The following is a 128,933-nucleotide window of genomic DNA, read 5'->3' as shown; positions in this document are numbered from 1 at the left end:
ATGCACCTGCACAAGGAGCTCCCGGCTGTGACCTCGTGTCTGTCCCAGCGCTTCTTCCCCGGCCAAAAATCCCAAACCCTGCACTAAACAGAGCTGGAACTGCGGGTTGTGCCCCAGCACAGAGCTGGCCCCGCTGCCACCTTCCCCAGCCCAGGTTTTGTGGGTTTGGAGGGCACTGGGGGCAGGATCCCCTTCCCTGGGTGTCCTCGTGTGGGACCGGGAGCTGGGGCTGCCGGGGCGCCCCAAAACTCCTGCGGGGAGGGGTGGGAGCCGTTTCTGTGAGGATGAGGAGCTGCAGAGGTTTTACCTGGGGACACGGGGACAGCAGCTCTGCCACGGATCCCCCTGGGTGTGTGGGGTTGGCACCAGAGGTGCAGCCGTGCCCCACAGCCCTGGCAAGGGGACAGGGGACAGCAGAGCATCCTCAGCACCCAGCAGGCTCAGGGAGCTCACCCACCTTCCTGCAGGGATCCTGAGTCCTGGGAATGGGCTCCAGGCTGATCCTGAATCCCAGGAATGGGCTCCAGGCTGTCCCTGGATCCCGGGAATGGGCTCCAGGCTGATCCTGAATCCCAGGAATGGGCTCCAGGCTGTCCCTGCTGTGGGAGTGCTGAGGCCCTGTTGGAAATGAGGCTCCTGCAGTGCTGCAGGAAAGGTCAGGAGCTGCTCTAGGAGCTCATCCCAGAACCAAATCCCAGGAAACTCAGCCTTGGGCTCCTCTGAAACATCAATTCTCAGGTCATGGCCAAGAGGGACAGGAATTCATTACCATGGATTTGGAAGATGCAGATGAAGAGGAGCTCGGGCAGGACAGAGGCACCTCACTGCAGGCAACCTCTAATTAAAGGGTTCAATTAATTCTTCCCAGGGTCAGGTCACCTCTTCACTGCCCCTCAGAGGATTTTGTCCTGGGAAAATCCCAATCCCAGCCACAGCTGGAGCACGTGGGTGACATCAGACCCAGAGAATCACCTGCTAATCCACACCAGGATGGGACAACAACCAAAAAGGTCCCTTTTGGCATTAAAAATCCACGTCTCACCCTTGGAAAAGCAACCCCAGAAGCCTTTGGTTGAGGATACACATCTCCAGATGCAGCAGAGGCTGAGCTGTTCATGGAGATCCAGGAGAGATGGGAGAGGGTCTTCCCAACACACAGCCCTTGAGAAAGCTGAACAGCTCCAAATTGTTTTTAATGGCCTTAAAAAAAAAAAAATCCAACAGGATCATTTCCTCCTGGACATATTTGGGTATTTATTTTATATCATGTGAAAAAAAAAAAAAGAAATTCCAGGATGTAAGTGAGAAGCCAAGAAAAGGAAAAAAAAAAAAAAAAAAAGAGAGGAGGGGGAAAGAAAGAAAACAAATTTGAACTGGGCCTGTTTTCCGTGAAGTATTAAATCTCCAGCACACAATGAATCATGCAGTCCTCGGCCTAACAAGGAGGACTCCAGAAAGTCTGTAGGATGAAGGAGTCACTGGAGACTCCAAGAAATACGACAGGCTTACTCCAAAGTGCACAAAAGATTTTTTTAGTAAAGGAGAAAGAAAAGAAGGGTGAAAAAAAAAAATTCTCTAAAATTACAGCCCTACAACAGCTTCATTTGTTTAATCCCTCTCGGGGCCGGGGGCTGTTCTGCAGCTCCCAACAAGAGCAGCAGCAGATGACAGAGCCCAAGCAAAGGAATATGGATGTGAACTTTTGTCCCAGATCCAGCGCGTGTGTTTACGGTGGGACAGGGAAGGACGAGCCCACAGATGCCGGGGAAGCAGGGCTGGAGTCACCAAACCTGTTCCCTGGCCCCAGGCACCCCGTGTTTACCCACAGCAGCGAGTCTGGCTGCTCCAGCACAGCCTGCACCCCACAGGGGGCACTGCCCCAGCAGCTGCGCATTTTTCCGAGCATCCAACCTCAATCTGTGCCTTTGGTTTTCCTCTCCCTCGGACAGCAGGGAGTTGGTGCCTCTTCCCAGCCCTTGTTTCTGCAGGTGTTGCTCCCTCTCTCTTCGTTTATCCCACACCAGGCTCCCAGTCCCTCCTCTCTCCTGTGGAATTCCAGGAAAAGTCACTTTAACCTCTCAGGTTTGACCTCTCCAGCCCCGAGTTCCTGGCTCAGGGCAGGAGAAGCCTCGGGGAGGCTCCAGCAGCTCTGGCTCAGCCTCTGCCCATGCTCAGGATGTTCTTCCTCGTCTCTGGGGCTGCACATCCCGAGGGATGGAGCTGAAGGAGGATCCCTGCTGGTTCTGAGCCTGCCTTGGGGCTGCAGAACCAAGAGCTCTGCAGGATCTGAGGGGCCCAGGAGCTCTGGAAGTGATTCCAGAGCCCGTGGAAACCAGCAGGGACCAGAGACCCCTGACCACGGTGGCATCGAGGCTCCCCAGCCCTACAGGGATTTATCTGCTCCTTGAAATCCTCTCCTGCCCCACGGCACAGCCACACTTCCCTGCTCCTGTTCTCTGCAATAAAACCTCAGGATCTGCAGCAGCAAGAGGCAGCTGTGGGTCCTGGGCAGAGCAATCCCTGCTGCCCGGAGCTCCCTTCCCTTCCCTCTGAGCCCTGACAAGGAGCAGCCCAGCTCCAAGGGTTTGCCCCCACATTTTGGGCAGGGTGAGCCCCAGAGCCCTGGGTGCTGAGCAGAGCAATGTCACACCTTGCCCAGCCCCACCAGGCTCCAGCTGGGGCCATTCCCCCTTGGAACACGTGCAAGGAGAAATGCACACAAGTCAGCGAGGAGCAGGGCAGGGGAAGGAGGCTCTGGAAGGAGGGGGTGCCCTTTTCCCCTTTTTTTGGGTAGAACAGGCTGCAACAGCAAAAGATGAAATTGTCACTCGGCTCAGCCCTGCCACCATTCAGGCAGCAAAACATTCTCTGGTTTTGCTCCATCATCACCATCACAGACCCTTCCTGGAGCTCCCTGCAGTGACTTAGATGCAGGACGGATGCACCAAAAACCTGGGGAGGGGCAGAAAGCTCAGCCCTGGGCAAGCACAAGCACAGCAAACTCGTTCCTTGGCCTTTCATCTGCTTAATAACACTCTCTGTGGCATCCAGAGAAACCTGGGAATGGCAGAGAACACGAGCTCGTCCAAGACAGGGATCCACCTTCTCCACATGCTCCTGGCATGGGGGCTCAGAGGGGACAGTCACTCCAGGGAGCAGCAGCTCCCTGTGCCACCCTGGCTTGACTGGGTGGGAAATGGGAAGAATTATTGCTCTGATAACACCCAAAGGGTTCAGATCCAGAGAACTCCCACAAAAAATCACCCCAAAGCTCAGAAAAGCACCAAAAGGAATCCCAGTGTCCGTCCGTGTCCGCCTCTGCATCTCCGGTGCGAGGACAGCTCAGCACATCGGAGATGTGGCAGAGCCTGGAATGGGGGGGACAAACATTTCTCCAAGCCAAGCCCAAACGTCGCTGTGTTCTCCCCTCAGGATCAGCAAGAAGAACGCGGAGGAAGCTGCAGGAGGGCAGCGAGAGGCAGCAGAGCTGGGCTGGCTGGAAGGGGAGATTCCCCGAGCCAAGGCTGACCTCCACAGGCCGGCGGGATCATCACAGCCCCGGCAGCGCCTGGAAACAGCCCCACATTCCTGCCTTGCCCCCACCGGACTGTCCCAGTGTCACCAAAGCTGGGGACACCTGGGGGGAGCGGGAATTCCTGCCGCAGGTCCCGGCTCAGGACACAGCAGATCCTGGGCTGGTTTCTGCTCTCCATCCTGGTGCATCCAGGACTTTTCCTGGGAATCTCCACCACTGTTTCCCACTGTTGTGGAAATCCAGAGGGTGTAAGAGATGGGAATGCTGCAGACAGGGAAGCTGTGGCTGACAGGGATCCCCAGGGCCCTAAGGAGCCCCCAGGCCAGGAGCAGACCCAGAAATCCCAATTGCCCCAAATCCACAGCACCTGCTCCAACAGGTGACAGCAGGCCAGGACTGTTTAACCTTTGCTTTACTGCAAAGGCTTATCCTGTATCCCAATAATCAATAAGGCAGCAATTTGAGGGTTTGGTTTTCAGCTCAAAAAGAGAGGAAGATCCCATGGATGGAGCTGATACCGAGGCTCCTGTTCCAAGAAAGTCTGAGTGAGCACAGCCCTGCCAGAGCCAAGTCATCCCTGCAGGGCAAGGGCAGCTCCTGCCTGGCTGAGGTTTGCACCAACAGCTGCTGCTGTGAATTCCTAGACACAGCCTGTGCCTCCTCAGAGCCTGGGGTTTGTCTGGGTGTCAGAGCCAAATTCCAGAGCGGATCCTCTCTGCCTGTGATGGGAAGGGAAACCTGGCAATGGAAGGGCAGCTGGAGCTGGTGCTGCTGGGGGGCTTCAGAGCAAGGGAATCACAGGAGGATCAGCCAGAGAGCAAGCAGAGCAAAGCCAAGGACACAGGAAGGGTTTGCAGGTTTGTGTTGGAGGGCACTGGCCAGATGTGACAGGAGCTGCTCCATGTCCCTCACCCCAGGCCTTGGGGTCTCACTGAGCCCCATTTCCCAGCCCTGGGGCAGCTGTGTCCACAGCACATGCAGCATTCCAGGATTTCCCTCTCCTGGTGTGGGTACCAGTGATGCCAATAAGGAGACAGAGCCCCTAAGGTGGAGCCTTGAGACCTTCTGGGATTGTTGTGCCACTGATCCTCTCATGTGATCCTCTCACTGCTGCCCCACTGACCCATCCTTCCTGGCCTGAGTTTACAGGGAGATTTGCTGAGCTGAGGAAAAGGCTGCCATGGGAAGCTGAGGAAGCTCCTGGCACAGTTGGATCCTGCAGAGCCAAGTGTTCACTCCAGCGTGAGCTCTGTGCAGAACCCCAGGCTGTAAATAAAATTAGGAGTCCAGCACTGATTCCAGCTTGCCCATAACAACATTCCCATTCACTCCAGGAAGCATTCCCAGGAATTGCTCCCATTTGCTGTCTGGCAGTTCAGGCTGCTTTTCCCCTGTGTTGAACCAACACTGCTGATAAAGCCAGGAGAGGATACAAAGATCCAAAGATCTCTCACCTTTCATCTTCTGTTCCAGCCAGCCAGTGTGGCCAGAGCAGGGATCAGGACTGCTGGATTCCCTCCTGGCCTTTCTGCACAGGGGGTTCTGCTGAAACAGGGATTTGTCAGCCCAGCTCCTGCAGGTTGATAAGATCAACCCTTGGGAGCAGCAAAACCACGGCAGGACCACGCAGAGGGGCTGTTCCACCCAAAACACAGCTTTGCCCTGGGCTCAGGGCTGGGGAGCTCTGCCCCAGGCTGGGGCTCACCCCAGGGCACCCAGAGGCAGCTCCTGCACCCAGGGAAGCTGGAGGGACCCCCAACGATGCTGTGGAGCTCAGCTCTTCCCAGGAACCAGCCCCGACTTGCCTGGGATTCAAGGCCTTCTCTTATCTTCTGCAGCAGCTCGGGCTCGTTGTGAAATCTCCCCAGTGGAGATGTTACCAGCCAGGATTTATGGCTTCTGTAGTTTCCCTTTCATGGCTCCAGCTGGGGAAGCCTGGCGAGGGATGAAAGGTGCAGCTCCGGGAGGGATGGCAGGAGAACTTCAAAGGCTCCCGAGTCGTGTTAGGATACTCAGGATCCTTCTCTTCCAACCATCCCGAACTTCCAGCAGCCTCTCCCTCCTCTAGCACGGCCTTCAAACCATCTGGAGCCAGAGTCAAGCACCTGCAGCTGAGCTCTGGAGCAGGAGCTGCCCTCAGGAGCCCCCAGCAGGTTTTCATCATCCTCAGCCTGCCCCAAACCCTGCACCCCCAGCCACTGAAATGCCAGCTGGCTCAGGCAGGGCAGCAGCCACGACAAACCCAGAGGTTCCATGGGAAAGTTGAACGAATTTTGCTCATAAAGGAAGTCAGGGCTGGAGGGGAAGGCCAGAAGGAGCCCGAGAAGGGATTTTGGCCACTGGTGCCTCTGGATCACGGCCCCCTCGGGCAGGTCACGCTGTGAGCTTTGCTCATGTGCATCTTTCACTGCCCACTGGCACAAAAGGATCTCAGACTGCCTGAGCTGGGCTGTCACAATCTGCTGCCTGGAGGGACCCAGGGACAATCTCATCCTGTGAACTGCCTGCAAGTGTGCAAAATTTCCCTCCTCAAGGAACCTCACAGAGAAGAATTCAGCCAAAGGTCAGAGCAGCATTGTTTCACACTCCTCCTTGGTGCTGACTCTGGCTCCAAGGCCACAAAAAGCTGGGAAATTAAAGCCCCGTGAAGAAATCTCACCCTGAACACTTCAAACTCACCAAGCCCATGCATGGAGCCTGCAGTAAATGTTCCTGTGCTGTTGTGGATCTGATTCTTGGGTGAGTGGGTGCAGCCAACCACTGCCTTAAAAAACAACCAAACACAGACTGCAGGAACTCCCAGTCCCTACAAGAGCAATTGCCTGAGGAAATTAAAACTCAGAAGTAGCTGAAGCAGCACAAGCCTGCCCACACTTTAAATCCCCCAAAGCAGGAGCTGTAAAAGCTCCCAGCACTTTCCTGCCCTCTGTCCTTGCCTGGGCATCCTGGCTCCTGTGCCACAGGTGATGCCACCTGGCAGCCAGGCAGCAGCTGAAGTTGCCCTGAGTGACAGGAAAACCAGCACAGGCTCCATTCCCCAGCTGTGCTCCAAACACATCCAGGGCAGGAGCCCATGGATCCAGACCAACTCACCCAGGCTGGATGGAAAATCTCAGCTCCAAGGCACAGAGCTCTGTGACCCTGCTGGATTTTGGCTCCCAGCAGCCAGGAGCTGATAAACTGGAGTCACTGTGACCAGCACTGCTAATAAAAACCAATTTCCTCAGAGCACGTGCCCTTGTCCTCAAGCAACCTCCAGGGCAGCGACCTCAGCTCCTCTCTTCACCCCAGGAGCTCCTGCCAGGAGGTGCAGCAGTGCTGGGGCTCCTCTGGAGCCACACGTGAGAGTTTGGGCCAGGTTAGGTTCCCCCACTCAGCTCTCAGAGGGAGATGAGTGTAGCTACAGATGGGAAATGCCACCAAAATCTTCCAAAGGAAATGATTACTTGGAATTTTTGAAATTAAATTAATTGAAATGGAAAAAGCACCCAGTTATGGAAAGGGGAATAGTTCACCCTACACTTTAATTACATTTTCACAACAAATGGGAACAGCCTGCCTGACAGACAAGAAATGAACTCACGGCCTCTAAAGTCAACTCCAGGGATCCAGATCATCCCATTCCTCATTAGGCTCTTCCCAACAAGAACTTCACCCCCAAAACAACCTCCAGCAGCTGAGCAGGAGCTCCACATGGCCGTCCATGCTCTTCTGCTCTGTGTTTAAAGGCAGCAAAGCCTCAGGCAGGAAATGGTTCAGGAAGACAACTGGGGGCTCTTCATCTTTTTCCTGACATCCCACAATGGCAGGAGCATCCAGGAGCTGGAGTTCCCCTGGGAGAAGCTGCTGGGCTCCCTGCAGGAGCTGGGGCTGCTCTGCATTGGAAACATCTGGATAGAGGCAGCAGCAAAGCCATGGAAGCAAGGGAGAAAAACAGGAGGAGCTGCTGAGCATGGAGGGTTCTTGATGCTGGAATGGGGAGCCAGGACTGACCAGTGTCCCTGCTGGGCAGGACTCTGACCCACACCACTTCACAGAAGGAAGAAAACTACAAATAACATCTGTCTGCTTGTGCTCTCACTCCAAGTACCAACTTTCTGTAAGACACTGAGCAATCCCACTCTATGGTCCAGGTCCAGGCCTGGCCCAGGGGCTGGGAATGCACAGATCAAAGCAGCCCCTGCTGCCCAGCCTTGCCTGAGCTCCCTCCCTGGCAGCCTCTCAAACCTGCTGCCCCAATCAGCATTTTTAATCACTGAGGATCATTAGGATTTAGAACCTTGCTGTGCTCTGCACTCAGAGCTCAGCCCCATAAATGATTTCTCCTCTCCCCCACATTCCCCCCGTGTGTGGACAGGGATGTTTTCCCCAGTGCTGCCTTCAGGCTCATTAAGAGAAGCAGTATCACTTTAATCAGTCTCTTTAAAATATGAATTCCGTGTGCAAACTGACAAAGTCATTCCCTAGGTCCTGCCAAGCCCTTTGCCGTAGGCAAAGGAGCTCAGACGTCCCTTAGCGTCAATTTTGTTTGTTTATTTATAAAGTTCACATGTTTGATCTTTGTTTAGCAACCGTTTTCATCTCCCTGTCCAGTGGTAAGAACACAGCAGTTCTTCTCTTGACTCAAAGAATCATGAGTTCTCTTTTCCCAGCTCTGGAAAGGATCCAGCACCAGCCTGAGGAGAGCTCAGCCCAAACTGAGCCAGGCCCAGAGCAGGAGCTCTGTGGGGAGAAGAGCTGCTCCCCTCCCCTGCTCCCCTCTCCCACCTGCAGGCCAGGCTCTGGATGTCCCCTGAAATTAAGGCTTTTCATTAATTATCTCCTGATTAATTCACCTTCATGACTGATTATTTTAAACACTGCCATCACGACCCCAGCTTGCTCAGCCACAGTCCTGGAAAAAACACGAACCCAGATTAAAACATTTTGGTACTGCCAGAGCTGCTGCATTTTATTTGAAAGCAAAAGCCAGCAAAGAAACCCACCTGAAACTCAGAACAAGAGCTCTGAAATCCAGGAATTCTGTAATGGGATCAGCTCAATCTCAGCTCCTGAAATGGCCACTCAGGGAATAAAGCTAAACCAAACACCCCGGGGGGGGTGCCAGATAGTGATCCCGGGGAGGGTCACAGATAGAGAGATGCCAAATAATAGAGAGGTGCCAAATATTAGAGATACTCTTTGGGTGTCTTTGTAATCGAATCTCACACATCTCTGAAAACCTGCATTCCATAGAAAATCAAGCTACCAAGATCTGTTCTTAACTTTCCATTGAAAATCTGGAAAAAAATAAATCTCACTTCTCTTAAAGAATTTGTGGAAAGTTGTTATTTCCCAACTTGTTCCTAATTTTAAGGAAGTTTTAAATTCTCAGGGGCATCACAGCTGGTTATAATGTTAGAAATAACACTAATTGTGCCTTAAATCACTGAAAAACCCCTGAACCTGAAGGGCAAGAATGAAGAATATAATTACCAATAAATTGTGTTGTGCAGTTCAGCCCATCACCCTGCAGTCCTGGATTCCAACGTGAAATCTTCAGAAATAAGAGAAAGATCTGCTTGGTAGTGAAAATATAATTTTATTTAACAATAGCTGCCAGCAGTATACTGGTATATCTGTAAAAGATGTTCCAGAAAGTGAAAGACATAAGCAAACTACAACAAATGATATCAACTCTTCAAGTATTTCTGCAAACCACACTCCAATCCTTGATGTCCTGTCTCAGGAGTTTCCATCCCATCATCCTGCTCCCACCCCCTCCAGAAACAAAACACAGGAGTTGGTGGCACAGGGTTTGGGGCAGATGGAGCATTTCTCACTTGGGTTAGAGCCTTGTCCTGAAAAATCTTCACTGCAAGTGTTCAGATGGTTCTGAGTGGCAAAGGGAGAGCAGCAGAGTTGGCTGCACTTCACCACTTTTTGTTCTGCACCCAGATAGGCATCAGTGGGTTTGGCTCCAGCAGCTCCAATTTATTCCTGTCTGTGCTCCTTTGATACCAAATGCTAATTTGCTGCTTTAGCATAAAAATTTGATTACATCTCTCTCCTTATCACGGAGCTGCACGCAGCTCTGATCAGTTTGGACATGCCCAGTGTGGAGAAAACACGGATTTTATGGGAAAATGTAAAGTTAAAAGCTGGGACTGCCCGTGTGGGACATCCAGGGAAGCTGTGGAGGGGATGGAATTGTTCCACAAGTCCCACACACCTCTTGTTCAACGGGCCAGCCTTTCCACAGCAGGGATCTCTTCAAGAAGGAAAGCTTTGTTAAGGGGAAAAAAACAAAATAATAATGCACCTAGGATAATTGTTCTCCCACACAGAAACAGGGTGCAGGTGATGGATTTTCCCTTTGTGTTCAGGAAATACACAAGTCACCTGTTTTAATGCGAATTTAAGCATATTTCAGCTTGAGAATAAAGTGAGTTATTCAGCATGCTAATACATGCAACCAACTTGCAAACTGGAATGCCTACTTGAAAGGGTAACTGCTGTTTTTAAATTGGAGAAGGGGCTAGAAGCAGCATTTTAAATTTAAACAGGGGGTAGATTAATTGCTGTTTGATGAAATTAAAAATGCATTTAAAGATCAGATTGTAAACAAGTTGACAGAAGTCAAGAATTTACATAGTTATGAAAGGGCTTTTTTTTAATTAGTGTGGAGCTGGTGATTGGGGCCAGATGAAAGTGCTCTGCCCACACCAGACGCTGCCTTTCCCTGCTGCTGTGCAGGGATCACCTACAGAGCTGGGAGCTGCTCCTCTCCACCAGATTCCTGCTCCCTGCCCGAGCCAGGAGGGGCTGGGGCAGCTCCTGCCACAACAAAACTGCAGCAGGAAGCCTGAGAGACACCCAGGACAGTTAACAGTGCCAAACTGGAATTCCAGCTCCGAGGGAAAGGCTCCACTGTGCTGAGATAAGGAATCCACTGGTCACAGACAGCTTGAAGTCTGTTTACAAACTCTCAGACACAATTAAAACACTGAGGGAGAAGGAGAATGGTTTGGAGGCTGCCTGAACAGCAGAGGGAAGGGATTATCTCCAGAAGGAGCCTGAGCTGGTGTTTAAGGAGGTGGAACTCCTGGCTGTGGGTGCCCTGCACTCTGCACTCCAGGGAGAATTCCCTGGGAAAGGAGCACAGCCTGACTCCTACAACCCCAGCAGCACAACTTCCAAGGGCCATCCTCTTCTATTTTTGAAAGGAGAGCTAAAAACTTACCAAAGATATGCCCACAATCACATGCTTCCTACAGCTCTGTCAACTCCACCATGGCCAGGAGCACCAAACCAAGGAGGGCTGGGTTTGGGGTTTTTTTTCACCCTATGTGTCACTAAAAATGCTGTTATCTAAATAAAAAAGTAATTCCTCTTTTTTAGCTGTCACATTATAGCAGAGACTGAAGCCCCACCGAGGATTCTTATAGGTTTATTCAGGAGGGGAAGGTGACATTAGAATACAGTAATTATTAAAGGGCTACAGTTAAAGTTCTCCTACCCAGGTCACTCCCTCTGTGCCTAAACGTTCCTGTAACAAATCAGAACAGGGATTAGTGGATCTAGGAGAATTGCCTTTGAAAGAGATGTGACAGGATTGCTAAGTGCCTTAATATTGGAATTCTAGCTCTAGGAAGGCAAGGCACCACAAAGCCAGGTATACAAATATGGATCTGATTCTCTTCCTCTTCAATGTGGAACTAACTCCATGGGTACATAAAGTAGCAAAAGCAGGACGCTTAGAAAAGTCAGGCTGGTTTTCAGAAAGCCAGTGCTTACCAAAAAAAAAAAAAAAAAAAAAAAAATTAGTGTATAAAAGTGTTTATGTGAGCATTTCCACGTTATTGCAGAATGTTAAATATTCCAAGAACAACCTAGCAGGAATAGCACTTTCCAGCTTCTAAAATCAGTTAAATATAAAAGTATCTTTACAAAAAAATAGGCATATAAGTCTAGCATTCTTTGGAGTTGTTTATGATGGTCTTTTAAAAATAAACTAGCAGTTTATTTCACGCATCAAAACCATTAATTTTAAACAAGAAAACTATTCCCTGGTTTAGAAACATTTGAAAATTGCTTTTAAAAAAATTGTAGTGCTATTCCTCAGTGTTGCTGTAAAAAGATTTAAGTATAGTAGTGCAATGATTATGAGTATGCAAAACTGCAGTCCAGGTGCACAGAAACAATTGGGATCAATTCAATGGGAAGGACTGGATTCCACCACCATTTCTTTACAAAATTCCCAGATTTCCTTTCAGGAAAAAAACCAAAAACCTACTATCATTTAAGGCAAATGTTCTCTTTAAAGGTCACTTTAGCTTTCTTCAGGGAAGAAAGGGCATTAAGAGGTTCCCATTTCATGGCTCTCAGTCCATTTTGCATCACTCATCATTGCACTGCTATTCCCCACCCAGAGTTAGGACACTACAGTTTCCATGGATTTGGGCTATGACAGAACAGATTTTGAAGTAAAAATCACCAAAAAGACCTATACAAAACAAAGGCTCTTAACTACCAAAAAGAAAGCCACTTGCAATTCTTAAGGTGAGCAGAGGGCAGCTTCCAACTCTGCTGCTTCCTGATGGGAAATCCTGACAATTATTTGTCTGCTGCAACTCAAAATTCAGACAATGCAGGTGTTTAAATCTCCTCAAACTCTTGAAGACACAATAAACTTCAAATCTGAGCTCTGAGCTTCCTGGCCCAGCTCCTAAGCCTGGATTCAAACTTCCCTGATGCTGAGGTCATTCAAATCCAAGGTTCACATTGAGTCCATTCTCAACCACTACAGTGACTTCAAATCCAAGAGATTTTTAAAAAATACAACAAAACAAACCAACAAAACATTGCCAAATATTTTGCAAATGGCTCTTTTGGATACTAAGTTCCCTTCTCTATGTAAATAGGATAGACAAGCAGGTACAGTTCAATGTGTCACAGATCTTCTGGAAAAGCAATAAATTCCAAAATACATAAATATTCCTTGTACCATAGAGTGAGACAAGATCCTAAACCAATTCCTGGACAAATCAATCATGGACCAAATGTTTACAGAGAACAGCAGCAGGGGCAAGACAACCCTTCACACTGAAGAATCCAGAGTCACCCCAGTGCAGCAGGAGCACGACTGAATGGATCGTGGTGGAAGGCTGTGAGAGGAGGTCAGGAAAAAACAAACCTGTAATTAAAGTCTGCAAACTTTAGGTAATGACTGTACCTGGTCTATCCACCGTGACTTGGAGTAACTGCGAGTTCATGCACACAACAATTGCTATTTGATATGAAAAGAGCAGTCTGTTAGAAGCATTGTTATGGGATATGCAGGACGCCATCCTTTGCAAGTGCTGATTACTTGGTGAGTCTCTTGGCTACATCACTGTAAGCTATTTCAATTTCCTTGTCCCCAGGACAGGTGTTGGTGAACTCATCCCTGCTGTAAGCATTTGTCAGGTATCTCCAGATCCCTGTCATCTCCTTGGGAATCTCGAAGTTGCGGTATTTTTTGGCCACCACCTGGAAAGAAAGAATTACTTTATGAATTTACATCCTTAATTTAAAACACTTTTCCAGCCCTGGTCACTCTCTTGTGAAGTTATCCTTCCAATTTGGACACTTGGAATGACTCCTGAAGTTTCCAGAGGCTGTTCCTGAGGGATTTTCCTGGCCCTGGCTGTTCCTCAGAGCTGCTCCTGCCTCGCTCCCTTTGGGGTTTGTCCTCACCCAGGGAAATTCTGCAGGCAGCAGAAACTGAGCCTGTGGCTCCATCTGCAGTACAGAACTGACACACATCACTGCAGGCAGGGAGAGGAATTAACCACGCTCATGTGGGCACATCTGCACTCCTGTGGTTATCCCAGGCTGCCTCTTCCAAGATTCCAACTTGTTTTTTTCATACAATCCCTTTATTTCCCACTGTGTCATTGACTTTGTTCTGGAGCAGTTTCCTCCACAGAAATGAGCAGACATCCACTTCAGCCATTACTGCTCACCTGATCTTCACCTTCCTCCTCCCTGTGAGCTCTGCAGCTCCCTGACACCACGGGGTCAGTGCAGGGAAATGGGGTTTCCATTCCTGCCCAGAGCCCTTGTGACTCAAACCTTGCACAAGTGCGGGTGTTAACAGTGCAGTTAAACTTACAGACAGCCGAAATTAACTGGGCTCAGCAATGTCACAAACCATGAAATATTTCCTGCTGCATTTCCCCCTTGAAACCCCCCAGGTTTTACCTTGACAATGTGCAGTTTGGGCAGCAGGTTGCAGTCTGCCAAGGTCATCTCGTTTCCATCCAGGAATTTGCGGGTGGAGACTGTGACATCCTCCATGCTGTTCTCATCGATCTCATCTGGGAGAGGGGAGTTCAGGTACTCATCCAGCTTCTGCAGGGTTTTCAAGAGGCCACGTTCTAAGGCTGCACAGGAAGGGATGATTTCAAAACAAATATTAAACTGAGACTGCTACCAGATCTGAAATCCAAACCCCACATCCCTGTGTTACCCACAAACACTGAAGGGTTTGTAACCCTTGGCCCCAGTGTGCTCACCAGAACACTGAAACTGGACCAGAATCTCTTTAAATATCCCACATATGCAGGTCATTTTAAAGCTGACTAATACAGGAGTTTGCACTAATTTAAAATACTGTAAGACTGCCCACAAGGGTTTATTTTTGGTTTAAAAATTGGCTTATGTCAGTTTCTTAAGACTGTGCCTAACTGGCTTAAACTGATTAGAATTAAGCTATGCTGGGGTTTATATACATTTAAACATAATCTGTTTAATGTCACATGCTCAGCAAACAGCCCTGACCAAACCCAGAGCAGCCAGGCTGGTGCTGGAGCACAGCAGGATGTGGGATGCTGCAGCAGGTTTATGGAATGCAGCAGCAGAGGGCAGCACACCCCATCAAATCCCCCTTTTATTTCCCAACTCTTTACAAATATTTTGCATCTCTCCCTTTGAAATGCAGCACAAAGGAATCCTGATTCCCTGAGTTTGGTTTTCCCTCTAAGTACTTTGAGGATAAAATTGATTTGTACTGAACTACTTCAAGGCCCAGCTGTGGGGTTCTTTACCACTTATTGATCCCTCGTGTGAAATCTCCTGCTCTCCCTCCACACAGAAAGGTTTTAATCCTTTAATGGAAGTGACACAAACTAAGCTTAGCTCAGAACTCTGATGGGAGCCCTCAGTCCTAGACAGGAGAAATGAGAGCAGCAGATGCACAGAAATTCAACCATTGGGGTATGAGACAAACTGCCTGAAATTTCCTTCTGGATGTTGAAATATTTATCTTTCATTCAAGAGTTTTGAGTGGCTGTTGCACAGAGAAAATCCAGTGCCAGGGATATTCATGAACCATGCACACCCCACTGAAATTCTGACTGAAGTTCTCTTTCAAAAGTTGAAATCTTTGATATTAAATTTAAATAAGCTTTTAATTCATTGGACTCTCAAGTGTCCACCAACATGCAGCTAAATCTGCCAGGGAGGCAATTCCCACAGAGCAGCTCTGACAGACACAAGGCAGTGAAAGCAGGAGTGACCCACCTTCATTAGCTTCTGGTCTAGAGTTCTTGATAAATGCAGAAAATTTGGCAAATATATCCATTCCAGCAGTGTTGGATTCTGGATGCTTTGGTGAGAGTTTCAGGTACCTGAAAAGCAGCAAGGAGCAGATCTACAGCACATTTTGCAGAATGGTGCTCACTATCTATTAACGAGCACAAAATGACACTTTGGTACTAATTGATCCTTTTCCAGACCTGCTTCTGAAGTGCAGTGTCACACACTAAAGGTTTTAAACCCAGCACTTCCCACAGGGACACCAAAGCTCTTTCCTGCTTTTTGAACCTGACATTTGGTACAGGCAGAGTTTCTGAGGCAGCCCAGGGGCACCAGAGCTCCCTTAATCCATCACACATCTGTAAACACATCACACATCTGTAAGCAAAATAAAGGGTTTTCCATTTCAATTAACATCAGAGAATTATGGACTCCACATCCTTTAACAAAAGCCTGAAGTTTTGCCATGCTAAAAACACAAAACAGTTCAGTCTGTTAAAGGCAGTGTCTGGATCTGCCTGGCAGCTGAAGAGCAGAAAGCCAAGAGTCTGGAGAAAGTTTAAACATAACTAAAACTCATTCTCATTATAGTTTAGGACTGGGTTTTGTACAGCAGACTCATCTTCATTTGCATTATTTGGACATAAACGTGCCTGTCACCAAAAGGAAGAGTTTCAAAGTGTAGAAAGGATGACTGGGGTATACACAAAGGATAATTTAAAAATAATCTTAAAGAGAAAAGAGTTTTTGATATAAAGATGAGGGAGTTGAATGGAGGAAAGTATGACAAGAACTATCTTCCATGTTCTTCAGTTTATTGATGCTGAAGAACATCTCAATTAGGGCAGAAATGCCCTGTGAGAACTGTGCCTATGTGAGGTGACAAATTATCAGTTTAACACTTACTTGGGTGGGGCCAGAACATCTTCCAGGAACTCTTCAATCTTGTTCACATCTGTTCTCACTTCCCCATTGTATGTGATGAAGGGTGGGTGAGTGCCTGGAGCCAGATTCTGAAGGTCTGCTGGTTTCCTGGGGTGACATGCCAACCCATAAAGTGTAAGCAGGGCACAAAATTTAATTGCTACAACCACAAAAGCACTGCTGAGGTTTTGCACATCCTCAGCTTTAAATAGACACCACCAGTTTTCTTTCTAAAAAGTGAGTTTACAACTAAACATTTTGAATAGACCTGCTAACAATTCATTTAAACAATTAAAACCAATTTCCTCTTACCTCTGGCTGTGTTTATTCTCAAATCAATACAGTGTTGACTAGAAGAGGGATATCTATACATACACCACACAAACACTCTGCCTCTTTCCCCAGCCCTACAGAAGTTTATATATAGAATAATCTGTGCTAATCCTCCCCCCTCACACTGAGCTGCTCTGCAAAGAAGTAACTCTGATCCAGCCCCGTGTATAAACCATTTATTACAGGCCCAGAGTTTGGTTCCAGATGCTTGAACATCATGTTTAAAATCATGCTTCAGTTTCCCCCAGTGAAAAAACGGTATTTACAAACAAGAGCAGCACACCTGGGAGAGGAATCCCCACGCTGGGATTAGACATGAGAGAAAGAGCAAAAAGCTGAAATATTCAGTCATTTCTAACTCTATTTCTAACTAACATTTCCCTCAGGCAGAGCAGAGCAGCCTGGCCACCACCTCCTGCAGGCCCAGCTGAAAACTCAGCCAAGGTAAAGCTGCCCCTTGGCTCCTGTTTGAACAAATCCAGACTGGACCAGAACCCCAGAGTGGGACCGAGCCTTGTCCAGCTTGGCCCCGTTCCTGAGCCAGCTCCAGGCATGCAGCAAACTGGATTTACTGCAAACTGGAACTGCAGCTCAAGAAATGCTCCTGAAGACACCAGACAGGGAAACTGAACTGGTGACAGGCACAAAGCCAGTCCTGCATGAGAGCAGCTGGACTCCACACTGAGCCCAGCTTACAAGTCTGGCTTGTTTTCTATTTCTTACAAAATTAAGAACCCCTGCCAGAATTTCATGTCCTGCCCACTGCTGCCCCGTTTATAGAGCATAAGTGTGCTTACTTGTAAGACTGAATGAGAAAAGTGATTTTCATACTTTAGAATATTCCACACCCTGCTTTAAGCCAGGAGATGGAAACATTATGAACACAAGAATTTAACTCTTTTCAATTTTGAAGTTATTTCTCGCTAAAAGTTGCCACCACTCTCTCACTTTTAGGATTTAAAGTTTGTCATGGGTAATGCTTTAAGTAGCTTAACACTTCATTTAAATACAGCTTTGTAACTCCCAACAATTACAGGAAGTCATCGTGGCTCCCTTCCAGTTCCCCATGTTGGCCAGATAAAATTCCTCAAAAGGAATGTTATTTTAAAAACAAACAAAGGCAAGACCACCGGATCTGCAGGAATACTATCAAAGGCAAGCTTTAATTCAGAAACACATTCTTCCAAAAAACTAACTAACTAAGTTTTCCAAAGAACCAGAGTGAGTCTCAGAGCATTTTATTCATGCAGTCAGACCACCTGGGCCTTTCAAATGAAAGCAAGCAGAGACTGAGATCCCACAGCCCAGGCCCAGATTTAACTCAGGGTTTGACTTCCAGTTTGCTGTTCCTGCCAGGAGATTCTAAACAAGCCCTTGGAGCACAAGCACAGAGGAACAGCCCTAAAAGGCTCAGAGTACAAATTCCCTCAACGGCCAAACAAAAAGGCAATTAATGTTACAATGAAGTTTTACTTCAGAGATAAAGCTGGAGAGCTTAAAAAACAAACCAGACCCAAACAAAAAACCTTCTGTAACCACTCCAAATAACTCCAGCACGGTTTGTGCCTACCCCGAAGTTTACCAGGGGTTTTGGAGGCAGGGCCACATTCATTATCTGGCCATCACTACCCCCAGAATTAAGGTATAAACATCTCATGGCTTTGCCACAAACCAGGATAGTAATTAACATGCAAATTATTTCTGGTGGAGAAGACAAAACCCAGCCCTCAAATGTAATACATTTATAAATTACACAAAAACTTCAATGAGGATCTGAAGAGTTACATGGGGAAAAGTCAGCCCTAAAACCTCATTTCCTCAGCAGTGCTGAAGTTGGATTCACCTCTTGGTGGTCTTGAATATTTCATTTTAATATTTCATATCATTATTATTTAAGCTTTGCCTGTCAAAGGAACTGCAAAAACTCCAAATGAAGACGCTTCAAACAGGATTTCAGCACTCAGCTGAAGGCAAGCTGGCCCTGAGTGCTGTTCCAAGCCCAACAAATGGTTTGTGCACTGCAGCTCTGAGCTGAAACGCTGCTGCCCAGAAGGGAAGAATGAAGCCTCTGTGTGCCCAAAGAGAAGGAAGAAATGGCCGAGTCCTTGCCGAGGGTGGGACTGCCCTCCTCCTTTGCCTATGTGCATATTTTGTGTGTTGAGAGCAGAGCTGAGAAGTGCAGAATGTGCCTTTGTTAGTGCAGCTCTGGAGGGTAAAACTCACAGCAGAGTCAGCCTCAGATTTTCCTGTGTCCCAAGTCCCTCTCTTGTGAACTTTTGTACCCAACCATGACCTTTTCAGCCTCACAAACAGCCACAACTGGCCTTGCTGTCGTGCAGCACTGATGTTGTGAGGCAGAGGCAAGCAAAGCCTTTTTTTCTGGTTTTGGCCAACAAAATAAATTCAGTTGTTTAAAATAATTCCTGCTCTGCTCTTTGAGTTTGTGTCTAACAGGAGATGATTAGCTGGAATAATGTGCTCACAAAAGCAGTTTCTTGTGGCAATATTAAAGCCCCACCTAACATTTATTATCATTCTGGTGGTGATAATAAAGGGAAACAGCCCCATCTGATATCAAACATTTCCTATTAAGCACTTGGCTGGATGTGATGATCTGCAAGCTGCACTGCTCTGCCACTGGCTATTGATCAATCCACGGTGTTCCAGTTGTATTTATGGGCATCTAAATAAAGTCTAAAAGGAATTAAATTTGTATCAAAATCTCTTCCAACCCGAATTAGCTTCAGTGTCCTTTGTTTCCTTTCCCAGAGAACCCCTTCAGTGCACAACACAAAGGTGGTTTATTTGACCTATTCCCCTGCAGATCTTTAATTTTGCACTTATTTTGTGTTTTCCCCTCCTCAACAGAAAAAAAAAAAAAGAAATCCCTGAAAGAAAGCTTTCCTTGTGTAAGGAAGGTCAACTTTAAACATCTGCAAGCAATTTATAAGCTAAAAGTTAAGTCTTACATCCCATTCCCCCATGCAATTAACTCCAAGTTGCCAAGGGGACACAAAATAAAGCCAATTCATCAGGAATATTTGGCATTTTAATGATACCTAAACTGGTTCAGCAGTAAAAAGCCTTCCAAGCCTAAAATATCTCTGTCCACCTCCTCCTCCTGCCCATCCCAGTAACTGCAATAGGTTAAACAAGCCCACCATGAGAGGAAAAGGAAATCCCAAACTACAACAAGCACAGGTTCTGCTCCTGGCTTTGCACAAACCACAGGCAGGGCTGGGTGGAAGATGTGACACATTTGCTTTATGGGGCTGGCAGCACCAATATTTGCAGGGAAATGCCACCCTGGCCAGAAAAGCTCTTTGAGCAGCTCCAAATGCAGCCAGAGCTGACAAAAGCTGCTTTCTGCCCCTCAGCACACATGGAAATCTTTAACACTCCTCAGCAGCACTGAAACAGCAATTTCAGGGATTTTTAAAACCCAAACAAATCACCACCCTCAAAAAAAAAAAAAAAAAAATCCCAAGAGGTGAAGTCCAGCAGGGTGATTTCTCCCTTCCACGTTGGATTCAGGGCAGAACAGTGTGTTTCTGTTGGCTTTATTCCTGAAATTCAGGTTTGGAGGCACTGGCAGCCTCCCCCTCTCTGCAGAGCTGGGACCAACAGAGTTTTCCATCAGTGCTGGGAAAACATGACCTCACACCCAAAACAAACACGAGGCCCCTGCTGAATTTAGCACTTTCATAAAAAAGAATGCCCAGCCTGAGGAAATTAAGACTCCTGGATTCACTTCTCACTGGTTTTAGCCACCAAGGTACTCATTTCATAGAGGAGCAGTTGCAATTTAGGTGACAGCATCATAATTTAATCCTGGCTGACACTGAACAAAGGCAGAATATTCTACATTTTCTTCCTACTCATTTCACTTGGATTTAACTCATGGGCAAATATTTTCATTATTATTGCACAATAACCAAAATAGTCTTAAAAACATTAAGAAAAAAGAGGATGCTGCCCATTGTTTGTGACAATTATCCATCAGAGATTTGACCAGAGAGTGGTTGATTAAAAATATCCATCAGGGGATCTTGCTGTGAAGTCAGCAGAGTCAATATTCAGTTATAAAAGACTTTGTGTGAGTTTTACAGAACAGCATCACTGAAGAAATTCAAGAGAACTTACCAGGCCCATTCTTTTTGGTTAAACCATCAATGAATGCACCATTGACATCCAGGTTGGCTCGGTCATTTCTTAGCACAGATTTTAATTTCAGAAAAGCAGCCTGTAAGCCATAAAAAGCTCTGTTCCACCAAGGCTGCTGCAATAAATCAAGTGTTTCTTACCTCTTCAGGTCCACTGTTGTGACACTGAACACGACTCCCTTGAGCCACAGGATCATGAAGAGTCTCTGGGAGAAGGGGCAGTTTCCTATGCTCTCACCATCACTGCCAGCCTGCAGGACAGAGCAGAGCATGAGCCTGGGCATCACTCACCTCACAACCCCTGCAACACCTTTAGTTCTAACACACACTCACTCCAGCTGAAACTGGAAACACTTTGGTCAACTTTTTGCTTGTCATGTCCTCTAGCTGCTCAAAACCTGTGCAGAGCAATCTTGGAGTTGTGTTTGGTCCTGCCAATGCTGCAGCTGCCCGTGGCAGAGGAACATCCTCCTCTGAGCAGCCACACCTTCCAGTGGCACCTTTCCAATGTCAGTGCTGTTCTTTGCTCTTTATTATTCTTTTTTCTTTCTTCTCCAAGGCATAGCTAATTAATTGGAGTCATCTTCCAGTTCAGTGCTTCTATCTCTCCCTGTGCAGAGCTCCAGGGAGAGCCAACTGCAGCCAGGAACTGAGAATTGATTGTACTGCAGGTGTTGTGAGGAGAGACATAACTGTGAGTACATAGAGACTTCACTGACAATTAAATAATATCCCAAAGCCACTTTTTATAGGCAATTTATCAATCAGTCTTTGTCCTAGAACAACAAAGGCCCATTAGAAAGCAGCAGTGAGCTCCCCAGTGATAGCACACATCTCATCATCCCCCTGACAATGAAGGATGCATGGCTGAGTTGGAAAATTTTAGTTTTTACTGGGCTAGAATGAGGCACTGGAAAGCTTTGTTACAAAATTCAATCCTCTGGGAACTGAGTACTTAAAGCAGCCAAATATGTCAGATTGTCCTGATGTGTACTTTGTATTAGATGAGTTTCAATGGATTTTAATTATTATTATTATTATTATTAGAGTCCTTCCAAGAGTGATTTTCATCAGGGCAGTTCTCAAAGTCTGGCCAATTCTTTCATCATCACAGTGAGGAGAATTCAGAAAGACTTTGCAAGTTGAGAAGAGTCACAGCAGGGTTTTCAAAGGCCAGGAAAAGAGAAAGTTTTTCAGTGAAATTGCCTTAAATTCAGAAAGCTGGTTTGAGTTTTGTAAAGTCCTGGGGCCTTTGCAGATAAAGCTGAGTCTCTTTAACAGCTGTTGAGGATTTATAAATTAATTACTGTTCCTACAGCTAATGGACTCATTTCTGCAAGTGTCTCTCCTGTCAGAGTTTCCAAAGACCTGGCTGTAAATACAGAGTCAGTTTTCTTCAAATCTTTATTACTGTCATTAATGAGGACTTGAAAGAGAAAGGAAGTTGTTTTGCTGCTATAAATTACAAATTGCCTGCTTTATCTTTGGATAGCAGAGTCAAACTTGCAGCAGATTATTGGGAATGGATTAAACTCTGCCATGTGTCTGCTCAGGAGAGTGAATTCTGGAAACATCCAGAAAAAGGGAAAGCAGAGCCAGCCTGGGCACTGTGCTGGATTTCAGCAATTCCCACCACTGTTACATCCCTGTGTTTACACTGGAATTGACATTTCCTACAGGTAAATTATAGATTTGTATTCATCTGCTTTTTCTGCTGCCACGTGTCAGATCTGACCTACCTTTGGAAAAAAGGGATTGCAAAACACAACACTGCATCCCATCCAAGGGAAATACATGTTCTGTACTGCCCAGGGTAACTCATGCTTTGGAGCAGAAATAATTCTTTGACTCAGAACTGATCTGAGCCTTCAAACTTTAAACAAAGCCTGAGTTACACTGCTGAAACCCCCATCCCATTAGACTTTGCCCATTGGAATCCAAACTAAAGCTACTTTAAAATCATAGAACTGCACAAAAAATATTTAAAATTTCAGGCATAGCACTGACCTGGGGCTTTCATTAAGGTCCATCCTCCTAAGCTAAAATCAAAGTGACCAAAAAAGGTCAAATGACTGATCCCAAAACTTTCCCAACATTCAAAGTGAACAACCAACCAACAGCATCTGCTCCAGTTTAAGCCAGGCTTTTTGGATTATTTGAGTCAGAAGAGGGGATTAGAACCCAATAACACCCAGTGCTAAGAACAAACCCTGATGCACCCAAAGCCCAACAGCCCAAGCAGAGCCCAGACTTTTCTGTCTGCAAACGTTTGTCCCACTTCTGCTTCAAAAAGTCCCAAGTTATTCTGAGCACATACTGGAAAAGGAATGCACTCAGAATGCCAAGAAACTTCGGCTCCAGTGCTCTGGAGCCAAGGAATTCTGCTCTGTAACTGTTTGCCCAGAGGCCCATTCTGTGTCTGTGCAGCCCCTCCTCAGCAGCAGAATCCAGATCTGGATCCTCCCTCAATCCATGGATCCTCCCTCGATCCACGGATTCTCCCCCCAGGGTCACCACTCTGGTGGATGCTCCTGCAGGAGTCACTCCTGGCTCTGATTTTCTGTGCTAGAACAAAGCTGTGCTGGCAGTAAACTCTAAACTTTCCATATTACAAGAATATTCTGAAATCTGACCCGATTTGTCATGCAGGGGGTTAATAACACAATCATTGTTCTTTGTCATTGCCTTATCTTTGAATTCAGGCCATAAAATTCCAGGATATCTTCGGTGTCTGATCCTCATCAGCATCAGAGTAAAGTAAATATTAAATGTTGACTTCTTTGCACTAACATCAGCATAGGTTATTTGTTATTTAACACGGTTATAGTCATTCTATACTGAGAAGCTTTGGGGTTTTATTTCAAATTCTTTTCAAAACCAGTCTAAAAATCTTTATTGCCAGTAATACTGGAAATATTACAAATGCCAAACTGCCTGCAATTAGGGCTAATTTCCAATTCTTCCATCACCCACTGAAGGATATGTATTCAAAAACCTCACCATATATCTAATTTCACTGAATTTCAGGTTTTTAATTGTAGGGATTAGGACCAGACAGAGGAAAAGTGCCACACCTCTCACACAGCGAGGAAACATGGAATTTTTCACTTGTGTGTTACCCTCTACAACCTGAATTGAATTCAAAAAACTTCTGTAAGGGTGGCAAAAAGGACCTGGTTAATGGTGAGACGTGGCACAGGGAGAGCAGAGCACAGCCCTGCCACAGCCCTGCTCTCAGTGTTCAATGAAAACAAATAAAGCTATTTTTAAAGAAGCATTAAATAAGAAAGGAAGTTCAAACAAGAATGGGAGAGTTCCATGGCAGTAACACAGAGCAGCTGCTCATTGAGAAGTCACTGTTTTATCACAGTGAAACTCCTGGCAACTCCCAGTGCCCAGCAGCTCTGCCATGCACGAGTTCAGTCTTTTGGAAAGTGAAAAAAAACCCCCAAAAAATCGACTTATCTGCAAGTCTGAGCTTAGCTCGGAAGCCACCTCCTCCCTTTCTCTTCCCCTGGGCAGTGATTTCATTCAAATGAGAATGTTTTTCCAAGAAAACAAAACCCCAGAGAGTACAAGTAATCAAACATCTGTTTGAATGGCTGAAAAAGCTAAGGAAAGGGAAAAAAAAATCCACTTAAATTGTGAAATGTTTGTCTTTACAGCTGCATAAAAATTAACCTGAGTCCTGACACGAGAACCTGTGTGGATTTACCTTAGCAAGGGAGTGCTGAAGTTTATTGCAAGGCTAACAAAAAGCCAGACAAGCAAAGAAACATTCAAAGGGCACAAAACCCTTCTTATACAGCACAGATCTGAGAATTCTAGAAATCCTTGGTGCCAAAGATTTCTGAAAAATTGTTTCAAATATTAACCAGTTAAAAGGAGCCCACTACAAGTTTCCCAAACTGGGTCAAAATAATGAAGTCAAAGTGCAGCTGATAAGCAATGTAATACAGCTCAGCCTCTGCCTGCACAAATAAAACAACAGGAAAAGGTAGAACACCAGAAAAACATTTCTTAATTTACCCCAAACTCTCAAAGGAATTTCTCCCAGATCTGACATGCCAGAAGTGGTAAAAAGTTTGGATGAAGAGGATTAAAGATGTTTTAGAAGCATCTCACAGAATACTTTTCACTGGAGCCACCTGAGTGCAGCACCAAGGAAATCCCCACTCCCCCAAGGAGGAAATCTGCACTCTGTAAAGTCTACAAGAATAATGTTCCAATAAAGAGATTGAGGGAAAATGAAAATAAATCAGAGGGTATGTTCAAATTCTGAACTCAATAATCCTGAAATATGCCTTGAGTTCTAACAATGAAAACCAAACCTGCTGAGAAAACTGCATGAGCAACCCAGCATGAGGCCAAGCCACTGCCTCAAACCAGCAGATAACAATCAATTTTGCATGTTTAATGAGCAGTAAGCTCATTCCAAAAGTGAGTAATTAATAATAATCCTTTAAGGATTACTGTTTTGAGAGGAAATGGTTTAAGGTGAACTAACAAAGTGAAAAACCTGCATGAATCCCGAGGGCCGAGGATACAGCAAGGAGTGGTTTGATGTCCCACACATGAAAAGGCTCTGCCTGTATCTGCCCAAATCCTTGCACCTTTATCTTGCCAAGCTGAAGCCACGGAATTCCTGGTGCTGACTGAGGGTGTTTCCAGACAAGAGTAAAGAATCACACCCACGGAAGGAGTGACAGCAATCGATGGAACAAACACTGCCCACGGTGCCACCACTGCTCCCTGTGCTCAGGCAGAGCATGCACGAACCTCAGGGATGCTCTGCAAACCTTAAAGGCTCCCAGTGGCTCAAATATTGATGAATATTGATGTTTTCCTCTCATTCAAAGAGCAAAACAAGTGACAGGGTAGTGAGGGCTGGAAAAGCTTATCTGCAGTGGTGTTCCACTGCCTGTCACCCTCCCAGCCCTGCAGTTTGAGAAGGGAGGTGGTTTGTGTTTTTAGGGGAGGAACAGGTCAGGGAGCAAAAAGAGTCAAGCCCTGATTAAATCCGGTTCAACCAGATTTAATTGAGGGCTGAGTGACAGGGACACTTCCTCCTGTCACCTCTGCCTGTCCAGGACAGGGCACAGCTGGGGCCACGACCTCCAGGGCAAAGCTTTTCCTTTCCAGGCTGAGCACACATGAACAGAACATTTCAGCACAGGGGTGGCACAAAAACGAGGCTGACAGCCCAAAGAACTTCCCTGCCACACCAGGAAAGGTGGGAATTAGAGAGAAAAACCAACAGCATATCCTACAGAGGGTTCAGGATATCACAAGAAAGGGAATTTTTAATTTGGTAACACTGTGTGAAGGTAAACTCTCAAGTCACAACCACCACATCCTGCCCAAATTTAGCTGTACTCAACTAAGGCCGTCACTGCTACTTTAAATAGTCATTCCTTTGAGAAAAACACCGAAAAATGGAAAACAAAAAGCACCAGGTCAGTGCTCACACCTGGAATTCTCGAAGAGAATTAGCCAAAGATAATTAGTGTATAGTTGCTATATGCTGACATTAACACACCCAGAGCAAAACCAGCCTGAGTTCCCGGTGCCTCTCACGACCCTTAGCACCATTACAACCAACCCAAGTTCCACTTCAGCTGAAATTCCTTTTAAACTCAAGAAATACTTCGAAAAATAATTAACTCAAGTCCCTGTGTTTATTTGAGATCTGGCCCTTTCAGCAGGGAAAGGAATGTTTGTCAGCCCATCCAAATCATTACCTTTCTGATAAGTCCCCACTGTGTCACACACGGGACTGCAACAGTCACTGACCATTTTAGGATGATGCTATTTTTAGTCCTGTGATGCTGTTCCCATGAAAATAATTAACAGACTCGTCCTGCACATTTTCCTGCAACTCCTGCTCATCACTGCCCAATTCCCACTGAAAAGCTTTAGGAAAATGCTGTGGGATCCTCATGATGTATGGAAGTAAATTCACAATTCAGCAGAATTTAATTAAGTGCTTCTAGTCCTTTGGAGAACAGGAATTATTCCATGCTCATCCTTTGGGAGAATCAGATGGAGAGTCCCAAACCTGCTTTAAATACAAATCACCATTTTCTTCAGTGAAGAAATGAGTTTAATGATAGGAACAGAAAACCCAGACTCAGGACACTTCCTGCCCTGGCACAGGAAAATCCAATTATTCACTAATGGCACAAGCCTGGCATCTCTGCTGTGGCAATAGCTTGAACAGAGAGCTCGTGTTGAAAAAAAAAACCCCACAGGATCAGAGGATCCACACTGACTAAAAGGTGCTGGGTAACATCTTGACACAATCTTACAATATTCTGGTAGAAACTGGGAGCAGACAATTAACTCTGCAGCACCCAAGGTTTTCTTTACACTGCCTCAAAGTTGCCTTTGGGTGTCAAGCACATAAACCTAGGGCAGGAATTGTTCATGACAGCCACTCTCTCTCCCTGGATTTATTAAATTTGTTGAAGTACAGTGTGTGCCTTGGCTACAGTCCAGGAGCCCCATTTCCAAATCACGAAGCACCAAAGTGAGAGGAAAGAATTGCAAACTCTGTCACTGGGGCTCAGAAGAACTGAGTGAAATCTGTAACTGTGACATTTCAGAGCTCTTCAAATAAACCTCTGCCCGTGCATCATTTCCGTGGGACAGGAACAGACAGAGCCGTGTTTGTGGTATTTTATAACCTCATTTAGAGAGAGCTGAGCCAGATGAGCAGAGAGAACAAGCAAGAGCTGCTCCAGCTTCACCCTGGGCTCCTCCTCCTCCTGGTCATTCCAGCCCAGCTGACTTGGACTGAACCCTCTCAGGAGCTGCAGAACCCAGGGGAGTTTCACGTCAAAATCCCAGCCCAAAAGGCACCAGCTGAGAGCTTCAAAGGCTGCTAAAGCACAGGATGTGCAGCAAAAACCACAGCCCGGGCTGTGAGCAGCAGTGCCCACAGAGGAAGGTGTTCATGAACACAAAAACTGCCCGAATGCTCCCCCTCCCCAAAATCAGGGCAGTCCTGAACCTGTTCCCCTGCTGGCAGAACACTCAGAAGCTCTGGGGAGGGGGAAGCATTATGTGAGACCAAAAACGAGGCTGGGGTTTGTATTCCAGGATGAAGGGTTTGGGGAAGGCTTGGTCTCTCTCCAGCACAAGCAATGCCCACCTAAAAAGGCACCTCCTGGCTGAATTCCCCCTCCCCTGGGAGATGGGAGCCCAGTTTCTCCTCTGGGATGTGTGTCCTGATGTCCCTGAGCTCCAGAACACCGTGTCACCTAATGCAGAAATCACCACAGAAATCTCCTTAGGCTTGCTTTGATTTTATTTTTAGATAAAACCACGTAAAAAAAAAAAAAAAAAAAAAAAAAAAAAAAGTTATTTCCTTCATTTCAGAAAAGCAGCTCTCCAAAAGACAGAGCAGCAAAGTGCAGCCAAAATAGTAAAGTTCCAAGAGAGCCAAAAAAACCCTGAGGCTGGTCCAGTAGCACTGACTGATCCCATTAGCTATTCTCAGGAAAATACACAGATATGACTTCACTCCTGGATTACACTCCTATATTTAGTTTATACCTAATATGGAGATTCAGTGTGCAGAACTCAGTCATTTCCTTTCCTCGGGTAAGTTCCTTGCCCTTTGTGTGGCCAACAATACAAGGAATAAGTCTGAGCTCTCCTAGAATTCCCACACAAAGATGTTTGTAATTAACAGTTTATGTTTTTCACTTCAGCAGAAGCAAACACCCTAAAAATCCACATTGTGCCTGACCTGAATTTAAAACCCCAAACTACTCAAAGCAATTTTTAAAAAATTAACTGTTTGTTTTTGGGGTTTTTTTAGGGAAAAAGTATTCTAAATAAATTATTTAAAGCTCCTGGAGTCAAACCACTTTTGAAACTCCTGTGAAGACAACTTTCTTTTGGCTTTGGGTGTTTTTACTGTCAAAATATGTACAAACTTAATACCACAAGGGAGAACCTATCATCTATTTTAAGACTAAAACTGTATTATTCCACACTGAAGAATATGCAGGGGAAAAAAAAAAAACCAAACCTGATTAGGACAATAAGCTGTTTGTTACAGGTTATTTCCCAAGAACTTTGAAGATAAAAATCAAATTAGATGGATAACAAACACAGATGTAAACTATTTTTCCATGAACCATCAATTTGCAACCAACCACCACCTTAATTAAATTTTGTTGTCTTAGACAAACCAAGTGCCTCCCCTGGCAGACTAAAACCACCTCGTTCTCTCCCACGCTGTCCAGTTCAGGCTTTACAAAACTGAACTGCTCAGTTCACTGGGAAAAGAGAACATCTACCAAAACAAGGCAACAAATCCAATTACTGCCAAGTACAGTTATCCAGTCTTAAAAGTCTTTCTTGTGGATTTTTAAATGCTATGTCCAGCCTGGCCAGAAGTTAGGATTGATGCAGGCACTGTAACAAAAGCTTGCAGGCCTTGTGTTTGTCACATCACAAGAAATGTTTCATTTAAACACAATCTGAGCACACACTGGTGAGAAAATAACAGTCCAGGGTTGTTTTTTTTTTTATCTCTTTGAGCTAATGAATACTTTAAAAAAATCAAACTTTAGAGTCCAACAGTCGTTTCCCAGAGTACACAGCTTACTGTTTAGCTTGGGGTTCAAGGAATTCCCCAATTAGATTCTTCCAAACACAGATTTCTGGAAGGGACAACTCAGCCTTCAAAAAATCTATGTACAGAGAACCAAAGACTTGTCTGCTCTCCCCATTCCAAGACAGACAGGCTTGAATAAAGAACTCCTTCCATGGGCAAGATGAGGTCAGGATAGCCATGGAAGGAGCAGACAGTGCCGTGAGTCACTGCAGCCTGGGAGGGGGATGATGACCAATTTCTCAGCAGCTAATCCTGCCCCAGTGCTGCCCACTGCCAGATTAGCAGCGCCTCCCACCCACTCCCTAAACCCATGCAAGGATTTCTCCTCTCTTGTTACTTCTCAACAATCGAGTACCTTTATGTCCACACAAAACTCTCTTTAAAGAGGATCTCACTCTCTTTATACATTTTCCCAGGATTTCTGGTGTTCACTGTGCCCTTCCCTGCTTGGTGAACTCACCAGTGCACACTCACCCTGTCACAGAGTGACACACACAACACCAGGACAAGGCTTGGATGCTCAGATTTCCTCTATCCCTGACTTTGGCAGGCCCTAAAGTTTGTCCCATAACGTGTGCTCTGACACACAAACTTCTCCTTCCACTTCAAGCCCTCAATGCCCACCCTGAGAAATCCCAGCTGGGAAAACTGAGGACGGATTTGTCCTTTGTAGCAGGATCTGTGCTGCAGGAATGTGTCCATGGCACGTGTCCCACGGAGGGAGCGACTCACAAGCACCACTGCCCCTGGCCATACAGCCCAACCCTCAGCTTGTGAAGGGCCACCAGCTGAAATTTGGGAATTCACACAGCTTTTTGATCCCTCTGATGGGAAAGGAGAAGTGCCTGAGTGTTAAGACACATTTCAGCTGCGAAGTCAAACACAAGTTGTGACAATCAGAGCTGTCTGGATGTTAATCACTGGGAAGGGGAGAAGGGATGCCAGGAAATACAACCATTACTCAGAAGCAATTCCTGACTGAAGGAAAGCTAACTCATCTGTGTAATCCCTCTGGAAATTATTGCCAGGAGGTTTTAAGCTTACTTACCAATGACTTGCAAAAAAGAAAAAAATTAACATTTACACTTGAGACCATCTCTGTACTTTTAAAGAACTCTGTACCAGGAGCACCAGATCTTGTATCACCAACCAGACTCAAATGAAAAAGCTGAGGATGTTTCTGGCTGCGAGGACTTTTCCAGGCAGAATTTATAAAGGAATTACAGTTTGCTGGCCAGAGAAGGAAAAGGCCTGATTTATACCCACTGAGCACAGGGTATAACGAAATGGTTACACCTCAGTTTACAAAGGGCTCCTTTACAACACTCCCAACAAATAACCCTCACATGACATTTTGCTGTCTACACCAAGCACATATCAAAGACAGGATGAGGAGGTTCTCAGCTGCTGAGGTTACATCAAACCCTCCAAGGATGATCTGGTGCATAAGGAGGAGACTTATCTAATAAGATTATCAAGCAATAACCCTGCCAAGACTGTCTCTGAGAGGTAGCACTGCATGTCTCCAGTCCTGTTATTTCCTTGTACTGATGTGCCCTTAAATTGTACAGCTACTTTGTGGGTGAAAAAAAAAACCCATAAATAAAAATTGATGACAAAGAAGCTCAGGGATGGTTTGTTACAAACCAACGTAGAGAGCTCCAAGGCTCCAGAGTGCCACAGCAGAGCTTATGTAAGGGAATGAGCACAGGGTGAGACAAAGGCAGACCTGAATCCACACAAATCCATCCCGTGGAGCTGCTCACATCCCTTCCTGCGCTGAACAAAACACACCCCGAGCCCAGAAGACAAAGAGTTCACCTACCAAATCTCTGCTTGGTTCAGATACAGGCTCCTGCTACAGTCACTGCCAGTGTTTCAGAGTGGGGTATTTATTAAATGTGAAATCACAGCTTTTTCTTCTGTACTGACTGACAATTCAAAGGTAAACAGATAGTAGACTTTATCTGATTTCCAACACAGGTGCCCCATTTCGCAATGACATCGTATTTGAGAGCTGCCAGAAATCCAAGGTCTGATTAATTAGCAAGTACACACACGTTACCCAGAGGAGAGGGGAGACTTCCCCACATCTGCTCCGGCCCTTGCCATGCCAGCACAGATACACAACTCTGAATTTCTCATTGGTGGTGTTTGTTTCCTCTAACACTGAGCTTGTTGACCCTCTGTGTGCTCAGCTCGGTGTTAGCAGAGGATGCGATCACTGAGTGCCCTCCAGAACACCCAGGGCTGAGCTTTCAGCAGCTCCATCCTCACACACTCCCCAACAGGAACTGCACAGGCAGTTTTGTAACTCTGTCCTGTGATTTCCACAGCTGACTGGGTCTATTTGACCAAGTCACTTCACCACGTTTTTTATTTACAATAAAATTCCACATAGCATCAACGAAAGCACGACTATTATTCCAAGTGACCTGTCTGAGCTGCACTCAAATCCCAGAGCTCCAGTTTCTCCCAGTTTCTCCATTCACCACAATGCAGCCTTCACTGCTCTGAAATGCCACTAGGGCACATAAAAATATTCCTGTTAGACAATGGAAGCCTCCCTCATTAATAAAACATGGAGCAGAGGAGGAAACGAAATGAAATCAGATACATCACTGGTTTTGTCCTAATCAGCTCTCAAGAGAAAAGACTCGGGAAATATTTACACTTGGTTTAAAAGAGACCACAGGCAGCCCACCGGCTCTGGAATAAAACAGTGCTCAAAGTTTTCATTGTGACACCAAGAGAGAGATTCACCATTGTAACAGATTTTCTTACCTAAGTATCCTAATCCTGCACGGAGTTCTCACAGAAAATACGAGTTACAGCACATTGATACATTGTCTTGTGGGGGAAAATCGTATCAATTTTCTGGTGACAACACCCTGATAGAATAATTCCTAACTGAACCCAGCCATGTGCCCCTCCTATTTTGTTACTGATCACAATTTAATAAGGCTCAAACCCCACAGTTCGGGCACGGAGCCAGACCCTTTCTCCTGCTTCACAGGTTTGTTTCTCAAGCTTTAATCCCTACCTTTGTTTCATCTCAAGTCTGGCTGCTACAATCCTTTGTGCTCAGGTCATGCAGTCACCGCCCCTGGGCCGCGGGCGTTGGGCTGAGAGCTCGAGTTTGGTCCAGAGCTTTTTCCACTACCTCTGCCTGAAGAGCTTCCCTGGCTAGCAGGGCACAGGGAGATCCCAGACACGGCTTGAAAAGTGATTTTCTGTGCTGAGAAATTCGCGGTAACTTCGGGTTTTTTTTCTAGATCGCGTCCACAATCACGTGGAAAAACTGCAAGTGAGCGTCCCATTCACAGAGGAAAAAAATAATCACTAAAATCCAAATGTAGTGCTCCTCTAGACAGACACTGTTGGTTCTCTTCAATAAACATATTCTGCTAGCAGTTTCTGAAGTGAGCATCTTAATGAGTCAGAAAACAAGATTTTATGGGCTTTACAACAACACTGTCCTGATAATCCTCAACAGCTTCAATAAAGTGTGGGACAGGCAGCAACACCCAGGTGAAACAACTATTTTGGGTCTGTCTGCTGGTGCTGAGCTTTGTCTTTTACCTGAAGGACTTTACAGGAAATCACCTTTACCTGAAGATCGTGAAGGCAGGCAAGAATAACTTCTTATTTTAACCTGAACTTTATCCTTAGGGCAGACAGTGCTCAGTGTGCAGCAGTCATCCATAACAATGGGAAAAGGTTTCCTTGAGGGGAAAAAAATCCTCACTGATAACCCCAAATTTAGCCTTCTCAAACCCATGCCAATAAAGAAATTTCAACTGAAAAGGACAGAAAAATTCCCTGATTTCCCCCTTTCATATCATCTCACAGTTTTATTGGTCCAATTCTGATTTAATCAGAATGAACACATATCTCTCAAAACTATTTTTACAGCTTCTTCCATGCCACTCCTCATGCATGAAATATTCTCTTTAAACACGCCCACAAAGCTGATTTCCCTCTGCCCCCAAATCATTCTGCCATCAATCACTGCTCGAATTTGTTTAAAAAGAAGAAAAATCAGCTGAAGAACTTCAGGACAGATGAAGATAAATTGGCATCTTATAATAATTATCCACTGCTATAAATAATTCAAAGTGATCTGTAACTTAATTGCCACAGCTGTAAGTTCTAACCTCTATACTAAAAGCCTAAATATTCCGACCAAAATCAGGTCTGGAATCCTCCACTGCAATGCTCTCCCTGGGTCCCGTTACTGCCTCTTGATATTATTATTAAGAAGTATGAAAAGAAGAAAAATTCAACACTTTTAAGAGTATCGTTTAAGAAATAAAATTTATATTTAACAGCTTATTTTCAAATCTCTAGCTGGAGATTTTCATGTTTGTCATCGTTGCTTTTATACAAAGCAATTCCCAAGTTCCCAGATGAAGAGATCTCTGATTTTCTCACTGCAACTGGAAGAAACTTCATCTGAAGAACTTAAATACTTTTCTGCAGAGGCTTTCATTAAAGGACCTTTAAGCACAGAAAGAAAAGACTGTACAGATTAATTGCTGTTACTTTTGATACGAAGTAAAAGTAAGATGCTGCATCACCCAGAGCCCCGGAGGATGCAAAATATTGCATCATACAGCAATAAACGAATGCAAAACATGTGGAGATACCATATGGTATCTTTGCCAGATAAGGGCAGTACAACACATGCTCATTCTTCTAGTTTGGATAAAAACCCTGGCGTTACTTTACATATTCTCTTCCCGTCATAAAAAGTAGATTTTGTGGCGGGGAGCGAGGAGTAACTCGTGTTTTTGGTGCTTTTTTGCCGGGCACACAATGCCGAGCGAGGGCGATCCATTGTGGCGCTCGGTCCTTGCCTTGTGCCAGCGCTGCTGCCCCGCACCCGCCGCACCCTTTGCTCTCCGGCCGGAGAATCTTCCAGCAAAACGTACCCGGGCCCGCACTTTTCCCCACCACAAAAAAAAAAAAAAAAAAAAAAGTGACTTTGCTTTTGCGGTCCTCCGGCGCTATCGCCCGCTCCATCTGCGCGCCCTGACTCACCGCGGCTCCCGCACTCCCCTCCCGGCGCCGGGCACACGCCCTCGGCTCCGCTTTTGTGCCGGCACCGAGCCGGGAGGCGCCCCGAGCGGTGTTCGGGGGGGGTGCTCAGAGGGGCTCCCCCAGTGAGCTGTGCCGGGCGGGGAGCGGGGTCTGCTCCCCGAGGGAGCCGTGAGGGGACCGGGAGCCCCCCGGGCGGGCAAGCGGCGGGAGGAAGGAGTGAGGGAAGGGCGGGGGGAGCGACCAACGGTCGCGGCGCGCGCGCGCTCCGGCGCCCAGACGGGACGAGGCTCCCCCCGCCACACCTCCCCTCCTCTCCCCCGAGCCGTACCTTGACGAAGAGCTCGATGACGGGCTCCTTGTCGCCTTCCTTCAACCCGTTGACCGGCACGGACAGCGCCATTGCTCTCTCCGCTGCTGCAGCCCCTGCCCTGCCCCGCCTCGCCCGCCGCTGCCACAGCCGGGACGGCGACGCCGCTCCGCTCCCCTCACCCGCCCTGCGCGCGACTGAGAGCGGCCCCGCCCCGCGCCCGGAGCCCGCCGGGGCCGCGCGGGGGTGGGCGGGGCAAGAACTGAGGGGGCGTGGTTATTGCTGAGGGGGCGTGGCCTCCGTGAGGGAACAATGCTGGGCAGCGCTGAGGGGCGTGGTCTCCGTGAGGGGGCGTGGCCGCCGTGAGGGGACAGTTCTGAGGGGGCAGTGCCGGACATGGCGGTCGCGATGTCCCCTCAGGGACAGAGGTCCTCGCGGCCCCTCCCATGGCGGTGGGGACACCCCCGTGTCAGCCATGGGCGCCCCGGGCTTGAGGCACCGCCCGCGCTTGGTGGCGTGCTCGGTGACAACGTCTGGGAGCGGCCTTGGCGGGGCCACAGCCCTATGGGTGTCCCCCCACCCGCCATCGGCCTAGCCTGCCTCACCCTCAAGTTAAAAACTTCGAATCTAGAAACTTCCCCCTCACAGACCGGAGCAGCACGAACAGCTCTTCCTGGTAAGGGGAAAAATCCATCCCAGGCGGCAGTTGAGTCTCCAGCCTAATTTTCCCCTCACTATTAAGGTCAGGGACTGAGGAGCCTCAGAAAATTGTGAGGAAGAACTGGGTGAGACATCGGAAAGAGCGAAAAACACACTTTTTTCCAGCCTTTCCACCAAAATAGCAGAGCCCGCCATCACATTTTCCCCATGCGGCTTCAGGCCCGCGGAGCCCTCGGCAGCAGCGCGGCTTTCATGGCTCGGCTCCTCCCGCCCTTGCCTTCCTGCTGGAAGCCCAGACTCTATTTTTAATAGTCTGAGTGCAGCTGCACCTGAGCGTCTCGGCAGAGCCGTTCCCAGGGCAGGCCGAGGCTGTGGCATCCCCCGGGGTGGCACGGAGTGACTTCAATGCCGTCTGTGACCCGGGATTTGTAGCCTGTAATTTGTACCCAAATGCAGCCCGGGATGGCTCCACATGCAATGGTTACCAACGGAGCGCTCGCTGCTGATAATAAAACCTCCTGTCTCCCCAGGCGTTTGCTGCCCTCGGTTCTGCATAACCAGATGTCTTTAGGCAAATATCAGCTTTGAATGTCCTTGAATTCATCTGGAGCAGGAAAAACTGCTGCGAGCCCCTCTCCGGAGCTGATAGGGCTGTGCCATCCATGTGACAAAAGTCCTTTTGGTTCCCATTCCTGCAGCTTCTGGACGGCCCCAGCTCCTCGGGAGCCAGTGGAATATCCGTCTGTGTTTGGTTTGGAGTCCAAGGAATCTCGCTGATTCATGGGGTGGGACAGTCTGGGCTGGAAATCCGTGTGTCACTGGAACCAAATGTGGGGCTGTGCAGTCCAGCCCTGGCCAGGAACCTCCCTTAGTAATTACCCGTTAATTAATTGCAGCCTGTACCACTAAGGACACCGTCCCACCGTTGTTGTTGTTGTTGGAACGTGGGTTCCAACAGAAGGGAAGAAATTTCCCTTGAATGGGGTTGTCCCAGAGACTCCACAAGCAGCTGTCTTAGGCTTTGCATTCACTTTTTTTGCATGGCAGAGTAAGAAGCCAAATGTGGATTCAGTTGAGGCCAAATGTGGGACTGGTTTAACGAGGGGCAAAGGAAAGTTGCATCCTCTGTCTGCTAGGAAAGGCAGGAGCTGAGTCCTTATTCCAGGACAAGGAACGCTGAGCCAGGCATTCCCACCCAGCCAAGGACAGAGCCTCCCTCTCTGCTTCCCCAAAAAGTTGAAATTCCCAGGGTTTTGTCCAACTTGCAGTAGTTTCCAGGGCTCCCCACAGCACAGACCCACCTGCTGGAGAACAGGCAGTGGTTTAGCACAAAGCAGCAGCTCTCCCACGGCGCCCACGAAGGTGGGTGTAGAGCAACAAATTTGAGGTCTGTGAGGCACTCAGGGCCTTTTAATGTTTCCCAGCCCCACAAAGGAGCTGCCAGGGCTGTTTTTCCCTCACCACTGCTGCATTTCTGCTCTCACAAAAGCTCTCCCCTGCTGGTATCTCGCAGAGCAGCTAATAGCTTATTTCATTTATACCCAGCTGTACCAGCCCTGGCTCTGCTTTAATATGTTTTCAATTATTTCACTTTCAGATGACATTTTCCTGGTTTCCAGCTGCCACTTACCAAACCCCTCATGCTCCCCATTCAAATGAAACCTCTAACAATGCTCAGTCTGAAAGCTCTCAATTCTTTTCCTCTTTCAGTAATTGCTGCTTGTATCATTCTAGATTTATTTATTTCTTCTTTATAACTCTTAGAATTAATTTGTCCATGCTTTACATAATAAATCACCAGTGCTCTTAACAATCCATAAGGAAATGAGCATCACCCACCTTTAACAGCAGTGAGGAATGAGTCAGGGAAGTTCTGTGAGTTACTCAAAGCTAAATTTGCACCGAGCCACAGAGTGGGAAAAAAGCAACTCTGGCCCCCCACGTGTGCTCAGTGGGTCATTCCCTCAATATTATTCTATGCTGCATTCAGGAGCTTCGTTCCCATTTGGCAGAGCAGCAAAACAACGTGGGATTGTTTCACTTCTCTGGCATTTTTGGCCTTTCTGCAGCAGTTTTTCCATCTCAAACTTTCCAAGTGCTTTTGAAACTGGAGGCATCAGATGTTAAAGATATCAAAGCAGGCTCTCTCCTGCCCTGGCTGTGCGTGTTCCTCTGGTGGAATTTGCTGCCACGCTGACCCCAGTGCTCAAAAATGGGTTTTTATTTCCACAGGGAATTTTTCAGGCATGGGAGGAGCTCAACACATAGGGACACGTGTCTGAACATCCCATTTTTAAAATTATAACAAAACTGCTGTGAGAAGAACAATGCTGAGGAGGTTTGGGAAGGAGAGCAGCCAGTGCTGGCTGTGGCTGGAAGCAGGAGCCTGTCCTGACTGTCGGGTTCATCAGAGCTCCTGAAGGCCATGCTGGACACAGCTGGGACAAGAACCTATTAAAGGAAAGGCAGGACAGTCACAGCCTGGTTATAAATACCAGCATTCCCATTCCACAGCTAATTCAGGATCCTGGGCTGGGATGCAGCAGCAGAAGCCGCCACAGGCCCAGCCCTGCTGTCACAGATGCTCTGCTGAGCTGCTGCCCCTTAGCAGAGTCATCCCAGGAGCTCCACGTTCCTCCCTCCCATCCAGGCACCCAGAGGGATTTTGGGCTCCATCCACCACCTGCCTCCTGGGAGGGATGAATTTGTTATGGCTCATTCCTCTTTTATTGTCCCTGCATGGAGCAGAGTTTGGGCTGGAGCTGCTGGGAGCATGCCAGATTTCCAAGGATTGCGGGGGAAATCCGACTTGTGCCGGTGTCAGACTGTTTGCAGTTTGCTGTGATTCCCAACCAGCTGTCCCTGGATGGCTCATTTTCCTCCGGGGTGGCTGCCAAACTTTAGGATTAGCTGCAGTGAGCAGCTGAGGACACGCGTGGAGCCAGCCCCGGAGCTCACAGCTGCCACAGGGAGAAATCCATGGAAAACAGCTCGGAGTTACCCAGCACAGGACACAGCCCGTGCCATTATGTGGGAAGGTGACCTCATCCCACAATTTCTGGGTCACTCCTGTGCCCCACAGTCCACGTTAGCACCGCTCAGAGGCTGGAGAACTCCATGTTTCTAGGAAATGTTCATCAAGAACTTTCAGTGGCAGTAATTGCACTTGGAGTCATTTAACAAGCAATGGCCTTTCCGTGCTTCTTCCTTTTTTGTTTCCCCTGGTTACTGGCATATGGTCTTTTCCCTGGGGAGCTGGATGGTAATTAATGCATTTTGTGGTTAAATGTTTGGACTCAGCATCTCAGGGCGCCCGAGAAGCAGGGAGGGGACAAAGCAGGCATTGTCTGCAGGTTTCCTCTGCCGTGAGTCCCCTCCATGGAGCCACCAGGGACAGCTCTTGGGAATGCTGACACAAGCAGTTTTTCACCTCCCTTCCTTTGGAACACGGGGGAAGTTGAAGGGCTCGTCACCTCCCAGCCTCTGGAGGTGATATCCGAGGAGGGGGAGAAGGAAAGTTGGCTCACAGGACCACACACACACAGGACAGGAGGAACTGAATGCCTGACTCTCCCCTTTCAGCAGCAGCCTGTTGCTGTGCTCTGCCCAGGGTTTCTCACTGCCCTACTTTCCAAATTCACATATCAGCCTGTCCTCTGCTGTGAGCATCAGGAAACAAAGATTTGGGCTTCTCCCTTCTGCAGGAAGAGACCTGGAAAGGATAAAGAGGTAGAGATGGAGCTGGGTCTGAGTGCTGGGAAACTTTCCCATGGCAGCACTGTGCAGGTGCACACACACAAGGAGTCCTTCAATAAAAACCCCAAATCCACTGCATTCCTGGTTATTTGGGGAAAGAAAAAGAGATCGTTTTGTGAGCCTGATTAAAATCTCTATTTCCCCACCTTTATGTATAGAAGTTGCTTAAAAGTAAATAAATTCAGATAGTGGCTGTTTTCTTTTAAGGTTAGTCCCCAGGTGATTCAAACACCTGGGCTGATAAGGAGATTTGGTGAAGAAAAAAGCACTACACAACCTGCTTCTCCCAAAATAACATCCCCAGCTTTGCCTGGCTGAGGTTGATTAAGTGGTTAAATCAGCCACACTCCCTGCAGCAGCAATCAAACACTGCCACCACCGAGGTTTCCTGCTGAATTCCCATCATCTGAAAAGCCTGGAAGTTGCTGGTAGCTGGGGGCTCCCCTGATGAACCCTGTGCATTATATCCCAGCAGCGTGGGCTGGTTGTGTCATGGAGCTGAAATGGCAGAAATTCTGTTTGTTGTGGATTTTTACTGGGCTGCAGGGTCGGAGGGACCCGGGGAAGGGGAGCTGTGGGAAGGCAGAGCCAGCTCTGTGTGCTGCCTGTGTCTTTGTGTGTGGGGAAAAAGGGGAGCAGCAGCTCCTTCCCAGCTTCCAGCCACCCTCCCATGGATCTGCAGGGATCAATCCAGTCACAGCAATGACACCAACATGCTCTGTTTTGTCTCTGAGGTGCAGCTCAACATCAGAGAGAAAAAGATCCACAAAAAAATCTAAGTCAAACAGAAAACCTCTTTATCTCCAGGCTGGCTTGATCCAAATATTGGGAAAAACTCCTTTCCTGTGAGGGTGGGCAGGCCCTGGCACAGCTGTGGCTGCCCCTGGATCCCTGGCAGTGCCCAAGGATGAGCAGCCTGGGCTAGTGGAAGGTGTCCCTGCCCATGACAGGGGTGGAACTGGATCATTTTTAAGGTCCTTCCACCCCAAACCATTGCATGATTCTCTGATTCCATCAGATCAGATAACCCATCCCAGTTTAGGGCAGGACAGTCACCTCCACAAACCCAAACCACTCCTGTACAGCTGGGCACCATCTGAAGTTTTACATCTCTGCTCTTCCTGTGGGGTGAAGCTGTACATCCCAAATCTCCCAGATTTCCAGGAGGTTCTTTGGGCAGAGTCCAGAGCTGGGATGAATGACATTCATCCCAAGGAACAAAGGGAACACCTCTCCCAGAGCCACCCTGCTCCGCACCGATGGCGTCAATGCTGCTCTGACTCAAGCAGTGACATGATGGATGTGGGGTTTATTTCCTCCTACCTGAGTCACACTGGAAGGAGCCACGTTTTTTTTCCAAGTACTCAGGAAAGAAAAGGAATTGTGGGCAGGACAAGAGGCCAAGATCTCGTAGTTCTACCAGGATTTAGAAATAATCTTTCTGATAAAATTATTTGCATTGCAGCAGCACACGTAGAGTGCTCCAGCTCTCCAAACACAGGGACAGAAACTCCTCCACCTTCTCCAAACCTCACAGCCTGAGGCACTGCCAAGGGAATAACATCCCAAATCCCTGAGATCCCCACAGCAGGACAGGGAACTGAACCCAAACCTCCTGAGTCACCGACTCCAAAATCTGCTGTGGTCCCCAGCAAAGCCACTGTGCCCTGCAGATGGGGAGAACAACAACAATCCTGCAGGGCAGGACCAAAGAGCTCCCAGATCTTCCCATCTCTCTGCTCCTTATCTGCAGCACACGCTCGACCTGCTCAGGCTGAAATTCTGGTATTTCAGATCATCGGGTACTTGCTTTTGCAATTTTAATTATCACCTCTTTACCCCAGTGGTTTGTCTGTGTAATGACTGCTCTAAGGCTCTTCGGGTACCTAATGAGTAACGATAAAGAGCCAAAAATTTAGGCACAAACCCGGGAGAGATAATTGAGGACTGGAGCCACCCCTCTGCCCCACAGCCCAGCCAGGGATGTCCAAACCCAGCCAGGCTCTCAGAGCATCTCTCTGAGTACCAAGGCTGTGGAGATTTTCCCTTTTAAATCCTTTAATTTTATCCCAGCCATGATCTGTCCAGCAAGGTGGGCAATGGGATGGGGAAGGGGAGGAATTGCCACTGAAGGGGTTAAACCACAGGCAGCTGCTTTTCTAACCCTGCCCTCATCAGCTGCACAAGAGGTTTCCGTGATTCAGGTTTCTTTCACAGATTTAAAACTCATTCTAGATAAGCAAATGAGCAATTAGTAGCGCTGCATCTGTGATGTCATTAAAATTCAAACGGTGCCCTGGCTGCTCATTAATAGTGGGATGTGCAGTTGGGGAGGATAAACCCAAATCCTCTGCTGGCAGCAGGGGGAAACCATTGTCCCACAACCCCCTTCCTCCCGGCCCCTCTGCAGCAAAGCGACCTCTGGGCTGCAGGAAGAGTCTCAAATGCTCATCACACGAGTCCTTTATCAACAGGAATATATCCATTACATCACTGGGAACGCTGAGGGGATCCCATGAGGATTCCCACAGTGTGTGGCATTCCCAGCTCGGCCCCTCCCTGCCAAAACCTCCCCGAGAAGGGCGAGGAGCAGGGACCGAGGGACAGGAGCTGCAGGGACTGAGGGACAGGAGCTGCAGGGACTGAGGGACAGGGACCGCAGGGACCGAGGGACAGGAGCTGCAGGGACAGGGACCGCAGGGACCGAGGGACAGGAGCTGCAGGGACTGAGGGACAGGAGCTGCAGGGACAGGGACCGCAGCGTGTCCGTGGTGCTGGGCAGGAGGGGAAGGGTCTGGGATGAGAGCAGGGGGAAGGAAGCAGAGCTGGAGAGGGGCCAGGGCTTGGGATGGGCTCTGAGCAGCAAAACCTCGGGGCTGCAGCAGCTCCTGTGGCTGGGCCAGTGCAGGATGGAGACCCTGGGGAGACTCAACTCGTGGGATGAAGAGGCTGAAAAGTCTGATCCCCTTGGACAGGGGAAGGATTTTTTTATCCAGTGGGGAAATTCTCCCTGTGGCGAGCTGGGAACCCACAGAGCACTGACACAAGCCCATCACCCGTGGAGATCAATCATCCCCAGTTCCCCTACAGAACATGCAGATTTCTCCCATTTCACACAGCTCCCTTCACTTATCTCTGTCCTGGATAACAGCAGGTGTCCCCTTTCCCTGTCTGGAAAGAAGAGTTGGAATGAAAACAGAGTCTGCCTGCAGCCACGGGGATGGCTCCCTTTATCCTCCCCCATAAATAATAGAAGATTCATTCACAGGCTTGTAATAGATAAAAAATAAATAAATAAAAAAGAGCTCAATTTTGTTTTGCCAATCATGCACTTAATGTAATTTTCCCTTCTCATCCCCTTGTGCCGGTGCCTGTGGACTCACAAAGGTTTTAATAAGCTGGAAAGGTGCCAAACCATTTCTGTCTCATTAAAAAAATATCAGCACGGTGACAAAAGTAATTTTTTTCACATCAGTAGTCAAATCCACTTGCTGAATTAAAATCCAGCTGACAGGGAGACTATCAATTTTTAATGGGAGCTTCCTCCCTCCTGGAGCGGGGAAGCCTGGGGGGGTTATTCTTAAAAGGGATCCACATTTCACATTTCAAACCCTTCCACCAGCTTTAGTTTCATCTGAAGCTCGACTGAATGAAGAATTACAAAAAGCCCCCACCCCCCCAGGTGAAAAACCTCCTGAGAGCTTCCCAGGCTGTGCCCCCACAGAGGGTCAGGGCCGAGCTTTGTGCAGTCGGGGCCAGCCCGGAGCAGGACACGGGGCAGGGGTGGGGACAGAGCCCACAGGAAGCTCTGGCTGAGCAGATAAGGACAGCTCGTGCTCTGCAGAGTCCAGCCCCTCACCCTGACCCTCCTCTCCAGGGGCCATTCCCCAGCTGACATCGGCTGCAGAATTAAATTCCGTTTATTTCATAGCCACAACAATTTACACGAGCCTGGCCCTGGACTGAACACAAAGCCTGTGTGGGGGAACCGAACAATTCCCTACAATTCCCTTTCCCCCAGCGCTGCTTTCCCAGGACAGCTGTTTTCCGTGTTTTCTTTGAAGTGAAACAAAAAGATCCTGAACTTCCCAGGGATTCGGAGCATCCCCACAAGGACCAGCCCCTCGCCAAAAGCAGCCTGATACCTGCAGGATGTGCCGGACATCTCCTCCATTTCTGCCGGGATTTAAAGGCTCGGTGCCGGAGCAGCCCCGGCTGCCCCGGGCTGGTCCCTGCCCGAGGCACAGAGCCCGCATTGAGTCGGGACTGCCCGGGGCGGCCCCATCCTGCCTTTGTGCGGGAGGAAGGACCCTCCGGACCCCACATCCCTCCTGCACTCAGCTCCTCGGCCTGGGGAAGCACCTGTGGGAGTTCAGAAGGATTCCTGACCCCATCCCTGGCCCCGGGAGGTGCTCACCACACAATTCCTGATGGAATGAATGAGAAAAAACCACGATTCTTACAGAATCTGCCACAACACGAACGCTATAGAAAATTAATGACTTGGTGATTAGAACACTTGCACTGAAGGCTCAGTCTACAGCAAATCCCGACCGTGGGGAGCTGTGCTCCTGGCACTGACCCCAGCCCTCTGCACTGACCCCAGCCCTGGTTTGGGAGCCGGCACGTTCCCTCCTGGTTTTTAGGATTATCCAAACGCCCAAACAAGCTCGGCACCACCCCAAAACAAGGTACAAATGAGCACGGGTGGCCCCGCGGCTGCGTCACCGTGAGTCACCTCTGCTCCAGTGCCGGGCTGGGGCTCACACCTGACTCACCTGCCCCGGGAGCTGCCGGCTCCCATTACAGAATCCGACACTCCCAGCTAAGAAAGAATTTCGCGGCGTTTTCTCTCCCTGTGAGATGGGCTGGAGCCACACAGCTCCTGTTCACTGCTCGGGAACAGCCCCTACACACCAGCAAACCCCAAAGCAGGGACATTGTGGCTCTTGATTTTAAATAAAAGACTGGGGGAAAAGGGAAGAAAAACCCAAACCCTCCAGCTCCATGACGAACTGTGATCCTCCTCCCTTCAGGAACAGCTTCCAGTCCATCCCCAGCCTGGTGAGATAGAGCCAAAGCCACTGGGGGACGTTCAGGTACAAACCTGCAGTGAGAACTGGGGACCCCTCTGAACATCATCTCCCTCTGTAGATTGGTTGTTCTCCCCACTCTTCCCAAGGCTTAATCTACACTCAGGATGGGAGATACGAAAAATTCACCACGTGTCTCCCTGCCTGCCTCCAGCCACCGAGGCAGCAGATACAAACCATCACAAGTGAACCAGAAGATCTTTAACCATGTTGGATATTCCCTGAGCTCTGCTCACAGCAGAAGGAAACGCTCTGGCTCAAGTCAGAACTAAACTGAACAAGTGATAACAAGGCCAAGCATTTCTTTCCCCCAGAACCTGGCTCAGAACAAACCCAGGGCTGCAGAACAGCTGAGCTGTGCCACCCCTCGAGTGCCACATGCAGGAAGGAGCCCAGCTCCTGCTGGACTTTCAGCAGGGACTATCTGATCCCCGAGGCAGAGGGAGCTCAGGTAAGAGTGGCTGGTACAGGACATCCTCTGCCTCCAGCCAGGGGGGAACCATCCCCAGCTCTTGTTTCACACCCAGCTGAGGCGACTCCAGCACTTCCAGCCTCTCTGAACTCATTGACGATTGTTGCATAAAGTTCAAAAGTCAAACTGTCGATTAGTCTGGGAATACACAACTCCCTATCCCATTGGGCTGAGATTCAATCATCTTTTTATAATCCTGGAAGAGATATAATTACTTCCAATAGTAATTTATTGGAATGAGTAAGACCTGATTTAAGAGAAACACAATTCCATTGAATTGTCAGTGCTTTGAGACACTGGTGACACACAGTGGACTTCAAACAGACAGACCAAGGGTTTATGAGATGATCCTGTACCAAATCACAACCTATGACACACAACAGCTGGAATGGAACTCTGTGCCCTGCTGAGCTGCCCCTCCCAGAGCTGCTTTTACACCAACACACAGAGATTTGGAGTTTGGTGCTGCAGGAATGAAGCCAGAGTGCAGAACTGCTCCTCCAAACTCAGGTCCCTCCCTGCAGCCCTCACTGCTCAGGACATGGATTTGTGTCAGGCGAGGGAGGTTTTGGGATGGCTCCCAGCACAGAACTCTGCCCTGGTGCTGGGATTTATCCCTGGGCTCCCAGGGAGCAGCAGCAGCACAGTTCTGTGTCCTGGGGCAATTCAGAGTAAATCCCTCAGCTCAGGAAGCTCCACGCAGCACTCCCAGGCAAATTGCCAAAGTCACACAAGTGGAAAAATTTAACAATCCAGCCCTGAGTTTCTATAAACTTGGAACTGTTGCACACACACACCTGCCATTGTCTCACCTGTTGACACAACAAACATCTTTCTTCAGAAGCAGCTACAGAGACTGACCTGTGACTCACCTCAGCCTCACACTCACTCCTGAGGACTCAGTTCCATTGCAATTACACAGCCCCCAATTCAATTTTTGTGGAGTTGGATACAATTATTGCAGCACATCCCTTACCTAGACCCTATGTCTGTCACTTCATGAGGGTGGCCTGGGTTAAGAAGCCAAAATTCTGCATGAGCACATCCAGGATAACAAGAAGTGAGATCCAGGCACCTCCTGCCTCATCACACCAGGCACCTGCAGGGTCATTTCTGAACTACAAATATAAGGATTTAAAAACAGAGAGAAGAGGTTAACCAAGAAGCTGGGATGGAGAAGGGATCAGACCAGTTAGGGTTTGGGTGAGGGGAGCTCAGTCAGAGGATCAGGAGTGAACTCAGTGGTGTCATGAACAGCAGAGACACAGATGGAACCCAGCCCAGCAGATTCTGTGCTCAAAACCAGGGACAGCTCAGGAGAGGACAGGGCTCCTTATCCCAATTGGTATTTAAATGAAATGTTAGTACTTGAATGGATAAGTGGGAAGGAATTAAAATACTAAGCTAAACACAATTTAGAAGTTATATTCCTTTTAAACACTGCATTTAATTGCTCTTTTTAAGCCTACACCATTCTTTATGAATAGATGAAAAAACAATAGAAACTCCAAGGGAGATGGAAAGGTGGAGGGAAGGCCTGGCCCATCCAAACCCAGCAGAGGTCCTTTATCAGTCCTGGAGACAGGAGATGGAAATAGGTGTGAGGGAAGATAAGCAGTGACTCAGGTCCTGAATGTATTTAAAGAACTTCTATTAGTGCTAAAATTAAAAGGCACTCAGAGGTCACCAAACCCGGGTAGAAGCAAGATTGGGATGATAAAGGAGGAGGCATTAAACCCTGGGGAGCTGCACTCCTGCAGGCACAGGGACATCCAGGGAAAATCCAAGTGAATGAGGATCAGCACGTCCCAAATTCAGGTCTGTGGCTCCACAAGCATCAAATTCACCCGATGCACTTTGAGAAATGCCTCTGTCCAGAAGCTCCTTGGAATTTATCACACATATTTTAATAACAGCTGATGGAGGAGGTTTACAAGCACTTGAGCACACAATGATATTCATGTGAAGAAACAAAAGATTCAGCACAGAGGGAAATGCAGGAGCTGCTCTGAAACCTCCCCTCCCAGCCAGGACCTGGAGCAGCCCTGCCCCAGGTTAAACCCTGCACAAGGGCAAGGAAAGAGTCACCAATCTGCACATTTCACTGTGGACATCACAGCACAAGAATTCAAAAGCACCTTCCAGAGGAACCTCAGGCTTCAGAACTGAGCTGATTTCAGAATCACAGCTCGAGTTCTTACAAAGCAACCCAGCAAGTTTCCAGCGTGATTAAAAGGGGGTTGGGACTGGATGGTTTGTAAGGTCCCTTCCAACCCAAGCCACTCTGTGATTCCATGATTATGGGAAGGCAGGGAGCCCCCAGGATTCCTCCCACACCACTACAGCTCCTTCTCCAAGTTAATCAAACCTGCTGGTCATTTCTTGCAGGGCCTTCAAACACTTGGCTTACTCTGACCAGCAATTTTCACAGCAAATATTGAGCCTGAGCTTCTCCATCCTCTCAGAGCACTGCCCAGGTAAGGCTGTGTGACTCCTGCTGGCAACAACTCCACAGGAGCATCACTAAAAATCAAAGAGCTTTTCCTGCTCCCCAAGGACACTTAAAAGCCCCAATTTTTCCAGAGCCAGCACAGTGGATCAAATTCTTTCTCATCTCTGAGCAGTCATTAACCCTGCACAAAACAAAGCTGATTAGCAAATGTAAATGTCCAGATAAAAACAGCCAACATCTGTTTAAATTTAGAAATTTATTTTGTTTAATCCACAAGCTTTATATAGCTTTAGTTAAAAAAACAAAAACAAAGAACAGTGAAAACATGACAATATCCAAAGTTTAGGTTCCTCTAAACTTTCAAAGAACACAGCTCTGAAAGTTGCTCAGACCATTCTGAAGAACCATAACGAGACAAGATTTATGAATGGGGCAACGACAGCTCACAAACAAAATTTATGGAACTGAAGGAATTATATTTTTTTTCTGGGACTGCTGATCATGGAAACTGCCCTTTAAAAAAAGAACATAAAAATACAAATGAAATTCCAGTGTTCCAAATCAACATGTTACATCAATATAAACCCACAGTGTCCTGGTAAACAACATGCTTTCATTTATGTACCACTCTAAATTGCTATTCTTGATTGGCTTTAATGGAGACTATACAGGCAACAGTAGAAAGCATTAAAATAGAGATGTATTTCCTTGAATTCTGCAGTGGTTTTACTCCTGGGCAAGCCTACAAACCACAAAGGTTAGTAGCATCATGTAAGTGATACAAAAGAAGTCAAATGAGACCCTCACAAATTCTGCTCAAGGCTCTGTTGGATTTCAAAGAAACAAGGGAACTGACGGTCATGTTTCAAACCTCCAAAACAAATTCCTACTGCTTCTAAAAAGTCTCACTCTAAATGAAATTATGCTGACTGTCAATGAAAGAATGTCACTAGTACACTGTGGACACCTTTTGTAATGTAAATCCATGCCCTTTGTACATGGTGAACCTCAACCTAGCAATTATTACAACAAATGTTATATTCTAAAGCTCAAACACATTTAGCAATTTGAAATTGAATTCTGAGTACAAACCAAATAAAATGTACATTATATCAAAGGGTTGTCCTAGGAGGGGGGGGACACCTGCGCCTTCCTCATGGACCTCAGGGCCTTCTCCCTCAGGTGCTTTTCTAGGTCATCCAGGTTGTCCTCGGGTTCACTTTCTGTCTCCTTCAAACAAACACAAAGAGTTGCTTCAAACACCCCAGGCCCAGCCAGGCTGAGCCCTCCCAGTCCTGCAATCCCCACAGGGAATCACAGACCCCCAGTGCCAGTTTGGAATTAGGGCTGTCAGAGCACCAGCAGGGCAGGGCAGGGCAGGGCACACACCCACCCTGTTTGCTCACACCGAGCCTTTACAAAGCCCCAAATTCTCACCTTTTTGGGTTCTGTCTCTGTTTCCTGCTCTCCCTGTGCTGAGGTGGTGTCTGCTGCAGCTACAGCAGCAGCTGCTGCAGCTGCTGCTGCCTTCTCCTTCTTATGCTTTTTGTGTTTCTTGTGCTTTTTATCCTTTTTATGCTTCTTATCCTTCTTTTTCTTCTTCTTCTTGCCACCACCTTCTTGATCTGAATTCTGTAATAAATAATTCCAGAGATGTTACAACTCATCTCTAAGGCTTCAAACTTCTCTGGCAAAGAATGGAACTGCCCCTGGGAAACACCTCAGAAGGAGAGGTGAAGATCCTCAACAATTTATTCTGTTCTCTTCCCACTGGGAATACTCTGAGTTTGCACGTAGCATGCTGAGCATAAATAAACCTCCCTCACTCTGCAGAGCATGAAACTCATGTACACCCATGAAATGGGACAGACTTTTCCCCACAAGTCTGATTTTCTATAGAACACCATTTTCTTTACACTTGGAGATGTTAAACTTGAAAAAATTCACGTTATAGATTGTTTTTATCTGGGAAGAATGACCCCAAGCAGTTTTCCCCTCTGTGAATAACCCTGGGGCTGCACAGCAGCTCAGCCTTCCCAGCAAGAATCCACCCTAGAAGCCAAAGCAGAGCTGCTTTATGAACAAATACCCTGGCAGGTGATGGGCTCTGAGTTGGGCTCTTGGCCTTTTTTGCAGGTGACCAGTTTGCAGAAGGAGAGCGAGAGCGGGCAGGAGATGCAGGTCCTTGGTGCTTTTTGGGAGCTGTCTCGGGTGACCCTGACGCAGATCGGGACGAGGACACGCGCCGGGGGCTGGGGGTGGAAGCCCTGGGGAGCACAAGAGTCACAGTCAGAGGTGAGCCACAAAACAAGGCAAGAGCCAGATAACACCTGTGCTTTAACCTGGTCAAGCTGCACTTAGATTTAAATTGATTTAAAAAAATAAATAGATTAATTGCTTTGCTGATCCCTAATGCAGAGGGATAATGCAGCCTGAAATCTGTCAACCATCCCTGCTGCTGCTCAGAATTGATTGCTGCCTTTCTGGATTAGCTAAGTTATTATCACATTAAAAGTCAAGAGAACAGCAATGATATTTCATTCATGTTTCATTCCATTCAGCCACATTTTCCTTCGGAAAAAATTCATAAACCATCACTACACTTTTCACCGTCTGCTCGGAAAAGCAGCATCTCACTAAAGACGAAAATATTTATAATTTTAACAGTTTATCATGAATGGCATCTTATGGAATCATTTCTGTGCTAATGAGAAGTGTTGGACCCCTTCCACAGTCAGGTTTAAAGACAAAATTAGGTTTTCTTTACAGCCAGCAATAAAAGGGAAGGATCTGGGGAGACCTCGTGGCAGCATTCCAGGGTCTTACAAAGACAGAGGGGGGCTTTTTATGCAGGCAGCACAAGGGGGATGGCTTCACACTGCCAGAAGGATTTTGGGAAAAACTTCTTTCCTGTGAGGGTGGGCAGGCCTGGCACAGGGTGCCCAGAGCAGCTGTGGCTGCCCCTGGATCCATGGCAGTGCCCAAGGCCAGGCTGGATGGGACCTGGAGCAGCCTGGGACAGTGGGAGGTGTCCCTGCCATGGCAATGGATGGGATTTAAGGCCCCTTCCCACCCAAACCATTCTGGGATATTCTATGATTCCTTAACCACTTTCACTGCATTATAACTAAACAACAACCCCTCATCAAACCCAAAGCAGACAAAGTGGGGTTTTTTTACTTTTTCTTGGGTTCTGGCGTCCTGGACACCCTCCTGATGGGCCGGCTGCTGGGGGAGGGTGACTGTCTCCTCTGCGGCGACGCCGACCCCCGGCGCGGCGCCGGAGGGCTGGAGGAGGGGTGGGAAGCTCGAGGCCGTGGTGAAGGTGAATGCCTTTTGTTTTGTGGTGGAGAACGCGTTTCCCTGTTGGATCTGCTGGGAGGAGACCCCTTCCTGTGCTTGGAAGATACGGAAGGGGAGCGCCGCTTTGCAGATGGGGAGCTCCTCTGTTTTGGTGGTGGGGAGTGGGAGACTCTGCGCTTGGACTGGGGGGAAGGGGAGGCTCTTCTTTTGGGAGGGGGAGGAGGAGAAGCTGTTCTCCTCTTGGGAGGGGGAGATGGGGAATATCGCCTCTGGATTGGGGGGGAGTATCTCCGTGGAGAGGGAGAACGTCTGCGCGGGGGTGGAGATGGAGACCTGCAAAGAGAACAAATGTTCAGGCGTGGCAATCAGTCAGCAGAGCCCTGCAGTGCACCCTGAGAGGGGGAAAAGGACTCTAGAGCTCTTTGAACTCCTCAAAGGTTAAACTAGAATTCTTTACAAGTTTTAAGAGTTTAAAATAAAACTCTTTAAAAGCTGTTATCCAGAAAGGTTGTGGTTGTCCCATCCCTGGAAGTGGCCAAGTTGGAACAAGTGGAAGTTGGACAAGGCTTGGAGCAATCTGGGCTAGTAGAAGGTGCAAGGGGTAGCACTGGATGATCTTTAAGATCCATCACAACCCAACCCAACCCAACCCATGGTTCCATGATTCCGAATTTGCAGAAGCAACCCAATGACATCCAGACCGTGCACCCACCACACCCAACCTCCCCAACACAACACAACCCCCTCAGTTTCCCAGTGAAGGCACTGGGAGCAGGGCCCTTCTCCCATGCCCAGAGAAGCCCCCAGGGCCAGAGCAGGCAGTGCTGCCCGGGTGGTACCTTCGGCGAGGCGGGGACGGGGAGCGGCGGCGCCGGGGCGGCGGTGCCGGGGACGGGGAGCGGCGCCGGCGGGCGGGGGGCGGCGAGGGGCTCCTCCTCCTCCTGCTGCAGAAAACAGGGATTGATCAGGACACTGCTGGCTGAGCCAGCAGCTGCTCTGTGCTCTGCTTCCACCACGCAAAATCTGCTCCTTCATGCACCTTTAAGTGGAAGTCTACCAGGAGCATTAACGGAAAAAAATGCACTTAAATCTTCCTGAAGAGCGTGAAATGGTGAGGGCTTGATTGTGACCCTGAGCCCCCCTCAGGTGTCTCACTGTGACCCTGAGCCCCCCTCAGGTGTCTCACTGTGACCCTGAGCCCACCACATCAGCCAGGACACAATTCCACATCTGCACAATCTGATCCCTGATCCATCACCAGCTCGTAGCCAGATAAACACCAAGTGGTTGCAATAAATGATGGATCATGTGCTGATTTTGCTTTGGGTGGAGTCAATTTTCTTCACAGTGTGAAACTGTGCCCCATTTGAAATCCAATATTATTTATTTCTTGAAATGCAGTGAAAAAAACCCAGAGTGGTTGCTAAACTGCAGTTCTTGATTAAAACTGTTCACCAAATAAGCCATGTTCTCCTTTGCAGGGTTTACAAAAGACTTCTGGAAGGGGGAATTTTAATCCAACATATACTTGCATAGAATTTTAAAGGAGAGGAATATTGGTAAAGTGAAATATTCCTTTTTTTTAAAAAAAGCAATTAAGATAAAATGACTGGATAAGGGAAAAATGAGAGCAATTAAAAAGCAAAGCAGCTCATTTACACGAAGTGAGATTTGATTTCAAATGTGCTGGGTATTGTTCTCCAAGGCAATGAGACACACTTTTATAGATAAGAGTTTGCTCCAAAATACAATGTTCTTTTATGATCCAAAAAACCCCCAGCCTTCAAATGTACTAAGAGTCCTAATTAAACATGTATTTATGCAACAGGCAGTACGTGAATTCAGTCTGTTGCAAAACAAGATCAAAGCCTTTGAATCCCAACCTGTTTTCCATAGAAATGTTTGACAGGATCCATAATTAGGAAGGTCTGAATTGGTGAGGGAGTCATCCTTATCTCCTACATCATGATGTGTGCTCTGAGTATCTGCTAGCTTGGGCTTAATTACAGCCTGCTCAAGGGTCATTAAATCCAGTTAATAAACCCATCAGGCTTCCTTCACCTTTCTGTATTCCTAGATCAACACAGAGCAAAAAGTGTCACAAATAAAGAAGTCACTGCTGTTTTACTGATTGTCTACTTCCAGTAGTCCCAAATATCTCATGAACCGAGGGATGAGAATTTTGAAAACTCCAATCATCTCGGACCCAGAAGATCAAGATCTTAATTGCTTGTTGCAAGTGTGCAGGAGGGGGTTTGAGTCAGTGGCAGCAGGAATCCAACACTGCTCACCCAAAGCTGGGTGTGTGGAGTGAGGAACCCCTGAGGAACACAAGTGTTCAGCTGTTTTCTGGCATCAGAGAGATGTAAAAAATCAAAGTTATTGATGTCACAGGCTGATGTGAATTAACAAGGGGTGAACAGTGAGGGACACAGAGCAGGTGCTGTCCCTTCTCTTTTTGCCAGTGAAATGGGTCCGAAGGAACACATCAGCCTGGATTTCCCTCACCGTGAATGTGCAAGTCTAAAGGACAAAGGGTGGCAAATGCTTATCCATGCCAAAATAAACAACAGCCTGTTTAAGATATGAACTTCTAACTAACCTTTTCATCACTGGGGATTGCCACCTCTTTTCCATCTGCATCCTGAGAGCAGTGGAGGGAAAACAAAACAAAACAACAAATCTATCTGCCACGGATCTGAGGCAAAAATGAACACCATCAAAAAAACCGTCAGAGCGATTTTTACCGAATGAGTGTAATGGGAAGGAAATCTTGAAAAAGACTGGGCAGAGTGGGCATGACTCGATGTGTAATTGGTGAGAGATAAAGAGTGAATAAGAGGAAGGGATGAGTTAAGCTCAGGCAGTTACCGAGGGGAGGAATCCTTCTGGCGCCGGCGGGGCGAGGGCGAGGGGCTGCGCGAGTGCGAGTGCCGGCGGCGCCTGCCCACCTCCCCGTTCTTCACGTTCGACCTCTTGGGCCTCTCCTCTTCTGAGGAAGATGAAGAACCAGAATCTGCAAACGTAGAAGAATCACTCTCTGGGAAATGATCCTTGTGGCACTGCTCACTGACAGGGTAATGCTGCAGTTCAAAGCGAGCTCCCCTCCCGCAAAACGAGAAGCCGAAATTTAAAAGCAGATCAACTAAAGGTGTTGGTTGAACTAAAGTGATAAATAAATCTAATGGAAACAGGGAAAAATGCTTGCAATGACCTAACTCTCCCCATGATATCTGGCTAAACAAATAATTTTAAAAGTGAACTGTAGTTGCTTTTTGAAACTATGTGGACAAAAATAGCCAGGTGAATTTACTGATGTCAAGCATAAAAGAGTCCAAAGTAAGGACAGATGAGGTAATCCACAGCACACAATCTTTGTGTGTGATGTTAAGAGTCTAGAAGTGCAACTTTTAAAGCTGCAAACCCATTAACAAAAGATGTAATAACCTTTAAAAGTCATAGTTTCATTCTTCCTGAGCAATAATTAATGTGACCTCATTATGAGTGGCAAATCTGTAATTAAGTTTACAATAGCACTGCAGAGCAGAGAGCAAATAGTTTTAATCTGTATTTGAGCTTAACTACTTCCTGTAGAAGTAAACTGCAACCCAGTTTTAGGGAATTTTTCTGCTCCATACCAGATGAAGACTGTTGATTTTGCCTCCTGTACTGGCGCCTCTGTTGGACAGAATCTGCTGCAGCCATTTTGCCTCCTTTGTCTTCTTCTGAAAAGACACACAAGGACAGGGCACTTCAACCAAGGATACAGATTTGCCTTATGCAGGCAGAAGCAAAGTTATGGGCAGCAGACCACCAAGTGTGGGCTTTTTCCCCACTCAAATCTTAGGATAACCTAAGGCTGGAATACACCTGTGCTGAAAGTGTATTTTATTCTGGGCAATCTTGGATAGAATGAGGCAGTAGGAGTGATCACCTCACCAGCAGAGTTCTGAACACTCTTGCTTTCAACACCAGCCTTCCAGGAGGGCTCAGCACTTCACTGCCCAAGTATTTTTGACTAAAAACCCCACCCAGGAGCAGAGCTGAGAAGCCAGAGCCGTACCTGATTCCGACAACTCTGCTTTCCTGGGCTTGGGTGCTGGCGAAGGAGATTCTCTTTTCTCAGTACTCTTATGTTTGGGTGCTACGAGACAAAACGAAACAGCTCAGCTTCAATTCCACGCTTTTCCAGCCCTACAGAAGGCACAAAGGCCCAGAGGCAATGCCTGACTGGGGGTGCTGCCCCTCACCTGAAGCCCTGCTGGGCGAGACGGAGCCGCGGCTCTTGCGGGCGCGGTTGGACTGCTGGGGGCTGGGCGAGCGGCGGGGCTTGGCCGGGGGGCTGCCGGGGGGCGAGGGCCGGTGGCGGCGCCGGGGGGGGCTGGCAGAGGGGGACAGGCGGCGAGTTTTGCGGGGGGGGCTGGACACGGGTCTCTTGGGAGGCTTCTTTGGTGGAGAGCGGGAGCGCGATGAGGAGGAGGAGGAGCTGCTGCCGGACAGAGAGGCTGAGGAACGTCTTCTCCTGTAAATCAAAAGCCCACATCAGGTCCTGGCCGGCCACAGAGGGGAACATCTCAGCACAAAGAACAAAGAACTGCAGTTGTTTGCAAGCACAGACACTGAGCCACAGACAACAGCACTTCCCAAACATGGTGGACAGCCTGCAACACTCGGTTTGGAGAAGAGGAGGATAACGACCAATCTTTCACAGTTATTCTTAAACTACAATAGTGAGCTAAAAATTGTTAGTGTCACCTTCACTGGCTTTCTGTCCATCTACAGGCTACAGCTAAGCTTTGCCCCTGGAAACAATTAGTTTTGGTTGGGCTCTCTAACTTCTGGGTGGTTAAGATAATTGTCTGTGTTAGCACGTGTGACTTAATGATCCCCAGAGCAGATCTGGGTAAGAGTTTAGTGTGCCAAGACACTAAAACGTTTTACACCAGGAGGTGAAAATTTCAGGCAACTTAACAACTTAACAATTCAGAATCGATCTATCCAGCCTTATGTTTTAGTCTTTCATCTTTACTCTGCAATTTTAAAAGGTAGGGCCTCAGAATTCTGCGGCAAAATTTGTGGCAAGTTCTGTTGCAATTGTGTACCTGCAGAATCCACCTTTGGCTGCAGAATTCCTGAGAACCTGGAAAAAAGAAACCCTACCTTGAGTGAGATAAACATTTGCTGAAAGGGAGCTCTTGTACATCTTGCAACATACATGTTTGATACTTTTCACAGTTTTCCCAGTAACTGTGTGAAATGAACATATTGACAAACTCAGGAAATAGTCATCACCTTGTCACAGAAAGGAAGAGAAGTGTTCCTTCCTCAAAAACAACTGCTGTACACAAGAAGCATCACTTTGATTCTCTTCCTATAAAGAGGATCAGAATCTGTTCTCTCCCCATGAAGTAAAATGTCTATTTTGACACTGCCAAAAGCACATCATTTACTCTGCAAGGCAGCTAAGAGCTTTGCCTCTAGGACAACTCTTACGCTGTGAAAAATGTGACTTTCAACACCAAAGGGCAAATCTTGAAGAATCTTAAGTAAGAGAACATGAAGAAGAAACATATTTCAAGTCCAAATTTAATTTTACGTGCTAGAAATACAAGTTATAATTAAAAATTCCCAACGAGTAAGATTCAATTACTTGTTCTCTTTTTTTTTTTCCCCAGGCAGGAAAGAAAAGTACTAAGACTTAAGCCTTAAGAGATGTCATGTCAGTCTGTGCTGGGAGCTACCCAGAGCCATACGAAGAAGTAAAAAAGAAACAAAGCTCTGAAATTGCCACTTTTCAAAAAGGTGGAATTCTCATCACTGTCCTAACTCAGAAGAAATCATTTCAATCTGCAGTTGTGTTCCCCCACAACACACTCAGGAAATGTGACAGCGCAGTTTTTCCATCGCTCTGATCACACACCTGCCAGCGCTAAGGTGAGATGAACCAGGGAATTTTGCTAACACAGCTACAGTTCCCTTCAACTTTGCAGGTTTAGCACTTCCAGCTGGCTCAAAAAGCAGGGCTCTTACCGCCTCACGGGGGATCTGCTCCTCCTGTGCCTGGGTGGGGGAGGCATTCTCCGGGGCGGGCTCCTCCTGCGCGGGGACGGCCGGCGCCGCGGGCTGGGTCGCCTTCTAGGGGAGGAAGGCCGGGCACAATCAGAAATCCCACTGAAAAGCAGCTACCTAACTTCCCTAGCTGAGGAAATGTATCCTCGGGGCACTGAGTGCAGAGTTGTTTTCCTGCAAGTGCATCGTATTAAGGCTGTATTCAGGTGAGGATGCCAAATGTACAGGCAGGATCAGGGCTTTGAAGTTTAACATGTTTCTATTAAGCAGTACAATAACACATTCTTTACCTCCTTTTTTAATTTCCCAGCTTTTCCAGTATCAAACCCATGTCCTAAAGAAAGGCTACCCAACTCCCATTATCAGTATTAAGCAGCCCAATTCCTTCTCCCATCAGCTCTGGTCACCGTGAGCATCTTGTCATAAATCAGTACAAATAAAACACTCCCAAACACATTTATGCACCAAATGCATCCTTCTCATTTGGCCCACAACATTCCCAGCTCAACACCTCTAAAAACATCACTAACCAAGAACATTAAGCAGAAAATATTCTCAGCCTTCACAGGCAGCACCTGAAGCCCTACCTTGACCGAGATCTATGGCGCCTTCTGGGTCGAGAATGAGATGGAGAACGAGATCGGGACCTTGACCTGGACTTGGACCGAGTTGGGGATCTCTGACGAGTCTTCTCCTTCTCCTTTTCCCTCTCCCTCTCCCTCTCCCTCTCCCTTTCCTTCTTTGAATTACGTTCTGGTGAAGTTTCCTTAGTCTCTGGTACAGGAGGTTCAGGTTTAGGAGCTTTTGGGATATCACTGTTAAAAATAAGGACTTCATTTGTAAGCACATACAAACCACAGCCTGCTGAGTAACGTTTAAAAGTTGCCAAGATATTCCCCTACAACATTCTCCTGCCTGTTCTCTGACAAATTGCTCCAGAAGTGCGAAAAGTTTGAATGTGGTACAATGATGCAAAAAGGAGAATCAGTAACATAGAGGCTACATGATGACAACCAGCTGGAAGTCAAGATGACATTGTCACAAGTGTCAGTGATGACCAGGACAATGAAATCACAGTGGCAGCAAAGCACGCTGCCCTTGGAATTCTACACAGGAGATCCTAAAATAAATGCTTTGGCTGCTGCAGGGGCACAGGGAGGAGCAGGCATTGCCCAAGCCAAGCTCCAGTGAGGCATGAGGATAATAATTCAATTTTTCGGAGACAATTCTCACCTGTTTGAAGTTGCCTCTTGCACAACAGTCTCCTTTGGTTTCACGGAGGGCTCTGGCTCAGGAGTGGCCTCTTTCTTCTCGGGGGCAGGGGTGGCACTGCGGCTCTTGGTGCGGTGGTGGGGGGAGCGGGAGTGGCTGCGCTTCCGCTCGCGGCGCACGGGAGACGAGCGCCGCCGCGGGGAGGGAGAGCGGGACTTGCGCCTGGGGACACACACGGGGACACTGAGAGCGCTGGGACAGGCAGCAGCACGCAGCCCCCTGCACCCAGAGACCCCCAGCACCGGCTGCAGCCTTCACAGCACACGCACGACTGCGCTTTCTGCTGCTAAGTGATGGACAAATTAAGACGTCCAACAAAAAACCCAACCCCTTCGAAACTAAACCTAACAAAGCCTGGACTAGATAAAGCACTAAAAACAGCACCCCTGTCACAGCTGCTCTGGGTTACTTGCAGTTCCTGTTCAGCAGTAGGTCAGGCCAGCCTGCTACAATAGCTAAGGGGAGTATTTCCACAGCTCAATTAATTCCTCTCTGCCACGTGTCCTCCCTGTGTTCCTGATATGCTGCCTGTGCATTTTCATTACCTTCTTGGACTCCTGGATCTGTCTCTTTTCTCTCTGTTGTCTTTGTCTTCCTTATCTCTCTTCTCTTTGTCTTCATCTTGTTTCTTCATGGAAGCCAGTTTCTCCTGCTCTATCTGTGCAACCAAATATCAGCACTTAGCTCAGAGGCAGCACACAGACCTTATCAAATATGCATGTCCAACACCAGCAAATATCTGCTTTGGGACTGCAACATTTTGCCCAGACAGCAGAGTTCTGCTGATCCCAAAACACCACTGGAACAGCCACCAATTCTGACCCAAGCTCACAACCCACCCACCCACAAATCCATTTAAAAGAATCCTACCTGTCGTTGTTTTATTTCTTCTTTCTTCAGTTCCAGAAATGCAGTTGGAATACCAGCAATGTTTTCTTGTGCACTTAATAGCAGTGGCCACAGTTCTCCCATGAACTCCCTAGCATTTTTCCCATTCAAAAAACCAGTCAGGTTGATTTGCATCATTTTGGAATCTGGGTTCTGCAAAGAGATATGACAGGAAGACAAACAGGTTATCTGAAAAAACAACAGACAGTCTATATTAAACTTAAATTAAAACTACCATGGGGGCTAAAATACATATACACTCAAAAACTACTTTTTAAAAATCTTTCCCTAGTCATTTCTCATCAATATAAGTTTACTGTACTATTAATTTTTTTTTCTTTTTGTGCCTTACCATAAATATTCAGAAAGGCCTGTTAATCCTTTGTGGGTTTTGGAAGTATTTTTGGACTGTGTGGCTGCTCTACAGGAAATCAGGGGCCTTTAATTTAACACACCATTTACAATGCTGCTATGAGATTTCAGAATTACACTCTAAACATAATTTTCCTGGTGGTTTTGATTCTGCTTGCTTGGAAATCTCTCTCTTAACATCTGCACAAGGGACAGAAGCTGTGTCAGTGCCTAGCACTGGAGATGGCAGCCTGCTAATCCCTCTCCTCCTGCTGTGAAAGGCCAAGAGTCATGCATGCATTTTCTGACTTTCTCCCAAACTAAGGCTCTGCCTGCCTGAGGGAGCACAAGCTACGTAGGTGCCTTACAGATTGTCCTCAATGTCACCATGTCATGTCCACAAAGGGTTAAGAGGTCAAAAAGGTTTCAAAGTTAAAATGGGCTTTTAAATTCTAATATCGTTTGTTGGTCAAGCAACAAGGTCCATATAACAAGCACAGCTCAACAGCACAAAGCAAGTACAGATTCCAGGTGTCTTCAGTTTCTTCTTGGAACCTTGGGGGGTTTGGAATCGCCAAGTCCCCTGTAGAGAAAGATGTTCCCTTGGCTTGCTTCCGACTCCCTACTGCAACTCAACCACCTTGAGTTTAATGTTATATCATTTATCTAAATTGCAAAAGACGAACAAGCAATAATGAGTACACAACCACAAAAAAAGAAAAAGATTGTTCTTTTAAAAAAGTTCTAAACTTTAATCATGCTTAGTATAAGGGGAATTAAAGTGAGTATTCAGATTGTATTACACTAACACATGATAAGAAAACATTTCCTATTACGACCCCTGGCTTTAATTAGTAATTAATTTAGTATTTAAAATTATTTCCCCTTTTTGTTCTCTATACATAAAAGTATCTAAATATTCATGAAATAGATAATAACATCTTCAAAATAAAGTGAAATTTAAAGGTTTTTTTTTTAAACAGCAATACCTTTATCAGTTGAAATGTCAACTGTTCTCTCAAAACACAAGGTTGAACTCTTAGGAAGAAAGATTAAGTGTAAAGTACATCAGCATGAGAATGTTTGCCAATAATTCGTATTGTACAGCTTTTTACTGTCCCTTGGGTTGCAGTGGCACAGTGGCAGATATTAAGAAAAACTGAGTTTATTACCACCTCATATTATTCATAGCCTTCACAAGAAGTTTACTGCATTAAAAGATCTCGTGTATCAGACTGAAGATTAACTATGGCAAATACAAATACTAATTGTAAATACTGCCTACAGCAATTAGCAAAAGGAAAAATTAACATAGCTATAGATGAGGTGTCTACACTGACTCCAGCACTCTCCATTAAATTACCATCGGATCAATTCAGAATTCCCCTCATGCTGCACACAAAACCTGAGCTACTTTACAGTAATTTCAAGAGCAGTGTAAAGCTTTGCCCAATTGCTCTTTCCTGGATGTTTTGGTTCGGCCACTTTACACAACTCACCTCCAAACACACACTGCATCATCAAGGGAGTTGGGTCAGAGCGACATTGGACACTCACTCTGCTGTGACCTAATAAGGTGATGGTGCTATACTTCAGACGCAAGGAATAACTTCCATTTTGGTTCAGGCCTTTTAAATCATAAATCACATCATCATTAGAAAATTGCTGTCAAAGTAACTTAACATGTAACAGCAAAATTAAAACAGTAAGTTTGATTTTTTTCACCTGAGCAGTTTGCAAACTATGCACCTTCACTAAACTTCCAGCCTTACAGCTGTTACACAGTGAATTTCTTTCAAAAATATACAAAGTAACAAAACCCCTCCTAACTGTACTTGAGAAATTCACAGATTCAATAGAATTCATAAATAATTATGTTACACATTTAGAAACAATATCCACAACAAAATTGTTACCTTCACTTCCAACTGGTTGAATATAAATTCAATTACTACATCATCTTCAAATCCAAGGATTTCTGTTACTCGTTTTGTTATCCATGGTTTGATTACTTCCAGATTTACTTTGCTCATGTCCACCTGTATCGAAGAGCCAGGAGAAACACAACATTGTCACTAAATACACGAGCTCAGGGAACCCTCAACTCCTATTTTGTGCTGCTTCATAATTACCTCAGCCTAGTTTTGTTTCAAACCACTTTGCTGCTGTTCAGCAGAGGTTACAGTTTGATCAAAGCACACCTTTGGATACACTTTTATTTCTTTCCTAATATAGACTTCCCTCTCCTGAGCAGCTAAAATTAGAAACCAGAGATGGTAACAGAAGTCAAAACAAAGCAAATTTCTAGTAAACTCTAATAAAGTTCCAGCAAGGGGGGGGGAAACCAAAGTGAAACTTGTATCCTGTAGGATTTATTGGTCATGCCAAGTAAATAATGAAATGAAAAGAACTGAAACTGAATGATAAAGCAAGTCTTGATCCAGGCTCACCACTTCCCCTGTCTACCAGACTCCAACAATTTAGGGCTGGATTTAAGGATGCTCAGAATTCCAAATTAATCAGTATTTGCTGGAAAGCTGACCTCTTGTCAAGCTGTATGCTACACAAAAGCCTGCTGGTGACATTTAATACATTAACCAGATCATTGATATCACTGCTGCATCTGATGCTCAAGCAGATATTCCAAATATCCTCAGTTCCCCCTGAAATTCTCTGACTGGTGAGTTTTACTCTCTATTCCCCCATCCCACTTACCTTCTTTTCTAAGCATTCTGCAAACTTCAACTGCTTCAACAGCTTCTTCTGCTTGTTGCTGAAGCGATTGTCCTGCTCTGCACTGGTTCCCTGGAGCACAGCAAACAACAGTTTCAGCCTGGGGGGCCTTCAACCTCCTCCAAGGATTATTTTCCCCCATGTCTGCACAGTGCATGAGTGAAACCAATTTGTGAGGCTGGGATTTTGTCACTTATTCCAGGCAAAAGAAGCCTTTCCAGGTGCTTTGCAATTTTAGCTCTCACCAAGTGCTGAGGATTTTGGGGTGAGCAGCTCCTGAGCCCCACAGTGATACCTCAATCATAAAACCCCGGGCACTGCCCAAAAATAAAGTATTAGCAGCATCAAACTGCCAGGAAAAGGCTTTATTAATTCATTTATAAAAGAAATGAAGTGTTTTTTTCCTCTGTCCAAAAATAAAAACGTGCTGTTTGCTTATGGTGACACCTCTGAAACCTTTGGGCTGTTTCCCTGAGGCAAAGCAGGGAGCAGAGGAGTACAAAGAATGCATTTTATTGATCCTGCTCTGTTAAAAGTTCACCAACTGGCTCCATTTCCACGGACAGGAGCTGTAGGTTAATTCATTATGGAGGGAAAGACCTGGAAGCCCAGTTCTGGAAAATTTACTGGCAGAGAAGTAAACAGGAACAGGCAGGAATTAAAGGAGATGCAGGGCTGCATCCAGATCCTGATGGGCTGCTCATGACTGAGGACAAACCCAAAGCTTGGGAAGTTTATTCTGGAAACAGTGTAACTGATGGAAGGAAAGCAGGGAATTTTATACAGGTAGCTCTCAATGGAAGAACACGGCTCAGTACAAGTAAAAATAGAAATTGTCAAGGAATTAAATAACAATAAAGAAGAGAAAGCCCCAAATTCTAAGTTCACTTTGGTCAGAAAGCACCTGGAATTAGCAATGTAACATGTTGCCAAGTCATCAGTTATTGAAAGGGAACAATCCACTGCCATTCCCATTTGCTATTCCAGAACATGGGAATCCTAAAGTCTGACTGTGGCACGGGCACTTCCAGGGATTAAAACTCTTTACAGTATTTGCTGTCCACTGGGTGGCTTACAAAAAAACCACAACACTTGCCAGTTTCACTCAACAACTGAATGTTCTTTTGGTTTTGGTTTTTTTTTTTTTTAATTATTTCACAACCCAGAAGGAAAATGGAAAGGAAGTTTCTTGTTGGTAACACGTGGCAAACAGCAAAGGGAACCAAACAGGACAGAGCAAGGGGGCTACGGAAATTGAAAGACAGACAAAAAAATAGTCTGAACTGAAATGTCACAGAAATGTGAAGAACTGACAGAATTATAAATAAGAGATTGCTTGGTATGGGGAGTCCAAATTGCTGCTCTCCTGCATTTCTGTCATTTCACATTTGGTTCCTCCTGAAGCCAGAATAAAACCAGAACACTGTTCACAGCCTCACATCAGTGCCATGCTGCTTTGGTTGTTATAAAATGCCACCTTCCAGAGGCCAGTTTAAAAGAATATTAGATTTCTAATCCAGAGTTTTCAGCCTCAGTAATCCCGCTGTCAATCACAACTACCTGATTTGTAAACCTTTTAACAACTGCATTAGAATAAGTGGGGATTTTATCTGCAATTATTTTTCTCAAGTTAGTCCACGAACACAGAACTGAACTGAGGGAAGGCTTATGTGTGCTGTCGTGTTTAAAAAGCATCCCAGCTGCAGGAAATGAAAATAATATGGGCTGAACAAATGAATGAACCTTGAAATTTAGATTGGTTCTCAAAATTATCACGGAAACCCCCAAAATAAGGTATTTCAAATAATGGAGGAAAAAGCCGAAAAGAAATAGACCCTGGTAGGTTTCATGGTCTCTGTAGGAAATGCACCGCAGCTTTAAGACTAGAGAAGAAACTCAAGGATTGAAAACAAAATACCAACAGATGAATACAGCCTAACTTCCTCCTGTTACGAAGACACTTAATAACCTCGAAAAAAAAATCTCACTAAAAATAAAGGCAGGGTTGTTTATTCGCTTTGAACGTGGACACTAAAGAACACGAACAGCGCAAAGCCAGGCTCGACCCTCAGAGCCCCTCGTCCCCCCCCGCAGCTCGGGGGTCGCAGCGGTGACACGACCCCGCGTGGGTCGGGACCTCCGGGGCCGAGGCGGCTCAGGGCCCCGTGCAGGGCCTGGCCGGGGAGCGCAGCCCCGGGGGGACCGCGGAGCTTCCCCCCCGTGCCGAGCCCGGCCCGGACACGCTCGATCCCCCCCCGCTGCCGCCCGGGCCGCGCCGCCGCGGCCTCTTCCCGCCGCCATTTTCTCCGCGGCGAGGAGCCTGCGCAGGGCGGGGGCGGGGGGGCACGGCGGCGCCGCGCGGGGCAGCGCGGCTCCAGCGCGGACCTGCAGCGGGGCCTGGCGGTGCCCCCCGTGCCCCGGCGTGGCCGCCGCACCGCCCGCCCGCCCTCAGGGCCCCCCGGGCCGGCACTTACGCGGAAGAACCCGGCGTCCATCTTGGCTCCTCCGCCTCCTCCCGGCCGCGGCGCGCGCTGCCGTCCCGGCGTGCACCGCGCGCCCCCTCAGCCGTGCCGGGGGTGGGGGAGAGGAGGGAAGGCGGGAGGGGCGCGAGCGGGTGGGCGGGACCGGGCTCGCGCCGCGCAGGATCTCCCTCCGCCGCCCGCTGATTGGTGGAGGGTCGGCGCGCGCGAGGGAGCCGGGCCAATGAGAGAGCGCGGCTGCTCCGGCGCGCGTGGGGGTGAGTGGGTGTGTGAGTCGCGCTGTCGCGAGATGTTGGCCGCTGCAGCGATTGCTGATGTCGGCATCTCGCGAGATCTCAGGTGCCCTCACGGCCGCGGCTCCCTCAGGGATGGCGGTGGGGCCGGGTAGGGCCGTGAGGGCACAACCGCCTCAGCCCTCGGGTGCGACCCTTCGGCAACGGCCCCTCGAGTCCTTCACGGCTTAACAGGGGTCTCTGGCCGGGAGGCAGGGTTATGAAGAGGTCACAGAACCCCAGAGGAGTTGGGGTTGGAAGGGACTTCTGGAGATCATCCAGTCCAACCCCCTGCCCAGGCAGGGTCACCTGGAGCAGGTGACACAGGAGCAGCTCCAGGTGGGTTTGGGATGGCCCCACAGTCTCCAGCTGTTCCAGGGCTGTGCCACCCTCATGGAAAGAAGTTCTGCCTCATGTTGAGGTGGAACTCGTTGTGTTTTAGTTTATAGCCCTTGCTCCTCGTCCTGTCCCTGAACAGAGTCTGGCACCATCCTTTGACACCCCTTGGTGATATTTTATGGATTTATGGGATCTCTGCTCAGCCATCCCTTCTCCAGACTGACCAGGGCCAGTTCCCCTCATGAGGGCGATGCTCCAGACCCCAAATCATATTTGTGGCCTCTGCTGGACCCCCTCCAGCAGCTCCTTGTCTTTCTTTTCCTGAGGACGGATCATGAGCTGTCCACTCCATCCCACTCAGGACAAACTGGTGTGACTGGTACAGGTCACTGATCTGTATGGCTCCTCCTGGCCTGAATTACAGATGCGTTTTTGGGAAATAAATTGGTTATGGGACTCAGGAATAAAACCCACAGGAAATTATTTTATCTGCTTAGACTTGTAATGATCTGAGTTTTGCAAGTTTATCCCAAACTTGGATAAACTTGGATGCTCCACTTGGCTGCTCAACAGCCCTGGCACCGTGGATGAGGGAATTTAGTAAAGCTGACAGCTAAAGCTGGAATTGCTTTATGCTTTTGTTGAGAAACAGCAGTTAAAACCCGTGGGAAGGCAGGAGGACACTAGGTGGAGCTCCGTGCTCTCTGCTGGGATAAGGAGGATGGAAATAAAAGAGGAAAACTGAGGTTTGGGATCAGGACTTAGCCAGCAGCGAAAAAATTAAACATTTTACTAGAGTGTCTGGATCAGTGAAATTCCAGCTGGAGGATCTGACCTGCTGAAGATCCTGGAGAACTTTTAGGAGGAAAAAAACAGCCATTGATTGTTGCAAGACAGGGCCAGCTAAAGGGGAACATTCCCAAAATCTGTGTGTTTGGAAGTGGAACCTGGGGGCCAGATCAGGGCAGGCTGGATCAACCCTGCAGTTAACAGGGCAGGGAGAGTGTGGGATTGTTCCTGGAAAGCTCAAATGGCACAGAACGGGGATTTTTGCTTCTTGAGAAGGTGGTTTTGCTTGCTCAGCATGAGCTCTGGGTTTTGCTGCCAGGAGGGGCTCTGGGGCCCCCCAGGAGGTGCCAATCTGAGGCAAATTTTACTGGTATTTGAATTTTTCAGCTGGAGCAGTGCTGGTGTGGTCACAGCAGCCAGTTCTGCTGCCAATAATAGTAATTCTGGGAAACTGGAGCTGCTTGCAGTAGCTCTGCTTATTCTGCTTGTGAACTTCATTGGCTTGAAATGAAGCAAATGGAGAGTAAACAAATTTTGCTGCAAGTAGATCTGGCTAGGGATGTTCAAAACCACAACAGTAAGATGGGCTTATCTTTCCTAAAAGTCTTGATTTGATCCCATGGAACTGCTCAGAGAAAATCAACTCCTTTGTATTTTTTTTGAAAAAAATTAGATGTGCATCTGCTGTCCCCTCTGAATTATTAAATAAATCCTCCCTGCCACAAAAAATAAGGTAGAGAACCAAGACAAAGGGAATATTTACAAGGAGATTCAGAAACTTCACAAACAGCTGTCTCAATATTTGTTTTGGAATCCAAACCATGCTCCAGTTTCAGCCAAAAAAAGAATACTGCAAAGTAATTGAATTTAGTTTCTGCACAATTAAAAATTACCAATTAGTTAAACTGACCTGCTCAAGAGATCCAAGGAAAGAATATGAAATATAAAATCTCAGACAATCTGCCAGTCAGTGTCTGACAATGCTGCTCTGTGTTCCCACCCCGTGGGCTGTGAGTGTCCCTGGGAATTCCTTTGTGCCTCTGCTGCACACCCACAGCCCTCACACTCACAGAACAACCTCGCTTTGGGTTGGTTTGGAGAATAAAAAACTGCTAAAAATAGTTGGGCTGCACCAGAGAACAAAGCCTTGCAGGGTGAGTGGCACATTGGGGCTGCACAGAGCCTCCCTTGCTTTATCCAAGCTGATTTTTTTCTATTTCCGTGGTTATTTTTTTCAGTTAAAGAGCTCAGATTTTGTGTAAGACAAAGCAATCTAACACAGCTGCAGCCATGAACCTGAACTGAGAGTAAAACCCCTCAGACACCGAGTTCCTTTGGAAATGGAGAGTTACAGAGTTTATAGAAATAGCTAAAAAATACGTGAAAATAAAAAGTAACTTCTTTTTCCTCAGCCTGTACATACGTGGCATTAGAAACATGAAATATAAGTAAAGATAAATACAATTTTGATAGCTCCTGCACTACCCATCAAGTATAAAATAAACCACAAACCTCTTCCATGTAACTTGTAACAAACTCCAACCTGAGCTTGGGGCACAATCCAGATTTTTCCTCCTGCTTATCAGCAGAACAGAGAAAGTTCAAAGTCTCTGAGGAAGCAAAAGTTCCACAAAACCTGGGCATCTTCTCTTGGTTTATCCAGACCCACAAGAGGCCTTGCTGCCATCCTGATGATTCCTAGACCTCCACCTGTTATTTCAGCCATAGGAAAAGTGTCCAGACCTCTGGTTTTCCCTCCCAAAGAAAGAAACCGGGATTTCTGTCAATGTACAGAGAGAGCAGCAGCTCCGAGGAGTCCCAGGTCCACGGGGTAACAATTCCATCTCTTCTCTGGCAGGGAGGCTGAGTGTTCCTGGTTACCTGCTCTGCAGGTGGATGTCCACAGGGATGAAGGTGACCGAGGGCTGCTGTGCCAGGCTGTGGCTGTTGTGCCCCACAGGAGGTGGCACTGCCAGCTTGGAGGATTTGGGTTCCAGCTCCCGCCGCACTCGCATGCGCCTGGCAAAAGGTACAGGGGGAATTGGCACCGGGGCTGGAATCTCCTCTCCCAGGGTAAGTTCTGGGGAGATTCCCACACAACCCAGTCAAACCAAGCCAGGATTTCATCCCAAAGGTACCAAAAGTCCTCGCAGAGCATGTGAGCTCTGAGAAGTGAGGAATCAAGGTCCCCCTCTGGCAGCCTTGGTACACACTCAAACCTTTCCCTGCATCACCAGGAATCCCTAAAAAGAGCTCCCACCATGCAGCCTCCATCAAGGAGCTCTTTGTGCTTCCTGTGATCCAATCACAGAGCACTGACAGTGAGATTCAGTACACTGCAATCAGCACTTTAGTACTTAGAATCTCCTGGAAATTTTCAGCAACAAGCCCTGTAATGCTCTGTTAGCTGAGAGCAGGGACTTTGGTTCATCCTGGTTTCACTTGGTGACTACAGGACTTGGCCACATACCTGTTGTATGTTTTCAGGATGAGCAGAACCACTGTGAAAATAATAATCACCCCCACCACGATGGCAGCAATTATTGCTCCAGAACCTGGGAGAGAAGCAGGAAGGGTGAAAAAGCCATATTTACAAAGTTGTCACTGTAGTGTTTGAAGTTTGATAAGTTCAAAGTCCACTTAAAACCAAAAAAAAGCCACCACCCCACTCCTTTCCTTACTTTGATAGAGAATTTGTTCTTGAGACTTTGTGGTCACATTCACTGAGAGCTCAGTGTTATTGGTCAGTGGCGTGGCTGTCGTCATCTTGGGTTGGCTGCAGAGGGGGAAAAAAGAGGAGTGAATTCCTAAAATATTAACCCAAATCTCACAGTGCTAATTAGGCAACTGCCCCCCAAAGGTTCAGAGCCTGCCAGGCTTTGAATTGAACCGAGGCTCTTCATTGTGGTAGGAAACCTGGCCCTGCTGAAGGAATGGAAATTGGATATTGGTACAATGGAAATGTTGGTACAGTCTTGAACAATTTGCCTCAGTCAGTGTTAATAGGATAAAGTAAGATATAAAGACAATAATGTATTTTAAATGTTTTGGGGTTTTAGATGATCACCTCTAGTTGAGATTCAGATCACTGAGCAAATGAATGTGAAGGATTCTGCATCCAGAATTCAGCAATGTCTTGAGGGAAGGGAAAAACTCATCACAGAAAGGTTTAAAAACTCCATTGTAAAATAGAATTTACAGGAGCTTCATTCATCTAACATGGAGAAGAAAAACCATTTAACCTCTTCCCTTGGAGCTCCAAAAGTGCCAGGACAAACACCAGTCCCTGAACAGGGATATTGCAACGTGGCTGTGGCAGGAGTTGTGAGTTCAGCCCAGTGTCAGCTCAGGTCTGTTCCAAGGGCACAGCTGAAAACATGCCTGTGTTTTGGTGGGTAAAACTGTGGGTCTGGAAAGAGCAGCTGGGATGTTTGCTGGTTTTATAAGGGTTTTCCAAGTGTCCCTGCAAACCCGAGGCCTTAAAGGGCTCCTTCAGCCTGAGAGGGGTGTGAGCACCACTTCAAAGAGCCCTCTGGAAGCAGCTCAGCTCCCAGTCCCTGAGCTGGGACACTGCAACTGCCCCTTGAAAAGTAAATTATCCTTCAGCACTTGATATGGAACTGAGTTTCCCACTTCAGATGCTGCCCAGTACAACCAGGTAGGGCTCTGGTGCTCCACTGGGATATTGTGTACTTTAATTTTACACAGACAAGATAAACAATAGCCAGAAATAATTCAGTGGAAATCAGTTGGGAATAAAAATTAGTACCAGTTAAAAACCTGCAGAGCAGGTCAGTGAGGAATGAGAGGGATCAGGAGGCAGCAGGAAGGGAAGGGGTTGGTGTCTGAATGGGATGCAGGATCAGAACTGCAAGGACCACTCTTCAAATATTTCAATCCCCTCAAGTTAAAAGTTTGGTTTTCTTCTTTTAATCTAAAAACCAAACTACCTTTGCCCCAAGCCTGTAACTGGGTCATTCTCCTGTGAGTGAATGATTCCTTTGTTTAGCCAAGGCCAAGTTAATTCAGCAGCATGAGCATCAGTTGAAATATTTTGTGTTTCGAATCTGCCCAGCCCTATTGTCCAGCACAGGGTTCACACACACCTCAGAGGAACCTGGGGGGCACCAGGGCTCAGGGACAGCTGTTCCTGTCTCTCCATTTGGATCAAGGTTTTACCAGTGACAGCAGCAGCTCAAGAGACTCTTCAGGAAAAGCTGAGCACGTGTTCTGACTATGGGAATAATTCAGAAAAAGCCACATCCTGCTCTCACCTCGTGGCTCCTGACTAGGGCAGTGCAAATGCCAGACCTACAGAAGCCTTTTTTCCTCCCCTGGCTATCAAAATAAAAACTGCAAATAAATAAGGCTGAATATTTTAGTATTAAGCCATGAAATATTCATCCTTCCTACCTTCCCTCTGGGTCAAACCACCTTGGGAATGAGGAGCAGTTTGTGCATGAGTCACCCAGAACCAAATAATTTTTTTTGTCATAATGAAACTGCCTGTTTACAAAAGGGATTAATTTATCCAGCAGGCTGCACCAATCTGGGGTGCAGTTTGAAAACTGCATTAGGTTGGGGTTCTTCTGCTTTGTGTAGCAAGTCAGGAGGTCCAAGGCCTGTGGCTGCAGCCAGGTGGAAGGTGCCAGTCCTGCTCTTACCTGAGCCCCAGCTCCATTCCTGCCCTGTGAATCAGCATGTTACACCTGACCAAGCCTCTGCTGCAAGAAAGACCCAGCAAAGCCCAGGAAAAATCCGTGGGAACCTGAATTTTCAGTTTGGATCCTACTCTGTTCAGAAAACCGTTTGGAAAATCAGGAGTGCTGGATAAAAGCCATTCAGCAGGGGAGAAGAAGTGGACTTTGATACAGTAATCACAGACATTCTTTATCCATGACACAGGGCTGCACTTCCCCCTGTGCACACACACCTGCCTGGGCTCTCAGAGCCTCTCATTCACCCTCACTCTCCACACTGCTGGTTATTTTTGCATGCCCACGTTATGGAGCTGGAAATGTTTCCATAAAGTTCAGCTTTGGGCACGTTTCCATTTCAAACACCTTGGCAGATACAGGGGATGGGTTGTTGTGGCAAGTGGGAACAGTGCCCCCTTTTCTAAAGCCTCCCTGCTGGATTGCAGCTCAGGGGCCCTGCTGGGCTGAGCTGGGTTTGTTGTGAGGAGATGGGATCAGAGCTCACCTGTCAGCAGCACCTGGCAATTACAGCACAGGGGCCACAGGCAGCAGAGGGGTTTGTTGGAGGGTTTTTCCAGGATGGCTGGACTTGGAGAGGCAGCTCCCTGCCAGGGAAGGCAGGTGTTGGTTAGGAGGACACAGGTTCAGTGCTTTCCCCTGGGAAAAGGTGGGCTTTGTTTGGAGCTGGATTGTTCCTGCCCTCACCTTCCCAGCACCCCGGGAACACCGCCAGGGATCGAGGCAAGCTGTGATTTCAGAGAGCAATAAAAACACAACGTCCTTCAGTGAGACCTGAACGTGCCTGGGTTTACCTTGAGAGGCTCCAAAGAGGGAGGAAGGAGGAAAGAAAAGCCCAAGTTCAAAAGTGGCCTGGGGCAAACAACCCTCCCTGTGTGAGCCTGAGTGTCCCCATGTCAGGGCAGCACCTTTACATAAACATTTTCAGCATTTTCTCAGGTTCTGGCATGAGCTGCCTCGGTTGAATGCTGGTAAAACACACATTAAAATCAGTTCATTGCCTTGCCGAGACAGAGACACAAACTGCAGGCAGCTCTGGGCAGGAGCAGCACCAACTAAAATCCCCTCAGTAATTCTACCTGCCTGGCTTAGATCGTGAGAGGCACCAAAACCCCTCAGCTCCCACAGGTGACATCAGGACCCCCAAAGGGAACACCTTCATTTCCTAAAGCCATGCCTGGGAATATGAACTTGGTAGACTTTTGTCACTGACTGGCTCAGGAGCAGTTGCACATTGCCCAATTCTAATTTTTTATTTTTGCCTTGAAATTCTGGGCCACACACACTTCTCCTCCCCCTCTGTGAATGCGGTTATTCATGGGAACAACAGGAACTCCACCACATTCAGATCCTAAAACCACTCCAGACCCTTCAGGGATATGCAGGATATGGAAGAAAACAAGCCAGAGGTATTTTCCCACTGATTCCAGGCCAGGATCTAAGGCACACTGAGATCAGGAGACTTGCTTAGACACTTGGGAAATATCCAAGAGAACCAGGATTTGGAGTTAAAATGGAAAAACCCCCAAACACCACCGCAGTGCTGGAGCTTGTCTATGCCAACGTGTTGAATCTGTGAGGCACCTTCCCCTCTGCAGAGCCCTGCAGACACACACAGCAGCTGACACCTCACACTTGCAGCCTGTTCTCCACCAGAACCCCTTGGCAAACCCTCAGTGCCCCAGTCTGGCACCCACAGAGGGGCAATAACTCTGTCAGACCCTGAAGTCTCTGCTCTGCCTTTGTCTCCTGGTTTGTAATCACTAAATCAACCCCTCCTGCCCCCCAGCACAATGCATCCCATCAGTGAAAGCTACGCTTCCTTTAGCAAGGACTTCCTGGGGCATTAAATACATTAATTACCAGGAAAAACCAGAAATCACCATTCAAACCTGTCAGCAGCTTCAGTGCGTTCCCGAATAATGCGAGCAGTGTAGTTTTGTTCTGTGCTGGGGACACTCAGTGAACTGTAACACAATGCTCTGAGCTTTCAAGTTCTTTTCCTGTTAAATATTACACTGCCAGCTCTTTCCAGCACGCTGCTCAACAGATTGAGGGGAAAAAAAATACAGCAAAAAAACCTCCCAAAACCACAAACAAATAACCACCACCAAACCCATATTTATAGTGCCGGGGTTGAATAAGTCAGGACAGGAGATTCGGCGTCCCCAGTGATGAAAGGACAGCGCCGGCGATGCAATGAGCCTTCAACAGCCGCGCAGGCTCCTCTCTCTCGGGAGAGGAAACCGCGCCAGAACAGTCCCAGTCCCGTCCCTTATGGGCTCCCAGTTCCTGGGACAACTGCTCAAGCACCAGTTGAACAGAAAAACGTGCGAGAACATCTGCTCTCTAATTCTTTCTGGTTTAGAGTCCCGGTAAAGAAGTCGCGTTTCCCGTGGTACATCCACAGTGCCTCGCACACGCACCCGAGGAACCGCGCTGCAAGCAGCGCTTGCACTGGTGGAAAGGAACAGAGCTTTGGGGGAGAAAGAACAGAGATTTGGGGCAAAAAGTAACGGAGCTTTGGGGCAGAAAGGAACGGAGCTTTGGAGGAGAAAGGAACAGAGCTTTGAAGGAGAAAGAACAGACCTTTAGGGGAGAAAGGAACAGAACTTTGGGGCAGAAAGAACAGAGCTCTGGGGAGAAAAGGAACGGAGATTTTGGGGGAGAAAGGAACGGAGGTTTTGGAGGAGAAAGGAACGGAGATTTTGGGGGAGAAAAGAACAGAACTTTAAGGCAAAAAGTAACAGCTTTAGGGGAGAAAGGTTACAATTATCCGCATGCGAGAGTGGTTTCTACACCCGGCGCTACTCACGGAGGATGCTGCGGGCTCGAGGCTCCGGCGCTGCCGCAGCGGCTCCGGCTCCCTCTGGCCGCCGGGGCTGCGGGGCTGCCCCCGCCGCCGCTGCCGCCCCTTCCCCAGCCCAGCCCAGCCCCGCTGGTGCCGCAGGGACCCGGTTTCGGTGCTGCCGGAGCCCCGGCACAGCCCCGCCGCCGCAGGTGCCTCCCCGGGGCCGCCCAGCCCGGCCCGGCCCCCGGCGCCGCCTCCCCGGGCCCGTGCGCGGCTGCGGGAGCGCCCGACCCCGCCGGGCAGCTCCTGGGGGGATGGAGGAGGCTGGGATAGACCCCAGTCTCACAGCGACAGTTCCCAAGTTTGGGAACAGCCCGCGTTCTGCGGCTCTTCGATGCCCGAAAGTGTCCCAGGCACTTTGGGAGAAGGATCCCAAGCGCATCCAACCCAAAGATGGAAGGAGGGGTTTTGTCCACTCGTCAGTGGAATCAGAAGGATCAGACTGGAAAGGAATCCTCGCCTTTAACCTGGACTTCGTTGGCTTTATCCTTCAGAGAAGTGTGACCACAGTCCCTGTCTGGATTTGTCCTGTGGACATCACACTTTAAAAAGGGATCTGTCCCCTGCCCGGACCTGATGCTGCTCCCATGGGAAAGCAGAAAACCACAGGAACAAGCCACAGCCTTCATTCAGGCTCGGTTTGTGGTTTAGGGTTGTGGAGCTGCTGTGCAGGAGATGTTTCCTCCATTCTTCATTTCAGCTGCAGCCACAGCCACATCACCCACCTCCCTTATAGTGCAACCTGAAACAGGATAAAACCTGCTCCTTACAGAGTCCTGCCTCCACATGCAAGGCAGCAACAGGGGGATCCTGGTGGTCCATAAACATTTGCAGTAGAGTTCTTGGGAAGCCCAGAGCCCATTTGGGCTGAAGAATGAGGTCCTTCCTTACCTTGCAGCTCTCCCTTTCCTCCTCCAGAAGCATTTGTGCCCTTGACAGAGCTCATGCTTCACTTTGGTGTCCATCATGGCCTGGTTTCCACCCTGAACCCACAGAACACAACCACAGAGGCTTTTTCACCAGAAACCAGAGCTTCCAGAGCCAATTATTTAGCAATGTTTTTTGTACAGCTACAAAGACTCACATTAGTCACTTCCAGCTCAATCCCCCATGAAGCTCCTTTAAACTCCAGACTGAAATCCCAGCAGGGATTACTCACCAAATATCTTTCCAGGGGAACAAACTCCACTTGATTGGTTTCCTTACAATGACTGTCCCATCCTGCATAAACAAGCAGGAGCACGAGGCTCTCCTGAGAACAGGAGTGGTTTTCCAGCCACAAACCTTCCCTGGGCTCTATCTCTGGAAAGCAGAAGGGGCTTCTTTCAACAGTCAGCAACCATAACTGGGAAGAGGTATGAATGTAAGTTAATAAAAATAATTAATAACTCAATTTAAGTGGTACAGGAAGGGAGGCACCAGCCCCTGTGACCGTGGGGCAGCCCAAGTAAAAGCAAATGTCAGTTCCCAAAGCTTCTGTCACAGCAGAGAGGGAGGGTGGGACTTTCCCAAGGGTTTGTCCCTCACCAGGTCCTAAATTTGTAGCCCTTTACTATGAGCTGGAGTCACACGCCAGGTTTATACACTGTTAAACGTTTAAATACATTTGTGTAATGTATAAATATATGTTTATACACTGTTACTGCAAAGCTTTGCTGCCAACATCAGTGACCCAGTTTGCAGGCACCAGCCTGAGCTCATCCCATTAAAGGGGGACAGAAGAAGACTTTGGGATGCTCCAGAAAAATCCTAATGAAGTAAAATGGACATCAGAGGACAAAACAGAACTCTGAATTAACTCCAGGCTCACCACAGCATTACCAACCCCTAGGAAGTGACACAAGGTGTTACAAGGTGTGGAGTCTCACTGAATTTACCACGGAGCAGGCTTTGACTCCTGCTGGAACAGCAGCTCAGCTCCCAGCTCTGCTGCCTCATCTGCAGTGTGCCTGCACCTGGCAGGGCAGAGCAGAGCCTGGAGTGTCTCAGGGAGAACAAAAAAGGGAACAGCTATCACAGCAGATATGAACACCAACTAAAAATTCATTTTGTGTTGTGAAATCAGGCCCTCAGTGATCTCCACACACTCTCAGCCTCAGAAATAATTACCAGACCCCCCTGGGGATGAAGGGAGCTGAGGTGACCTGGCCCAGCAGGAGGGCACAGCTCAGCCTGGCTGCCTCCCAATCCCTGCTCCTGTGATCCCAGCACACAGCCACAGAGGACAGGACTTGGTTGTTTTTATGTAAGAACAATCCAGACTGCCAGAATGCAGAATGTCCTTCCCACTGCCTCACCCCAGTCCTGCTGATGCTTGGAATATGTTCCCTTCACCAGGGGAATCAAACATTCCCTCTACAAGCCTGAGCATGCCAAAGTCTTACAGTACAGAGACCTGCTTCAGAGCAGGATTTTAACACATTAGGTAACATCTGAAATAGAGTTTTCTACTTTCTAGGCCCTGCTCTTGTTTTATGGAGAATTCAGACCCTCTGAACCTTCCCTGGAGCTGTGAGTGATGGCAGGGACAGCCCTGTGTCACACTCACATCTCAGGGTCAATACCTGCAGGAGGAGAAGTCTTTTCTCTTGCTCTGCATTTTCTCCAAGGGATGAAGCTTGGCTGGGGAATCTCTCCTAGCAAGTTTTACACTGAGAGTGGAGCAAATAAACAAAACCCAATAAGATTCACAAACCAGCCTTCTGTTCTGGGCTCAAAAATATCCAAACCCAGACAAAAATGGAAATCAAACCTCTCAGGGAATAAAGGAAGCAATTGGAATTTTATGCACAAGGTCCTTCAGGGGAAGCAGTTCTGTGACAAGGCAGAATGAGGAGCTGCAATCACAGGTTCTCAGTTATTATAAAAGCAAAATACTCCCATAACTCCAGAACACAAAGAAACACCTCATGTTTCAGCTGCTGCTCAAGGAGAACACTTGAAAGGAATTTGGGGTATTTATTTCTACAAAGTGCAAGCTCAGAAAGGGCTGAGTTGGTGCCTCCGTACAAGCTTGCAGCTAAAACCAGCCTTTAGCAGCAGGTCAGTGATTAGGAGAAATTGTTCTGGTGGGGGGGAACTGAATCTTGGTGTGGAGGGAATACAGCAAACCCCAGCTTCATGTGCCAAGGCAGGCTGTCACCCTGGAGTGGAGCAGAATCACTTCTGGTATTGATCAATGGCTTCATTAAAGCTTTGAAGACTTCTTTGGCTCCTCCTTCCCACCCGGAGTGGTCCCTGCAAGGATCCCAAATCCCTCCCGTGGGTCCCTGGCACCCCCAGCTCTGAGTCCCCATGAGAACATTCAGACACCACCATGAAAAATCTCAATATCCACCTTGTCCAGCATGGAACACAGTTCAAATCCCAAGTGTGAATGGCACTGCATTGTTTTATTTGAAGTGTCTTTACACAATGGAAAGTGCTGGAATGTTGTTTTACATTTTACACATTTATACATCAACAACATCACACTCGAGTCTCCTTATAAAACTCTTTCTGAAGGTTTTCCACTTACTCCTACTTACAGCAACTTCTACACTGGGGTAGAAATGAAATAATTTAAAAAATAGAAACACCACAGAGAATCCAACCCAGACTTCTGGAATTTCAAAACTCCACAAGCCTGCTGGATAACACAGGTTTCTGTTGGGCTTTTTACCTTTAATTCCATGGAACAGTGAGACAGTGAAGCTGGGCTTGGAGTGATTTCAATACCTGAAGAGATACATAAATATCACACCTGTGATAGATGGACAAACCCCACTTCCCCACCTTTCTACTCTGTCCTATTCCTGCCTCTGCAGCAAGGACCTGCCTGCAGGATCCCATTTGGAGCTGGTGGCAGGAGGGATCCTGAGCAGGCACAGAGTTGAAAACCTCCACATCCATGAGAATCCCTGCCCATTCCTTTTCCCCCTGCTGTCAGTCAAGTGAGAACACTTCTGGAAGTTCAAGAAGCACATCAGGTACAACTGAAACACACTGAAATGAACCTGAAAAATCTGAATTTCAGAATGATTTCTACACAGGAACATCAGCAGCCTGGTTTGTTCACAAATCATTTTATCTTTTTAAATAGAAAAAAAGAAGAATCTGTCTAGACTAAAAAAGTTTGGCTATAAAATAGCATAAAAGCACAGGAGCAGGTGTTATACCAAGGCATATTTTCCTCCTACTAAAACACTTAACACAAGATCACAAAATCAAAGATCTGTATTCTAAAAGATGCATCCTGGTCTCAGAAGCAGCAGGTACTCTGTCAGACACACAGGAGGCCACACAGAAAAAGTCCTCACGAAAAACAGCAAACAAGGCCTGAAACTGCATAAAAACTGGCTAAGCCAGGCAACTGATTGTCTTTGAAAATACAAAACAGACTGGCGAAGTTAACAATTAACCCTTGGATGTTTTTGCTCCTGCCAGGACCTAACAGTCACTGGATTTATTCAGATGTGGAGGCTGTCCCAAGGACTGGAGAGGAATAAACATCCCCCGATTGTCAGAGAGGAGCAGACACAACACACTCAACAGCTGGATCCATATTTCACTCTGCCATTAACTCCTAATTAGGTGTCAGTTCCCCACCACAGACTCCAGAGCAGGAGTGTTGGTGATAAACTCTGAGATTCTTCCTCTGGTGTTCTCCTCCCTGTAGTCACCAACACCCCTGATTCAGCTCCTCCGTGTATTTGTGCCTCATGTCAAACTACAAACACACACCTGGAATTTGTGAGAGAAGCAAAGGTCAACCCTCACCTCAGCTGGCAAGGAATCTGAGCACAGACTGTGCATTTCACTTGTGTTTAACACTAGATTCACTGGAAGCTGTTGGACACATCAGCTTTTAACTGCTGTACAAGGAACTTGCTGGAACCCACTCGTGACAGGAGGAGATTATTTCAGCACTTGGAACATCACACTGTACAACAGAGAGCAAAGGGTGACATCTTAAAAAACCAAAACACAGCCAGACTCCCTAACTGTCACTATTTCAAGTCAGGTGGATTTGCTACACTCAGGGGGGGACTAGTCCCTAAAATTAAAGTGCTTTTCAGAGCATTGGCATCCAAAATCTTGAACATGAGAGACAACTACAAGTCAGATCTGTAGTGACCTATAGCAGCAGCACAGACAGCAACACATGGACTGGGTGTTGGTACCACGTGGAGCAGCTCAGCTCTAACAGGGCATTGTCCCCCCCACCTCCAGGGCACACTCGAAGGCTTTGGAGTCACTCAGGATGGTGGGGGGCGGGTCTGGGCGTCTCGTCTGCAGGATCTTCTGTCTGGGGTTCTTCATCTCCTCCTCCTCCTCCGTCTCGCTCTCACACACGTGCACAACCACGCTGGGGGTGGAGTCTGTGCCTGCGTGCAGCTCGTACTTCTCCCCTGAGAGCAGCCAGCAAGAGGCAGGTTACAAACACCCCCGAGGAAAAGCATTTAGCTCAAAAAAAACCCTTCATAACTTTAACAACACAAGCAAATAATCATTAATTCCCATCCCACTTTTAATGTGCTCAACCTCCACTCCTCGCCCAACCTCTGACATGCCCTAAACCACTCCCTGTAGCAGTTACAGCACACTTGGAATACAATCAGTCTTTCAATTGACATTTAGAGGAAGGGAGGGATGTAAAAAGCTCCCAGGAAGACATCAGAACACAAGCAGCAAACACATTTCTAAGTGACATCATTTGTGCTGTATATTTCTGTAACATTTGTAAATTAAAAGCTACAAAAGCATTTGAGCACATCAAGCCTCCCCATTTCCTGCTTCTCACAGAAAGCAAACACCACATTTCCCAGGAAGGCTTAGGAAGAAGTTGATGATTAAATCCAAAAAGTCCATATTAGCATCCAGACATCCTTAATGGCTGGAGCTGCTCATCTGCTAGAAACTGAACTTCTCATTTCTCTGATTGTCTGTTCCTTTATCCTGAGGCTCTGACAAAATTCAATATATGGGTGTGATGGAACCACTCCCTTACAGTCCAGTCCTGTGCTACACTACTAATCAATTAAATAATTGATGGATCATTTCATTCAAGTAAGAAACATCACATAAAAGAGACTCAGTTTCTTCTCACAGAAAAGGACAAGTAGATGAACTCCCCCAATATCCACTTTTGAAGGGAAGTGCCAAACAAAAGCAGGTGAATGTCCCTACCTGGCCCCAGCTTGGAGACAGCACAGAGCAGGTCATAATTGATCAGAGGAGTTGCATCTTCACTCTGCTTCCACCCCACTGGGGGAGAGGCAGGGGGGGAAATCAGGAATTGTTTCACAGGTTGTGGAGGAAGGAGGTAGGACTTGTCCCCAATTTCACTGGACACCTGCACCTGCAGGCAAAGCCAAGAGACAGGCAGCACAAATATTAATTCCTTTTTTATTTGGTTTATTTCCCCACTAATGCACATCCATGCCCTGCACTTAATTCAGCTGAGCTTTAACAAACAAAACGGGTTCAGCTCTTGGTCCAACACCTCAGGGAACTGCTGCAGCTCAGAACCAAAGAGGGACAAAGCACCTCTTAGACACAGAATCTGAGCCCCACTTACTCTGTTTCAGCCCCTCTGTGTGTCTGGGGAAAGGTGGTTTGGTCATTGCACAGAGGACTGTCCTAACCAATCTCAGCTCAAGATGAAAACCAAAACTGTGCCCTAAAATTTAGGCACAGCTCAGTGTAGAACAACGAGGTGGTTTCAGATATTTACCCCAATGAAGCTCGTGGGCAAAAGAGGAATAAAGAAACAAGGAGAGAGGTACAAGGTCTCCCTGTCCCACTGTACCTGTGCAAAGTAAAGCTTCAGTTTCTTCCCACTGAAGTCGGTCTCGTGCAGCTCTATCCGAGCTCGTGCTGCTGCCTCGGGGTTGCTGAAGTTTATCCTCACCCTCCTGAAGCTTTTGAACAGCTGGAACGTCACCTGCTCATCATAGACTGTGAAAAGTGCTTCAAACCTTTCCTGGAGACAAGCACAAACATTCTCCAGATGCTCAATGAACATTCTCACTCCGGGAAAAGATATTTTCCTTTACTCTGCTCTCCCAAATCCTTTTCATTTCCTGAATCACCTCAACGTGCACATTCCCTGCTTGTAAATCCACACTCAGGGCTGCACAGCTCTGGCTCACTGCTTACATCTGAATTCCAAGAGCAAACCGATGTGAATGAACCCAAAAAGTCCGAATACACAAAGTGCCACCTAGTGAGAGCTGCTCGGAGGTGCAGGTCTCCAAAAATACTGGGACTTGCACACGACTTTCATCAAGGATCTACAAAAATACTCTGCAAATCAGTAATTTCTGCGTTAGATAAACCAAAGTATTGATTATGTTAGGAAAATGTCAAAATTATCAGCTTGAGTAAGATGATTAATACAAGATTTTTGTCTCTTCCACACTAAACACAAAACCAAAAAAACTGAAAAAATATCCATGGTTTATTGAACACGAAATCTTATCCTCAAGTTCTTTAAAGATTGGTAACTGTATTGTCATGAAAATCAATTTCATGGTTCTGAAATCCAATTAGTAATTTTCAATTATGAAATTCAATTAATTTATCAGCTCTCTGATCCACAAGAGACCTCATTTACAGATTTTTTTTTTCCCCACGTGTAAATGCAGCAGGAAATCTCCTGGTGTAAATTTTCATCCACTGTAAAAAGTCAGATTTAAATCCCTGGATGAGAAGTCTGCAAGAAATTTCTTTGCAGTTTTATTTACTAAGTTCTGATACTATTCTGTTATTCAGAGATCTACATAAGCCAATAGGCAGAAGAGGAATTCTTAATTAAAAACTCTTTTCAGGGACCACAGTTAATTTGCCTGACTCCAACAAACTCTGATCTCTCCCAAAAATCCTGGTAATGCCTTCCCTCATTATAAAAACAATGACAGACTTAGTTTAAACAGCAAACTCTTCAGATGATGCCCATGTTGGCTTTAACACAAATAATGGTTTTTTTGCCCCATTTTCTTCAACCCACACAACATCAGGGTCTTTATTAAATCACAGAACCTCTGCACAAAGGCCAAATTTTGTACCTGACAAACACAGAACTGCAATTGAGTGGCTCAATCCTGCAGCTGAGAAGGGTGAGGATGTTCAGTCCTGCCATTCCCCTCACAAAGGGAATATCTGAGAATGAAACAAGATGTATTTTTACCCTGCCTGCATTCCTCACCTTCTGCTCTTTGAACTAAAGTGGATAAAACACTTTCAGGTGCAATGTGAAAGGCCAAATTCTTTAATGAGTTAAAACCAAAAGGCTGCCTGGATACACCTGGGATGCAAGGACAATGTGGGAATTTCATTATTCCTGATGCTCTTGGAAGCAAAGGGAATTAATATTTGACTGGATAAAATGCTAACAACAGGCCAGATAAAATTTACTTTATTACAAGGCCTTCATAAGCCACTCTCAAGGTTTTCAAGTCAGAACACACATCCTGCAGATTTGTATCACTTTTTAAACAAGATCCTTGCCTTGAAAGAAAACATTTTTATTGCCAGATTCTATTTTAAATTTTTAGAAATTTAATAATAGGTTTTTTTATATTTCAGGTATTGTTTAAAACTGCCTTTAGAGGTTGTATCATGATGTAAGGATAAAGAGGAAAAAAAATAATAATCAGAAGAGCTTTTAATGGGAGCAGCATTATTCCCTATTAACAGTTTCCAAGGCCAGAGAAGGGTGGCATTATCTGCCTTGGGTAACTGCTCTGAGCTTACCAGGAAAATACCCTGGCTTGGCTTTTTCCCTCAATTATAATGTGCATTAATACACTGAAAACCCAGACGAAAATGTTCAGTGGGCACTGAGAACACCTCACACTCCTTGCCCCTTACCTTCTCCTCCTGGTCCTCAAACACAGCCTCGTGAACACTGCAAGCAAAGAGTGAGGTAGGCAAGTCACTTAAATCCATCATCTCTTCCAAATCCTCTTCATTTTCTCCAAAGATCATCTGCTCCTCCTCCTCCTGGTCGCTGCTGTACAGGTCAGACTGGCTGTCAGTCCAGGATTTCATGGAGTCCCTGAGCATCCTTCCCCCCCAGCAGCTCCTGCTCGGTGCCAGCTTCCAGCAGGGCCCTGCCGGCCAAAAACCCAGAAACAAACGTGAGGCCATCACATCTCCCTGCTCCCACTGCTACAGACTAATCACAAAACAGAACAGGGATCAACATGGCATTTGTTTTGTCCCCCACGAATCTCAGCACCACATCCCCCTGCTGAGGATGAGGGAAGGCTCTGCTGTTCCATCAAAAGGAAGATAAAATCACCCCATGAAGAAACTGCAATTCCTCCTCCCTTTACTCTGACAGGAATCCAAAATGACAGCCTTGTTCTAGAAGCTTTTCTCCATGACACGCTTTACACTGAGCAACAATTTCTTGTTTAATAATTAAAACCATTTCCTGGCTAATCAGAGCAGTCCTCTGGTATCTGAAAAAAATAACTTTATTTCATCAATGAGAGCACGTGTACAAATCATCTCTCCAAAACCTCTCCAAGCCAACCAAAATAAAGGAAGAAAAAAAAAATGCAAAGAAGAGACTAAATAAAAAACATCACAAGGGAGAGTATTTTTAATACAATAAAAAATGGTCCTTCTGCCACCCATCCTTGCAAAACTCCTGAGGTTATCACACTGCTGTGTGTTGAGAGAAAAACAGGAAACTGCACCAGATCTGGTTTGGAAAGAGTGATAATTTGTGACACATCTTTAAAAAAAGATAGTAAATGTATAATGTTTAATTGGCAATGATCTCATTTGAATATTTGCCTAATGAGGGGGCATGAACTGGGTTAATGGCAGTGACTGCCCCAGTCACACCACCCCAAACCCATGCACACACCTGGGCATCTCAACTCTGCTGCCCAGCACAGCAGGAAGGATGGAAATTTGGGAAAACAGGCAGCTGGTGGAAACCTCAGTTCTTGTGCTTGCTGATTCATGCAAGGAGGGAAGAGAAGAGGAATAAAAATGTGCCAAAATGGTGCAAACAAAAGGCACCATCTGCCTCTGAGGAGCTCTGGGCTCATCCAAACAGCACCAGGACAGACACCCAGAGCCAGCCAAGCCCTGGTGGACTGAGAACAACATCCCAGCCTGGCCTGGGCTGGATCCCACATTCCTGAGGGATCAAACCACCCAAGCCACAAACACTGCTCCCAAGAGCTGCTCTGCTGACTGCCCAAAAAACAGGGAGAACCCCAAACACTGGCAGGAAAAAAAGAAAAGGGGAGTTTGGAAAGAAAACTCGAATATTGAATGAATGGTGAATCAAACATGGAGTGAGGAACTCACAGAGCAACTGGAGATTTGGTCAAGTTGAGGCTGTCTGAGCCTCACTGCAAAACCAACTCAGGGCAGCAGTGACATTAAACAGAGTGCTTCTGCAGAGAACACTGCCCTATAGAGGCTACTGCAATCTTATGGTATTTCTTTCTCTTTTAAATTAAGATTTAATCATAGTTCTGTTCTTTTAAATCATAAACCTACATGGTTAATTCTATTTTTTTCTCAGATAACTCATTTTTCATTACTTCACCCCAGTCAATTCAAAACACCTGACTACTGAGCAAGGCAAAAATCTCCAGCAGCCCCCTGACATCAGGATGACACAAGTGAGATTCGTGTATGAATATTAATTAAGAAGTACAGTGAGAAACAGCCCTGTGAGAAGTGTTATTTGAACAGATTGGCTGGAACTATTTACTGTGCAATTATTAGAAAGCATCAAAATCAGAAAAAGAACACTCCAAACTTGACAGGTACAGGAATGTGATTATCAGTGCAACAGCCAAACTGCTCTGCTTCAGGAAAAAGGGAATTTCTTCACTTACCTCCTTGGAAAGGTAAGAGATTCCTATTTATAAATTGTCTGATATGAACGGGGATATGCAAATCTAAGTCATTTATTACAATCAGCTTATTCTTACCATAGTATTAACAGCAATAAAATTATAAGTAATTTCATTGCAACACTCATTAGAAAACCATTGGATCACTCACTCCCTCATAGATTTCAGATTAAAAGCACAAATAAAGGATCCCAAGAACTAAAGCCACTGGGATCAGACCTTTCACTAAGTCCTTTCTTCTGGGCATTAACACCTGCTTACCATTTAAATACCAGCTGACAGGGAAATGCTTACAAACAAACTCCCCAACTTCACAGAAGGCTAAAAATCATCTGAAATTAAAGCAAAGCAGCTTCTGCCATGGGGAGCTGTAGCTCTTCACCAGCACAAGGCAGCACCGGGGAGTTCTCCTTGGCAGCTCATTCAGAGCCTCATCCCACTGCCCAAGGAATGCAAGGATGGCAATTTCCACAGGAACAGTTCGGTCTGCTCTGATAGCGAAAAAATCCTTCCCTGGCAGGGTGGGCAGGGCTGGCACAGCTGTGGCTGCCCCTGCATCCCTGGCAGTGCCCAAGGCCAGGCTGGACATTGGGGCTGGGACCGTGGAAGTGTCCCTGCCATGGCACTGGATGGGATTTAAACCTTCCCACCCAAACCATCCCGCAGACCCCACCGCGGGCGGGACAAACCCGGGGCGGGGGCCGGAGCCTTGGCTGCGAATATTCTTTAATCCAAAACCCCAAACGCTCCATCTCCGCCCTGAAACAGGATGAAAACAACTTCCCCACCCGCACCCACGGCACGGCCCGGGGCGGCTCCGGCGGGGCCGCGTCTCAGCTCACCTGCGATGGCTCTGCCTGAGGGGCGGCGGGGACGCGCGGTGTCCGTGTGGGGCGGCGGGAGCGCGCGGTGTCCGTGTGGGGCGGCGGGGACGCGCAGGTTCCGTGAGGGGCGGCGGGAGCGCGCAGCGCCCGCGGGTCCCGGGGCGGGGCGGCGGCGGGAAGGCGGCTGCGCGCGCGTCCCCCCCGCCCTCACGGGAGCTGAGGGAGCGTGTGAGGGAGGTCGGTGACCCGGATGGAGAGAGGGAGACGGAGCGGGAAGGGAGGAAGGAGGCGGGAGGGAGGCGGGGGCTCTGTGCAAGCCCCGGCCCTGCTGAGGGGTCGCCTCCCCTGAGGGGCCGCGCGGTCCCGGCCCCGCCGCCGCCTCCCCCGGGGCGTTTCAGGCGCCCCAAAAGCGCTCTGGGGACGCTTCGGGCCGTGTTTGTATGGCACTGATCCAGCCCTGGAGAGGCGGCGGGAGCTGCAGGGTCCCTGTGGGAATGGCTGAGCTCAGGGCGATGAGAGTTTATTTAAAATGCTGCAAATCGCCCTCGGAGCAGCGGAAGGAACTGCCCAGAGCAGCTGTGGCTGCCCCTGGATCCCTGGCAGTGCCCAAGGCCAGGTTGGACAGTGGGACAGTGGGAGGTGTCCCTGCCATGGCAGGGGTGGCACTGGATGGGATTTAAGGTCCCTTCTAACCCAAACCAGTCTGGGATTCCGTGATTCCTCGCTGGCATTAATCGGGATGGCTCTGCCATCAGCCTCGGCCAGCTGCCAGCTGGGAACAGTGACAGTTTGTGTCCTCGGAGTAAATCCCAGCTTAATCCAGCCATGAGATGGTTTCAGACAGCCATCATCTGAATTGATACATCAGTACCTGTGCACTTTTATCTCTAAAGAAAGCACAAACCTACATCCTTTCTTTGGTTTTTCACAAAAAACCCACACGAAACTACTGAATTTCACTGACACAAATATTGAGTTCAACAGCTTCATCCTCACTTGGAAAGACAGAAGAGAGCGTGGGTTTGTGATATAAGTAGTGAAATTTCTGTGGCTGAAATATTTTCTTTTAAATTTCAGAAACAGACAGAGATGCTGAGCTTCTCTACCAGGTGATTTGTCCACCTTTCCCTCACAAGGAAACAGCCCAGCAGATCTCCCTTTAGGAAGGTAAGATCAGTCTCCCGTGTCCAGGTAAAGGGATTCTGTGGTGTAGATGCAGTGCAAATTCAGGTGGTAATGGGTTACTCTCCTTTGCTGCAATCTCCTGCTTTATCGATTCAACACCACATTTTCCCTTCTGGCCAGCAATAGATTCTGCTTTAATACCACTAACTGCAACATTTGTGTCCACTTCAGTGGCATTTAAGATACTCTTGTCTCTTGCAATTACACCTCGGTTGTAGCACTCCTGACATCAATAGCACTTAAAACACTTGTAACATAACCCACAAACCCTTGAATGGTGGATGTTAACAAAGTACTAGCACATTTATCAGAAATTCTGGGGATTAGAATCCAGGGGTTCAGTGAAGTGCAGCTCCAACACCGAGGCTGCCCTTGGGTTGTTTGTCTTTTCTCCCCTTGTGGTTTGGGACCCCAAGAGATACATTTAATTAAAAGTATCCTGAGGGTTATCCTCTGCTTCTCCCCACGGACTGTAAAGCCATCCGGTAAGTGTTAATTAGGTTGGCAAGCAGTCGATTAAGCTAAATTGCCACTTTTCTGTCTTTCTTACTGCAGTCTTGTATCCCAGACATGGTGCCCTGTGGCTCAGGGGTGGCACTTCCCACAGCAGAGCATTCCCAGCTCTTATCAGGGGGTGTGGATGTCTCAAAGCAGCTCAATTTCAGTAAAAAACATCACTAGTCAGGCCACCAAAAATACAATGATTTTGGTTTGTGTCCCTCTACTTCCTTGGATCACGATTTCAAGCTCGTCTCTAAAATATTAAATGCTATTTTTTTTTTAAGCCCTGTAAAACAAAGTTTTAAAAGTGAATTGGATGATTCCTACAGCTGACCCCAAATGTGTGGAGACTCCTGTGAAACTGGGAGCATTAGTAATGCTGTAACAATCTGCATTTCATTTAACAAGCATCCTGTTAAAAACAGACAGAGAGCTCTTTCAATACACACTTCAGTCACCTAAATCCTGTCTTAACTTCTCCCAAGACATTTCTGGTCAATTAAACCTCTACCAGGAGCATGGAGCAAGCCAGAATTCCATAGGTTTTACCACAATCTTTTATTCAAAGTTTGGTTTCATTTGTCTCACCTGAAAGACAAACGGAATTAAACAGACATGCAACATTGCCTGTGAAAAATGAAGCAATTGTCCTTTATAGTGCAAGAGTGTAAAGCTTGATTTATTTACACATTTTAAGGTGAACAGAATGGTGTAGGCAGATCATTTTATACATTCATCTGTGCTCCACAGAGTTAAGTTACACATAAAATACACACTGAGGATCCTTTAAGTGCTCTGTGCATCCAGAAGCCACACAGGTAAGAGATGTCAGTTCACACTGGGTAAAGAAGCCAAGGGATGAACCCAAGGAGCTGCTCCTTCACCAGAGTGCTGGAACAGCTCCTGGTGCTGAGAAATGCCTCCCCTTTGGAATGTGGGGGTGCTGTGCCATGTGCAGGGTCCTGCATGAGCCCTGCAGAGCTGACACTCACAGATCAGAGTGTGCTGTACAACACTTAAATAATTTTTCACCCTGAAATGTGGCACAGGGCTCCTCTCCTGTAAACCTTCCTGTGCTGCTCAGCATTTGCTGCAATTCCAGGCATGGCCATTGTCACCTCAGACTTAATAAATATTCTGGGAAAAGTTCAGTGTGAGGGTGCAAAACCCTTCCTGTTTCAGCTTCTCTGGACTAGAAGGGAGGTGAGGAGTTTAATTCACCCCTGAAAGAGCACAGAAGTCCTTCAGTCAAGTTTAAACAAGACACTTGGTTTCTCTGGGCCCTGCTCATGCCTTTTCTTAGGCTGAAGAGCAGAAAATAACATTTTCTTGGAAGACTGGGAGAAAAGGCAAGAAAGTGGGAAGTGCATAAAATAAATTTAAAAAAATAAACAAACAAAACCAACCTCACTTTAAGATTCCAGTGTTGAACAGCAGCAGCAAACAGGAGTGAGATGCAGCCCCTCAGTCATGGAGCTGAGGCCCACGGCCCAAGAAACACCCCAGGCTCCACTGCTGTGGCACAATAATCAAAAATATTGTGATTTATGTGCTGTAGAAACAGACACCACCTCCAGTGGAGGCCTTTGGCAGGAAGTTTCCAGAAGCAAACAAAGGGAGATTTCTCTGTGGCTGCAGGTAAAGGGAACTGTCATTATTAAGTAGAATTATTTGAGCACACAGAGACTGTGTAAATAAAACTTGGTTATGTAAAGCTTTAGAATCTTTGCAAAGAAAGGGCCAAACCCACACAATGACACAAAAGCTCAGCTCGTGGCTGGGGCAGTTCCACTCAGAGAAGGGCTGACACCCCAGGGCTGTGTGCAGGGAGCAAGGTCAGGAACTGGGCTCAGGAGAACTGGGGAGTTCACAGCAAACCCAGGCCTGAAGCAGGCCAGAGAGCAGCCTGCAAGGGGAGCACAGGCACCTGAGAGCAGCTCTGTGCCCTGGCACTGTGTCCAGCTCTCAGTGGACACACTGAGATGTTCAGGGCTGTGCTGAGCAGGAAAACACAAGCCAGGCTTTCATGGCTGCAGGACTGTGCTCCAGTCACCTGCTGGGTTTAAACCCTGCTAGAACTGGGACCAGTGCACTGTCACACACAGGACCATCCTGATCTGCATGTCAGCTGCCAAACATTTAGGCCCTTCTGATGAATTATTTTATACCACCTAATTAACCACAGAGAATATTGCCATGGAACAAGTGTGTGCTGTAGCACAGTTTGTTTTCAGACTCTGTGTTCTGTGGCTGCAGAATAGGTCAGAACAGGTTGATTAAATGGGAAGAGATAAGGAAAGGCAGCATTCCTGTGCCCTTCCCATTCAGCCTCCCTGAACTGCTTCATTCTGCATTGTTAATGAACAAAAGCTGCCCATAAATTCACCAACAATCGATGACCACATCCAAAGGCAGTCAATCAGTGTCACTGCACCCCAGCACGATGAATGCTCTGGCAGCAGGAGCCCATTCACATCCTTATCTTGCTTAATCACAAAGAAAGTATTGAGGGTGGAAGGAAAACTGTTATTTCTTGAGGTTCCCCAGGTTCCAGTGCCAGGGATGCCACTGATTAAGATCTGAATTGTGCCCAGCAGGTGAAGAAACCTGGGTACAGCCCCAGGGCACCTCCCTGTGCAGGGGGAAGGTTATTTTTCTAAGCTGTACAAAAATGCCAAAGCAATCCAGAGTATGTCCAGATGGAATCAGTCTGCAGAGCTGGCAAAGCAAACAAATGCAAAGGAACAGTTCTGTTGTCATTTACAACAACAAGAACCTGGAATAATCAGGTACAGGTCAGGGGAGTTGTTGGGAATTTCTGGCAGTGGGAACAGAAACTGGCCACGAGTCAATTTAACAAATAAAAATAAATAAATGCAGAAAGACACTGTTCCAAATCTCAGATAATCCCAAACTCCCTGGTATTGGGGGAAATCACTTAAAAATACACAGACCAGGAGCACTCTTCCTTTCCAATAAAGTTCCAGGATCCTGGAGACTCCACTGTGCAGACAGCCCAAGCCACACTGAGTGGACTTTAATTCAGTGGAATTAAAATTCAGTTTCCTAGCAAAAAAACCCCCAATTTTAGAGCAGCCAGTGCTATCAAAGTGCCAGGATAACCAGTGAATGTTGCACTTTGTCCTCCTCACTTGACAGTTCCCCATTCTCCCTCAGTATCAGCTCCTGGCCATCTCCTGGAAGCTGGAAAGATAAATATCAAAGTACAAATATCAAAGTACACAAAGCTCCATTATCCTCACAGACCTCAGTGAGTGCTGGGCTGTGCAACTTCTCAGGCCATCCACAATAGCAGACAAGTATTGTTTTTCCTTTTGATAAAAGAAAAAAAAGGGGGGAGGACCCCAGCTTACATCACCTAAACTGAGCTTTTGAACTAAGGAACTTCAACAGCTTTAAGTAGCTTTAAGGACCACTGAAGTGGGAAATCCTGCCTCAATCAGAAAGAAAATAAATAAATGTGATAAAGAATTCAGATTTTGTCCAAAATGACAGAAATTCCCCACCAGACACAGTCACATCATTCTCATTTTTCCTTGTCCTCATCCTTTATAGTGCTCCCTCTGCACCATTTAATCCAACTTGAAGCTCCTGCTATGAAATCAGAAAACTGGCAAATCATCTTTGTTCTAAGCCATATAATCCAGTGGTGCTCTACAAACAACCCCCATCCTCAGTGCTTGTGTTCAACACCAGAACAGAAGTGCCCAGAATTGGTGGTTTGAAGGGATGAAGTGTTCACTCTCACCAGTTGTGCTGCTCTAAAGACACAGCGAGTTCCAGTGGTGCTGCTTCAAAACAATTCCATTTATTGCTGTGTCAGGGGAGCTCTGTGGTCACACCAGGTTTTAGAGCCTTCCTGGAAATCTGTCACAGTCCCTGTAAATGAAAGATTAAATCCTGTCCTCCTCTCTCAGTGAGCAGCTCCTGAAAACTTGTTCAGAGATAAAACCACTCTCAGCAGGGCTGAAAACTGCACACTCACTTCTCTTCCACAGCATCTCCTCTCTCATCAGTTCCACAGTGCTGCACTCACCATTCCATCATTCCACACTCCCAGCCAGCAGAATTCCATGCTCAACTGGGATCTGCTTCCTGCCAAGTGCTTTCAACTTCCCAACTAGAAAAAGTTGTTTATTTTAATAATCAGCCTGGAAAGTTCAGCTCCAGACGAGCTTGAAACTCTTCTCAATGTCAGCTTTATGCTTGCTGCTATTTGAACAGGTAAATAAATAAAGGTCAAACTCGTGACACCTCTGATCAGTCCTTGAAGGTCACTCACTCCTTCTTGCTGTGCTCCAGCACCCTGTAGGGAGGGACAGAGACTCCTTTGGGTCCGTGCTGCTCCTGCACGATGGGCAGCGTGGCTGGGGTGTAGATTTCTGGCATGCTGTCATTGTTCTCCAGGGCACCGTAGGAGAAAGAGGCTTTGAGCTCAGGCTGCACTGCAATCCCTTTGTCGTGCATGTTCTGCATGCCTGCAGGAGCAGAGGCAGGGATTAGGAACAAAAGTGCATTTTTCCTGCTCTCTGTGGAGCCAGGAAATGAGGAGTCCCCGAGGCTCATCAGCTCCTCGGGTGTTAAATCAAAGACAGGATGGGTTTGTGCCCAGCACTGGAGCAGCTGATGGAGAAAGAAGCTCCCAGTGAATGAGGGATGGCTGCCAGTTCTCCATCAAGTGCTGCAGATCTTCATTCAGCTCAGCACAGAGCTTGGCTGTGCTTCCCAAAGGAAACTGCTGCTCCTCTACCTCACTTCTGAGCCATCCCCCAAATCAGTTCTTCCTGCTGCACTGAGCCCAGTCCCACATGCTCAAACCAGTTCATATTCCCAGGTAAGAACTGCCTGACCCACCCAGAGCCACAGCCTGAGCCTCCCTGTGCAGCCCAGGCCTTGAACACAGGGATGAAGCCCTGGGCTTTGCTCACCTGGCATGGCATCCATTGAGATGTAGGGCTCGAAGGGGACAGGCTTCTTCCTATTCCTCGTGATCAGGAAAACTCCCAGGAATGCTATGAGGCACCTGAGGGAGGAGAAAGGATCACTGAGATCCCAGGCAAGGGAGAGCACAGAATATTCCATCCAGAATTCAAGCACTGCCAAGTCAGAATTCCAGAATTCCTTGAGCAGCACTGGAACACCCCCAGCAACCAGCACAACTTCACCTTTTCTCTATCAAACACAGGGAAAAGTCCTCTTGTTAATTAATTAATTAACCTTGGCTAACTGCAGGGGAAAGGAAGCACAGCAACATTTGGTTCTGCTTTGATGGAATTCCAGGATTTAGCAGCCTGACCTTTCCAAGGCTCCCAGTAAACACACCAACAACCACGGACCTGGATTGTTACAGAGCAAGGTGCAGTTCACAACAATCATCTCCCAATTGTTAGGGGATTTTTTTCTGTACTTATCTAAAAGCCCTTTGAGAATGTCCTCTGATTATGGAGAGCTAATTACACCAAACCACTGAGTTACACAGGAAATGTTTTACTGATCAGATCTGCATTGTGCCTTCTCCATGCTCTAAAAACTCCAGAAGTCAGACACAGTTCAGGGAAGGTACAAAATCTGAAAAAAGGTTCCCAGAGAGAGTTTCTTTGGGTTATTTTACAATTCTCCCAGATTCATGAGCAGGCAGCTTGAAAACCAAGCCATATGCTCAGCACCCAAGCTGATCCCCAGGATTTAGTGATTAATTGTTGTGTAATTGTGCATTACCAAGGGTTACACGAATTTTTCCAAACACAACACTGAACTCTAAGGGCTACTCTCTGCTCTGACAGAGAAAATGCTTTCAGCCTGTTCTCTTCTCCAAGACAGTCTGTCCCTCCATCAGAGAGGTATTTTTAAAACAGATTTGTATTTTTGAAATTTGAGTCACATGAAGCAACAATTTTCAGTCAAGGAAACCTGGGGCACTTACCCCAGTGCAAACATACAAATGTGGAGAACATCTTCACCCATGAAGTCCAGGTAAAAAGTTGCTCCTTGAAAAGGAAATAATTTATTACATTTTCCCAATTCCACCTTTAGCCAGAACCCACATCAACCAGGATTCCTATTTTTATAGCCAGCACCTTTGTTTATTTAATGATCTTAAAATAAGTGTCCTGATTTCTATTTTAACACAAATTCTTGACAAATCTTTTCGGGTTTCACTACCAAAATAGTTCTGCTGGTGTCACTAACAGACATGCAAGTGAACCTGTGCAGCATAAACAAGAGGGACTATTTTGGAATGATGAAACAAATTGGATTTAACTACAAAAAGCTGCAAACTCTTGACCCCAAACAACAACAAACAGCTCCAACCTCTAGAAGTGTCCTTGGTGGCAGCAGGACACATGTTCTGCCTCCTGCTCTTTACATTTTTAATGTAAAGAAAATAAAGCAAAAAATAAATAACAAGGAAACATTTTACCTGCATATTTAAGGACACATATTGAATGAGGAATATAAATTCTTCATTCAAATATAAATTCCCCTGCACTTTAAACAAAATGACAGCACTGAACAGAAATTTTTAACACAGTCTAATGTGATAATTCACATTTTTGTAAAGGAAAACAAAGCAAACAAAGCCAGTGCAGATGAGAGATGACAAAAAGATAGAAGTCATCATATTGCTGAATATTCACCTTCTTCAGGACGATTATTCTCCAAAACATTTTGCCCTTTTTTTTTAGAAAAGTTTGTGCAGTTACCTGCTGAGATTGCTGCTGTGGTGGAGAGGATGTAGCCAATGCTGGAGATCTGAGCTGAGTCATAGAGCTGGGAGGCTTGAGCTAAAAACCTGCAACACAATCACAGGCAACAGGGGCTGATTGGGAAGGGTCCTTTTTTTGGAAACACCTTTCAGAAGTGATGCATAAATTTAAGGAAATTCATTCTTTTTCTCACTGAATAGCAGCAAGCTTTGGAATGAATAAAAAGGACAGAGGAGGGAGGATTGTGGCTGAAATTACTGCCCAACCTCAGGGCCACAGTGTCCCTTGTATTTTGAGAAGCCTTTTATCCCTGCTGCTACCAGCTTTTTATGTTATTGCAAGTACAAAGGGAGAAAATACTCCTAAAAATAGACACATTATCAACAACACTGATCCTGCACTTTGATTTTAGCCAGTGCACAGATACTGCATTTGATTGGCCACCATTTAGGTGGCATTTAGGGCAAATTGGCAAATACTTGAATGGTGGCATTAAAACCACCTGGCAGTGTCACTTTGTGGCAAAGCAAAGCCCAGCCAAGCTCCTGGGACAGATCACAGGAATGGAATAATTCTCCTAAACTTTAACAGGTATTTTTGGCACAGTAACAAACAGCTCCTGACCCACACCCCAGCCCATTGCAGACACAGAGAGGAGTCCTTACGTGGCCTGGTAGATGGCTGTGGCAATCATGCACACCAACATGATGTAGAAGATGGGGGAGTCCAGCTGCAGGGTCCCCTGGATGGACACCAGGACCATCCCAGCCACGGCCTTCACTGTCACCACGGTCATGGAGCCTGGGGGGACACCACAGCTGTAGGAACAACCCCAACACCCCCAAAAACCTGACCCTGCTCCTGCCAGACCCAGCAAAGGATGCAAAGTGCCCTGTTTGTCACCAGCCCTGCCTGTTTTATTCCCCACAAACCTCTATCAATGTCTACAGAACTGGGAGCATTTGCTGGTTTTGTCACTGTTTAAAGAGTGTTGTGCAATTAGATGATGAGAGGATACAATTTTCCATTTGGTTTGGTCCATAAAGCCAAGGATGTTTCCAAAACAAGAATCAGGAAGAGCTTTCCTTTCTTGAAAGCTGGGCCATTCAATTAGGGCAGTTGCTTTGTAATTCATGGAGCCTCTGAGGCACCACTGAAATCCAGCCCCAAACAGCTCAAAAAACCAAAAAAGAGTAAAAGAAATAACACTGCAGGAGCTGAAGGTGCAAAAATAGCAAAAGTTGAGGGCTGTGACACAGATTTTAGCATGGCAGACTTGCTGTCACTCGTCCTTTTAAAAGTTTAATTGATTACAGTCTCTATTTAAAAAAAAGTTATCAAATGTGTAAATCCAAAGTCACTGCAGGATCCCACTGTGGGATATCAGATTCATCAGGGACTCAGTTTCACAGGGACAAGCTGGGGTGGCAGAGGATTCCTCATTTCTTTAACCACACAGCAAATCTTAACAGAGCTAAGAATTCTTGTAGGTCAAATCCTCTCTTTCACCTACTGAATGAAACTCTTTGTGTGCCCAGATTAAAATTAAGAACACTAATAAATAACCTGCACTTTCTGTGCTTGGCAGATTATTTGTCTGATGGGAGACAAGCCTTAATTGTCAAAGGTCTTTTGCAAAGATCCTAAACATCAGCTCCAGGAACATTTCTGGAGGAAATTAGTGCATTTCATGGCATTCATTAAATCAATATAATTCCCTGCATGCCTCAATTTACTGTTTAAAGATCTTAAAAGTCCATATCAACTTACCCAGCAAAGCAACCAGCAGGAGAATAATGACAATGTAGTTTGCATTTCTCTCCTTGTAAAAATACAGCAGCAGACAGAAAGCAATGATCTCCACGAGCTACAAAAGAGAAAAAATGAGAATATTAGAGATGCAGAGCACATGGGACTGGCAGTAAATGACATTCTGAGCCAATTAAAAATTAGAATAGGGCAAATCAAAGGGAAATGGGGATCCCACACAATTATAGACCAAATTCAGCATCATCTTAGACTGCAGTTAGAGGAGAGATTCAGCAGCTTCTTGCAGAACAGGAAACACAGGGCACTTTTGGGGTGGGATTTATGGTAAAGCAGCTGATCAAATAGTCCTGAGTGAATATTCACAGGAGAGATCTCAGTCTGCTCTCTGCTCTGAGCTTCCACAAGTGATCCTGGGGCAATGGGCAAGATTATCTTCATTAAAACACAAATTTCATGGGATTTTCAATAAGAGATTCGTGGGTCCAGAGAAAGTCAGTGTGGAAAAAACCCAAATTCAGGCACCAGTAAATTTTCAGTCAAAGACATTGAATCCTACAGAATTCAGAGAAACAAAAGGAGCTGTGCATGTGTCTGACACCTGGAAAAGCTGGGCCAAGTTCCTGAGTGAACACAAGGAACATTGCTGGAAATGAAACTGTCCCCAAGAGAAAACCTCCCCACCCTCCATGGCCCCTCACCATGTAGAGCAGGAATGGCCAGCTCACTAAATGCCTGGTGATGTTTTCTGCTGTCATCTTCTCGTGGCTGTTGGGTCCAAATGTCACCAGCAGGTAAGTGCCAACCACTGCCAGGCCACAGCCCACGAAGGACAGCACGTAGCGCCCTTGGGCAGGCACAGAACAGGACACGACAGGGTTAATGAGGAGTGTGGGGTGCATGGAATTAATTAATTCATCCCACAGGATCATCAGGGTGTTCCTCTAGGGGATTCCTGGGTGACCTTCCCACCCCAACTCCAAAATATTTCAGCCACCAGGAGCAATGGGGGTGTGGGAGCTGAGACAAAGTTGGTACCAGGTGGCACCTGCTAAATAAATAAATAAATAAATCAATAAATATCTGCTAAATGAAGAAAGCTCCAAGATCTGGGGCTGATCCTGCCTGGGCTGATCCACAGCCCTTCTCCCACTTCTGCCAACACCTCCATGTTCATGGAATTCGGCTCATTCTCTTGTGCCTGTTGTTGAAGCTTCAGCCTGTTTCTAAATTCTGTGATGTTCAGGGGATTTGGCACAAGCCAGGAAAAAAAATCCACTTGTAATAAACAGTGGATGAGATGACACATTTAGTCCAAGAGGTGCTAATGAGACCTTGCCATCCCTGTAATTATAATTCCTGAGGGGCCCTGCTGTGTGTGATGCATTGTAAACAAAGGAAAAATGAAAAGAAGCTGTGGTACTTACTCAAAAATTCCTTGGGCTTCCATTTTTCTTTAATAAATATAATTCCTATGATTGCACTAGCTATGGAGAAAAAGAAAAAAAGGAGAGAGAAACAGTGAATTCTGGAGTCAGGAATCTCCCACTGGAACACACTCAGGCTCCTTCCTCCTTACCCACTACAGACACTGCACTGAGGGGCACAATCAGAGACAGAGGAGCAAAGGCATAGGAGGAAAACACCCCCAGCTCTCCCAGCACCAGCAGCAGCAATCCACTCCACCAGGTCTTGGTTCTGAAGTAAGCCCGGGGGTCTTTGGAGCCTGCCAGCCTGATGTGGCTGTATTTCTGGGCAAGAAAACAGAAATAAAGAGCTTTGTCATGTTGGATTGATTATTTCAATGCAGGATGAGTATTTGCTTCAGAGAACTCACCTGGAGGTTGAGGGCAATGCTGCTGACAAGATGCCCAAAAATAGCCAGAAGTGCCCCAATCAAGTTCTCCTGTGAAAACAAAGGGAACACACAATCACTGGATTTATCCAAGCAACTCCGAGGGCTTTGCACACTCTGCAGGAGAGCAGGCTTTTAAAACCACTCCTGAATCATGGACTAGCCTGGGTTGGAAGGGACCTTTAGAGGTCATCTGGTCCAACACCCACCTGTCAACAAAACCTGTTTATCCTCCTCCCTTCCTACTGACACGGGGCACTGCAGATAAGAGCTGTGGCTGTGAACTCAGGTGGAAGATAAGACTCAACAGCCACTTTCTCCAAGAGATTTCAATTAGTTTGCAGTTCCTCAGAGAGGGGGAAGATAAGGATAAAAAAACCCCACACCATCACTCATTCTTCCCTTTGAAAAACTCAATTATGAGAATTTTATTGCCCTAGAATTTGACAGAGAATGGATCAGGAATCTCTGCTTCCCAACTATTTTGCTCTTCTCCACTTTTACAGCTGCTGGTTCAGTCACTAATAATGAGGCAGCCCAATTATCACAGATTTTAGTCTGCTTTTTGTATAAACCAGTTATTCCCAAAGTCACAGGAGACTGGTGACAGCTCCCAGCCAGTTGCCAACCTCTTCTGCACTGGCATTCAAAGCTCAGCAACAACTCTCACTCTCTAAAGATGGAATTTAAAATAAAGAAAGGATGTAAAGCAGGCTGAGTCACAAAGGAGATTGAAGAGAAGAACCTGAGGCCACCAAACATTCGTGTGTTCCCAAAATTGCCTAAATCTCATTAAATGTCATTAGCACTGTTCCTTCAGCCCAGTCCTTACTTGGATTGATTTGGGATAACCCAGCTCACATTCAGATGTGAATATGAATAAATGGAATCATCTTCATTTTCTCATCCACAGAAGAACTTCCAGATTTCTAATTCTAAGCAGCAGAACAAAAACCTCTTTATCAGAATGCATAAAAATAAGATTTACCCCAAACAGCTTCACTCAAAACCACCTCAGAGAGGTTCCCAGGACAGACAGACAAGGGAGGATGTCACTGTGTCACCACAGTGCAGAGCTCTCTGGGCTGTGACACCTCAGGACAACAGCACCTGGGTCAACTTCCACAAGGGCCCAGGACTGTGGTCTCAAAGGAAAAAAAAACTTTTTAGCTGAGATTTTCTGAGCACCTTCAGAATCAGGGATTCAGAGGGAATTTATCTGTTCCCAGCTGGAGAACAAGGAGGAATTACAGCCTCATGTGGCCTCACCCCTCTGAAATTCAAACACCTGAATCCAAAGAGCAAACCAGAACCTCTGCTCTGTTACTGCTGCATGGCTTAGGCTGAAAAGGCACCTGTCAGAATCACTGCACTGAAACATCCCCACACACCCACTGCCACACCTTCCTCCAGCTCCTCTGCAGACACAGAATTTCTCTTTCTCACTGTGCACAGGATGTGACACCCCAGGAATGGCTGAATACAGACACAGAGCCCTTTCTGCAGAAAATAACCCCAAAGCAGCATCATTACAGCTCATTCCAATAATCATTTCTGGCGATGGAAATTTCCCCACCGGGGTGGGAAGCTGACCTTGTAGGAGAAGGAGTCTGTGTGTGGCTGCACAGAAACTGCTGCTGTGGCCAAAGGGAGCTGCTGGAGCTGCAGACTGGGGCTGTTGCCTCCTTCCATTCTGGTTTTTTGGTTTTTTTTTTGCTTTTCAGCCTTCTTGATGCTGGAAGTTCTCTTTAAAGAAAAGACTCGGACCCTGCTGGAATCAACTTCTGGTACTGCTCCCTGCCATCCATCCTGTTCCCTTGGGCAAGTTCAGGGAAGCACAGACAAATCCTGCTGCTTCCCTTCCCCTGCCCTGTCTCAGGGTGGGCACCACAGGCACGAAGGAGGGTGGATGAGCCACTGTTTCCAGCCAGTGAAGCAGCAGGGTTATGTTCCTTCAAGGTGAATCTAAGGGAAAAAAAATGAAATAAAAAGCAAAGAATTAGATTAAATAAATCAATGGTCCAAAACCTGCAGTGAAGGATAGACCCCTGGAATCAAACAGCTACACATAAAACAGGAAAGCACATTTAAATGTCTTCTTAGAAAGCCTTGGACAGAAACTCAGAGACTTTGCTTTACAATCCCTTGTGAACTGGCTGGGCCCCAGGGGTGACACACTCAGCTGGCATTTAACAGCACAACAAAGGCTCTCAAGTCCTCCAAGCCCTGCTTTTCATTTCCCTCCTCCCTGAAGCTCCAGTTTGTTCGGGACCAGCGCTCCGTGAGTCACCCCATCCCCACGTGCTGGGCATGACAGCGAGCAGAGAGGTCAAACCAGGAGAATCCCTGCCAGCAGTCTGCATTCCTCAGAACCCCAATTCCTCCGAGCCAAACTCGTCGGAGGTATCTGGAAAGCACCACCGAGAGCTCAGGGAGCAGCAGCACCACCCGTGCCCTGTGTGAAGGGGATCGGGGCAGGCTGGGACCCTCGCAGGGCTCGCTCAGCCCGCCCGGGATGGAGCAGCCTGGGCATCCCCAGCCCGAGCCCCCGACACTGCCCGTGGTCACCTCCTGCGGCAGCGGGACCCGTCCCTTGGGCACCCTGACCTGCCGGGCAGCCCCAGCGTAGGGCACAACAGCTGTGAAAGGGCAAAAACACCCATTTGTGAGGGAACGGGGCAGCAAATCCCCCTCCCATCGCCAGCGAGCCCTGCCTGGCCAGCGCAGAGCGCCCGGACACCCCCGGCCCGGGACACGGAGCGTTCACACCAAACCCTCCGCTGCACCGACCCGGGACACGGGACGTTCACACCAAACCCTCCGCTGCACCGGCCCCGCTCCTGCCGCCCCCCTGCCCCTCGGGGCCGGCCCCGCCACTCACCGGCGCCGCCGCTGACCCCAGCCCGGCCCCGGCCTCCAGCTCCGGCTCCCGGTCGAGCGCCGCAGCCGCTTCCTGCCCGCCGTATCCGATTGGTCTCCAGCGCTGTCAATCAAAGCCCCGGCCCCAAGGTGGGCACGAGGATTGGCTGCCGCGCGGAAGCGGGGTCTGCCCCAGCCTATGGGCGCCGGGCTCTGAGGGGCCGGGCGGAAGAAGTCGCGTTCCGCCGCTCGGCTGGTCCCGCCCGGAGCTCCGGGCCGCTCTCCGGCCCAGAGCTGCAGGGACAGCCGCGGCCTCACGCCTTCCCCCGGTATTCCCCCCGGTATTCCTCCCGCTCTCCCGTGTGCGCGGCTCCCGGTGGCACGAACAGCAGCCGGTGCGGCCTTAAGGTGCATGCGCGAAGCGCCTCTACCGAGCCACCTTAAACCAGCCGCGGTGGTGCTGAGAGCTCGCGTGTGATTGGGCGCTTGCCGCAGTGCTCAAAGTAACAGGTACGGTGATTGGAGGAGAGCTGAGGCGGCCGTTGTCTGGCAACCGGGTGTCCGCATTCCCGGTGCCGCCGAGGGCCGGTGATGCACCGGCAGGAACGGGCAGGTACCGGTAGGTAAGGGCAGATACAGACCGCTCACCTCACCTGAGCACGGTCGGGGGTCTCCCCGGTGCTCCCCCTCAGCCGCTCAGGTCTCCGCCATTCCCAGTGGGGCCCGCGCCGCCTCACCTGGGCGGGGCTGGGCCGTGAGGCGACTTCCGGTGGCGCCCTCCACGGGCTTCACCTGAGGCCTCACCTGAGGGCGTCCCCTCATCCCTCAAGCCTCGGGTTCTCTCGATGGAGACAGCAAATGGCTGACCTGGGCCAGCTCTGGAGCCTCGGCCCTGCTGCACGTTCAGAGCTGCGGCTGAGCTTAGAAACAAAATCACGGCTCTGCCCTGAGTCGTGACACTGGACGTGAGCGCTGTGAGCGGTCCCTGCCATTCCAGCTCAGGGATGCTGTGGAGCACGAGGTACCTCAAGCAGAACGGCACCACTCGGTGCCATGTCCCAAAAATAACCAGCATTTAACACAGTGTGTGCAGAGCTGAAGGGTGAAAACCTTAACCACGCCAAGGTTTTCCACCCAAAGCACAGCCGGAGTTTGTTACTGGAGCAAATCAAGGGATATCTGGAACTATTTATAGCTACTGTGGGTTAGAGATGTTCCAGGTCCAAAATTCCTCCTCTTGGAGATAAACCAGTACAAGGGAATAAGAAATGCCATCAAACAAAACATTCAACAACAGCAGTGCTTCCAAGGGTTTTTTTAAATAAAACAGGGAAATGAAGTGCAGGAGTTCCTGATGGGAATGCAGCGTTAATGTTGGATTTGCCTTTATCTTATATATCCCATTTCAAATGAAAGCTGCTGTTGTGTTCACATGTTTCCTGCATCTCCATATTCAGTGTTGCTATCCTTGGCTGTTCTTTTTAGGTCTCAAGACTTCCTTCAGTCGTTATAAACACCACAGAAAAGTTATCTCAAACAGAGAAATAAAAAAAAAAAACAAACTCAATCAAAGGGATTTCAGTATAACCAAGTGAGTAACAAAAATTTTTGAATCTTAACAGTTTTTTTTTTGCCACTGACAATGATCCAAGACAAGAATAGCAACCAAGTTTAGACCAAGGTCATTAAATTAACTTTCTAATGACAACTGGTAACAGAATGAGAAATGGTAATGCAGTACTAGTGTTTTAAGCCTGGAAATGACTGCAGATAGATCAGCTCATTTGTGCCACTTCCTCGTCTTGCACCCACCAGCTGTGGCCCTGCTTTTCCCATATTTTTGAGCCCTCCAGGCCACACAGGTCGCGTTTCTTCAGGCGCACATTCAGAGCACTCGGCGGAGTTAATCCTTGTGCAGGGACACCCCCAGGTGCCCCCTCTGTCCGCCTTTTGCCGCCCTTCCCGAGGATCCCCGGTTTTCAGGAATTATTCCTTCCCTCGTTCCACCAGCAGAGGGAAGCAGAAGGATGCGTTAACCCCGCAGCGCTCCCCGAGCCTGCGCCCCGCCCGGCTCCTTGTCAAGCCCAGCCAACCCTCGCAGGTGCCAAGCGCCTCCTGGGCTTTCTGGATGCACCTTGGCGGCTGCTTCCTGAGCTGGGGGAAGGAGGATGCCCTTCCACAGCCTCCCCCTGTCTGGGGACTACGTGGCAACCCCAGAACTCCCAGAATTACGTACATGAAGGATTTCTGAAACTCAGTACCGAGTATGTAAAGTAGGTAAATCAAGGCAGCGTTTGGCATCTTCCCCTCTTTCTTCTTCTGCCTTTGGCATCTTCTCTTTCTTCTCCTTCCTTTGATCTCTTGCTCCTTGCTTGTCTCTCCCATCTCAGTGATATCAGGAGTGCATTATCTCAGGGTTGAATAACAGCAATCAAGGACGTAAAGGACAAAAAAAGATGAGGGGAAAATGATCAAGGTGGAGAAGTTGCTTAAAGACTTTCTGTAGGCGCCATGAGTCTGCCTGGTCAGCTTCCAGCAGTGCCAGCTGACCTGTGCTGAGCTGTGACTAAAGCAGAGCAGGCAGAGTCTGCAGGGATCTTCACAAAGCACTCCCTTCCCTTTGAGAATTTCCTGCTTGAAGGGCAGAGTGGGCAGGAGGCCAGACCACAGACTACACAAGGGCTTGGCTGCTTCTCTCCTGGGCTTTATCCCTGGAGAAGAGTTCCTGCAGCAGGTCAGGAGGGGAAGCACTGGAGCCAACAACACCAGACCTTTTGGGGGCTGCTGGCTTGGTTTCCCCCACCTGAAGGACTTGGCTGTGTCCCCTCAGCCGTTCTGGAGCACATTCCTTGAGTCAGGGATAAATGCCAGGACGGGAAGTTACCCACTTGTAATTTAGGCAATGGAAAGAGCTTATTTGCCTCTCAGTGTCTGACCTAGAACACCCAGCAGGTGACTTGACCCACTTGTGTCACTGTGCCAGTTCACCCTTGTCTGCACACATCCCTGCAGGACCCAGGCCACCAGGGCTGGGAGCTGCTCCTGCTGGATTTCCCTGGCACCACAGTGCCCCTTGCATCACCCAAACACAATTCCAGGCACTCTGAGGGCACTCTGAGGCGTGCAGGAGCTGAATCTCCAAGGGTGTGGAGGTGCTTGATCTCCAATTACCCTCAGCAGCACGGAGGTGACGATGGATGTGCCAAACCCAGAGCTGGATGCACAGGAAGGGCTCAGGAGCCTTTCCCCAGCACGTGCTGCCCTTGCTGGGCAGGGATTGCATCCTGCCCTCCCAGCAGCAGCCAAGCCTGGCAGCACCAGGCCAGAAGGAGCTTGCAGATGCAGTTTTTTATCAGCTGCTCTGGAAACCTGCTGCAATTTTAATAATCAGCCCCAGCAGAATTGGGCAGGTCCTGCTTCCCTCAGCACAACCTTGCTGGCCACAGAGCACGGGCTGGACAACCTCAAGGACATGGCAGGACCACTTGGAGATGGACCCGTGGCCAGGGCAGTGCAGGCTCTGTTCTGGTTCTGGTTCTTGATAAGGAACAGCTGGCTCAGGATCCCTGCTCCCTGCAGATGAACCCTCAGACCACATCTTCAGAAATCTCCTGTCATTTTGGAGCAGCCCAGGTCAGAGCAGCTCTGCTAAAATTCATGGATTTGCTTCACACACACCTCAAATTTTGGTCTGTCCTGAAGCGTTTTCCTACAAAGAAAAGTAAGTGGAAAAGATGATTTGTGCTCAGCTGCTTGATAACTCAGGGCATTTTTACAGGAAAAGCTGAATCCACCAGAACTGTGAGTGCTCACAAGAACTGGGGACTGATTCCTTGGGGTCTGTTTCCTTGCAGAGCTCTCCCAGTTTTCTGGAGGTGACCCATATTTGGGGTTTGTTATTTTTAGCACCATAGTAGCACTGTTCCACTTGTCTGTGCATGCAGCCAGGACCAGCTCAGCTGAGGGAGGAAAAGGAGCAGGAGGAGTTCCCTGTGATCTCACTGTAACTCAGCAGCTCCTGCAGCAGCCAGCACTGCCTGCCCACTCCCTGCCACTCTTCCCTTCAGCTTTTCTAAGGCAGAGCAGGAGCCTCCATTCCCTTCCCAGCCATTCCTGCTTGTTCCTTGAGGGGTTTGAATATTCCAGGGTTGCTGCTGCTGTGGCCAAGCACAGCTTCCATCTGGATGGGGTTTATAATCAGCCCTTGGCTCATCCATTCCCCCTCTGCTCCTTCTTGCTCCTGCCAAACCCAGTTAAATCTCTTCATCCTCGTGTCTGGAGGAGTGGAATTATGTCCCATTTGCCCATTGCCTCTTTCTTCCATCCCAGGCCTTGCCCTGTTCTCTTTCCTCCTGTGCCATTTGGGGAAGGAGCATCAGATTACTGCCAAAATCCAACTCTCAAGTCACCAGAACAGGAACCAAGGCACCTCCAGAGCATTTTCCATTGGTAGCTGGCAGACAAGACAATTAATGAAGTTCACACAATGTTCCTAGAGATCAGGATCTTCAGCTCTTCCCATGCTATGCACTGGAATAATTTCACATTTGTGTTAGTATAAAGCTGTTTCTTTTATCTTCTGTGATCCCAGACCTTCCAGTTCCCACTGGGATTGGCAGAAGGACATGAAGGGCACTCAGCCCTGCTTGGGACCACATCTGAAAAGCTGGAGGGATCACGTACAGCACAGGCAGGGCTGCATTTATTTGGCTCTATAAATAGAATCCTGCCCAGTCCTCTTTTTGAAAAGCCCAGGAAAAGAAGAGAGGCAGTAAAGGTGTGGTACTGCAAATAAAGCATTCTGCCCACATGCTGCATTAATTAGGCCCAGCTCAGAAGTTACAGGTGAGATTTTAGATGTGCTGTGGCTCCCAGTCTATACAAATTGTTCTGTAGACAGCAGAGAAATCTGATCTTCCTCATCCCCAGAATCACTCAGCTTCCCATGCAACAGGAGGAGTGCATTAAAGGATTAAAATTTGGAAACTCTGAAGGCACCTACCTCGATGCACAGTTAAAATTAAAGCATGAAATCGTGTGATTTGAGAAGCAACGCAGGAAATCCAATAATACCAGCACTGGTGGTGCTGGAATGGTGGGTTTGGTTCTGGCAACCCTAACTCTAAAAAAGACACTGGCAGGTGACACCTGGGGACACTGCTGGGCTCAGGGTCACACCTGGGGACACTGCTGGGCTCAGGGGCTGCAGGGTCACACCTGGGGGCACTGCTGGGGAGCTGTGCCAGTTCCTCCAGCTCAGCACCTGCCTTCAGGTTGAGTTCCTCAAGTCCTGCTGATTCACCGTTGTGCAAGTGACTTAACTGTTCTGTGCCTGCTGCTCAGCCCTGCAGGTGCCCAGGCTGCAGCAGGGTGTTGTAAGCCTTCATCCACAGGAATTCAGGGTGTTTTGAGATGTGGGAGCTGTTAACAGAACACCAAGTGTCATTAGCCATTATCAGATGGTTTATAATAACATACACACACCTCCTGAGCTGCTTTGTCCCTTTTGCAGTGTCTTGCTGTAGCTCTGATTGCTTGGGGATTGTTTTGTTATTTCTAGAGAGAGTTTTGGAGTTTTTTCCCCAATTTTGAGCCACTCCCCAGTGAGTTGTCCCCTCTCAGACTGCTCCTAGAGCAGCCCCATCCCTGTGCTGAGGCAGACTCCAGAACATGTGATGACTTTGCAAACTGCTTAACACAGAGTGAAGACACAACTTAATCAGCTTAATAAGCTGCCACTCATCAGCTGAGACACCTTAACAGGCTGCATGCACCCTCCTGAAGCAATTCATGCTTTTACAGTCACCTGATGGTATTTACACATCAGCAGAGGTGTTTTCCCTCCCAAATTTTGGGTGTGCAAAGAGCACAGGGAGCAGTCGTGGGGCTCAGCTGCCCCAGTGCTGCTCACTCACACATCCCCTGCACTGGGGCTCTGAACTCTGCTGCACTGACTCAGGCTGGGCACCTGCCCCAGCATGTTGTGTGTTGATTAAACTGGTTTGCAGGCCATAATTATTTTCTCTATCATGGTATAATGGCCCTGCATCGTATTAATTTTAACATTGTAAGAATTTGCTTCTGGGAACGGCCTTCTTGAATTAATCACTGACTCATGATTTACTGGGGGAGATAATATCTAACCTACAAGAGGCAGAACAGGAAACTATCTATTTAAAAGATGGCAGTGGCTGATAATTTATGACTATAGACAAAGAGATATCTCAGAAGAAGAAGGTGGACAGATCCTGCAGTTTCGTGGTCACTGCTCTCACTCAGCAAAAAAACTTTTGTGTAGCCACTGGAGGATTTGTTTTTGAGTGACAGATTAAAATTGAGGGGGGAAAAAGGAGTGAGAAACAAGAAAAAAGTGTCCAAGCAGACCTCAGAGCCATCCTCAGCTCTGGGACCAAACCCTGTGTTACAACAAAGGCAGTTCAACATCCCAGCATTTCACCAGCTTGCCATAGAAAACAAAGAAAAAAAATCAGGAAAAAGGCATCATCTTTTTGTAATACAGGGGCTTTCTTACCCCTCTCCAGCTTGAACTGGACACTCCCACATGAGTGAGGCCTGGCCATCAGATGTTCCCTCTCATTACAGTCCATTAGGAAAGTCAATCTGAGCAGTCAGCAATGAAAGCTTTAAACCCCAGAGGAGGCTGCAGGAGGTGAAGCTTCATCCTGGCAATCTGAAGGATTTTGTCCCCATTTCACTGAGATCTGTTCTGTGATTTGGGGTAACTCACATAACTCTTGGCACCACAGATTCCTGACTGCAAGGACAGCAATTCCCACCTGGAATTCTGGGGCCCTGAACAAAATCAGACCCATAGAGGTAATGGAGAGTTGTGGACACAGCAGTCACACACTGAGACATTTCCTGCCAGAGTGTCCTGGGCAGTCTCAGAGAGCCCTTCCTGCCCTTGGGAAGCTCTCCCAGATTTTGCTGTGAGTGCTGCTGGCATCTGTAGCCACTCACAGGGAGACACCAGGGTTTGAAATGTGGGTTTGCCTTTGTTGGTCATCACCCACAGGTAAAGGCAATTCAAAGGCATCCCAGGCCCTTTTTCCTTCTGAAACTCAGCATTTCTGCTAGCAAAGCAATACCACTTTTGCCCTGACAGTGTTTGTGGCCCAAACCACACGTGGATTTAATTTGGAAAAATTTAGGAAATGGCTTTCTCCATGTCTGTGAGCCTGGAGCTGGGAGGGAGGATGGAGCACCTTCACACATAAATCCAGAGCTCCTTAGGGCGTGTTGGATTGAAGTGTCACAGGACACTTCCATGGGCTCTGGGAAGGTCCCTTTGAACCTCTGCTGGGAGAACCATCCAGAAACCAGCCTGGGACTTGGAGTAGCTGTGAGGAATCACCAGAACACCCCACAACACTGGAAATGCCAGAGGCTTCAGGAAAAGCCACACTGGTGCATAATGTACCAAGCTGCAAAAGATCTCCTGGCCCTTTGCCCTCTGAGGGTGAGACCTGGGGTGAGCACAGAGTTTATCTGACACAAACAGGGAGCTCTCCTGTTTGATCCCCTGAAATTGCTAATGGTGCTTTTGTTCCTGTGCTCAGGACTAAGTTCAGTGTTGCCTTATCAGTGCCCCTGGAAATCAGCTCTGCCCAGCACTTTTCCAATCCAGCAGCAGCTTCCCCACACGCTCCTGTCCCACCAGTTCCTTTCCTTGCTCACATTCCCTGCTGGCTGCACTCTCCTTCCTCAGTGCCTGGGCTGGTATTTACATCCCTTTCCTGTTTGTCTTGTAGGTTATCCCAACATGGATTCTCTCACCAAGGGAAGAACATCCAGTCACAGACTTCCCACCTAACAAAGAACAACGAATTTACTCCAGATTTACTCCAGAGTCTGCAGCCTCAGTCACACAAACCTAGCAGGAAAGCAAAAAAAACTTCCAGGTGAGTGCAGCCTGGAAGACACCCCACTGCCATGGGATACATGAAAATCCATCCCAGGAGGGTGATCCCAGAGTGTCCCACTGTGTCCTGCTCCAAAGGGGATGGCTGTTGTCCCCAGGAAGTGGCTGGGAGGTGGCAGTGCCTGGAAGGGCAGTGTGGGTTGGGAACAGCCTGGAGCAGTGCATCAGGGGCCCTTTATCAGCTGATCTCACAGACATTTACAAACAGTAATTAAACCCTGCACCACCCTGGGATGTGGGGGCCACTTCTTCTCCCCATTGCATGGAGCAAGAAGCCAGAGTACACCTGACCTGGAAAAAGATTCCTCATATCCCAAACAGAGGCTTTAGGCTGGGCTGGTTTTGTGCCTGAACTCTCCCCGGAGGAACACTGAGGATAAAGACCCAAATGTGGGGAGCCCTGGGCAGGAATGGTGAGGGACACTCATGTCTGCACAGCATCCCGAGGCTGTGGATAAAACCTGGCCATTTCCCCAGTGAGAGCTGGAGAGAGGCTTGGAAAAGTGTTTGCTGGGAGCCAGAACTGCCATTCCCAGGTGTTCCATCCTGCCACCATTTCAGAGGGATGAAAAGGCATGAACAGAAACTGCCTTCTCCCAGCCCTCCTAGCCCTTGGGATCCTCATGGGAAGACAAATAAATCCATCAGCAGATTGTTCAGAAACATTTATTGTCACCACGCAGTGACGTAGCCTGGCCTGAGATTAAGATCATCAATAAATTCCTGACTGTGGAAAAGAATGAGCCCATGAGAAAGCCCAGGGCTCTCCTTACCCAACAGGGAAATCTTTACTACATCTCTCAGCAGCTGGATCTTGTATCAGGGGTTTGGGGGAAAGGAAGCAATGCCAGGAGCGATTTGATAAGGACAGAGGGCTGGAGGAAAGGGCAAATTAAATATGAGGAGGGAAGATGCCCAACCTGTGTTATCAGAAAACACACAAACACTCCACACCCAGCTGCTGGCCTTAGAGCCTGCTCCCTCTGCTGTCCCAGGCAGTGGGAGAGCAGGAGGGGCTCCCAGCTGGGGTCCTTTGGCATCACTGTCCTGTTCCAGCACTGTCTGGAGAGAGGAGCAGCCAGGATTCTGCAAGGCTGGACCATGGCAAACCCAGGTATTTTACAATAAACATCACAGGCTGTCCAGAGCACTTCCATTTCCCAAAGATTTTGGTTTAGAAGGATTAAGCATCACCCTGAGGGCCACACAGCAGCTCTGGAGTCCTCACTACCACCTCCTTGTCCAGCTTGGCTGGTTCATATTTTACAATATTATTTTTAAAGGTAAGGTTGAAAAAATAAAAGCATGTTTGCAGTGTAAAAGCCATTAAAGCATCACTGGCTGTCAGGGCTTTGGACAAACAGGTTCTGTGAGTTCTGTGTGTGTAAAACTCACATCACTCTGACTGTTGGTACAACACATTCCAGCTGCAGAATTCCTCTCTTCGATGGGAAGAGGGGAGCACTTGCAGGGCACAGAGCAGCAGAACCCCCAGCACCTCTTTGCTCTGGCTTCACCAGAGCCTTCCTCACCTAAAGCTGAGTGAAACGGGAGAAGAAACACATCAGGAAATGCCTGGGGAAGCAGGAGGAGGGACCCAGCTCGGAGAGGAACGGGTTAAGCACAGCCCTTGGCTGACAGGGACGGGCCAGCAGTGCAGAGCAGTGTGAGCTGCAGAGCTGGGTGCCCCCCTGGCACCAGCACCGAGGCAGCTGCAGGCACAAACCAGCTCAGTTCTCCCCTGCCTGCATGCCCAGCTCAGCCCGGGCTGGAGGCAGAGCTCTGGGATCCTGTGCCATCCCTCAGTGCCCCTTGGCTCCTTGTTACCACGCACAGCTAACAGGATTGTTCCAGTTCATCACACTCATTTCTTGCCCTGTTTATTCCTTCTAAGATCCCCAGGTCCATCTGGGAGGTTATGAAGGGTGGGAAGAGCAGACAGGAGCAGTTCCTGCTGTGATTCCCAGCTGCAGATTTTGTCCCAGCCACCGACACTGAGGGGACACCCTGGTGACACTGGTCTGTCCTGAGTCCCTGTGGCAGCACAAAGGGGGAAATGGGCTTTTCTGGAGCCACGGGCAGCTCCTGTCCCAGCCTGGCAGCTCCCAGAGCAGCTCCTGGCTCAGGAAATCCTGCCTGGCTCACTTAGAGCAGCACAGCCAGGCCAGGGTGGTCAGGCTGGACAGCAGGCCCACAATGGCTACAAATTAACTAAAGAGGAAGGGGGGGGAAAGAAATCCCCCTTTCATTTTCATCAGTCTTTTATAGCAACTGCATCAGAAACCCTGCAATGCCACACCCGAGCATGAGCACACAGAGCTGCTCTGGGCTGTGCCCCAAAGAGCAGAGCTACAGGGAGGCAAAATCCCAACTCAGCCAGTCAGGGGCTGACACAGAGCAGCAGCTTTACCAAGGCTGGTTATTCAGCAGTTCATGCCTGGGCTGCCTCAGAGCTGGGGCTCAGCATGCCCAGGACTCTCAGTCAGAAGTGCAGCCAAGACAACTCTCAGCTCACTGAGGTAAATCCCAAGTCTGTGCACCCTGACTGTGAGCACTGAGCTCTGTGGCCACTTTCCAGCTGAGTCTGGGAGGTTCTGATACCAAACTCACTCAAAATTTAATTCTATAAATCCAAGGCACTACCTGGGGAAATAAATGAGAGCTGGGGAAACCCTCAGCTTTGCACCCTTCTAAACAGATGCAGGCAGGGTTTGATTTCCCTGACTTTAATCCTCTCCTCCATGGCCAGCACACACCAGGGCACCCCCGGACACGGCGTGTGGGTGTCCTAACAAAACACAGGATGCAGTTTTTGCCTTCACAGCCCTGCAGAGCCACACCACACACCGAGCTCTCAGCTGCCTGCCCGATGATGCAAGGAGTGAATAAGCACGAATAAAGGCACAGAAACTGGGTGTTGTTTGTAGAAGTGAGGAGCAGAGCCCTCCACCCAGCGCTGGGGATACCAGAGCTCTTGCACAACTCAGCTCTCACCTTGCTGCTCCTTTTTATGCATCTCTCACTGTGGGTACTTTCTCAGCAGGAACACTCAGGAAATTTCCTTTCCTCCCCAGCTGGGGGAGGAAGCAGCTCCTGGCCTGGGAGCTGCTGTGAGATGCCAGAGTGGGATTCCTGTGTCAGGATTTCCCTCCGACTCTGCACACCATGAGCAGGCCTGTGCTGGCCTGCCAGGGCTGCCTCACGGGCAGTTAATTACTGCTACTGGCTTCTAAGAATTGGAAGATGATCATTAACTACAATTGGTTTGAAAGCTTCCAGTTTTGTAGATGTTGAGTAACTAAAACAACCAGTGAGCTCCTCAGTGCTTTCATCTGAGGACTGCCAGTGCTGGAGGCTGGGGAGTCACCCCTGACCAGGGTGGGAATAAGGGACAAGGGCAGGGGGCAGATCCTGCTGCCTCAGGGACGGGCACTGGGGTCTGTCACAGCCCCTGTGCCACCCCCAGCTCCCAGAGCAGCTCAGGTGAGCTCTGAGCACAAAGCAGGGTCCTGGCAGCTCCCGAGGGAGCCCTTTGCAAAACACTCGGTGCTTTCACACGACCTTTGGTGCTCGGGGTGAAAATCGCCTTCATCGCTCCTATCTCAATCTTCAAAAGGAACTGGTGGGCTCCGGGCAAGGAGTCAGGAATGCTCTCACATATTTGGGAGCTCTGCTTTACGCAACTCCCAGCAACTCGCCTTGGCTGGAAGGGATGAGCGATACTGAGCCAGTCAGCAAAACACCCACCTGGCCGAGCAGGGCGGGGGCTCTGCCCCGGCTGCGCTTCCCTGCACGCAGCAGGGACTGCCCAGAACAAACAGCCGGGTCTCTGCCTCCATCCCACCCCCAGAGGGGACAGTCACTGTCACACAGCGCACTCGGGGAGCTGCAGCCAGCAGGGGTCTCACCCTGCGAAACCTAGGATGGGTTTGTGGGAGTTAAATCCCATAAAACACAGCAGAATTCATCTTTGTTCTGCTGGGAACATAAAGTTACAACTGAGATGGTTTTTTTGGTGTTGTAAATCAGGAGCAGTGCTGCTGGAGTCACGAGTTAGGCTGGAGGAACTGAGGCTCGGATGAGTAAATGTTCATCTGGCAGGAATATCTGAGATCAGACTCACAAAGCAACTCACTGAGAGCTGAGGGGTCCCCAAACCCCCAACTCTGCATGCACACAGCAGCTCAGGGCTGCCTGCAGCCCTTCCCCTCTGTCCTGCACAGCAGAGCCAACTGTCCCCATTGCCAGGGGACACCTCTGTCCCTGCTCTGCTTGTCCCCATGGCTGGGCAGGACAGGGCAGCCTGGCTGGGATGAGCCCTGGAGCCAGTCCTGCCCAGGGACAGGGGACCTGCAGCCTTCAGCTGGTGACACTGAGCACTGGGGGATTCCTGGTGGGACTGGTTTTAACTGGAGCTGAAATTCTGCTCTAGGAGGACTCACAGAATCAACACTGAATCAGAGCCATCCTGCTGAAGAAGGAGTTTGTGATCTGAAGGGAAGGAGTGCTGGAGAGATCCCAAAGGCTGATAAACCTTCAGCTTATCCGTACCTCATCTTAGAGGCCATCCTCAAACAGCACTGAAGTAATCCAAAACTCACCAAGCTGACACATTCCAACATTTCCAAATCCTCTTCCCAGGGCTCTTTCCTCCCCACTCACAGGCCTCAGGTGCATCTTTAACATGACCAGGAAAAGCAGAGGGTGAAGAAGAGGGAGGAGGAAAGGCCCTGCTTTTCATTGGTCACAGGATTAATTAGAAAATACCGGGCTCCCCTTGACATTTGATGACCTAAATGGGGAACAGCTTCAGCTGGAAGGAGTTTGAATATTCCATGTGGGACACAGCAGGAGGGACATGGCTGGCCTGGGACACAGGGAGAGGCAGAGCTGCTCCTGGGAGCAGAATTCAAACTGGGCATTTCCTTTGCACTTGCTTGAAATGTCCCCAGATCTGTGTGACAAAATCCTTCCACCACAAGCTGTGCCTGGCCCTGCTCAGGGGCCCCCCAAGCAATGCTGCAGTGCTGTCACAGCTGGGGACACAGCTGGACACGGTGGCTGCAGAGGGGACAGATCTTGGCCAAAACCATCCTCGAGTCCTTTTGGTGCCTCTGGAGTCACCTCCCTGCCCTGGCTCCTGGCCAGCTCTGGAGCTGGGGGAAACGTTTCATTTTCAGTCCTTGAGCCTTTATTACTACAGAATATCCAAAACAACACAACCAACAACACAGTTACAAAAGGAGTTCACAGAGAAATGTGAAGCAGCCTGTGTTTGAAATGCTCTGTGTCACCATACTGAGTCCAGTATAAAACAATGCATATTTATACACATATAAAATACAAAAGCAACAACACAGAAATGTATAAACAAGGGTTGTGGAGGCCTCCGTGGTATTTACAGTCAGAGATGTGGCAGGGAGGGTGCTCAGCAGGCACTGTCCATCCAGCAGGAGCTGTGATTGCAGCTGGGAGAGTCTCTGTGCCAGGGAGGAGCTCAGAGCTGGGCTCAGCCCTGCTGGGAAAGCTCTGCAGGGTCTGTGGAGAGGCCAAGGCCTGGGCTGGCATCAGTCACTGCCAGGGCCACCAGCTCTGCTCTCTGCCCAGGCCTGGCAGTGTCACTTCGTGTGCCCAGCTCTGAAACAGCAGCTCAGGCCCAAAGCCAGAAGGGAATAAAATATAATAAAAAATAATATTAATAATAATAATAATAATAAATTCAACAGAGCCAAGTTCCACGTTCACAGGATGATCTCACAGCAGTCTGTGGCCCGGCCCCAGGGCCATGGGGGGTTCAAGTCAAGGCAACAAGAGGGGGCACGGGCTGAGTTCTGTGGGGTCACACGTGCCAGCTCGGAGAGAAGTCCCAGGAAGTGCTGCCTGCAGCTCTTTAGAGCTCCTTGAGGATGATCTGGAACTTGTTCTCTGCCTCTACCACGTCCAGCAGAAAGGCCATGTGGTTGCTGTAGTGCTGGATGATGTTGTTGTCCATGTTCACCAGGATCCTACAGAGAAGAAGAATGGCTGGATCAGATGCAGCACATTGAAAGCAGTCCCCAGTCTGAGGGGCTCAACCACTGTTAATTAAACAATTAATTAATTTATTAAAGCCATGGCACAACACAAAGGAAGATCCAGCACAGGACAGTCACCAACCCTGGGAACTCTGTCATAGCACAGTCAGGAATTCCAGGGGATGGACTCGGGCTCTGGCACTGCCCAGGGTCTGCCCTGTGAATCAGAATCTCTCTGGCTGCATCCCAGCCCCAGCCCTGGATCCCAGCTCTGGCTCCAGCAGGTGCCCCACAGAGACTCTGGGGGTACCCAAAAGCTTCCCCAGCAGAGCTGATCCCTTCAGCTCTGCTGTCTCAGAGCAGGGAGCCAGAGAAGTCACCTGTGCCCCTTGTGCTGTGCTCCCATCTGATCTCTAAACCACAAACCATCCCAGGGATGTTGATCAGGCACCTGAGCCTGGATTGTTTCTCCAGCCCAAACCTCACCAAGATCCAGAATTGCTCATTATTGCTCCTGAGTCAGCCAGGGACCGAGTTCAGCTGCTGAGCTCATCCCTGTGGAAGGGCCATGGCTGGGGCATTCCTGCCCTGCTGCCAGCCCAGGCAGTCCCACTGAGCTCCACTGGCTCTCACCAGATGAAGATCTGCCCCTCAAGCTGTAATTACTGGGAGAAGATTGTTTAGGGTGGAGCAATAGGATAAAATTATTGAAAATTAAATCTAGGGGAGCAGGAAGCTGGGCCTGACCCTGCCACCAGGCAGAGTGGAGATCTCTCCCATCTCCCCACACTTCAGAAGTAGCTGCTGGCATGGGTCACGTCCAGCCTTCATTAAACCAGGTGTCAAAATTATTTATTTAATCTAATTTCCAGGTGTGGCCTTTCCTTTTCATAAGATACCTCTTTGCTCCTCCTGCCTGGTTTCCCTCCCTGTCATCACCAAACAACACTCACTGCTTATCAGATGGAGGCAGGAACAAAACCAAAGCCAAACTCAGTGAGGTGGCCTCTCCCCTGAAGCCACCAGTGCTGGTCCTTTCCTTTGGGGAGAAAATTCCCATTTCTGGGGCTAATGGAGAGGCAACATCAGCAACAGGTGGAAGAACTCCTGACAAATTCAGATGCTCCCTATGGCCCATCCCTCATCCTGAGCCAGGGACATTCCAGCATTTTTTGGAGAAGCAAACACTGATCCCTGTCTGATAAGTTCTCCATAACCTCAGGCTTTTAGACTGAGACACAAAGGATCACCATTAAACTGCCCAAACAATTCCACCTTCACCCAACTTCCTTTTCTTGGGAGACTTTACCCTCCAAACAAATATAATACAAACAAGCATTATCCCAAATCTTTAAAGCCCAGAAAGATCTGACTTTTATATGCTCCAAATAGCAGAGCCTGACATGGCTCTACCTTTTATTATCTTGTTAAAATGCTCTTGGAGCCAATGGCAGGGGCTGGAGAGGACAGGTTTGGAGGCACAGCATAAAAGCAGATGAGAGATTAGCTTACCCTCTTTTGCACTTTTTGTAGACTTTATAAATGCTTTCTTCAGGAAGCCCATATTTTTCTGAAATCTGTGAGAGAAAACATGGCAAATCTTTGTGCTTGTAAAGTGAAATTCCCACGGTAAAAATGAAAGAGAACACCGAGCTGGGTGTTCAGCAGCAAAGATTCCCCCTCAGTTTTACTCCAGAGAACAAAACCATGACCTGAACATTCTCCTGGGCAAGTTCAGTTTTGGTCTGAGGGTGGCAGGAGTTTTGTAGGTTTTTGCCAAGTGTTTTCCATGAAGGTTTTTGTCTCTCTGTGGTGAGGGATGAGGGAAGGAGAAGATGGCAAAGAATCCTCTGTGCTGACATTTTTCAAACACTCTATTTTAAAAAGTTTGTAAAACCAACAGAGCTTGAAGTGCAGCCATAAAGCCACCCCAAATCTGGGAGGTTTATTGTTTGTTTCCTTCCCAGCAGTCTCCAGAGAGGGCTGGGTTGTCAGAGATGCTGCTGATAACCATGACAGAAATATGTCCTTGTGCTCCTCAAACACAGCCAGGGAATTCCAGCACGAGGCCAGGGAGGGATGCAGATCACACATCTCCAGCCTGGAGAATGGAAAAGGTGTTTGGCAGTGGAAAATCTGAATGTGCTGTCACAAGAGGAGACTTCCACGAGGATGTGGATGGGGCAGGAGGTTTGATCCTCCCTCTGCAGCACAACACGGCCACGCCAGGAGCTCCTGCGAGGGCTCAGCCCCTGCTCCCACCTCCAGTTCCATGCCCAAGGCAGAGCAGGCAGGAGACATGAGCACTTCCCTGTTCACCAACCCCATTCCCTTTTATCTGCGGTTTGTCCATCCCCCAGGGGTTTGGGGACACTCACAGCTGTCCTGAGGCCCTGCAGGTCCGGGGTCTTCAACATGAGAGCATCAAACACCTCCTCGGACTCCCTGCGCACATAGAGCAGCACTGCAAGAGAACAGGGCAGCGTGCTCAGGTCATTCCCAGTGCTCCCAGTGCTCCCAGAGCCCTGTGGCCTCCTGGAATTCAGGGTTACCTCTCTGGGGATCTTCGTCCTTGCTGTGCTTTGGAGGGATGGGGTCGAAGTCGTCGGTGAAGGAGGCGCCGCTCCGCTTCAGGGGCAGCCTGGGCCAGGGGGACACAACTCTCAGCAGGGCAGAACAGTAAAAACAAACAGAACAGCCCCAGCTACTGAACTTCTGACTGAGCAACCATCCAGCAATTAAGTATTGGTTTGTAATTACAGCAGCAGAGTTGTAACTTCCTGCCTAAAGCAGGAAGGGCAGCTCAGGGAGGGCCCACTGAGGGCTTGGGGTCACCAAACCCAAAACCTTCTGCACCCTCCTGGCACTGCTTCCCCACTGGTGTCCTCACATAGAGGGCCCAGGCTGGGGGAGATTCTGCTTTTCAAATGTGATTCCACTTCATTTATTTATTTGATTTTTCAGCCTCTGGGTATTTGAACCCTTCAGTGACAGTTGTGATCTTTTTTTCCCCCTTTCGAACATTGTCTCCATGAGAACAACAGGACAATGAGGGAGCAGCTCGTGTTGGAGTGACTCTGACAGGGACAGAAATGTGTCCATGTTTCTGCTGCCCTGAGTCCCTTCCAGGACAAGTTTTAACTCAGATTCTGACTCTCAGGGCATCAGGGAGACACTGAGCTGTGTTATCCTGCCCTGGGGTATCCTACAGCCCTGACATTCCCAAAGGAACAGAGCAGCTGGTGGGTGGGAAATGCACAGTGCTGCGTCCTCACCTGTTTGCAGAGTTGGGAACAGCGGGAGGGAGCACCTGGAATGCAAAGGAAATGAATCTGTGAGTCTGCACAGCACCACTGTGTGCTGGAGAGGGGGACAGGCAACTTGGGCACACTTTAAACATCATTTCCCTCCTCCTTACCCATCAGTTTTCCCACACAATTAAACCCAAACATCTCTTTCTTAGATTAAGTGGAATTTGATATACAGGACTTGCCCAGATTGCCTGGTTTTGACAAACTGAGGTTTCTGAGGCAGGGAATGAGGAGGAGCTCTGAAGGACACTGGACAGAGGACACCTACACAGGACTGAGATGGTCACATTTTGCTAGAATTTATTTTCTACTGCTGTTTTTGCTCCCACTGCAGTCCTCTGTGGAAGCTGCAGGTGTAAAGCACAGGAATATCAAGCTGGAAATACCTGGAGAGGTTTTCTCCCTCAGCACTCGGGACATGGAGCTCCCCTCAATCCCACAAAGAGCTGTGGGGAGCTTTGGGTTTTCTCCATAACAGCAGGGCTGGGGGGATGCCCAGGCCGGGCAGGACGAGGAGGGAATGCCAGGGGGAAGGGACTCACCGAGCCACACCTCTGCGGGGTGGGGAAATGCACGTTGGGGATGAAGAGCACCGGCTGCGTCTCCAGGTCGCTCTCGGGCCGCAGGAACGTGATCTCATTCCCTCTGAAGCCAGAGAGCAAACAGCCTTTCAGACCTACGGATGGAGAGTCCAGTTCATCTCGGCTCCCTCGGTTCTGGGACAGGACAGCCCTGCCAAGGCTCCCAGCGGGAATGCTGGGGCAGGACAGGAGCCTGCAGGGCAGCCCCAGGGAGCCCAGAACCATCCCCAGGGCTTGGTGGGTGCTCGTGGAGGCCTTGGGGAGGCTGGGAAGGAGCCCAGCAAAGGCCTGGCTGCCCAGGGGTGCTGGGAACAGCCCGATCCATGGGAGGGAGCAGCCAGGGATTTGAGCACTGACCGTTGTTGTTGGAGTCCAGGCATTTTCCTTTCCTTCGGAACTGTTTCCTTTCATCATCCCTCATTTTCCTCTCTGCTCCCTGTGGGGACATCCAGCAACATTCAGGACATTGGCAAGAGAGGGTTCCTCTGGGGTGTGCCACATTAAGGTGAAGGCAGCCTTAACTCAGAAATGGTCACCTCAGGGACCTTCCACAGCCCAAGCCAAGACTCTCTAACACTCAGATATTAGAAAAACAAAAATATAATTTGATTTAGAAATGAAACACACAGACAAGAACAGCTGTGAGAAATATTTCCATGGAAAGATATCTGAGATTGGGGAAGAACCTCCAAAGAAACTCTAATCTCCTTTGATATTTAACAGCTGATCAAAAATAAGAGTTGATTGTGAGGCACAGTCACAGCTCTGGGCTGTTCTAGGCTCTCACACTTTCTGGTTTTATTCTTGGAGCCTCTGGCCAGCTGGGTGTATGAAATGTGGGGAAGGAGTGCAGTACCTTGTCACAGAAGATCTTGATCTGGCACACAGCCCTGTGCACCAGCTGGCTGCTGCCACTGCCACAGTCGTAGGTGTCGATCTGCAGGTTCAGGGGGACTCCCTTCACCCCCTTCTGTGAGGAGAAGTCTGTGCTCAGGCAGTTGACCCCAATGAACACCTGCAAACAGGGACAGGGGCTGTTGGTGCTGGGCACCTCCTCAGGCAGCTCTGGGAGCTCAGGGCAGGCACAGAAGCAGCTGCTGAGGCTCCTTCAGCCCTGCCAGGGCAGCAGTTGGTTTTACACCTGAGCCTCTCCCCCCACACTACTGCAGCTCTTTAGCTCAGCCTCTCCACTCCCAAAATCCTGCCTGGGGATGTTCTTGCTGATATTTCTGATCTTTCATTTGAAAGGGACCCTCAGACAGCAAAGCCCTGCAGGAAGGGAGGAGGACAAGGCTGCAGCCTCAGGAATTGCTCAGCAGTGCTGGTTAAACAAATATTCATCCCACACTGGGCTCTTTTATCACCAGGAGGGAATTAACTCCAGTGGGAACTCTGGAAGAAAAGCTGAGCACAGCTCTAATCCAATTGTATCTCCAAACTGCCAAGTCACTGGTGTGACCTTGGAATTCCCCTGGACCCTGGGGACAGATGTGCAGCTGGAGAAGCTCCCAGAGCTCCCTCGGCTGAGATTTCGGCCCTGAAACCTGATGTCAGCTCGAGTCAGTTCCTAGGAAAGAAAACCTCTTTACTGGAAAGTGAAGTGTAATTGGAAGGAGAGAAGTAACAGGTGCCATGGACAATCCAAACACCCAAATACCTGATCCCTCCTGTTCTCAGCCCCTGCCCCCTCCTGTTCCCTGACCCCTCCTGCCTCACTCCCAGCCCTTGCAGCTCTCTGAAGTCTCACCTCTACCTGCCCCAGGCCAGTGCATGAGCAGAGTTTCTGCTAAGAGTTAAATCCAGTTTTGCTGAGGTGCCCCCGGGGCTTGCCACATACCTGACATATTTCCATTTCTGACAGCTCTGCCTTGAAGACATTTGTTAACCTCTTGGGTTGTAAAAGACCCAGGTTGCCTTTGGGCTTATTGAGATCCCAAAGCCAGGCAGGGTTTTCCCAAGCTTTAAAGACTGGGGTATTTATGCTTTTCATTTTTTTCTTAGTTACTTCATCTGTTTTTCAATCCCCACTAGATACAAAGTGTTCATGGCAGACTCTGAGGAGATGCAGAACGGGCAGCAGAGCTGCACAGACCTTGCTGTAATAAACTTTCCTGGTTTTAAGGTGAAAAGGGATCTTGTGACCTGCCTGGCTCCCTTCCACATCCCACAAGGCACAGAATCCCACAGGTCAGTCATGTCTGCTGGGAAGGGGGCTCTTTGTTCCCTGACTGGGGGTTATTTAAACAGGCTGCAGGTACCTGTGAGCAGAGCCCTGAATTGCTGCAAAACCCTTTCTTCAGAGTTATCCATCAGCACTAAGAAAACATCCCTGAGCCAGTCTGGGTGTACCCAGAGTGTTTATTAGCTCATGGCAGTGCTTAAACACACACTGAGGCACGCTGTCCTGCTGCTGTCCTGCCGGGCAAACACTGCCTGGGGCCGCTGCAGTGGCAGCTCTGGGTCTGGGTTTGGAACTCTGTGTGTCTCAGCTGAGCAATGGGGCAGTGCTGGGCTGTCAGGAGGGAGCTGCAGCTCTGCTGAGGACCATTCCCAGCTCCCCTCCATGGCACTTTGTACCTTGGCTTCCTCGTGGATGTTCCACACGAAGGACAGGGCGTTGTAGGCCAACTCCTCGATGTTCTGCACCGTGTTGAAGTTCTCCTTGCAGTCAGCTGGAAGGCAGGGGAGGAGCAGTTCATACTGGGGCTGGAACTGGTGACATTCCCAGCCCCAAATGCTGCCCCTGGCTGACTCCCAGGCCAAGGGAAGCCCTGGGATGCACTGGAGGCAGAAGCCCCCCAGCCCCAGGAGTGGCACCCCTCGTACCCACGTCGATGACTCTCTGCTTGGCCGTGGGCTGCCGGGAGTGCCAGTGCTTCCAGAACTTCAGCTGCTCCGTGGGGATCTTCTCATTGTCAAACACGATCATCACCACACTCTGCAACACAGCCAGCACAGCCCAGCTCAGCACAGAGGCTCCTGCTGCCACAGAGGCTCTGCAGTGCAGCACAGGATTATCCTGTGGGACTGAATCCATCCCATCCATCCCTTTAAGCCAACATGAGCCACAAAGCCATTACTGCTCATGTTCAGCTCTGTTCCCAGGCCAGTGGAGCTGCTGGATGTCCCATTCCAGAGCTGTCAGCAGAGCTGTCAGCCTGTCTCTGTTTCTTACCTTCACTTTATTTGAGGACAAGTGCAAACATTTGCTGTCTCCAGCTGTCCGCAGTGTGATGGGGTAGAACTGTCCTTTGTTGAGGTAGGCCATGGGAGAGTCCCCAGATTTGATGTGAATGGCTTTGGGTGACCCCAGAGTGTATTCAAAGTCACTTGAATGGAACAAAGAGAGAAGGATGAATAAGCACATGCTGCTGTTTCACTGCAAAAGCAAAACAGAGCCCCAGGAGCCTCCACCCCACGGGTTACAGGCTCCAGTTTCTGCTCCATTCCCCACCTCACACACCCTGACACAGCACAGCACATTCTGATCCTCCCCAACACCCTGGGAGCAGCACTGCTCCAACAGCCTCTATTTTACCCCTCAGTTTTGGCTTAAAAACCCCAGGATGTGACTGCAGCCAGTATTTTTGTGTGGATGGCAACAGAACCACTGCTCAACCAGCAGCCTATAGCAAAACACACAAAAATGGGTGCTGAGACTTTTCCAACATCCTAAACTCAGGTTTCTGTCTCCAAATCCATACCCATAACTGGCTGAGCCAGGAAGATTCTCCCTTAATGGTCCTGTAGGAAAAGGACCTGCAGGACACCAACACCTGCTTGGTTCTGCAGAACTGGACTCAGAATCCAGCTCAGTGTGGTGGGCACTGACTTTAATCTTTACAGAAAAGCTTTGCAGTGGCACACAGAGAAGGTGTCACTGTTGGCAAGGAAATCTGAAAGAAGAGCCTGACTTCAGAAGCTCCCAGGCCTTCACCAGCAGCTGTGAGCACTGAAACCATGAGGCCACAGCTGGTTTCTGCTGTGAGGAATCCGTGCAAGCCACCACCTGTACAGGAGCCTTCACTCAGACCCTTCAAGTGCCCTGTTTAGTCACCAACCCATCTTCCTGCTCCACCTCCTGTGATGCCATCTCTGAAGATGGGCTTGGCAGCTCCTCTTATCTGGAGCCAGGAGAGCCAGAGAGCTTCAGTGCACAAATAAACAGTGAGCTGGGAGCCTCTGGCTCAGGAGACGCTGCTGTCTGTGTGAACATCCCCACGTCTGACAGCTGAGTCACCCAGTCAGCTGACTCAGGAGGCAAATAAAAAGTGGGAGGTGAAATAATGTTACCTGCTGGGAGGTTTGATTTGGTATCTGGAGCAGCAAAGCTCTGCCTGGCAGAGGGGTGGAAAGGAGGAAGAAATCCCTCTCATGTTTTAGGAATGAGAGGCAGTGGCACCCTCTAAAATCAAGGCTGACTAACAGTGCTAAGTGAGAACCTAAACCTTAGATTAGGGGAGGCTGATGATCACCCTCATGCTCTGCCAGCCTCCTTTTCCCTGTCATTTCCCCCATTCCAAGTGGCCTGTGGGAAGATGGTGCAGCCACCTGGATGCCTCTGTGTCACCCAGCCAAGCAGGGAAGGGGCAGGGATGTGACAGCAGCTGGCCCTGGACTGAGCCCAGCCTGGTGCAGAACAATCTCAGCTTTGGGTCTGAAAGCTCAGGGGGCAGCACCTTGCTCTGAGAACACCAGGGTGACACAAGTGGTCTGTGCCATTAGCACTGGGGACAGCAAAGGGATGCAGTCCTTCCCCAGGGCAGAGCCAAGAATTCCCTGGAAAGAAAGCCCTGGGTTGCTGTTACCTCTTCACTCCATCTGTGGGGTAGCTCTCGGGGCAGGGTGGCTCTGCCTGGGGTTTGAGGATGTCACTGAACAGCAGCGTCTGCACACAAGAAAAACACAAATCAAAAATAGAATCTCTCATTGCTTTGTCCACCCCCCTTCTCCCAGACACCACAGCAGACAAAACACGGACCCTCGTTACTTCCAAAATCAACATAAACCCCCCAGGAATCCCACAGGAACAGCAGCAAGCTTCCAGCACCAAAGCAAAGCTCCCAGTGCCCCCCGAGGACCCCCAGCCCCAGCGCTGACCTCCTGGGGGTCCTCCTTGAAGGTGCTGTCTGGCTGCCAGCGCTGCTGTGCCGGGGCCATGGGCAGGCTCTCGAACAGGGAGCTCAGGGAGCTGCTGTCGTACACGTCCCCCGGGGCCACCAGGAAGTTGTCGGGGGTGGCTTCCAGCTTGCTGGTGCCTGGAGGGAGCAGGGCTGCCTTGTGAGGAGCAGGGACAGCCTCGAGACTCAGACCATTCTTCTTGGGCAGCTCGCAGAACTCCTGGCTCATGGAGACGTTTTCTGACAGCAGCTTCATGAGATGGGCTGAGCCATCGAAGGGAGGGATCTCAGGTTCATAATCCATCCCGTGGCAGTGCCTGCTGGAGAGAGGTGCTGGCTCAGGGCACAGTGGGCACCCCCAGCACGGTGTCACTGCCAGCAGGGCCCGGCTGCCAGGTGACCCTGAGTGAGCTCCTGCAGCCCCTGGGGGATCTCCACCCACAGCTCTCAGTGCACTCAGCGAGGAGCAGAGGTGCTCAGCAGATAAGGGATGATCACAGGGAGTCAGGGAATATGGCTTGGACTGGTTTGGGGCTGCACATCCACTGCTCCTCTATTTAGGCTGTCACACACTCAGAGCAGCAGGGGTGATAAGAAAGGTAACTGCTCTGTGGGCTGTCCATCATAAGTCTTTTTATGGCTCATGGATGCTGAAAGTTGATTTTTTTTATACCTTTTTTAAAAGGAAAAACGATTATTGTACAAATTCACGAACTCCAAAACTTAGGAAGCAAAGACCAAAACCAGCTGAACTCAGTTTACTTCTGAAGGAGAGAAGTATCACTTGAGGTTTATTCTGTCAAGTGGTTAAAAACTGACAGTGCCAAAGTACACAGCATCCAGGAAGGGGAACTGAACTCATAGTAGCAAATGAGCCATTAATTTAATAGTTAATTATCTGAAAACCTCAAAGGACAAATGGGAGTCACTGGAAGAGCATCCTGGGAGAGTGGAACAGAAACTCTCATCAGCCCAGGGAATGAATGAGGATTTGGCCCTTCCCTTCTTGCTGCCAGTGCTCAATCCTTCTGCCCTTTGCAGCCGGCACAAAATAGGAAATAAAGGTAATTTCTTCAGCTGCTGGAGATCAGCACAGCCCCTGTGCACACAGCCAGACAGATGCTCAGCTCTGTACATGGGTGTAGCTCCATTTATGCCTGCTTGGGACCAGGCCTAAAGAATTTTAATGTGTGTCTCAGGGTTAATGAGCTGCACTGTTGCTGCTAATAACACCGTGCTTTGATGTCTATTTTCTGCAAGCTCAGAGCCCCATCCTGCATTTCAGCAGCTGCAGGAGAGTGAGGCAGCTCCAGAGAGCAGGAACTGAAGCCAACCTCTTTGCCAGGTCATTGCGTGCCATCATCCCAGCTGGGAGAATCCTCTTCTCCTTGGGGACCTAGGACAAGGCAGAGCAAAGAATTCATTTAATCTTAGATTTTCTTAATGGAGAACAGAGCAGAATTCGCCCTGGCTGTGAGCAAGTGAAGCCTCCCTGATAAAACCCCACATGAATAACAAAGAGCAGAGCTGGGCTCTCCCCTGGGCTGCTGCTGGGTTCCCAAATAACCTCGGGCAAGCCACAGCAGCTTGTTCTGGGCAGGACCTTTGAGTGGGAACATCATTCCTATTGCTTCCAATCAGGGATAAATCACATTGATCACATTTATCTCCACATTTCTCAGAGCTCCATCCTACAGCAGAACTGGGAGAATAAAACTGGTGGGGCCTGCAAGGCTGTTCAGCCCAGCAGCTCTCAAAGCACTGCTGCTCCTTATGGGTAAAAACCCAGACTCGGGGCACCTGGGTTCAGGTTTTCCACATGTTCTGGATTCCCTCGGTGGTGGTTTGTGCCTCAGTTTACCCCTGGGGATGGGTGGTGTGAGGGTGTTGGATAAAAAACTGGGGGGGCTCAGCAGAGGGGTCCCCTCCTAAGGTGGTGCACGTTTCACACCCATTTCACACCCGTTTCACACCCGTTTCACACATTTTTTACTCCTCTTTAACCCCTCCTTTACCCCGCCCCACCCACCATGTAGTAGTCGTAGAGGAGGCTGAGCGCGGCCACGCTGTCGTCGTCCCCGTTCACCCTCATCATGGCCTTGGTGGCCGCAGTCAGGGGATTCTCCAGGTAGGTTTTCCACGCTTCATCTTCGCTGGTGTAAGGGAATTTCTGGAAGTTCATGGTGTCATTCTTCATCAGACGCACGGATCTAAAACTGGGGTGAAAGTGGCAATGAGGGAGGAGCATTTCCCACAGACATTGCCATGAATGTGGGAAGGGCTTCCCCAAGGCTCTGTGGAGTGCGGGAGGGATCCAGGATCTCCTGGTCCTGAACTCCCAGAGCTTTGGCATCAGCACCTCTGCTGCTGTAGCTGGATCCAAAATCGGGCCAGAGCCTCTGCCCGGGGAGGCACAACCCCATCAGCTGCTCCTTCCTCCAGCCCCATCCTGCACTGTCCCAGGGGGTGCTGGCCACTAAAAAGGGATCAGGGAAGAATTTTCCCTTGGATGTGGAGCTTCAGACACAGTCACTCAGTGTCCAGATGAAACCAAACCTCATCGTTCTCCTTTGCTGCTGTTCATGGGTTTTAAATTATTTTTTCCCCAATCATTTGTAGATGATTTTACTCGAGGGAAGCAGACAGGCAGATCACAACCCCCTCCCTTCCACCAAAAAATTCCTGACTGAGGTGAGGCTCGTGGGACTACGTGAGAAGCAACACACCAAAATAATGCCCTGCCCGTCCTCACTTCTGGCACTTTCTCCAGGCCTCTCCATCTTATGTTAATAAACTGTCAGACACTTAATTACCCAAACATTGGTCATCTTTCCTTTTCCTCCAGCAAGCCCTGCCAGCAGCCAGCCCAGCAGTGCCTCTGTGCATTCCCTGGGACGTTGGGATCACGGGATTGTTTAGGTTGGAAAAGACCCCAAAAATCGTCGAGTCCAACCTTTGACTGAAAGCCACCACATCCATTGAGCTCCTGTCACCTGCACCTGCTGGCACCAGCACAGCTCACACCAAAATAACATCTCCATGGACAAAAATTCCTTTTTCCTCAAAGTGGAAATGTCCACGAAGGGCAAGACTGGGTTTTATTAACAGGAAGGTTTAAAAAACTTTTTTAAATCTCCCAAGTTGCCAAGAGCTGACTGGAGTTAAACCATGACATCACCTGCTGATGTTTTTTTCATGGAAAGGCAAAGGAAGCCTTCAGGAGTTACAGCAACGAGTGCTACAATTTAATGGCATTTTTAGAAGGAATATGTTGTTTTCATTAAGCCACTCTCCGTGGGTTTATAATAAGTCCTGGTCTAGACCTTGAAGTGAATCATTCAGAGAACAATAACTCCTCTAGGAAGGAACCTGGCATCCCTGAAACTGCCCACGGTTGCTCTGCCACCATTAAATGCACATTAAACTGTGCAGGGATTGGGATGCTCCTGGATCAGACTCTCCTTGGCTCAGATTCCTGCTTTGCTGCCTCTCCTGCCTAACAAAACAAATTACAGCACAGAATTACTTTGCAGTTCAGGAATTACAGCTGATTTTTTCCATGAGGTCACCAAGGGCTGCTTCTGCTGCTTTTGTCACCTGTTCCTGAAGGAATCCTTTGCTTTTCCCTGCACCAGCCCTGCTGGTGGCCCCAGGCTGGTGATTCCTGCAGCTCTGTGTGCCCGCGGGGCTGGGGACAGGGATGGGACAGGGACAGGGATGGGACAGGGATGGGGATGGAGATGCCGAGCCCGCTGCTCCCCCCCCCCCCGGCCCAGCCCCTGAAACTCCAGCAGCTCTTTGGGAGTTTCGTTGTGTTTTGCGCTTCTCACGCAGCCCCGGCTCGCTCCTCCCTCCCTCCCTCTCCGCCGCCGTCTCCGAGCGGGGCCGTGGCCGTGACTCAGATTGCAGCGCTCGGTGCCGGCGCTGTTCGGTCCTGTCCGGGCAGGAATCCTCGATCCCGGCTCTGCAGGGACAATCGGCAGCAGCAGAGCTCGAGCTCGGGGTGAGACTCGGCCCCTGCCACTGGGAATCAGCAGAGATAAACACACCGGGGCAGGAGGGAGCAGCAAAGCATCCGGGAGCTCAAAAAAGCACCCAAACCACGAGGAGAAATGCTTCGGAGCTTGATTCTCCCTCGGTTAAAACATTCCTTGTGTGGTTCCCTTCTGCCTCCCTGCCCCTCACCTCTGCTGGGAGAAACCCTGGAAAAGGCACAAAGGAAACCTGGCCTGCCCTGGGCCTGGCAGAAAGCAAAGGAACTTTCCTGCAGGGATGGGCTGAGCTGGACAGAGCCAAATCCTGGGCACAAACAGCAGGGTCCAGCAGGGCTGGCAGGACTGGGACAGCATCTCAGCATTTAGGCTGCTCCAGCTGGACACACCAGGAGCTCCAGCAGGACCCTGAGGTGCTCAGAACCTGCAGAGGCCTGGAAAGGCAGAGCAGCTGCAGAGGAACTGCACTGGCCCCAGGAACTGCACCTTTATCCACCCTGTTCGTGTTCCACGGGATCCCTGGTGGGCACTGGGCTGTGCCTGGAGTCCTGTGCATCCCTCAGAACCCATCCTGCCAGGGACTGAGGAACGTCCTCCCCATTTCCTCCTGCACACAGCTCGGCCCTGCTCTGACCCTGCTCCCAAAGGTCGCCACGGCTACCCAGTGTCTGGGGAGATAAGCAGTGTGGTGACACGGATAAGGCACCTTTTGGACATCAGGACCTACAGGACACTGTGGTCAGTTTGCTCCCCCAGCACTTCAGAGCACACAGATCTCAGCAGCAGCCTCTGTGAAGCACAGCTGCAGGACAGGGACACCCAAATCCAGATGCAAACACACCTGAACTTTACTTTCCTGGCTGCCTGTGATGCCCCCTGCACGTGGCCAGGCCGTGTTTGCCCATCCCGAGCTCCTTTCCCAGGCCAGGGAAACAAACACTGGCACCAGCACCTCCCTCCCCTCTGTGTGCTGCAGCCTCGGGCCATGTGCAGAGCAGGACTTGGGGCAGGGAGGAGCACTCTGTTTGTTTCCAAACACTTGGGAGTGTGACACAAGGTGATCCCAGCCCCTTTCCCCCTCCAGCCCACCCCACCTCTGTTTCCCCAATTTCTCCTGGTGATGGATAAACACTCAGGGCTCTGCTGGAACAGGACAACATGCCCAAAGGGTCCAGGTGGGGACATCAGCCAAGCAGGAAAAGCCCTTGTGCTGCTTCTGCCTCTGCTGGGTTTCTGTGGAAGGCTTTGCTGGCCTTTGAGCTTGGTGTTGCTGTCTTTGTTCTCTCCACTACACCCGATTAAGCCTCCAACATAAATATTGGCCATGCCAGGTGCTGGTGGCTACAGAGCAGCACCACACTGTCAGAGCAGCAGGAATTCAGAGCCACAGAACAGAGAGCCCGGCCCTGAGGAGCTCAGGGATGCCCCAGGCAGCTCCTGGGGGGTTTCATCAGCTCTGGGTTTGGACATTGCACTCTCCTCCCTCTAGAAATAACCCTGGGGTTCCCCAGGTTCTTGTCAGAAATGCAGGGGAGGATCAGCAGCTGCTTCCTGAGCAGATTTTAGCTGTAAACCCTTGTGAGCATCCCACCAAGTGGCCTCACTACTGAAGCCAAACCTCTCAGCTAAGTCCTGATTTTGTAATTTCTTTGCAGGTTTCATAAACAAGCACACCTGAAGACAAGGTGACAGCACAGGCAGCAGTGAGTGCATTGTCCCACTCACACAGCCAGGCAAAAATCCAGAGACAGAACCAGGAAAAAAAAACACAGGAAGAAACACAACAAACACAGACTAATGATGAAAAACACTGCTGGGGTGCCAAGCACAACACGGTGTCAATCCACAGGCCCAGGAGACCATGATGTATCTCATGGCCCCTGACCTGCACTGCCTACAGGAGATCCTCTGGGATGTTTTCTCTGGCAGCTGGGGAACAATGTGGGCTCTGTCCCTGGGACTGTGCAGGGGCATTTCAGCAGCGCCCTCAGCCCCGGGGTTAACTCAGCTCAGGCACCTGAAGATTGGCAGCAATGCTTCAGCCACAGGAGCTTCTCCTTCCCTGGATTCTGTGGCACAGGTGGCACCCAGGTGACCCAGCCTGGGCCCTGCAGGCATGGGAAGGAAAGGGATCACCATGAGCAGCTTTGGGAAATGGCTCCTGATTCCCAAAGGGGCTCAGTGGAGACTCCCTGGATCCCTCACCCCAGCAGATCCAGCTGGAAAAGCTCTGCAGGCTGATCTGTGCTGGAGGCAGACAAAGCTCCCAGGGAAGGTGCAGGGATCCCCCTTCTCCTGCCCTCTTGGGTCACCCACCAAGAAGCCCCAAACCAGCTCAATATTCGTCCTTTTTTCACACCAGCCTAACTCCTGCTTTGTAGTTCTTTATGATCAC

The 128,933-nt window shown here is 48.4% G+C and overlaps 6 protein-coding genes and 1 long non-coding RNA gene across 11 annotated transcripts; 1 reads left to right on the top strand and 6 right to left on the bottom strand.

The window, feature by feature from the left end:
* Nucleotides 1–10,948: 10,948 nt before the first annotated feature.
* On the bottom strand, nucleotides 10,949–34,691 carry CLIC4 (CLIC family member 4). The gene is made up of 6 exons (XM_014885592.2): nucleotides 34,515–34,691; nucleotides 20,656–20,765; nucleotides 16,001–16,126; nucleotides 15,080–15,186; nucleotides 13,760–13,941; nucleotides 10,949–13,045 (listed from the first exon to the last, which is right to left on the bottom strand). The coding sequence occupies exons 1-6, from the start codon at nucleotides 34,584–34,586 to the stop codon at nucleotides 12,881–12,883; spliced, it is 762 nt and encodes a 253-aa protein (XP_014741078.1). The 5' UTR covers nucleotides 34,587–34,691; the 3' UTR covers nucleotides 10,949–12,880.
* A 12,472-nt stretch (nucleotides 34,692–47,163) lies between these two features.
* Nucleotides 47,164–64,119, bottom strand: SRRM1 (serine and arginine repetitive matrix 1). 4 transcript variants are annotated; one of them, XM_088178214.1, is made up of 18 exons: nucleotides 64,017–64,119; nucleotides 61,525–61,614; nucleotides 60,726–60,848; nucleotides 58,441–58,611; nucleotides 58,116–58,228; nucleotides 57,532–57,732; nucleotides 56,886–57,113; nucleotides 56,260–56,364; nucleotides 54,480–54,751; nucleotides 54,293–54,373; nucleotides 53,868–53,954; nucleotides 53,101–53,245; nucleotides 52,832–52,873; nucleotides 51,069–51,173; nucleotides 50,107–50,562; nucleotides 49,016–49,193; nucleotides 48,364–48,558; nucleotides 47,164–48,156 (listed from the first exon to the last, which is right to left on the bottom strand). In XM_088178214.1, the coding sequence occupies exons 1-18, from the start codon at nucleotides 64,035–64,037 to the stop codon at nucleotides 48,052–48,054; spliced, it is 2,718 nt and encodes a 905-aa protein (XP_088034340.1). In that variant the 5' UTR covers nucleotides 64,038–64,119; the 3' UTR covers nucleotides 47,164–48,051. The 4 variants fall into 4 exon arrangements, with proteins under 4 accessions (XP_088034340.1, XP_088034341.1, XP_088034342.1 ...); XM_088178215.1 differs by having other exon boundaries at nucleotides 51,069–51,170; XM_088178216.1 differs by lacking the exon at nucleotides 52,832–52,873.
* A 262-nt stretch (nucleotides 64,120–64,381) lies between these two features.
* LOC106858776 (uncharacterized) lies at nucleotides 64,382–108,842 on the top strand. Its single transcript, XR_015808249.1, has 5 exons — nucleotides 64,382–64,633; nucleotides 67,281–67,495; nucleotides 81,557–83,853; nucleotides 85,761–85,850; nucleotides 107,351–108,842. It is a non-coding gene; the product is annotated as an uncharacterized LOC106858776 (long non-coding RNA).
* Nucleotides 66,214–73,965, bottom strand: NCMAP (non-compact myelin associated protein). 2 transcript variants are annotated; one of them, XM_088178213.1, is made up of 4 exons: nucleotides 73,880–73,965; nucleotides 68,104–68,198; nucleotides 67,893–67,977; nucleotides 66,214–67,441 (listed from the first exon to the last, which is right to left on the bottom strand). In XM_088178213.1, the coding sequence occupies exons 1-4, from the start codon at nucleotides 73,954–73,956 to the stop codon at nucleotides 67,300–67,302; spliced, it is 399 nt and encodes a 132-aa protein (XP_088034339.1). In that variant the 5' UTR covers nucleotides 73,957–73,965; the 3' UTR covers nucleotides 66,214–67,299. The 2 variants fall into 2 exon arrangements, with proteins under 2 accessions (XP_088034339.1, XP_014741086.1); XM_014885600.2 differs by lacking the exon at nucleotides 73,880–73,965 and adding an exon at nucleotides 72,953–73,060.
* RCAN3 (regulator of calcineurin 3) lies at nucleotides 76,360–82,036 on the bottom strand. The gene is made up of 4 exons (XM_014885602.2): nucleotides 81,842–82,036; nucleotides 79,779–79,952; nucleotides 79,157–79,328; nucleotides 76,360–78,378 (listed from the first exon to the last, which is right to left on the bottom strand). The coding sequence occupies exons 1-4, from the start codon at nucleotides 82,034–82,036 to the stop codon at nucleotides 78,170–78,172; spliced, it is 750 nt and encodes a 249-aa protein (XP_014741088.1). The 3' UTR covers nucleotides 76,360–78,169.
* NIPAL3 (NIPA like domain containing 3) lies at nucleotides 86,909–99,733 on the bottom strand. Its single transcript, XM_014885572.2, has 12 exons — nucleotides 99,601–99,733; nucleotides 98,313–98,684; nucleotides 96,702–96,770; nucleotides 96,444–96,615; nucleotides 96,292–96,351; nucleotides 95,566–95,711; nucleotides 94,868–94,964; nucleotides 93,763–93,898; nucleotides 93,095–93,183; nucleotides 92,314–92,377; nucleotides 91,319–91,413; nucleotides 86,909–90,868 (listed from the first exon to the last, which is right to left on the bottom strand). Exons 2-12 carry the CDS (start codon nucleotides 98,409–98,411, stop codon nucleotides 90,669–90,671), a joined length of 1,227 nt encoding a protein of 408 aa, XP_014741058.1. The 5' UTR covers nucleotides 98,412–98,684; nucleotides 99,601–99,733; the 3' UTR covers nucleotides 86,909–90,668.
* Nucleotides 108,843–112,699: 3,857 nt separating the features above from the next.
* GRHL3 (grainyhead like transcription factor 3) lies at nucleotides 112,700–124,892 on the bottom strand. Its single transcript, XM_014885568.2, has 15 exons — nucleotides 124,576–124,892; nucleotides 123,881–123,942; nucleotides 122,527–122,863; nucleotides 122,235–122,314; nucleotides 120,602–120,755; nucleotides 120,253–120,364; nucleotides 120,004–120,098; nucleotides 118,283–118,441; nucleotides 117,784–117,862; nucleotides 117,388–117,521; nucleotides 116,810–116,844; nucleotides 116,087–116,175; nucleotides 115,913–115,998; nucleotides 115,047–115,111; nucleotides 112,700–113,525 (listed from the first exon to the last, which is right to left on the bottom strand). Exons 1-15 carry the CDS (start codon nucleotides 124,792–124,794, stop codon nucleotides 113,411–113,413), a joined length of 1,821 nt encoding a protein of 606 aa, XP_014741054.2. The 5' UTR covers nucleotides 124,795–124,892; the 3' UTR covers nucleotides 112,700–113,410.
* Nucleotides 124,893–128,933: the final 4,041 nt, after the last annotated feature.

This window comes from Sturnus vulgaris, chromosome 24 (assembly GCF_052056855.1).
Source record: "Sturnus vulgaris isolate bStuVul1 chromosome 24, bStuVul1.hap1, whole genome shotgun sequence".
NCBI classification, from domain to species: Eukaryota; Metazoa; Chordata; class Aves; order Passeriformes; family Sturnidae; genus Sturnus; species Sturnus vulgaris.
This window is presented reverse-complemented; position numbering and strand designations above follow the sequence as displayed.

Excerpts from the sequence above, each read along its gene's own strand:
- NCMAP (XM_088178213.1), bottom strand. The coding sequence starts at position 73,956 with ATGATGGACACCAAAGTGAAGCATGAGCTCTGTCAAGGGCACAAATGC. Across the intron at positions 68,199-73,879 it reads AGGAAAGGGAGAGCTGCAAG|CCAACCCAAGATGACGACAG; the intron begins GTAAGGAAGGAC and ends CCCCCTCTGCAG. Across the intron at positions 67,442-67,892 it reads ATCCTGAAAACATACAACAG|GCGCATGCGAGTGCGGCGGG; the intron begins GTATGTGGCCAA and ends ACCTTTTGCCAG.
- CLIC4 (XM_014885592.2), bottom strand. The coding sequence starts at position 34,586 with ATGGCGCTGTCCGTGCCGGTCAACGGGTTGAAGGAAGGCGACAAGGAG. Across the intron at positions 15,187-16,000 it reads GATGTTCTGGCCCCACCCAA|GTACCTGAAACTCTCACCAA; the intron begins GTAAGTGTTAAA and ends GCTGCTTTTCAG. Across the intron at positions 13,942-15,079 it reads TAGACCAGAAGCTAATGAAG|CCTTAGAACGTGGCCTCTTG; the intron begins GTGGGTCACTCC and ends CTTCCTGTGCAG.
- RCAN3 (XM_014885602.2), bottom strand. The coding sequence starts at position 82,036 with ATGCTCAGGGACTCCATGAAATCCTGGACTGACAGCCAGTCTGACCTG. Across the intron at positions 79,953-81,841 it reads TTGAGGACCAGGAGGAGAAG|GAAAGGTTTGAAGCACTTTT; the intron begins GTAAGGGGCAAG and ends GCTTGTCTCCAG. Across the intron at positions 78,379-79,156 it reads TGTCTCCAAGCTGGGGCCAG|GGGAGAAGTACGAGCTGCAC; the intron begins GTAGGGACATTC and ends GGCTGCTCTCAG.
- GRHL3 (XM_014885568.2), bottom strand. The coding sequence starts at position 124,794 with ATGCTCCTCCCTCATTGCCACTTTCACCCCAGTTTTAGATCCGTGCGT. Across the intron at positions 123,943-124,575 it reads TCCTCTACGACTACTACATG|GTCCCCAAGGAGAAGAGGAT; the intron begins GTGGGTGGGGCG and ends GCCTTGTCCTAG. Across the intron at positions 116,845-117,387 it reads CCCCGCAGAGGTGTGGCTCG|GTGCTCCCTCCCGCTGTTCC; the intron begins GTGAGTCCCTTC and ends TTTGCATTCCAG.
- NIPAL3 (XM_014885572.2), bottom strand. The coding sequence starts at position 98,411 with ATGGAAGGAGGCAACAGCCCCAGTCTGCAGCTCCAGCAGCTCCCTTTG. Across the intron at positions 96,616-96,701 it reads GCATTGCCCTCAACCTCCAG|AAATACAGCCACATCAGGCT; the intron begins GTGAGTTCTCTG and ends TTTCTTGCCCAG. Across the intron at positions 94,965-95,565 it reads GGCCATTCCTGCTCTACATG|CTCGTGGAGATCATTGCTTT; the intron begins GTGAGGGGCCAT and ends TCTCTTTTGTAG.
- SRRM1 (XM_088178214.1), bottom strand. The coding sequence starts at position 64,037 with ATGGACGCCGGGTTCTTCCGC. Across the intron at positions 61,615-64,016 it reads TGGACGCCGGGTTCTTCCGC|GGAACCAGTGCAGAGCAGGA; the intron begins GTAAGTGCCGGC and ends GCTGTGCTCCAG. Across the intron at positions 60,849-61,524 it reads CAGAATGCTTAGAAAAGAAG|GTGGACATGAGCAAAGTAAA; the intron begins GTAAGTGGGATG and ends TCTTCGATACAG.